Source organism: Bos taurus, chromosome 2, assembly GCF_002263795.3.
Source record: "Bos taurus isolate L1 Dominette 01449 registration number 42190680 breed Hereford chromosome 2, ARS-UCD2.0, whole genome shotgun sequence".
Taxonomy (NCBI): domain Eukaryota; kingdom Metazoa; phylum Chordata; class Mammalia; order Artiodactyla; family Bovidae; genus Bos; species Bos taurus.
The window spans coordinates 95354035-95498213 of record NC_037329.1 but is presented as its reverse complement, the minus strand read 5'-3'; the positions used below and the strand labels follow the sequence as shown (position 1 = coordinate 95498213).

The following is a 144179-nucleotide window of genomic DNA, read 5'->3' as shown; positions in this document are numbered from 1 at the left end:
CTAGTGGAGGTGATGGAATTCCAGTTGAGCTATTTCAAATCCTAAAGGATGAAGCTTGAAAGTGCTGCACTCAAAATGCCAGCAAATTTGGAAAACTCAGCAATGGCCACAGGTCTGGAAAAGGTCAGTTTTCATTCCAGTCCCAAAGAAAGTCAATGCCAAAGAATGCTCAAACTACCCCGCAATTGCACTCATCTCACATGCTAGCAAAATGATGCTCAAAATTCTATAAGCCAAAAAAAAAAAAAAATTATATAAGCCAGGCTTCAGTAGTATGTGAACTGTGGACTTCCAGATGTCCAACTTGGACATCTGGATTTAGAAAAGGCAGAGGAACCAGAGATCAAATTGCCAATATCCGTTGTATCACTGAAAAAGCAAGAGAGTTCCAGAAAAACATCTGCTTTATTGACTATGCCAAAGCCTTTGACTGTGTGGATCATAACAAACTGGAAAATTCTGAAAGAGGTGGGAATACCAGACCACCTGACCTGCCTCTTGAGAAACCTGTATGCAAGTCAGGAAGCAACAGTTAGAACTGGACATGGAACAACAGACTGGTTCCAAATAGTGAAAGGAGTACGTCAAGGCTATATATTATTACCCTGCTTATTTAACTTATATGCAGAGTACATCATGAGAAATGCTGGGCTGGATGAAGCACAAGCTGGAATCAAGATTGCTGGGAGAAATATCAATAACCTCAGATATGCAGATGACACCACCCTCATGGCAGAAAGCAAAGAAAAACTAAAGAGCCTCTTGATGAAAGTGAAAGAGGAGAGTGAAAAAGTTGGCTTAAAGCTCAACATTCAGAAAACGAAGATCATGGCATCTGGTCCCATCACTTCATGGCAAATAGATGGAGAAACAGTGGAAACAGTGAGAGATTTTATTTTGGGGGGCTCCAAAATCACTGCGCATGGTGACTGCAGCCATGAAAATAAAAGACACTTGCTCCTTGGAAGAAAAATTATGAACCTAGATAGCATATTAAAAAGGAGACACAATACTTTGCCAACAAAGGTCTATCTAGTCAGAGCTAGGGTTTTTCCAGTAGTCGTGTATGGATGTGAGAGTTGGACTATAAAGAAAGCTGAGCACCAAAGAATTGATGCTTTTGAACTGTGGTGTTGGAGAAGACTCTTGAGAATCCCTTGTACAGCAAGGAGATCCAATCAGTCCATCCTAAAGGAAATCAGTCCTGAATATTCATTGACAGGACTGATGCTGAAGCTGAAACTCCAATACTTTGGCCACCACATGAAGAACTGACTCATTTGAAAAGACCCTGATGCTGGGAAAGATTGAAGGTGGGAGGAGAAGGGGATGACAGAAGATGAGATGGTTGGATGGCATCACCGACTCAATGGACATGAGTTTGAGTAAACTCTGGGAGTTGATGATGGATGGGGAGGTCTGGCATACTGCAGTCCATGGGGTCACAAAGAGTTAAACACAACCAAGTGACTGAATTGAACTGACTGACAGCCCTGGAGCTGAGAGTGAGAAATTTATCCTGAAGTTCATGGGCTGAGAGGGGAAAAGAGGTCATTCTCAGAGGAAAATCAGAGTAGGGTTATCAATGGGGATAATTCAGGATACTAGAGGACCAAAAATCAATAGCTATCCACTAGTGATAGAAGCAAGGTCCAATGAAGACTCTTGAGAGTCCCTTGGGCTGCAAAGAGATCCAACGAGTCCATTCTAAAGGAGATCAGTCCTGGGTGTTTGGAAGGAATGATGCTAAAGCTGAAACTCCAGTACTTTGGCCACCTCATGTGAAGAGTTGACTCATTGGAAAAGACTCTGATGCTGGGAGGGATTGGGGGCAGGAGGAGAAGGGGATGACAGAGGATGAGATGGATGGATGGCATCACCGACTCAATGGATGTGAGTCTGAGTGAACCCCGGGAGTTGGTGATGGACAGGGAGGCCTGGCGTGCTGCAGTTCATGGGATCACAAAGAGTCGGACATGACTGAGCGACTGAACTGAACTGAACTGAGAACTAGTATATGTAAAAGCATTGAACATATGCTCAAGGCACAGTCGTTTTCAAGAAAAGATGTTGTTAGGTCTAAATGTGAAAACGGCAGCAAAGAAAGCACCTAAGCTAGAGTTAAAACGCACAGAGCCTGCATGTTAGATTGATTCGTGCAGTTTCTACTCTGCCCTTGCTAAGGTGGGAGGTTAACAATCTTACCGGTTGCAGAGTGTGGATGGTTGCCCTCCCATCTCCACTCTCATCCACTTCTTGTTTCATGGCTGGGCTGAATCATCCTGCATGTTAAACGCTGACAGTGGAGGTCATGGCCATGCCCATATACTGTTGTCTCTCTGAGCCTCCTGTGACTGCAAAGATCCATGAGACTTGCAGAATAGAAATGAAGTTGAAGGTGGGGAGTTGGCTCCAATGAATCAGGGAGCAACCTGGAGAGAAGAGATACCCCTACCCAAATGAATGGCTAATCAATGGACATGTCGTGTATCCTTCATTAGTGCTGAGACCACTTCTAGCTTTGAGTCTCATGGACAGGAAACTTCCCTCTAACCCCAGTGTCAAATGGGGAGACTGCCCTGGAGTAAGGCAAAAACTCTAAAGTAGTGTGGGAGAGTATGTTTCCAAGGAGAGGCCAAAGTGATTCTTCATAAGCAGAGTTCTGGGAAAATATGAGTAAGAGGTGGATGAAGCAGGCAAGGCACGATCACTTAGTCATAGCATCACAAGAATTCTTACTCAGAGTTCTTTCAAGCTTGTCCAGGAAATGCCCTGGCTCAGGTGGGTCAGCTTTGGAACCATCCAAAATCCCTAGTCTTCTGTGCTATGTTTAAAGGAATTTGGAAAGGAAGATCCTGACTTGAAAATGTGTTCTAAGGCTGAAGCACTCTTTCAATGGAAAATTCTTCCTTACATATTACTCTACTCCATTTTCTGTCTTTAAAAAGAGCTAAATAATTCAAATATAGGAAGTGTATTGAAGGATCAACTTTTCATGACAGTTTGACCTCACATTTCATCACCTAGATTTTCAGTACCTGACTTTTACATCTATAAATCAGAAATGATGTCACCTCCTTTATGGGGAGATAATAATGAGAAGACAATACTATAAAAATACGTTAAGCCAGACAGAAAGGCAAAAAGTACTATTTAAACAAATGTACTATTATAATCTGCCTTGTTACCAATAGTCGCAGTGGTAATAATATGCCTATATGCCAGATGAAGAGAATCATTTCCAGTTTGGGTAAAAATGTACGTACGCACTAATTAAAAATAGATGAGCAATAACTTAGCTGTCCCTTGATTTTGCATTTGTTATAAGGAAACAATTGAAATTTTCTATCTTTTGGAATGTGTATTTGTATGTGTGTGTGTAAAACTGTACAAAGAATTTGAAAAAGAAAAGATACATGTATATGTATAACTGAATCACTTTGCTGTACACCTAAACTATCACAACCTTGTTAACCAACTATTTGTTGTTGTTGTTATTTAGTCGCTAAGCTGTACCCGGCTCTTTGTGACCCCATGGACCATAGTCCATCAGGCTTCTCTGTCCATGGGATTTCTCAGGCAAGAATACTTGAGTGGGTTGCCATTTCTTACTCCAGGGGATCTTCCTGACCCACGGATTGAACCCGGGTCTCCTGAACTGGAAGGCAGTTCTGCTTCCAGTAAACTGGAAGTCTACTGCTGGGCCACCAGGGAAGACCTAACCAACTATACTTCAACATAACATAAAAAAAATTTTTTTTTAAGTGAAAGTGAAATTCCTTCAGTCGTGTCCAACTTTTGGGACCCCATTCCAGGCCAGAATGCTGGAGTGGGTAGCCATTCCCTTCTCTAGGGGATCTTCCCAACCTAGGGATCAAACCCAAGTCTCCCACATTGCAGGTAGATTCTTTATTCTCCTTAAAAAAGAATAAGCAATATATTGTATTCAAGTCAAAGCTGGAAATTGGGGTGACTTTAAGTTTTTTTCCATTAATTTTTATACCTTTCTAATAATAGCCCCTGGAGAAGGAAATGGCAACCCACTCCAGTGTTCTTGCCTGGAGAATCCCATGGACAGAGAAGCCTGGTAGGCTGCAGTCCATGGGGTCGCACAGAGTCAGACACGACTGAAGTGACTTGGCAGCAACAATAGCCCCAGGTTAATAAAGATATGTTCAAACTAATCTTTTACTGTCTAGTTTGGGAGTATTTTCTGGTGAGGATGAACATAAATCTCTCAAAAAGAGTACTGCTCACTTCTTTTAAGAATTGTTGGTGATTCCTAGGTGGGACCAGATAGTCATGCATCACACCCGTGAGCATTGGGTTTTTCTCAGCAGACATGCTCAATAGAAGTCTGGCAACTTTTGTAGTTACCAGAAATTTCATGGTTACATCTGAAGCAGAAAGGGCATATCATCAAATTCTTCCTTCTAATGCAACTTTGTCTTCCTGGGATTTGTAATATTTTTCTAATATGGATAGGGAATATTTTTTTGAGAGTGCACAGTCATGTTAAAGTAAATACCCTGGAGAAATGCTTCCAATTAAAATTCAAAAGGTTTAAAAATCCAGCCTAGAAAGGATTTCCCTGACCTACAAAGCCTAATAAGATTTTGCCTTTCCATTTCTCCTTCCTCATCCCCTCTATGTGTGTGGAGCCATCCTGCTTTCTTACCTAGTGGCCCCATTTAGCTCTGCCCTCTAGACATTTAAATTAAAAAAATGGCTTAAAGAATGTTTTAAGAAAACTTGACATACTGATCTACTCTGAAACTCAATGAAAAATTTTTTTAAAGCTGGAAAACAAGAAACCACAAAAGCAAAGCAATAGTAAAATCTTTTACTCAAGAAAGAAAAACCTGATCAGGAGACGAAGAGGTAGAATTTGTGGTGATTATGGGAATTAAAGCAAGAAAAGCTTAGAAAGCAGGGATTTCGAGGCCTGACGAGAGTGTAGGAAGTGAGTGCAGCCATGGTGCTGTGTTGGAGTGGCCTGTCTTCTGTGGGGCTGTGAAGGCCGGTCATTTATTCTCTCTGGGACTCATCTGTAGGCTTTACAGGTGGCTCAGTTGTAAAAAATCTGTCTGCGAGTGCAGGAGAGAGGAGACGAGGGTTTGATCCCTGGATTGGGAAGATCCCCTGGGGGAGGAAATGGCAACCCATTCCAGTATTCTTGCCTGGGAAATCCCGTGGACAGAGAGCCTGGCGGGCTACAGTCCATGGGATTGCATAGAGTCAGACACGACTGAATGACTGAGCACACATGCTAAGCACAGACTCATCTACCAAGTGGGATGCGGATGCCTGGACTGCAGAAATTCTCAGTGTCTATTATACATAATATATTTGGTCACATAGGTACTCACTTATTTGGAGTTATCATTGTAAAACATTAAATGCTTGCGTAGAAAGAAAATATCTTTTTCTGTGATTGTGTCCTTACCAGGATTATGGTGAAAAGTATAACTAGTCAACTGAAATTAATAAAAACATACCGGCTAAAAGCAAAAAGCAGATGTATAGCAACTGAAATGAATTCAAGGGGATAACAGTGTCTGTTAGAGATCATTCTTACTGATAGGCAGGGCTGGGAAGAGGGTAAGGCAGGAGAAACGCCCAGGGCAAACATTAAGAGGGGCTGACCCTCTGCTGCCCTGCGCTGCGCATGAGCGCCTCCTTAAATTTTTCTTCCAAGGTTCCCCTCCTGCCTTAGTCTAGTGCCTGTTCCCCTTCAGAGAGATCCTTCCTGCCTTGATAACTGAAGCTTGCTCTCTCCCCAGTGTTTTGTTTTACACTTAAAGAGTATCTGGAAACACAACAGGCACTGCTATCAGACTTCTTTAACTTCCCCAAGAATTCCAAAAGAGATCATTACAGGATGCCTGCCTGTGAAAGGGGACAGAGGTGCATTTAAGACTCTAAATTTTAACTGCAGAGGTGATCTCATGTTCAGCCATCAAAGGAGTACAAGGAGGGACTTGCTGAAACTTCCACTGTTGAGGGTTACAAGTCATGACCTCGTTTTCTCACACTGCAGCCTTAGTATAAACGCAAGAATAGCAAGCAGGATCTTTTTTATTGGCTTGTCAAGAACATCACTGAGGGCTGGAAGACCCAGTCACCTTCAAGAACTAGCAACAAAAGTGAGTTGGCTGGCAGTTGGTGGACAGCCTCCAACATACATATTTTTCTTAGACATTGTTTTCTAGAATGTCTGCAGAGGTACGGTACTTTCATTGTTCAATTCGGCCCATCTCATTTTCAATCTAAATCATTTGTACACATAGCTTGATAATAACTAGCACTTTCACTCTGGATTAATTGGTATTATTTGATAAAATCACGTAAAGCTAGCTCTTTGAGAATGTGATATATGTGTTTGGCTATAAATAACAGAAAACCTGCTACAAGGACTTTTAGCATAGGGGTTAATTTGTCTCATGTTAAAAGATGAAGAGTCAGGAAGTTCCTAACGTTGGTTCAACTCCTTAGTTCTCCTGGTTTTTCCCTATTTATCCCAATAAGATGGGCAGCTCCAACTCCTGAGACTGAATACAAGGCAGAAAGACGGCACCCTCTGGCTGTCCCGTTTTACGAGGAAAGCAAAGTCTCCCCCAGAAGCCCATGGTCTCCCATGTCAGGGTTGAATTGCACACCCCTAAAAAGGGTATGTTGGAGTTGTTGTTGCTCAGTCACTAAGTCATGTCTGACTCTTTGCAACCCCATGGACTGCATCACGCCAGGTTTCTCTGTCTTCCACTATCTTCTGGACTTTGCTCAAATTCATGTCCATTGATTCAGTGATGCTATCTAAACATCTCATCCTCTGCCACCCTCTTCTCCTTTTGCCTTCAATCTTTCCCAGAATCAGGGTCTTTTCCAACACCCCAGAATGCTTCCTAAATATCTCAGAATGTGACCTGATTTGGAGAGGGTCTTTACAGAGGTAATAAAATTAAAATGGGGTCATTAGGGTGGGCCCTAACCCAATGTGACTGATGTCTTTATGAAAAGACCACATTGGGATACCAAAGTGTACATACAGGGAGAACACCATGGGAATGAGAAGGCAGCCAACTCCAAACTGAGGAGGGAAACCTGGAACAGATCCTTCCCTCACAGCCCGTGGAAGGCGCCAACCTTGCCAACACCTTCATTTCAGACTTAAAGCCTCCAAAGCAGTGAGATAATACACTTGTGTTGTTTAAGCACCCAGTTGGTAGTGCTTTGTTATGGCAGCCCCAGCATACTAATCCATGCCTCATGACCTCTGTTTACATTTCCTTGGCCAGAAGGGTGTCCCTGGCCACCCCTAACATAAATGGAGGCCGAGCAATATGTATACAGCTGAACACAATCCATCTGTAGCATCAGGATTCTGCTAATTTAAAGTTGAGCATTGGGTAGATAAGCCAGAGCACTTTTCATAGGGGAGTGTTATCTTGGTAGGTGATGCTAGGGTGGGGAGTTATCCCTCTGACACAGCCCAGAGATTTGAGCGAATACAAGTAGTGGCAAGAATAGAAGGGGTCCGCATAACAGCAGTGACGTTGCCACTACTTACTGTATGGTTCCACACAAGTTGCTTTAGCGTCTAAGCTTCAGCTTTTTTATCTGACAAATGAGAATAGTAATTTATGCTCTGAGCATTTTAACCCTAGCTACATCATAGAACAGTTGTGAGGTCCAAATAAAATAGCCAATATGAAAGTGCCTTTGAATTAACATATAGTACATCGTAAATTGTTTGTTCAATATAAAAGGATAATTAAGGAGGAGATATCTCAGCTTCTGTGTCTTGGAAATAAAGGAAAGTAGAAACAAAAACAGACTTCTCTTAGAAGTTAGAGGAAGTGAAAGAGGAACAGCAGTTTCTCTAAATCTAATTCTTACCAAAAGAAGGCACCATCTGATGAAGTGACACCACAGGAAACAACCCCATTATCTCAGAGTAAATAGAAGTCAGGCAGGTGGGTACAGCCAGATAGAACTTGCTGTAGGATTCAGGCAGCCATTTTTAACAAGTGTAGAAAAAGAGAAGTCATGAGTCCTTGATGTATAACAGTGCTTCTCAGACTTTACATGCATACAAGTCATCCAGGGATTTGGTTAAAAACCAGATTGCAAGTTTAGTAGGTCTAGGGTGTGGGTGGCAATTCTGCAAGTCTCAGGTGTTGTCAGTGCTACTGGTCCAAGGATCACACTTTGAATAGCAATATCTACATCACTGAAAGGAAGGCTGAACCCAAAAGGGAAGGAATTGTTCAGAACTGAAATTCTGACAACATATTGATGAATGGGCTTCCCAGGCGGCACCAGGTTCTCAATTGGTAAGAATCTGATTCCCAGTGCAGGAGACTCAAGGGACGTGGTTTCAATCCCTGGGTTGGGAAGATCCCTTCGAGTAGGAAATGGCAACCCACTCCATTATTCTTGCCTAGAAAATTGCATGGACAGAGGAGCCTAGCATGCCACAGTCCATGGGGTCGCAGGACTCTACCAAGGAAAAAATTGTAAGGAATCTAAAGATACTGCTTTGACTGTCCTAGAGTAGCTTCAATAAGTTCAGCTTCTAAAATAATGTATAAAAGTTGGAAGGAGAAACATATAATCAAGGACAATTATAAGCAAATGGTACAGACTTGTCTAGATGGAATTAGGACAGACTGAACTATTATTTAAAAGTTATTTTAATGTTATTTTAAAATTAGTTAAATTTTGCAAAGCAATGCTAGTGTACCAATGAGGTAGACCCATAGCCAAGAATCCTGTTTCCCTTAATACCATGTGTATCCTGATAAAAATGTATTTGGGGGTTTACCAACTCCCCTCCTGGGTCAGACTGTATTCTAAATCTTGACACCATTTCTAAGCAAAATTCTAGAATTATTAAACCAAAAATTTGTGTGGACCCAAAAAGAGAAGCCACAATCCCCAGGATCCAGCATCTATGCCCCAAGATGGAGTCAGGCCAAACAGTTCAATGTCCTCATTTAAGTGATGAGCTAGCCAGAGGCAGAGGGACTGCAGACATCTATGCAAAGCAGCCAATGAAATCGTTCATAGTACCCTCATGGACAAGATGAAAGATGTGTGTGATAACCAGTCTACTGACATTATAGGTCCCATAAGTGAACTTCCAGATGTTCAAGTTGGTTTTAGAAAAGGCAGAGGAACAAGAGATCAAATTGCCAACATCCACTGGATCATTGAAAAAGCAAGAGAGTTCCAGAAAAACACCTACTTCTGCTTTATTGACTATGCCAAAGCCTTTGACTGTATGGATCACAAGAAACTGTGGAAAATTCTGAGAGATGGAAATACCAGACCACCTGACCTGCCTCTTGAGAAACATGAATGCAGGTCAGGAAGAAACAGTTAGAACTGGACATGGAACAACGGACTGGTTCCAAATAGGAAAAGGAGTACGTCAAGGCTGTATATTGTCACCCTACTTATTTAACTTATATACAGAGTACATCATGAGAAACGCTGGGCTGGAGGAACCACAAGCTGGAATCTTGATATTGATATTGATATTGCAAAATATCAATAACCTCAGATATGCAGATGACACCACCCTCATGGCAGAAAGCAAAGAAAAACTAAAGAACCTCTTGATGAAAGTTAAGGAGGAGAGTGAAAAAGTTGGCTTAAAGCTCAACATTCAGAAAACTAAGATCATGGCATCTGGTCCCATCACTTCATGGCAAATAGATGAGGAAACAGTGAGAGATTTTATTTTGGGGGGCTCCAAAATCACTGCAGATGGTGATTGCAGCCATGAAATTAAAAGACGCTTACTCCTTGGAAGGAAAGTTATGACCAACCTAGACAGCATATTCAAAAGCAGAGACATTACTTTGCCAACAAAGGTCCGTCTAGTCAAGGCTATGATTTTTCCAGTGGTCATGTATGGATGTGAGAGTTGGACTATAAAGAAAGCTGAGCACAGAAGAATTGATGATTTTGAACTGTGGTGTTGGAGAAGACTCTCGAGAGTCCCATGAACTGCAAGGAGATGCAACCAGTCTATCCTAAAGGAGATCAGTCCTGGGTGTTCATTGGAAGGACTGATGTTGAAGCTGAAACTCCAATACTTTGGGCACCTGATTTGAAGAGTTGACTCATTTGAAAGACCCTGATGCTTGGAAAGATTGAGGGTAGGAGAAGGGGACAACACAGGATGAGATGGTCGGATGGTATCACCGACTCAATGGACATGGATTTGGGTGGACTCTGGGAGTTGGTGATGGACAGGGAGGCCTGGTGGGCTGTGGTTCATGGGGTCATAAAGAGTCAGACACGACTGAGCAACTGAACTGAACTGAACTGAAGTGGGTTAACTTAGAGTGTAGTCTTTAAATTGTTCAGCATTCTAATCTTGTCTGTTTTAGATTGCCCTGAGATTTAAAGGGGCAAACCGTAGGGTAATGACTAAGCATGGAGACTTTTGGTTCAGATTTGGCCTATCAATTAGGAGCTGTGTGACCCAGGGTTGGCTACTTAAATCTCTCCAAGCTTCAGTTGTTGTTCTTTTTGTTTTGTTTTGTATAATGGGTAAACAATTAGTAGCTAATTTAGGGTATTATTATGAGCATGAAATAATACAAGTAAAGCACCCAGAACAGTGCTGAGCATAAGGGAAGCTACATATATGTTATTATTCATTTCAGTTCAGTTCAGTCGCTCAGTCGTGTCCGACTCTTTGCGACCCCATGAATCGCAGCACGCCAGGCCTCCCTGTCCATCACCAGCTCCTGGAGTTCACTCAGACTCACGTCCATCAATCAGTGATGCCATCCAGCCATCTCATCCTCTGTCGTCCCCTTCTCCTCCTGCCCCCAATCCCTCCAAGCATCAGTCTTTTCCAATGAGTCAACTCTTCACATGAGGTGGCCAAAGTACTGGAGTTTCAGCTTCAGCATCATTCCCTCCAAAGAAATCCCAGGGCTGATCTCCTTCAGAGTGGACTGGTTGGATCTCCTTGCAGTCCAAGGGACTCTCAAGAGTCTTCTCCAACACCACAGTTCAAAAGCATCAATTCTTTGGCACTCAGCCTTCTTCACAGTCCAAGTCTCACGTTCATATGTGACCACAGGAAAAACTATAGCCTTGACTAGACAGACTTTTGTTGGCAAAGTAATGTTTCTGCTTTTCAATATGCTATCTAGGCTGGTCATAACTTTCCTTCCAAGGAGTAAGTGTCTTTTAATCTCATGGCTGCAGTCACCATCTGCAGTGATTTTGGAGCCTAAGAAAATAAAGTCTGACACTGTTTCCACTGTTTCCCCATCTATTTCCCATGAAGGGATGGGACCAGATGCCATGATCTTCGTTTTCTGAATGTTGAGCTTTAAGCCAACTTTTTCACTCTCCTCCTTAACTTTCATCAAGAGGCTCTTTAGTTTTTCTTTGCTTTCTGCCATGAGGGTGGTGTCATCTGCATATCTGAGGTTATTGATATTTCTCCCGGCAATCTTGATTCCAGCTTGTGCTTCTTCCAATCCAGCATTTCTCATGATGTACTCTGCATATAAGTTAAATAAGTAGGGTGACAATATATAGCCTTGACATACTCCTTTTCCTGTTTGGAACTAGTCTGTTGTTTCATGTCCAGTTCTAACTGTTGCTTCCTGACCTGCATACAGATTTCTCAAGAGGTAGGTCAGGTGGTCTGGTATTTCCATCTCTTTCAGAATTTTCCACATTTTCTTGTGATCCATACAGTCAAAGGCTTTGGCATAGTCAATAAAGCAGAGATAGATGTTTTTCTGAAACTCTTTTGCTTTTTCCATGATCCAGCGGACGTTGGCAATTTGATCTCTGGTTCCTCTGCCTTTTCTAAAACCAGCTTGAATATCAGGAAGTTCATGGTTCACGTATTGCTGAAGCCTGGCTTGGAGAATTTTGAGCATTACTTTACTAGCATGGGAGATGAGTTTAATTGTGTGGTAGTCTGAGCATTCTTTGGCATTGCCTTTCTTTGGGATTGGAATGAAAACTGACCTTTTCCAGTCCTGTGGCCACTGCTGAGTTTTCCAAATTTGCTGGCATATTGAGTGCAGCACTTTCACAGCATCATCTTTCAGGATTTGAAAGAGCTCATGTGGAATTCCATCACCTCCACTAGCTTTGTTCGTAGTGATGCTTTCTAAGGCCCACTTGACTTCACATTCCAGGATGTCTGGCTCTAGGTCAGTGATCACACCATCGTGATTATCTGGGTCGTGAAGATCTTTTTTGTACAGTTCTTCTGTGTATTCTTGCCACCTCTTCTTAATATCTTCTGCTTCTGTTAGGTCCATACCATTTCTGTCCTTTATCGAGCCCATCTTTGCATGACATGTTCCCTTGGTATCTCTAATTTTCTTGAAAAGATCTCTAGTCTTTCCCATTCTGTTGTTTTCCTCTATTTCTTTGCATTGATCGTTGAGGAAGGCTTTCTTATCTCTCCTTGCTATTCTTTGGAACTCTACATTCAGATGCTTATATCTTTCCTTTTCTCCTTTGCTTTTCGCTTCTCTTCTTTTCACAGGTATTTGTAAGGCCTCCCACAGCCATTTTGCTTTTTCACATTTCTTTTCCATGGGGATGGTCTTGATCCCTGTCTCCTATACAATGTCACGAACCTCGTTCCATAGTTCATCAGATCTAGTCCCTTAAATCTATTTCTCACTTCCACTGTATAATCATAAGGGATTTGATTTAGGTCATACCTGAGTGGTCTAGTGGTTTTCCCTACTTTCTTCAATTTAAGTCTGAATTTGGCAGTAAGTAGTTCATGGTCGGAGCCACAGTCAGCTCCTGGTCTTGTTTTTGCTGACTGTATAGGGCTTCTCCATCTTTGGCTGCAAAGTACATAATCAATCTGATTTTGGTGTTGACCATCTGGTGATGTCCATGTGTAGAGTCTTCTCTTCTGTTTTGGAAGAGGGTGTTTGCTATGACCAGTGCATTTTCTTGGCAAAACTCTATTAGTCTTTGCCCTGCTTCATTCCGTAGTCCAAGGCCAAATTTGCCTGTTACTCCAGGTGTTTCTTGACTTCCTACTTTTGCATTCCAGTTCCCTATAATGAAAAGGACATCTTTTTTGGGGTGTTAGTTCTAAAAGGTCTTGTAGGTCTTCATAGAACCGTTCCACTTCAGCTTCTTCAGCATTACTGGTTGGGGCATAGACTTGGATTATTGTGATATTGAATGGTTTGCCTTGGAAACGAACAGAGATCATTCTGTCGTTTTTGAGATTGCATCCAAGTACTGCATTTCGGACTCTTTTGTTGACCATGATGGCTACTCCACTTCTTCTGAGGGATTCCTGCCCTCAGTAGTAGATATAATGGTCATCTGAGTTAAATTCACCCATTCCAGTCCATTTTAGTTCGCTGATTCCTAGAACTGGAGAAGGGAATGGCAAACCACTTCAGTATTCTTTCCTTGAGAACCCCATGAACAGTATGAAAAGGCAAAATGATAGGATACTGAAAGAGGAACTCCCCAGCTCAGTAGGTGCCCAATATGCTACTGGAGGTCAGTGAAGAAATAACTCCAGAAAGAATGAAGGGATGGAGCCAAAGCAAAAACAATACCCAGCTGTGGATGTGACTGGTGATAGAGGCAAGGTCCAATGCTGTAAAGAGCAATATTGCATAGGAACCTGGAATGTCAGGTCCATGAATCAAGGCAAATTGGAAGTGGTCAAACAAGAGATGGCAAGAGTGAATGTTGACATTCTAGGAATCAGCGAACTAAAATGGACTGGAATGGGTGAATTTAACTCAGATGACCATTATGTTATTATTAGGCCTAACCAATTTGTAGTTGACATGGAGTTGAGAGGGACAGCAAATGTGTTAGATTATGAAATCAAGAACATTTTAGATTTAGATTTTTGGACAGAAAGGAAACTTGAGCTGAATACAACAAAATTTTCCAGTGAGTATTCCATCAGTACCATTTTGCTATACTTGTTACACATCTATCTAAATATCATCTTTAAGTAGCTTAAGGTACATTAAAATTTTATTGTGATATTGTCTTTAACCTATAGGATGTTACTAGTTTATTTCTGAATTTCCAAACACATGGGGTCTTTACAGTTATCTTTAGCTATTGATTTCTGGCTTAATTCCAACTATGGTAAAATAATCTATTCTGCATAATTTCACTCTTTGGAGTTTGCTGAGATTTGTGTATGGCACAACATATGGCCTATTTTGGTAAATGTTCCACATGCACTTGAAAATATGTTTTCTATAGGCATTAAGTGCCATACTCTATATTTGACAATTAGGTAGACAATTTGATAAAATTCTTTCTCTCTTTACTTTTAGTTAGTTTGTTTGTTCTATCAGTACCAAACAAAATTAAACTCAAAAATTAAAAAAAAATTAAAAATTAAACTCAGTATGGTTCCAAATTATTCTACTTTTATTCTTCTATTTTGTCATTTTGAGGCTAAATTAATAGTTTTAGAAGTGTTCTCTCTTTTCAGTGGACTCATAAGCTACCCTTTTTATGCCTAATTTATTAACATAGGGTCTAATTTGTCTAATAATCTTAGATCTGATTTGTTTTGGTTACATATGTGAGATTTATCATTTTTCTTTCTTTCATACTCAACCTTTTTTTTTTTTTTTTCCTTTAAGTATCTCTTTAAGCAGCATATATTTCTGGTTGAAAAATTTCAAATGGTCAATATTATACCACTCTGATCTGCAAAAATAGAAATTTCATTGTACTTGAGTTTTGCTTTTTGTTTGACACTGCCTTTTAATTGAGCAGTTTAGCTGTTTTCAGTTACTGAAATAAACTGATATACTTGGGCCTAAAGCTACCATCTTACTATTTGCTATTTGTATCAACTATTCTATTTTTTTCTTTCCTTTCCTAGGTTAATAATTTTACTCCTCCTCCTTTATTAGCTTGTTATCTGATATCCTTAAATTACTCTTTTGGTGATTACCTTAGAAATCACAACATTTCTCTTTGATTTGTTCAAGTCTGATATACATTTGAACTTTTTTTTTTTGGCAGTTCAGCACTTGTTTATTCTGGCCCTTGTGGCTCATTTGTGGGTGAGGGACGGGCTTGGTGGCCTCTGTGGCTGCTGCCTGGCTGTCCCCAGGCAGGCCTTGAGGACCCCAGGCTCATGTCCTGGGACCATGCAAAGATATGAGAATATTTTAACTCTACTTACTTCCCTACTTTTGTGATATTTTAATTCCACATAATTTAAAATCTGATAGACCTTATTATTATTGTTTTATAGTGTCACTTACCTACAGCCAGACATCCTGGAGTGTGAAGTTAAGTGGGCCTTAGGAAGCATTACTACGAACAAAACTAGTGGAGGTGATGGAATTCCAGCTGAGCTATTTCCAATCCTAAAAGATGACGCTGTTAAAGTGCTGCACTCATATGCCAGTAAATTTGGAAAACTCAGCAGTGGCCACAGGACTGGAAAAGGTCAGTTTTCATTCCAATCCCAAAGAAAGACAATGCCAAAGAATATTCAAATTACAATACAATTGCACTCATTTCACATGTTAAAAAGATTACACTCAAAATCCTTCAAGCTAAGCTTCAGCAGTATGTGAACCAAGAACTTCCAGATGTTCAAGCTGGATTTAGAAAAGGCAGAGGAACCAGAGATCAAATTGCCAACATGCACTGGATCACAGCAAAACCAAGAAAATTCCAGAAAAACATCTGCTTCATTGACTACGCCAAAGCCTTTGACTCTGTGGATCACAACAAACTGTGGAAAATTCTTAAAGAGATGGGAATACCAGACCACCTTGCCTACCTCCTGAGAAACCTGTATGCAGGGCAAGAAGCAACAGTTAGAACCAGACATGGAACAACGGACTGGTTCCACACTGGGAAAGGAGTATGCCAAGGCTATATATTGTCACCCTGCTTGTTTAACTTATATGCAGAGTACATCATGTGGAATGCCAGGATGGATGAATCACAAGCTGGAATCAAGATTTCTGGGAGAAATAATAACAACCTCAGATACGCAGATGATATCACTTTAATGGCAGAAAGTGAAGAGGAACTAAAGAGCCTCTTCAAGAAGGTGAAAGAGGAGAGGGAAAAAGCTGACTTAAAACTCAACATTCAAAAAATAAAGATCATGGCATCTGGTCCCATGACTTCTTGGCAAATAGATGGGGAAAAAGTAGAAACTGACAGATTTTATTTTCTTGGGCTCCAAATCACTGTGGACAGTGACTGCAGCCATGAAAGTAAAAAACGCTTGCTCCTTGGAAGAAAAGCTATGACAAACCTAGACAGCATATTCAAAAGCAGAGACATCACTTTGCCGACAAAGGTCCATATAGTCAAAGCTATGGTTTTTCCAATAGTCATGTATGGATGTGAGCTGGAACATAAAGAAGGCTGATGGCTGAAGAATTGATGTTTTCAACCTGTGGTGTTGGAGAAGGCTTGTGAGTCCCTTGGACAGCAAGGATATAAAACCAGTCAATTCTAAAGGATTGACTAATATTCATTGGAAAGACTGATGCTGAAGCTAAAGCGCCAATACTTTGGCCACCAGATGTGAAGAGCTGACTCACTGGAAAAGACCCTGATGCTGGGAAATATAGAGGGCCAGAGGAGAAGGGCACGACAGAGGATGAGATGGATGGATGGCATTGCTGGACATGAGTCTGAGAAAACTCCACGAGATGGTTAAGGACAGGAAAGCTTGGCGTGCTGCAGTTTATTGCAAAGAGTCAGACACGACTGAGCAACTGAACAACAACAACAATATATGTGTGTGTGTATATATCTTGTCATTTAATTTCTTGATTATATTAATGATAGTTATTTTAAAGTGTCAAGGGAACTATGAACAAAATGAAAAGACAACCCACAGAATGGGAGAAAATATTTGCAACCAAAATGACCAAAAAGGGATTAATCTCCAAAATCTACAAACAACTCACGCTACTCTTTGTCAAAAAATAAAAATAAAAAATGAAGCCAGGACATGGAAGCAACCTAGATGTCCATCAGCAGATGAATGGAAAAGAAAGCTGTGATACATATAAACAATGGAATATTACTCAGCCATTAAAGAATACATTTGAATCAGTTCTAATGAGGTGGATGAAACTGGAGCCTATTATACAGAGTGAAGTAAGCCACCAATACAGTATACTAATGCATATATATGGAATTTAGAAAGATGGTAACGATAACCCTGTATGCGAGACAGCAAAAGAGACACAGATGTATTGAACAGTCTTTTGGACTCTGTGGGAGAGGGTGAGGGTGGGATGATTTGGGAGAATGGCATTGAAACATGTATATTATCATATGTGAAATGAATCGCCAGTCCAAGTTTGATGCATGATACAAGGTGCTCGGGACTGGTGCACTGGGATGACATAGAGGGATGGAATGGGGAAGGAGGTGGGAGGGGGTTTCAGGATGGGGAACACATGTACACCCATGGCAGATTCAAGTCCATGTATGGCAAAACCAATACAATATTGTAAAGTAAAATAAATAAATAAATAAATTGAAAAAATAAAATAAAAAATGAGCAGAAGATCTAAACAGACATTTTCCCAAAGAAGACAGACAGATGGCTAAGAGGCACATGAAAAGATCCTCAGTATCACTAATTATCAAAGAAATGCAAATCAAAACTACAGTGAGGCATCACCTCATATCAGTCACAATGCCCATCATCAAAAAGTCTACAAATAATAAATGCTGGAGAGGGTGTGCAGAAAAGGGAACTCTCTTACACTGTTCTTGAGAATGTAAATTGGTCAACCACTATGGATAACAGTGTGGAGTTTCCTTAAAAAACTTCAAATAGAACTACCATATGATCTAGCAATCCCACTCCTGGGCATGTATCTGGACAAAACTATAATTCAAAAACATACATGCATCCCAATGTTCATTGCAGCACTATTTACAATAGCCAAGACATGAAAGAAATCTAAATGTCCATTGACAGAGGAATAGATAAAGATGATGTGGCACATATATATAATGGAATATTACTTAGCCATAAAAAGAAAGAAATAATGCCATTTGCAGCGATATGGATGGACTTGGAGATTATCATATTAAGTGAAACAAGTCAGACAGAGAAAGACAAATATATGATATCACTCATATGTGGGATCTAATGTTTAAAATGAGACAAATGAAGTTGTTTACAAAATAGAAACAGACTCATAGGTTTTGAAAATAAGCCTACGGGGAAGTATGGGGTGAAAGGGATAAATTAGGAGCTTTGAATTAACATACACCCTACTATATATAAAATAGACAATCAACTAGCACCTACTGTATACAGCACAGGGAATGCTACTCAATATTCTGTAATAATCTATATGGGTAAAGAATTTGAAAAAGAATGTATATATGTATATTTATAGTTGAATCACTTTACACCTAACACAATATTGTAACACAATATTGTAACTCAACTATAATCCAATAAAATTAAAAAAAAATAAAGTGTATGTCTGAAAACGACAATGTCTGGATCTCTTATGGGTCTATTTCTACTATCCAATTTTTAAAATCCTGGCTTCAGGGAAATTTTACCTTTTTATAACTCTTTGTTTTTAAATGAGTGCATGTGTGCATTCTCAGTGGCTAAGTGGTTAAGTCATGTTCAACTCTTTTGTGATCCCATGTACTATGGCCTGCCAGGCTCCTCTGTCTGGAATTCTCCAAGAAAGAATACTACAGTGGATTGCCATTCCTCCTCCAGGGGACCTTCCTAACTCAGAGATCGAAACTGGATGTCCTGTATCTCCTACATTGGATGTCCTGTATCTCCTACATTGGCAGGTGGATTCTTTACCACTGAACCACCTGGGAAGCTGGATATTAAAAAAAATTTTTTTAATGTAGATTAGTTCAAGGTTTTGGATTATCTTTCTGGCAGAGAGGATTTCCTCTTTTCTTCTGAAGACAGCTTGACTAGGGGCAGACTACTTTACTCCAATCAAGTATTGTGATTTATCAAAGCCAGACTTTAGCCCTGGTAAAGTATTGTCTTTTTCTGCCCTCTACACCTGCCCTCCCTTAACCTCCTAGTCAACTCTGAACTGTAATATTCATACTCCCAGCCTTTTGAATTTACTGAATCCTCTGTTCACCTTCCTTTTCAGTTGTGTTTTCTGCTCAGCTTCAGAGTCTCTCAGCTTTCTCTCTGGTAATTACTTCCACTGGGATAAAACCATGCTGATTTTTTGGTCTATTGCTTTTTGTTTCCTTTCTCTCCAGGATCTAGGCATAGTGAGTTATTCCTGCATTGTTACTTCATCATGTAATTTTTATCTTTTGTCTAGATTTTCTAGTTGTTCTCGGGATAGAGAAGGGCAGGGTTTCTCCAATACCAGCTAGTTGACCTTTGCTGGAAGCACACATGACAATTTTTAAGCTCTTGCTAATATACAGCCAGTGCTGAGACTATTGAGTTTAGAAGTGCTCACTGCCAGCAGTGATGTTGAATCCCACTTTTGGTTAGATTTTAGCTTAATAATTCCTTATTATCTTGTCAGCTCATCAAGACTTATATCCTAGTATTTTGGTTGTTTTTACATAAAAGGAGTCTGGTCCAATAATCTAGTCTGCCATATCACTCATGTTACTTTTTATTTAAATCTCTTTTCACTTAACATCCTAGTTCCAGAAGGACAAGAATCATGTTTCACTTAACCTTTTAGTCCCTTTCCCCAGCCAGTGCTTGACAAAATAGGTGCTCAATAATTGTTGAGTAAATGAAATGATGAAGCTTTAAATGAGACCCTCTGGGCACACCTTAGTGGGTCCACCGTAAGTGAAACATATGAAGTTCAGTTTTGCCAGCTTAAAAAGCAAATGACTATGTTCACAGAGACAAGATTCTGTGCATTAGTTCAGACTAGGCAAATTTACAAGGAACTAGTTTATAAATAAATCTTGATCACCACTTAATAGGAGCTACAGCTGGATTGATAATGAAGTGGAGTGAAGTGAAAGTCACTCAGTTGTTTCTGACTCTTTGCGACCCTATGGACTATACGGTCCATGGAATTCTCCAGGCCAGAATATTGGAGTGGGTAGCCTTTCCCTTCTCCAAGGGATCCTCCCAACCCAGGGATTGAACCCAGGTCTCTTGCATTGCGGGCAGATTCTTTACCAGCTGAGCCACAAGGGAAGCCCAAGAATACTGGAGTGGGTAGCCTATCCCTTCTCCACTGGATCTTCCCAACCCAGGAATCGAAACAGTGTCTCCTACATTGCAGGTGGATTCTTTACCAACTGAGCTATCTCCTTCTTCCCTGATACTTTGGTACTTAACTTCTGTCTTTTCTTTAATGCTAATAGTTTTCTGTATTATGTTCCCTGTGTTTTAATATCTTTATTCATACCTCCCCTCTGGAAGTAGAAGAAATAATAAAAAGTAGGTAAATAAATAACATTGATACCATATGTTTACAAAGGGCAATCTTATATAAGTTAGTCCACTCAGAAGACCAAATTACAGATCACAAGGTTGCCATGGTAAAGACAAGTCAGAAAGGGGAAATTCAAGGTTGACAAATCACTTACTTTCAAGCTGCTAAAGTAGATCTCTTTCTATTCTGTCTAAGTGATCTTTAAAGGTCATTTAGCATCAAGGCATCCTTTACCCCAGGTCAGTATACAAGAAACTCAAATTTAACAAATTCCTATTCTCCAGCTTTCTTTCTGCTAATGCTGTTACTAGTTCCCAGAAAAGTCTATTATTTCAGGTATATTCCACTTTGTGAAATGTTACAATAGTCAAGATTACAGTCTCTCTTAAAATGTAACAAATGTAACTGGCTGTTTCCTGATAGACCAGGTAGAACCTTGTTTTAAAATATACTTTATCTCTGTATACCATTTTTTTTTGAGTTACTTCACCCTGTATATTAACGTGTATATATGGAATCTAGAAAAATGGTATTGATGGACCTATTTGCAGAGAAATAATGGAGACGCAGAAGTAGAAAATGGACTTCTGGACACGACTGAGGAGGGAGAGAGTGGGACAAATGGCGAAGGTAGCATTAGCATATATATACTATCACGTGCAAAGTGGATAGCTCGTGAGAAGTTCCTGTGTAACACAGGGAGCTCAGCCTGGTGCTCTGTGATGACCAAGAAGGGAGGGGTAGGGCGGAGGGGAGGGAGGCTCAAGAGGGAGAGGATATATATATAATTACAGCTGACTGGAGTTGTTGTACAGTAGAAACCAACACAAACTGTAAAAATTAAAAAATAAAAAAGTTCAAGGAAACAAGATACCCCTCAAAAAATACATTCTCTCTGAATCACCCTGTAAAGTGGGTTCTTTGACAATATATCTCATATACTTTATGCAGATTTTGTTATTTTAATTACAGAGAATTTTGCCAGGAGCCTGAGATCTTCCTTTCTCTTTCAACTACATTTGACATCATTTAAGATAATGCCATTTTCTCCTGCTTGGGCCAACCTAACAGAAACCAGTGCAAACAATACAATGCCCTAACAATATTGGGGAAAGAGTAATATTGTTTTTAAATTTTACTAAAAATATTTTGCATGATCTTTTAAAAGTTAGCTTTTTTTTTTTTTAAGCTTGTGTTTATTGTAACAGATATTAGATTCTCTATAGGGAGATCAGACAAATGTTACTTAGGAATTTATAATCTCAAAAGCACAATGATGCCCATGAACATGGGGAAAGGACAATAACCTTTGAGAGGGGTTTAACATGGACCTCCATCAAAGATCAAGGATGGATGCTGCAGAAAAGCAAAGGACACGTTAATGTATGGCACAAAGGAGCCAGGTTGAATCTCACATTTTAGGTAAATTGGGTAAGTCTCTCTCAATTATACTGAATTTTGGTCTTCATCAAATGGGATTTCCCTAGCTTCCCAGCAAAAAGGAAGAGCATGTCATATATGGGACCAGCTTGAGTGAAACCAAAATGTGGTGACCCCGATGACTGCTAGAAAAATCTTCGAGCATTGCAAAGCAGCAGGGGGAGATGATGAGAGCTGGGAGAGGGTTTGTGAAGCATTCTGAAATGGACACTGAGGTGCTTCCTACACATACCTCCCCCCTTTCTGGGCTGCATAAATGGGAGGTTAGGCTATCTGCCTTGTTGTTGTTGTTGTTGCTAAGTCGGGTCCGACTTTGCAACCCCATGAACTGCAGCATGCCAGGCTTCTCTGTCCATCACCATCTCCTTGAGTTTGCTCAAACTCATGTCCATTGAGTCAGTGGACATGACTTGCTTACTCCTGAGAAAAGCGGTAACCAGTATTAAAAACTGTGACTCAGCTGGTTCTCCTAACCATTCAAATAAGCATCCTTCTGGTAAAGAAAATTCAGTGAAATTCAAATGAGCAACCAGTCAGCAAAAAACTGCTGCTGACATTATTAATCTTCCAAACTACTCAGATCTATCATCCACATAAAAACTCATCATTGGGCACTTGTGGAATACGTATCCCTCACTTAAAGGAATGGGCATTGTCAGCAAAGTTTGTGGTCCAGACTTTGTATCAAATCAATCTTATTCTCCCATTGATTTCCGTTACTAAATCTGAGATGCATTCTGCTGTTAAATCCCATTAAGTGTATACCAAACCCTTTGGAAATGGCATGTTTAAAAGAAAAATGATAATATCCTGAAAAACATTGACAGTGATATTTATATATTAATAGTAATGTTGGGCTGTATTCACCATGTCACAATAGAAATTGTTCAGGATGAAACATGACACAATCCTATAAATTGCCTCACGTACTGTAAAGGGCAATAATCCCTAAAACATGAGCAACTTAATTTTTCACTAGCTTCACAACTGCCTTGGCATTTCTATCATTACATAGCCAAAGAAATCCTTCTTTTCATTATTTAAAATCTTTTCTCATTTTCTATTGGCCTCTTTTCCAAAATCATTGTCCAGAAACCCCGAATAGCTTGTGACTCTATTCTCAGATGGGGAAAATTAGCCAGACTTGATCGTAGTGGTTTACTCCAGTGCCTGCTGGGATTTACCCATCATTGGAGCATCTCCTGGAAGGAATGTTGTTGAGGGAAGTGGTAGCTCTGTGAAAGTAGGACTAGAGACTTCAAATGCTTTTTTCTCACGTCTGAGATACAGTTCAACTATCTGACACTGGTAAAGTGTATGTGCTTACCATTCTATTTTCAACCTATGCACTTTGTATAATATGTTAAATGACCAAATGTTTTACATAAGATATGCTGAACGACTGAATGCTTTACATAATATATGTTGAATGACTGATTGAATTTAGATGATGATTTTGCTTTTCATTAGAAAATATTGACACTTCTAAGTGCTGGTAGCTCAGGCTGGAAAAGTGGCTGTAGACATTAATCTTCACAGGCTTTATGTACCAAAGGTCATAATGGCATTACATGTCCAACAGTCTAAGGTCTGGACAGGACATTCCTGACAGTGATTTCTTGCTGAATTCTTGAATTCCCTACCTACATCATTACGGTAAGTCAATTTTTATTAAGCAATTAATTGACTACTTAAATCAGAGCAACATGCCCATCACTGGTGATGTACCTCAGGTGTCCCCTTTAATTCCTTTAGTATAATCCACTGCAGTGCAGACTCAACATTCAGGGCTGACTTTAACATCTGATTAAAAAAAGGAAATGTTTTTATTAAACTATGACATACCCACAGAATTCTGAAAAGTCAATGGCAAGAGGCTACATGTTAATTTACCAAGAATTTTTTTTTGTTTCTGTTGTTTGTTTTTTTACTCATCATATCCAGAAACCTCAACATGTTAAGAGTCTCAAAACTGGACACACCCAGGGAATCAGACCCATACTAACTAAACTCACAAGGAACACACGTACAACTAAAAGGACTGTGTGTGGACAAAAACAACCAGAACTGTCACAATGACCACCAGACTCCTGTGGTTGTAACCAGCACATTCTTTCCCTGGAGGCAGAACAAGTAGGAAGCCAAATTATGAGCTGAGAGTAAGTAAAGAATGAAAATAAGAAGAGATGTGTATTCTCAAGGAATATTTTGTCCAGAACATGAGAGGCCTGATGAAGCTGCCATTTCTTTTTTCAATCATGAAATAACTCTCTGGTTGTATGTATGTATGTCACTGTGTGTATGGCCACAGACATTTTCTTTCAGGTTCAAACTGCCTCTAACAGAGTCTCTTTGGCATCTCTATTTCCATCTCCTTGGCACTCTTATTTTCTCTGATACAAGTAAAGCCTGCTTCCTAAGTTCACATTTTCTTCTGTTATAGTAAGACTGTAAAGAGAAGCAAAAGTCAATACTATATGAAAGTACTATTAATGATATGGCCACTTATAAATTAGTGCCCCCTTCAAACATCTCTTTTAAACACCACATTCCTCGCCCCTCCCCCATGATGGTAAACATTTATGTGTGTGTGTGTTAGTCGCTCAGCCGTGTCCAACTCTTTGCGACCCCATGGACTGTAGCCCACCAGGCTTCTTTGTCTGTGGGATTCTCCAGGCAAGAATACTGGAGTGGGTTGCCATTTCTAGTACAATGCAAATACACTCAATTCTATTACAAAGTGAAGGGGCAAATCTTGCAAAAGGTATAAGATCAATAGAAGTGAGATCGGTAAAGCTGGCACATGAGGATTTACAGTTAAACAAATGAAGGTAAAATCAACTGGGATGACTACATGGGTGCTTCAGAAGAGAATAGTTTGAATATCAAAGGATTAACTGAGACCCTTGGGAAAACCGAAGCTCTCACACATTTTTACAAATGTTTTTGATTATCCTATTTTTGATTATTCTCTAAAAGTCAAACATGAAATAAAGCATGTTGTTAGGTGCTTCATATTGTCCAGGAAAAATTAAGCCAACAATAATCATCTTGCTGCTGCTGCTGCTGCTAAGTCACTTCAGTCGTGTCCAACTCTCTGTGACCCCACAGACGGCAGCCCACCAGGCTCCCCCGTCCCTGGGATTCTCCAGGCACGAACACTGGAGTGGGTTGCCATTTCCTTCTCCGATGCATGAAAGTGAAAAGTGAAAGTGAAGTCGCTCAGTCGTGTCTGACTCTTAGCGACCCCATGGACTGCAGCCCACCAGGCTCCTCCGTCCATGGGATTTTCCAGGCAAGAGTACTGGAGTGGGGTGCCATTGCCTTCTCCGATAATCATCTTGATGTACTATTTATTCATTCCACAATTTGCACATAGTTGTACTTATAAATTTTGTCCAAGATAGGATGTGTTTTAAAAATGTTGAGATTTTCAAAAAAAGTCTTGGCAAACCTTTTTTCACTAATTGCTCTGAAATTTGGTCCCTGTTTTAAGTAGACTTACTTCAAGGAAGCTTTCTCAGTGCTAATCACACTAGGATAATAAGCACTTCCTGTACTTATGGCACAGAACTTTTCTGGTAGTAACAGTCTGATGTCTTGACTGCTTCTATTTACATATAAAATTTTTACTATTTTGGTCATAAATATCCTCATAATAAAATGAACTTATTATTTACTTTTAGGTGTTTCCTATACGATGATTTTCAAAGGCTGATATTTTTAAAAGTATCATCAGTGTCTTCTAAGGCAACACATGCGGGAGACATAGATTTTGGAGTGAACTTGGAGTCAGACCTATATTTGAATCAGCTTTTGCCACTGAGACATGTAACAATGGGCAAATTATGTGAACCTTCTGAACTTTGGTATTTTCATCTGTGAAAATGGAGCAATAATAGCTCCCTCAAAAGACTGCGGTGAAGATCAGACTTGAACACGTTTAAAATCCCAGGTATAGAGAAAGCATTCACTACACAATAGTTATAGCAGTGCTACTTATTTTTGTTTTGTTTTGTTGACTGCCAAAGTTCCCTTGTGATCTTAATTTGTTGATTATTTTGTACCTTCAGACCCTTTGCACGTGCTTTGCAATGTGAACCAGGTATCTTTAGGCTATTAAAGTTAGCTAAACATGACTAATTTTGAAAACGTGCCTTTAGGAGAGCCTTGTTGGAAAAATCTCTTAGAATGAATTCTAGAAACTTTGAAAAAAGTCATAATGAGGGTTTTAGGATTTACACTAAAATTTTGGTTTAATTCTTCTATTAGTATGGCAATTTACATGAGAAAAACCTCAATGGAAGCCTCCCTTTTCCACACTGAAGAAGTTTTTTATTAACAAATCTTGACTTAAAACCAAGAAACCCAGTCTTTTACCTTGCAGAAAGCCCCATTCAGAACACAATCTTGGAAGTCAGGTGCTCCTAGGTTTGAACCCCTGTTTGGCTGCTTCCTGGTTGTCTAACCTTGAGCAACTTAGTATTTCCAACCTTGGGTATCTTTATCCATAAAGTTAGGAATAATAAAAACACTTACCTTGGGATTGTCATGAAGATGAAAGGTGAAATTGCATATAAAATGTTTATGTGGCCTTGCAGCTTGGCACACTTTGCTTAATAAATATTACTTGTAAAATCTTTGGACTCCTAAGTTAACAGGTATGTCATATTTTGTTCAAAATGGTAATAGCATGATACAAAAACAAAAAAAAAAATTCACTTGAGTTTCCAACATCAAACATTAGGTTCTCTGGTCTTCCCTTGATTTTTGCCTCCTGAGTTTCCTATATTTAGCTTCCTTTTCTTCCCCTATTACTTCTGAACATATCTTCTGCCCCAGTATTTCTGGGTGGTCTCCTCCCTATCCCCACCCAGTCAGAATAGCATGTGGGGTGGGGGTGGGGGTGGGGGGTAAGGGGAGACATTATTCCAAATAGGCAAGAGGATTCTATCTTCCTCCTTCCCTAAGACTCTGGTATATCCCCCTATGAGCCTGATTAGTTCAGATATATGTACTCAGCTAAAGCCAGGAGATAATAACAGCTAACATTTAGTATTCACCTAATAGCACCAGATACAGTATGTCAGGTAAGTTACAAACATCATTTTAGGACATCTTGACTGTTCATAACGATCAGGCAAGTAGATACCACTATTACTGTTTCTAAGAAAGGTAGCCTGAGGGTCTGAGCCAGTAATTGGCTCAAAGACACACAGCTAGTAAGTGGTACTATCAATGGTCATAAGGATCCAGTTAATGCATTAATTGGGGTGTGATGGCTCTAAGTGGTTTTCTGCTTACAGGAAAGGCCCACATAGCCTTTGCATACTGGCACTTATATGTGCGCTATTATAATATCACCTTATTCATGTAGGACTTTTAATCTTTTTATACCATTTATCTCCTAGTACCATGAATGTGTATACATAACACTAAGCGCACCAAGATCCTTGTGCATTTCTTGTGCATACGCTTGCAGTAAGTGCACCAATTTTATACACATACACTGGATGCTGTAGATCTGACCAACAGAATTCAGGACATCAAGAAGTAAATAAACTTTCCTCAACTCAATAATTCCTGTTTAATTTCCCCTGGCAAATATTGAATTTCAAATTGTGTTTGTCCTATCAAGTAGAATCTTTCAAATATTGTGATATGGAGTTCCACATTGTCAGAAGGAGAGAGTTGAGAAGGGTGATTAACATGGATGTGTTTCTTCCATTATGAGTTGAATTAAGTTTCTCATTTCTGACTAAGTACCAAATTCTGCAATCATTCCAAAAGTGGAAGTTCAGCTCACAGTGCATTTTGAGTAAGCTTCAGCTACACTAACCATTTAAGGTCAAGCAAACAACGGGTCAACCCTAGCAACTGGCATACTGCAGGGCTTTCAGCTAAGAGATAATAGGGTCTAGATCAAAAACACAATCTGGGTCCTCCTCTCACCACCGCAGCTTGGCTGACTGACACTTTATCTTCAAGTCACAAGAGGGGCCTCACGTTTAAGACCCCAAACAAGTTGCCTGCTCCTGCCAGGACCTCACGTCTACCCTGATTCCCTCTATTGTCTTTAACACACACACTTCTTGTAATACTTCCCCTTCCAATTAACTCTAGCTGGCACTCCGACCCTCGCTGGGTCCCCAGCGCGGGGTCAGAGGGCTGGGCAGGGGGTTGGGGGCGCGGCGGCGCGCTCCTTGGCGCCGGCGGGCTGGGGGCGGGGCCTGCGCGCGGGGCGGGCCCCGGGCCGCTGTCTGCGCGCCGCTCCCCTTTGTTCTGTTCCATTGTGTGGCACTTCCTCCTCCGGCGCTTCTTCTCTGCACTCTGGTAGCCGGTGGGGAATTCGTGAAGGGGTTTTTGGTGACTTTTTCCTTTCTCCCCCGCTCCGGTTTATTTTTTAGGAAGTGTGGAACTCTTCTGTGCTGCCCCTCCCTCGCGGTTCCCCGCCCCCAGGCCTGGGAGGGAGGCGGAGTGGGAAGTGGCTGGCCCTCTTCCCCACGCCGGCTTCCTCGTCCTCCCACCTTGCTCTTCCTCCAGGAGGCATCCTAACCCCGCATTCTGGACTTTCACCTCCTGACCGGCCGCGTCCACGCCAGAATGGCGATACACGACCCTCTCCCTTCTGAGGGGCGCCGGCTCCGGCCGCCCGAGTTTCCATCTGGCAGCAAAGCGAAGGTCGAAGGCCGGCGTGCGGCCCGAACCCAGCCGCCTCGGCGTCCCGGGAGCCGGCGAGAGTGTCGCCGCGACCCTCCCCGTCCCTCGCGCTCACGCTACCCGGCCGCTGTGCGGCGGCCTCAACCCCGTTATATAGCCCTCTAAAAATAGCTCGCCTCGCACCGCCTTGTAAGGCAGCAGGGAGATTCGCCGCTTGCCAATCGGCGCCCGCCGCCAGGGCCGAGCCCCGCCTCAGGTCCCGCTCCGCGCTCCCCATTGGTCCTGAGTGACTTCATGAGCCCCCTGTTTACCTTACATGGTCACACGCGGCCTAATGTACGCCCTCCTCCGAGATCCCACGGCTGCGCGGAGAGCGGGGCGGAGGGAGGGAGTTTGGGGAGGGGGAAGAGCAGGAGGAGGAGAAAAGGAGGAGGAGGGGGAGAGACTACAAACTAGCGAGGATGGGGTGGGGGGTGGGGAGGGAAGGAAAGGGGGGGAGAGAAGCGATCGCGAGAAAAAAAAAATGCAACCTCCCAAAATAAAGAGCAAAGATTGCATTAGGAGCGAACAGCGCTGCAGAAATAGATGGCAGCTTCGTATCAGTGAGTTTGCATCCCCCTTCCTGATCCACGAGCTGGAGTGATTAGAGCCCTGGAAGGGAATTGTTACTCCCGTGGAGAAGTCCCCTTTTCCTGGCAGCCGTCTGCACTGTACACGCTGGATGCTTCTCTCCATCCACCCCACTCAGTCTCTCCTCTCTCACCTCCTCTCTCCCTCTCTCCTGCATTGATTTTTTTTTTTTTTTTTCCTTTTTAGTTGACTGAAACAAAACAAAACAAAAGGGCCACTGGATGTCTGCCTTCTTGGGGGGTGAGCCAGACAGACTGACAAACAAACAGACCCAACTGTGTTCGGGGGAGGGTTTCTCCTCCGGTTTTGCCCGGCAGCAGCAACATGGACGTGTTGGCTAGTTATAGTATATTCCAGGAGCTACAACTTGTCCACGACACCGGCTACTTCTCAGCTTTGCCATCCCTGGAGGAGACCTGGCAGCAGGTGAATGATTTAAATTACTTGTGTAAATCGTGTGGTGGCGGCGGACTCGCAGGGGCTGCGTTGGTGTGGGCTTGGGGTTGAATTTTTTTGTTTGTTTGTTTAATTTTTACCCCCCTTTTGGCTGTTTGTTGTTGAAAATGTTTTTGGAAACAGTCATATGCTTACCTCTCCACCCACCCCCTAACCCCGTATAGTGTGCAGAGCTGAGCAGCCGGTCCGAGCTGCCTGCGTTTCAGTCACCAACACACATCCTTGTGCACATTTTGTTGGGCTCACTGTCCCCCAGCAGAGACCTGCCTAACTTCTGGGGTTCGGAGGAGCCGGGTGGGAAGGGGGTTTGGGGCTTAACGAGCCATCGCAGACAGCTACCGCGTCCCTACATGCACTAGCTGTACCTACTTGGTACCTTAAATCAGGTTCATCTCTCAACTGGTGCTGACAGCCGTCAGATGCGGGGGGGTGGGGGGTGGTAAGAGCAAAGCGGGGTGTTTTCCTAGTAATTAGCGAGTGTCAATAAAGAATAGGAACTTGATTTTGAGATTAGAAGGTGGGCAGGAGGGCGAGGAACCCAGTTATAAAAGGTACTCAAGGATATCTTGGAGGAGGATGGGAAGATATATCTATCTAGTGCTGACCATGCATTGTAGGCTTCCCCAGTGAAATATCCACGGAAAGAGATCACTCTCTGCGTGTGTCCTTGCTTCCCTCTCTCCTTTGGTGTCCCTCTCCACTTAGCACAACCTCCGACAAAGGGTGGTGTGTGCTTCCATGCCTCTGACTTTGTCTTAGAGGACTAGTTAAGAAACTCCTAAGATGCTGAAGGGCACCAGTGCCAAGTTGGCTAGGTGTCCCAGGGAGGGGGAAGTGGGGCTGGTGACAAGTTCACTGGGCTTTGTGAAGTAGAATAAAGAAAGTGCTGGTCAGTGGAAAGTGCCAGATCTGCTGCAGAAACGGTGGTTTTTCGCAGTAAGGATTGGGAGCTGCTGAGGGGACATTTCTTCAGGAAAGATGGTGGATGGGGGGAAGGTGGAGGGACACGAGTATGCTTTAGTATTCTTTCAAAATTCTACAATGTGTATCATGGAAAGTCCAAGAAGACAATTCAGATTTGCATGGAGGAAGTGTGAACGTACACAATCCGTCTTGGAGAAACGTGCTTGCCCTTGGGGAGGGCTGCGAGAGGCTTGGTGTGTGGCTGCTCATGTAACTTCTCTGCTTCGTGACAGCAGCTTGTTAAGGCTAATGAACGGCTGGATTTCCTCTGCCAGGATCCAAAGCGGGATTTGCCGGCTTGAGTCTAAGGATGTAACAGTCGCTGCTTTAGCGAGTGAGGTTTGGTTTTCGGTGTAAGGAGGTGATCCTCTGTACCATTGTTACTAATTGCCGTTACTCCCCTGATTCTTCCAGGCTGGAGTTTCTCCGGATACTGGTCTCTGGTGTCTGTGGGTCCACACATGCATTCCTGCCTGAGGATGCTGGCAGATGTGTTTGACTTTGTCCTTCTCTAAAGGCACACACAGCGCACACTTTTTTAGCATAAGGCATTTCTCCAGTGCATCCTTTCTTCCATCCTTGATGAGACTGCCTCATGAAGGGTCTCACTGGAGCTTTTTCCTCCTTTTATTTCACATGCTAATTAAACCAAAAGGTTGCCAGAATTTCATTTTCAGAAATAGTCTTCATTTCACACTGTCAGCCCACTGGTGTTGAATTGGTTGCCTATTAACAACTGTCTAGACTCGTTAGGGAAGAGAATCTGTTGATTTAGGCAACCCTTGTTTGTGACTAACTGTTAAGTAGGCTTGGAGGAAAGAAAGTTGGCTTTATTTGTTACAACGTTCCCCCCTGATGAATCACCCAACTTTGTTTTGGTTCAAGTTTTCACAGTAGTAAAGCCTGCTTTTTGGGGAAGGCCTCTCCAGAGGAAACCTGCCTTTCTAGATCTGGTTAGACCATCCATGAGAACATCTAGATCTATAAGGAAACATCATTGGTTTGATAATTAGAGGATGTATTAGATCTATTGTTTCCTCAGAAGCTTTCTCTGCTTTTCTCTCCACCTCCCACCCCCCTTCCTCCTCACTTCATCTCACCCACTTCGAGGAACCTCTAGTTTAGTTTCTATCTGTGGGCAAAGGAATTTCAGCCCACTGCACCTCCTTCCCTATTTCTTGCCTTAATCCTGTCCTACTGCCTGTTACCCTCACCTTCAGATCCTTTACCACGCTCTTTCAGAAGCATGCTCATAGTCCATACTGAAATATAACTTGTGAGGACACAGTCCTAAATGAGCTGTCACTCCAAAGAGCTTTCTTCTCTGGACTCCTTAGTCACAAATGCTTTCTGTAAAGGTGACTGGGACTCCCAAGTTCGTACTGGTGACATATCTCCAACTTCTCTCTCTTCCTCTCTCTCCCTACACCCTCCCCTGTGCTGCTTCTGAGTATAAAGGAGGGGAATGTGGTTACATGCAACTGTTGGTTCCAAATCAACCATCAGATGGTGAAATTTTAAGTCTCCTTTGCTCAAATCAGCTCAGGAAGGTTGCTACAAAGAACCCCAGGCCGGAGGAAGTTTGCTGATGCTCTGGGGTAATCAGATTTTAGAGGTCAAATGAGGAGCAATTATTAGATGTACTCCTGAAAGTGAACAGTGTACCTTGAGGAGATGAGCGAAATGCAGAGATTCCAGTAATCTGGTTTGGTTCCTAAGAAAAGACTGGCTTGGATGATAAACCCAAGAACATCTGTGCATTTGAAAATTAAGGATGGAGGTTTTATTTTAAATTCTTGCCTGAGATAATTGTCCTGCTTAACAGTCAGTGAGCTTGTCATGGATCTCCTGTCACAGGGGTCATCATTTTGACATTGGGTTTTGGGACAATCATGTCTTCTCCACATCCAGCTCCAACTGTGAAAATTGTTGCCGGTATAATTTTTAAATCCAGATGGACATCCTACATTAACAGCTCTCCATTCCTGGGCTCTGACTGCATACTTAAGCACTTGGCTCAAGTAACATCATCCCTGCCTGTCATATAACTGTAAATTACGCTGTGCTTATGTGGTCTATTATTTTATGGAATTCAGCTGACGCACAACTCCTACGGCCACCAGCCTTAAGCCCTTCGGAAACTTGCAGGAAATTTTCCAAGAGCTGTCTGAGCAAAAGTAGAAAAAAGTCAAAGGTAGGACAGAAGCTAGCGTAGTGTATAGGGTACCACTTGATGGATAACGGGGGACCCATTCATGAGTTTTGTTGCTGTCAGAAATCATGATTTTTCTGGATGTGCTGCTGACTTGGAAGATGAAGAAGGATTTAATACAATATTGATGGTTATTTTTCTTTGGGAAGCTACAAGCACTTTTAGAATTTTGATATATTCTTCATACCTAGACTGCTGTTTCATGAGTACAGGTCAAGTAATGATGTTCTAAGTCTTATTTACACTTAGCCTTGCTTCATGCCATTGAGGAGCATGGTGTGTTTACTGGAAAACTCTTATGGAATTATGTTTGTTGTTAATGCTGATTCATAATTGGCAGATGGGGTCAGTTTCAGGCCTCCCTTGTGCTCAGAGAAAATTTTCCACTGCTACTGGAAACAAATAAATAAATCATAGAACATTCCTCCCTCCTCCCCCACTCCCCCATTGTTTTAAACTAATGGCATACTTGGCTACTGTAAGAACTGCAGCGTCCCCATAACACTGCAATTTCATCTTGGTGACAGGCACCCTGAACCACTTTTTATAAGGGCCTTTGGTATGAAGCATCTCTAGGGGACAGCCTACAAAAATGGTTGCCTTCCAAGAGCAGCCTCATGGTGCAAGGGATAGGATTTGGTCCGTGAGCTACGTTGCTTCTCCTACACGGGGATCGTGCCTTTGCACTGCCTTCTACAGGCCCGAGCAGCCAGGTGCTGTCTCAGCCAGAAAGACAAAGCAAACTGTAGGGTCCCTGCACCCGCAGGTTTGCCTCTGTCCCCAGTTTGCAGAAAACCTTGTCGTGAATTAGAATTTCTTGGCAACAGCACCACCCAGGGAAATTTGTAGACACAAAGGAGCCTTGCTAACCACACTGAAAGGATAAAATAGCTGGCTTTATTTATTTATTTATTTATTTATTTATTGTATGTGATTTGTGCGTTCTTTAGTTACCATAAGCCTATTTTTAAAAAAATTTGAAACAGTGACTTGGCAGACTGAAAAAAAAAATTGGAACTGCCCCTGTTACCCAGATTTCCTTTATAAGGATGCAGTCACTAAATAAATGTAGCTTTACAAATGAAAGCACATGTGAATGCCATCAATCACACACTTAGCCTTTCTTTAACAGATTCATTTCCATGTTCTTCTGAATAGATACATCTCTGTGTAGATTTAGGGTTTCTAAACATGATCATTAAGTCTACCTGTTTCAGTTTGGTATTTTAAAGTGAATGAATGTTACAATGCAGATTTTTTTTTTTTTAACTACATCTGTCTTTAGTTGCGGGAGAGGGGGTAAAGGAAGTGGTGACTTCTTTGTTCTCCATGTAACTCCCACCCCCACTCCCTACCCTGAGGAGAATGTGATGTTGGGGTCCAATCCATTTAAAGGGCAGAGCAGAAGATGCACTGTGACACCTCACCCTGAAATGATTTATGTATGGGTATGTCAGAGACCTTCAGTGTTCAAAATGCGCTCTTCCTCTCTCTCAGCCCATTCTAAATATAAATGCCAGTGGGGGCTATTTGCCTCTCCACTTAAATGGGAATAGTTTAGAGAGGGTCCTAATGGAGCTTTTAGTTGCCATTGTCTTATAAATCTTCAGATTCTTCTCCCATCAGAGAATTCCTGCATTTTAACTTTGTGCGTACAAGAAGGCAATGCAGAATTCTTTAATCAGCCTATGCTTATTGGGGAGGGAAGGCAGTTTCCTCCAGCCAGCCCCAAATGACTCACGTTGAGAGGGTAGCTGGTCACATGGGGTGGAGACACCCCCTATCTCTGCAGTTTGGCAGTAGCATGCCAGGAGTTTTCAGTCACCTTTGCTGGCCTCCATGATTGGCAAATGCAGAGAATGCCTCTGTGATTCCGGTTCACTCAGTCTATCAGTTAGCATGTATGTTGGGACAGAGATTTGCTGAAAGTTTAGGACAGCTCCCCAACGTAACCTGAGCAGTGCCAGAAGGGTGAGGGGTGGAGATGTATCTCTCTACAAATACACCCCTTTGTTTTCCCAGATCAACTGAGTGCTTGCTTTGCGTGAACAGGTAGAAATTTTTAACCCAGATTGCCAGATCTTACTAAGAACAGTGATTAGGAAGCTGTACAAGCACTAAAGGTGTTAAAGTCAGTGGAACAAGATACAGCAGCTAATCATTAATGTTACATGCAACACCTGCAAGTTAAGAAATACTCCTCTGCCCAGATACATTGTGTGCTTATTTTAGAACATCACACACCCACAGGAGAAACTCTCCTCATTCAATTTAAGTGTTCCCCAAATCAAGTCCTGCATTACTAGAACAGGTTTTTACCTAAAATTAGTCATCATCTTGTTCCTCTCCCTTCTTGTTCTTTCACTTTTGTTTTCTGCTGCTAATTTGGAGAATCATTTCTCCTGCCTTGGTACCTTTTTGTTTTCGTCACTTGGTATTTTGTTGTGACCCTGAGAATTTGGTCCTGCTGAGTGTATTGTGTCTGCTGCACTCTCCATTAGAGCAGCTTCCAGCTGTCCCCATCCACCACGTGCGTGACATACAGAGGGACAGCTGAGGGTCAGCAGCAGCTTCGAGATCCATCTAGGATCAGCCTGCTTGACATGGGAGTGACTTATGATTTCACAGTGATTCACACTGCTGACTGAGCTGGTCGAGGCACTCAGTCACACCTTGTGGGCTTTTCTCTATTTATATGAAAATATGGAAAATACTTCACAGTCAGTACTTCATTCCTTTACTTTGGTTATGTGCAAAATACTGTTTGGGTGATGTGAATTTGAATTGGCTATAGGCTCTGCCCTGTATGAGCTTGACTCCAGTAGGGGAGAGTGAGCATGTTCAGAATTCAGTAATGCACTATCAGAACACTGTTGCCAAAAAGAGAGATTTGAAGTCCTGAATTTGAGTACTGACCCATGCCTCTCTATATAGCCTCACCTTGTTAAAATCTTGTTTAAAGAACATACTTGAGATTTACTAAGTTCTGTTGTGCTTTTGTTTTAGCTAATGGGGTAATGGGGCTGGTGGCCCTTTGAGGGCAGATGAGTAGACAGCGTAAATACACATGTCCGTAATGGCCAGGAAACAGCATCCCTGTCTGTGTCATTCGGAAATGATTATAGGTAATTAAAATAATTAATGTAGAGCCGTATGCAATATCTATTTCTGAATATGGGTTTATTGACATTTCCTAAGGGTCATATTAAAAGTCAGGCCCCAGGCCTGTTATCAAAGCTAGATGCAGATAATCTTAAATCCTGAAAGGCTCTTGGTTTCTTTAAAACACTAGGCTAGGACCAAGTGATTGTTGAAGCCAGATGGAACACTGAACCTTCCAAGGTCCAGCTGTTGTTAACATGGATGGCGGTCCTAGGCCCCAGACTCTTTCAGATGTCCACATGATCCATTTGCTTGCTTTTCATCATGTTGTTCTGAGTATATTTTGGGTTACTTCTCATCTTTCCTCCTCTTTCTTTCCCTGTTTCCTCTTAAAAGGAGGCAAAAAAAATCCTATTTTTACTTTGAACAGCCCTTGTACATGAAGTTTGGGAATTGTCTGGGCCCTAAACCAAGCTATTGATATCTTGGAGAAAGCTTATGTGTGTCATTTTATCTCTTTTTCCACTTTTAATAATGTGTGGTAACCTGGAAAATGTACACTGTACTAAAAAGACAAAACAAAAGCCCCCAATTACAACTCCAGCCCTATGAAAAAAAGTGCTGTCACTTAAATGATAACAAATGGAGTGAGAATAAGGAGGTGCATTGAGATGGATGTGGGAGGGAGCTGGATGGATGGTGGAACTGGGGTTTTATGTGGAAAGCGTCAAGTGCGAAATGGTGAAATGCTTTGTCTCTGACAACTTGCCAACTAAGAGACTGCGTGAAACTGTAGCAGTTATCATGTGCCAATTCAGGAAAAGCTTTTCTGAAGTGTTTTAAGATTTCTTGAGAGGGTTGGATGGGCAGTGAAGTTGTAATGTTTTACAAATTTAAACAAAAAAATATTGCACATTGTGATAAGCAGTTGGGAAGAGAGTCAACTTCTGTGTGTTTTTAAAAAAGTCCTGTGGGGCTGGAAGGATTGTGCTGGCCTAATTTTGAGTGACTCTAGCGAGGAAAGGAAACTTGGGGTGCTCTTCACTCTACTTCCCAGCAACTTTTGGCCCGTCTCCACCCAATCTCTGGTAGTGATGATGGTAAAAGTTCTCTGTTGGAACTTGTCTCACAGATTGGCTTCACCTCTAAGATCTTAGAAATTGAAGTTTGCTTCCCAAATGGAGACTTCTTTATTTCATCAAAGCTGTAATCTACATGTCCAGCTCCGGTATCTTCCTGAGTTCAGTCTCACGGTTTGGAATTGGAAACATGGGGGCTGACACTAAAGACTTTTGGGATTGTCCAGTTATGACCTCAGCTGAATATACCCCGAAGTGTGAGCTCATCCAGTCTGTCCTCCTTTTCCTGGCTCCCCTGTTTTTTGTACTAATTGCCTTTCTTCTGGGATCCAGGTTTGAAGGTTCTATCATCTGTGGCTTCTCTCTTTCCCTTGACTGTCATCGGTTGAAGAATCCCCCTGATTTGGATCTCACCGTACGGCACCTGGTTGGCTTTCTTCTTGTTCTGCCATTGCCCCAGGGCAGCCTGGCCACCTCACCTGGATTGACTTTCTACCTCAATCACCGTGTTTCAGATTGTTGGTGTTTCCCTCTTTTGCGTATGATGACGCCAAACGTCTAAGAGTCACAGTATTCCTAGACTGAGGCTAGGTAGTAGTTACAAGTTTGCCCTCTTGTTACCATGCGCGCTGCCATACAAATTGAATGATTGTGCTTTTTCTGCTTCTGTCTTCATTTATGTCATTTCCTTCAGACTTTTCCCTTCTTTTTCCTTTTCCCTCATGAGTCTCTTTGTCCAAATTCTACCCATCCTTTGACTTTCAGATGGTTGCCACATCATCCAGGAAACTCCCTCACTTTCCCTTTGCCAACAGTAATTGCTGCTATTTCTACACTCTTGTGTAGAACTTTCTACTTCCTCGTGATGCTTTTCAGTTTTGTCCTATAATATAGTTTTTCTTATTTCCCCATTACCCTGTTTTTCCAGTTAGGTTGTATGATTTGGAGCAAAGTCCATGCCTTGGTTATAATTCTGAGAATAAACTTTTAATACATAACCCTTCAGGTTCTTAGAAAGCCATGCACATGGTAGATAATCAGTGGATATTTAAGACTTAAGATATGACTGTGACTTAAGATTTGACTATGTGTGCAGTAATGATTCACAACTGTGGTTGTACCCCAGACCAATTATATCAGTATTCCTTTGGGTGGAACCCAGACATCAGTGTTTTTTTTTTTTTAAATAATCTTCTGGGTGATTCCAATATGCAGCCAAGGTTTTGAGCTCTTAATCTATGGAAGGTTGATACCAGATAGATCAGAGTTGTAGTTGGCTGTTCCTTATATGGAAATATTTTATTTCTTGTATAACTTGGAAGCTAAGTGTAAAAGAGGTTTATAATAAAGCAGGGTAGTCGTGGGTATACTTCATCCAGCTCCTTGGTTAATAGCAACTGTCCAAGTGTTGTTTGATCCTTCTTGTTTTGCTTTCCTTTACCCTAAAGTGTTGAGTACAGTCTCATTTAGCTTACATTTCCTCTGACCCACTAGAGGTTTGCTTAACCTGGTCAAATTCCATTTCTGGTACTTTTGTGGTGGTGGGCACTAAACTCCAGCCGTGCCGTGCTTCAAATAATTCATTCTCGGCAGGCTCTCGACCATGATTTTCCACTTACCTCAGCCCGCTCTGTGGTTTTGAAGGGATGGATGCATGCATGAACATCTGTTGGATGATGCCAGATAGGTATTAGGTACCAGTTCAACAGATTTCTTCCTGACCTCACTGTTTGCAAGTAGACTCTGTTTATAAAGAATTTCAAAGGACCCATGTTTCTAGTAAGAGGAGCAAAAATAAACTGTAGAAGAATTGCCACCGAGGACATTCAGGCAAGGGGGCCGCCTCCTTGTCCATAGAAGGCTTTAGCTCTTGTGGTAATGACTGTGGGCATGTGGTGATTTTCACAAAGAAGCCTTAGAAAGGCCTCGATTTCAAACTGTGATGTTTGCAAAAATGTATGTACTGTAGCTGCATCCTTTCATCTATAAACTGTCTTTGATGGGGTATGGTTGGCAAGAGAGAACATCAGGAGAGGAGCTCAGAGCTCAGGGTTGAAGGATATCTTTTGGAAAGCTCAACCCAGCTGTGAAAACGGCAATTAGCTGTGGAGCAATCGCTCGACAAGGGAGTGCCTGCCTGCTCCTGACCCTGCATTCATGCTCACCTTCCAGAGCTCAGGTTGCGGGAATTCAATGGACTGGTCACAGTGCTGGCTCTTATTTTTGGAGAGGCGGCAGATTTGCTTGGCATACAAAGGAGTGGAAATAGATGGCCCCATCCCTCCCTTTTGAGCTCTTAGTGTTTGTTCATAGGGCCACTGTAGACCCTGTTCATAGAGCACAGCTCCTGTCTAAGAGGTGAAGGATGTCATCTGCGAGGAGCCCCCTGTGCAGAGCTGATTCTCCTGTGAGCTCCCTGAGATGCTGCTCAGTGTCACACTGAGTTTTTGGCTTTGCCTTCTGCATTCCAAGATGACCCGGCCCTCCCCTGTGCATTTACCTCCCTGTATTAAGTTTCTTTCTTTCTTTCTTTAATATGGACCAAGAGATGGTTTCCCCTGTGATGGGGATGTTCACGTTGGCTTGTAAGAGTCTAACAGACATCTGTATTGAGCTTTTGTTCTCAAGGACTCAGGGTGTTTTGATCAGGATCTCTTGTCACTGGCACATTCTTTCTGTAACTAAGGAACAGGCAGATATTACAGAATTTCCCATTCAGAGGTGAGAAAAATGGGGCAGAGGAAGATGAAGCAAGTTGTATTCATGTGGCTGCAAAGCAGATGAGTTGCAAAACCCATGGTGGAACATTCTTTCCTCTTCCTTCTTTCAACTTGGCCATTCTGTCTGTCACCATAACAAGCATCATAATAATACCTGTGCTAAGTTGCTTTACTCGTGTCCGACTCTTTGTGACCCTGTGGACTGTAGCCCACCAGCCTCCTCTGTCCATGGGATTCTCCAGGCAAGAATACTGGAGTGGGTTGCCATGGCCTCCTCTAGGAATAATATCTAATAGATATCAGATACTTCCTAGAGATGATCTCATCTGAGCACGTTATATACATCATTTCATTTAACTCTCACACCAACCCTGTGAGATATATGTTCTGCTTAATCCTCCTTTTACAGATGGATACATTGAGGTGAGAGTTATTAAATGACTTGCCTAAAGTCACACAACTTGGAAGTCTGGTTGAGCCAGATTGGGCTCAGAATGAGCCCAGGCAGTATGCTCAGGACTCTGAATTTCTACATTTATACTGACTCCTAGTTAGGAAGGAGACACCAAGGCAGAAGCCAAAGGTCATGGCTTGGGACTCAGTGGAACTGTATGGATTTGAAGGCTTTCTGGCCTATCTTTCTGGGACTTGGTTTTCTCATCTGAAAAAGAGCCCTATAATGGCTCAGATGGTAAAGAATCTACCTGCAGTACAGGAGACCTTGTTTGATCCCTGGATCAGAAAGATCCCCCGTAGAAGAGCATGGCAATCTACTCCAGTATTCTTGCCTGGAGAATCCCATGGACAGAGGAACCTGGTGGGCCACAGTCCATGGGGTCGCAAAGAGTCAATGACTGAGCGACTGACACTTTAGTTAGGGTTTCTTAAGGTCATAGTGTTTGTATTAGTCAAATTACATGAGGTGTTGAAATCAGGCAGAGCTGGAGCCTTGAGAAAGTCACCCAACATCTCTGAGTCTATTCTGTCATGGGTGGAATAGAGACAATAATGCCTAAGGAAGAGCAGGCATGTTGGCTCTCTGGCCCAGTGTCTGACACATAGGATCCACTCAACAAATTCTTTTCCCATTTTCAACCATTCTTCCTTCCGTTGAAAACAGTACTCTTTTTCTAAACAGTATCACTGGTTTCTCTAAGGCCCTAGTCATCTCGAGTGTCTAAGAGAAGGTGAATGATGGGAAGGCATGGTATCTCCTTTATCCATCCCACCAGAGCAGCTTTCATGAAATCGCTTGCGCTTAGTGGTGGGGAAATACTCGCAATATCCATTGCCCCCAAACTCGGCCTCCTTTGATACTGTTGGGATTTGCTTGGCTTGCTCACGCCCATGTCCGACTCATTCCCTTTCTTTCCAGTCTTACTTAGGACTTTTCCTAAGTTTTCCCGGCATGTGGATATTTTTCTTTGTGAGTCAGAATTAGGCACATATACTGTACTACAGTGCCGGTTACTACACCTGCCTTTTCTGCCTTACCTGATGACTGAGCTTACAGCAGCTTATGAGAGTGAATCAGGTTTTATGAGATCTATAAATATCTCCGATAGGATTTTTATTTCATCTTCCCCCTTCAAATAAGACATAATGGAAGCACTCACATACACAAGGAATATTCTTTCTGTGATAAAGTGGGTGTTTTTGAATTGGCCTCTGAAAAGCAATAATTTGATGTTGTTCATGATGTGGTTGTTCATGTTGGGAGTTTTATGGGGGAGGGGGAAGAATCATGCATATGCTGCTATAAAACTTGAAGATTATTTCCTCATATTGAAGGTTTAGCCCAGTACCTATGGAGAGATTTATGTCAAGAGATGCCAGCTGTGTGTACAGACTGCATCTCCTCCTTCTGAGGAGTGTGTGTTTGTGTGTTTCTTAGACACACAGAAACCAGGGAAGGAAAGTCCCGTTGGCTGACAGAAGGGGGGGCTCCCAGAAAGAAGATTTCCAGTTCTTTGTCTCATCTGCTTCTAGCTGCCCTAGGGGAGGATCTCGTCATCCTTCTCTGGACTTCATGAATTTCCTAGGGAGATTTCACACCACTTAATATATCTCAATGAAATTTTTTCCCTCGAAACTTCACTTTTTATTTTTTTTTTAAGTCTTAAGCTTACCCAATTTTTAAAAAATGTACATTCCCCAATACCAAGAATGGAGAGGATTTTTCTTACCTTGCTTTTTGAGGAGTATCTAGAAGGAACCTTGAGCATGTAACTTTAAAGAATCCATTAAAAATAAAACTGTGAGGGTTCTTTGTCCCTCGTTTTTACTGCCTGGAAAATAGAAGTCAGGAACTCCACTTGCCATCTTACTCAGGACTGTTGTGACAAAGATAATTATGGACTTAACACTGGTTTTTGAAAAACTGGATATCTGACTCTTGACTACTTAGGATTTTTGTTTTGTTTTTTTGCACAACCTCTCCTTGCATACATCTTCCAGCAATTCTCAGTAGCTTTATGTTTTAACTAGATGATATAATTTGGCCTCTGAAAAAATAAGCTCTGTGAACTTAGTACACCTGATCTAAAGGCATGCAAGATTTTTACCTTAATGTCATTTCATTTTTTTCCATTTAACATCATCTCGGTGTGTAATATAATCCTAGCATTTTGGCTCTGCTACAAGCAAACACTATTGCATGCTTATCATCAAATGATATGAGTTCTCTGGTCCTCAGTTTCCTCATGTGTAGACAGTAGGGTAGAGTTAGGAGGAGTCCGATGATCAGATACAAACAGGAAGCTCCTAGGCTAAACTGGCTTCAAGAGCTGTTTTATTTGGCCAGCATACCTATTTCAGTTTTCTTTTTAATTGGAATGCTTTCAGACACATCATGCACTCTTCAATTAACCTTGTCTCCACTATTTCTACCTTGCTTTGTTTCTGATCTCTAGCCAGGTGAGCATGCATTTGAGTTTGTGACCCCCAGACTGTCAGCTCTCTAAGTCACCTTCCCCTCCAAAAATGCTGTGATTTGGGGGACAGCCGTTATTTCTTCATGAGTCTCAAGCTGGCTTGATTTCTGTTCTTACCCGGAATCCATTTTCATTCCTTTTTAGACTTCTCTGCCTTGTTGAATGTCTTTGTTTGGGATTCTGTTTTATAAAGCAGATTCCAAATTGCATCTCAATTTCTCCGAGTCATCCAGGTTCTGTTGTAGATCATCGAAATCTGGGTTGGAAAAGACCATCTGGTTTACCCCTCTCCCCGCCTGGGCTGAGCAGTTGCTGCTGAGCATGTTTATTCCTTATTGGTATTTGCAACATTTTCCAATTTGGAAACTGACTCTTAAGTTTCCTGAGCTTGCAGCGTCTTCTTGGTGGAAATGGGAGTGAAATGAGACAATACCAAAAAAAAAAAGTTCTTCTGGTCAGACAACCCTCATTAACAAATGACTGCCATTGTCTGGGTTTCTTTTGTCACTCATGACACACAACTGATCAGTGGTGGGGAAAAGTCGTTTTTGTGGAAGAAAAACGTGTATCCATTGCTGAGGTTTCATAGTCTTGATATAGAAGCATGTTGTATAGAACCCCATTATCAGCTTTAACTGCTAATTTTTTGTGGAAGTGGATTTTATATGACTTGTTTCACTGAGGAAGTGATGCTTTTTGTGTGAAGAACTCTAGGGCATTATAATAAAGTACTTTCCTGAGAATCAAGTAATTGGCTTTTTTTTTTTTTTTTTTTTTTTGGCCCTTGGCACTCAAATACTGCCAGCAAGGCACTTGGCCTTCATTTTCTAATGCTTTCAGGATGCTATTCTACATTAGGGGTGTTTAAAAAAATTTATTCTTTTGTATTGGCTCCCTGATATTACTAAGGATATCATTTAGGTTGACTGGCTGGCGATTTTCAAGTCATTCTTTTCCTGTTAAAAAAGCCAGTCATTCCATTGAATTACTTGATGCTGGGTATACCTCCTTTGCTACAATCTCCAATTACTTTTTCTTTTTAAAAAACTCTGAGGGTTAAGTAAAGGTCCAGCCTCATTATCTTGTTAGCATATGTATTAATTAATTTTTAAAAACTAAATAGTTGTTTATCTTACTATGTGAATTGACAGCTATTAAAATATTTCTGGAAAGTATCTTTAGAAAGGAAGAAAGAAAGGTAGAAAATAAAAGCAAGAAGAAAAAAGCAGGCAGACCTTATATGGCCCTCAAATGTCCTTGCACGGTTCTTCTGTGAAAGAGAAGCAGAATGCAAATTGTTTGTCTTCCTATCCAAGATGTGTCTTTTCCTCTTGTTTCTGCATTCATGATCTCTTTTTTTATGCACCCTCTTCAAAGAGTTTAAGATTTTACAAATATTAGAATCTGAGGACTATTAGACATCTCATCGCAATCTCTTTTCTTTCTCCTCGATTTGCAGATAACCTGCCTGAGCTCTGTTGTTTCAGTCGCAAAGTTGTGTCTGACTCTTTGTGACCCCATGAACTGCAGCACACCAGGCTTCCCTGGCCTCCATTATCTCTCGGAGTTTACTGTAAAGCCTGAGCTTTAGAGAGCATTATTTAAGTCCAAGCCAGTATTGGACCTTCAAGCAATTTGCTTTACTTGAAATACTTTATTTTAAAATTTTTATTGTAGTATAGTTGATTTACAATGTGGTGTTTCACGTGTATAGCAAAGTGGTTCAGGTATATATATATCCATATATACATGCATATACATTTTCAGACACTTTTCCATTATAGATTGTTATATGATACTGAGTATAGTTTCCTGTGCTATATAGTAGGTCCTTGTTGGTTATGTGTTTTATATATAGTAGTTTGTATATATTAATCCCAAACTCCTAACTTATCCCATTTCAATATTTCAGATGTCTTCCCATGTTAACATAATGTGTGGTGAAGCATGGCTCAAGGCAGTGCTTCTCAAAGGGTGAGCTACCCTCTGTGGGCTCAGGAGCACAGAGTTAAATAACAACAGAATTACCTTGGGAGGCCTTATTATTATTCCCGGTTCAGTTTTCTTTCAATCCTTCTGACTAACTCTAGGAGAAAGTCTCAGCTTTGTGTCCTTAAGGCTTCATGATCTTTTCCTTCTCTTCCTCCTTCTCTGTCCTGTCCTCCATCCTGCCCTCTCTTTATGCCTTCCTTTTTTTCATTTTTCTTCCTTTCTTTCTTTTTAATGACGAGAAAACAGAAACCAAACCCAGAGTTTTTGACAGTCAAACGTCCAGCTAAAAGTTAATATTATCATTTTGGTTATATTGTTTTTAATTTTATGGTTATTTTTTATTGATGATCATTTATAGGAAAAGTATTTTAAAATATATGCAGCCTTAAATTTTTACTGTAGTATAGCTGGTTTACAATGTGGTGTCAGTTTCAGGTGTACAGCAAAGCGGTTCAGATACATATACACACATACACACACGTATACTTTTTCAGACACATTTCTATTATAGATTATTACAAGATTCAATGCCTTCATGAGGCAGTTATAAATGTAAATAATAGGGAAATGATTATACAGATGGAAAGCTGATTTGGTAAAAATGTATGAACGTGGGATGAAGTGAAATATGAAGAACACTGATGTGGTAGAGAATTCAAGGGACTTGGAGTCAGAAAACTGGAATTTAGTTCTGACTTTGTAAATATAAACCAGGGCAAATCGCTAAACTGCATTTTCCCATCTGCAGTGTGGGGTTTATAATAATAGGATTATTATAATCAAATGATACATGGCTGTGAAAGTGCTTTGTAAACTATCATATGCTACATAATGTTATTGTTTTCTATTCTGTGGTAGCAGAGGCTTTAGTTTCAGACTTAAACTAGCACTCTCTGTTGACTTTCTTCTTCCTTATGATTTCTGTTCAGTGTTCTGAGCATGGATATAGTAGCTTCTTACTTGTTCAAGTGGGGCTCTTGTCCCTTACTTGCAGCACTTTGAAAAATCTTCCTACTGGTTTTCTAAAAGTGGGGACATAATTTCTAATTTCTTTGTGTGTGTGTTAGCTTTTAAATAAATTTTGAAAAAAGTAAATTTAGTAAATATAGTATGTCAAAGCTAGATTAAGATAATACGTTTAGCTTAATTGATTCTTTCCAGATAAATTTTTAAAACTTAAAATATTTTATCACACTCATGAAAGGATTGGGTGTGTGTCTGTGAGTTGATGCCCAGAGATGAAGGCAGTTTGGGTTTTGTGTAGAAAGGAGAACCTTGGGGACAGTTTGCTCCTGAAAGTAGAAGTCTGTGTGGCTAAAGTGAGTCATTAACAATGTCTGTCACATGTGGTTCAATGATAAGATAGGAACTTGGCCTGGTTAGGAAGTCCTGGACTTACCAGGACCTTTCAGCTGACTTCCAGAAAAGCCTAGCTTATGCTGCACAGGGATTGGAGTGACAGAGCAGCATTCATGGTCTCAGGGACATGGACTTTTATCCCACCCTAGACAACCCAGATGGGAGATAACTGTAGATAAGAAGGGAGGTTGATCTCTCTGACTTGAGTACCACACTGACTGCGTTGGTCAAGCTCCATGAACTCTTCAACTCAGGATGCTCAGATGGGTGCCATTTTGACAAGAATTTAGGAACTCAGAGTGTGAGGTCCAAAGGCCCTCTCTCATACTGCCTCATCCTGAAGCTGGGAATGAGGGAGTATCTGGATCCCTGTCTAAGAGAGGGCCACTAGGGTTTTAGCCCATCCCTGTTTTAGGGGATTGAGTAGCTCTGTCCTTATTCAAAGACCTCCATTCAAAGCGAAGGTTTTTAGGAGCAGCCCATGTAGTGGCTTAGCACAGGCCTCTCTCTCTCATCAGGGTTGGATGGCCGACATGGCCTTCCTCTCAGCCTTGATAGAGTTACTGCTACTGCTGCTGCTGCTAAGTTGCTTCAGTCATGTCCAACTCTGTGCGACCCCATAGACGGCAGCCTACCAGGGTCTGCCGTCCCTGGGATTCTCCAGGCAAGAACACTGGAGTGGGTTGCCATTTCCTTCTCCAGTGCATGAAAGTGAAAAGTGAAAGTGAAGTTGCTCAGTTGTGTCCGACTCTTCATGACCCCATGGACTGCAGCCTGCCAGGCTCCTCCGTCCATGGGATTTTCCAGGCAAGAGTACTGGAGTGGGGTACCATTGCCTTCTCTGTTAAGGGGCTTCTTAAAACTCAGAGCTTCCAGTTTGCCCTTCTTCGGACTTTTAAGCGGAAGTGGAGATGGACAGGAATCTACTTCTGTAGGGATTTGTCAGGACATACCTTTGGCTCAACCTCCCACATGAGAAATTTGATTCTGGGGTCAGGAATGTGACAAAACACTTGAGTATGCAGCTGGATCTTTGCCATCAATATGATTTGCAAGGAAGTGTGGCCATAAAATGCTTGAGATCATGAATTGGATGGACTCCCCATCTGGAGAGCCATACCTTTCTCTGCAAACTTAAATACTTACGTACTTTTAAAGTTTAGTTTTGATTTTTTTAAAAGAGGATAGAAACTTAATCAGCTATTAAGAAAAAAACGGAACAAAACAAAAATTGCTTCAGATCTAGTGGTAACATTTTCAAGTTTGCAACAAACAGTTTTATTGGAAAATAATGTTTTGTTCGTTAAAGAAAATCAAACCTGTCCTAAGGCATTGCAAGAACTGGCCGATGCTACAACCCTGGTCAGTGAACACGGTGGAAAGAAGCGACAGAGGCTGGGGCTGATGTTGGCACATTGTATTATCAGAGAAATTTGTCATCATCTGTTACTTATCGTCCTCTTACTTTCAGGTTCTTCACTGTGGTTTTCCCTGTCGAGTGGTAACTTATTTCATTTTAGAAATGCTTTTTATTTTGAAGTAATTATAGACTCACAGTAAGTTGCAGAAATAATACAGAGTCCTATGTTCCCCACAGTGAGGGCATCTTACTCCATAGCCATCAGATGACTTGGTTCTTTTTGAGGGACTTGCTCTGAGGGAGTGGGGTGGGTGTGGTAAGTGGGGATACCTTGGAATACAGGGATGATGTTCTTATGGGGCAAAAGGGGCTGTAGGCAGAAGGCAGGGGTAATTGAGAAGGAATCCAGGTCATACCTCCCCAGCTTGTTTGTAGCTGGGGCCTCCCAGCTGTTAAAAAGCCAATTAGCTTTTGTGTAAATGAGAAAAAAGAAGAAATACAATTGTCTCTCTATATATACATTCAAATAAAAGGATATACTTATTGACAGTTTGAGGGGGAAGGAGGAGAGGGTGCTGGGAATTAGAAAGGGAGATTTTATTTTTTAAACCTTTTCTATTCTGTTTAAATTTTTTGACCTTCACCTGTGTTCATTACTTTCAATTTTTTTAAGAGCGATCCTGTGATGAAGTGATGGGCCTCTTGCCTTTTCTTTGTGATTTTTTTTTTCTTTCAGTCTTATGTTCATTTAAAAGAATACCCAGCCTCTTGAGAGGATCAATAATTTGGACTGCTGACAATTGTCTATAATTATACCATGATTGCTCTTCTTTTAGTGGGGCCAATAAATTAACTCCCCTTCTTCCCTCCCCAACCCATTTGAGAAAGTAGATACAGGAACCAGACAGATTAGAGGTTAAATATTAGGTTTCAAGTGGATAAAACTGGATTGAGACCCAGTTGGGAAGTGCCATCTCATTCTGGCGTCCCAGTAGCTACTGTGGAATCCTCTCCGCACCCCCACCCCACGGCTTGTAGGCTGCTCATCCAGGGGAAGGAAATGTGCGTCCAGCTGAGCAGCAGGTCCCCAGCTCCGCACTGCCTGCCTGGCCCCTCAGGGCTTCCCCCACAGCAGGGGGCAAAGCTTTCCAGGAAGGGGTTAGGATGACGAGAGAGGAGCATGGCCTATAGAGTGTTTTTCTTTTTTCTTTTCTTTAACCTTTTCTCTTACAATAGCTTTCTTGGGCAGGAGTGAGGGAAGGTGATAAAAAGAAGTTTGGAAGCTCTACTTGCAGGACATCCTGGGAGATACTTACTTGGAAGAGGGAGCCCCGTGCCTCTGAGGAATTCTAGCGGAGGAGGGGAGGAGTCTAGTATAGAACGGGGACAGGCTCCAGGGTAGAAGGAAGACAGGAAGCAGCAATGATGGTTTTATCTTGGTCTGACTCAGGGGAAGGGGCTCAAGGGACCTTGGTCCTAGGCCCTGCTCCTTGAGGAACACTGGCCAGAAAGGGACTGGGAGCAGCTAGGGAAGGGGAGTGACCCTGGGTGTGTTGAGTTCTAGTCTGTCCTGAATTCCCCCAACCTCACCCTGCAAGTAAAAATGGAAAGAATTTGAGGACTGCAGGCAGGTAGCCTCAAGGAAGAGTGGTGGAGGTAGAGAGATGAGAACAGAAGAATCCTGAGTCTCCAAAAATGCTGGTGTGGAGACTGCTTTGTCCCTTACCTGTCCACCTGTCCACTTGCCTCTTCTTGGCCACTTCACATCAGAATAGAACTCACTCCTAGTCCCTGAAGTCAGCTGGCTCTTGCTGATCAGAGTCTGTCATCCACTAACAGGGGGTGAAGGAGTCGGAACAGTCATACTCCTCTGTAATTAACCATCGGGATGCTTGAGAAGGAAGTAGGGAATGCTCAGTTTTGTAGTTATGCTTCATTTTTCTTCTATGATTTGTGTTTGGTTCTCTTTCTTTGTGATTTACTCAGTTTCTATCAGATTTCTCAGATAACAACTATTATCTCATGAATAGTTGATAGTTGCTCTTCTTGTGAAGCCAGGAACCACCTATGTTGCTATCCTGGTGACATCACTCTCTTGGTTCCTTTTCTTTAATTGATTAATTTAATTCATCCCTCTCTCTTTCTCTTCCTTCCTCTCTTCTTTTCTTGAAGGCTTTTGATATGCTAAGCATTGTACTCGGTGCTGAGAATCTATTAATGACCCAAACAGATGCTGTCCTTGCTAGAATCTAGAGTGGACCCACAAGATAAATAGATTGTGATTGGCATATAAGGAAAAGAACAGGGTGTCAGGAGAGAATATTTCCTCAGTGATTTTCCCAGTCACATCTGAAATAGTTAAGGAATTTTCCTGCTCATCTCATAGCTTTTTTATATACTCCCCAAAATGTTCTTCTCAAAACTTTTTCCTGGAAGTATGTAGTTGACACTCAAGAAATCTAAAATGGAACAAACATTTTGGATTTAGTATACTTATGATCTTTGTTTCATTTATTGCATATATTTCATTTATCATGAGTCTCCTCTTGAGTGTGTAAATTCTCTTCTGTGTATGTAGCTGGAATTTTAATCTTGCTAAACAAAAAGGCTGTCACACTCCATATACTTACTGTATGTATTGTCAGTGTTTGAGTAACTGTATTATCGTTGGAAGGTTTTGTTTTTTTTAACCTCATCTTATTTTCCAATAGATTTGTTGTATTCCTTTCATAGGAAAAACTGAGGGAAGTAAAGAAAAGGAAAAGCTAACGGTCTTTTCATGTCACAGCAAATCATGGCAGCCAGGAGATTCTGACTAAGCACGTCAGTTAAACCTTTAATGGTACGTTACTATGCAGCACTTCCTTATAAAATCTGTATACGTAAAAGCAGTAGGTAATTTATGGTCATCAGTGGTGGCAGTTTTAAAAAATATAGATGTGATAAGCATTCTGTTCCTTAAGTTCTGCCTCAGGACTGATTGGTGAGTTGCCATTGTGTTGAGTGATGTGAACAATACTGATAAACATATCAGGTCGTATTTATTTGATTCCAGCTAAAGGAAAAAAACCTTTCTGGAAAGAGTGATGCTTCTTTAATAGCAAATGGATTGAATTGATGTAAGTATGGTTTGTAACAAGGGATATTTAACCTTCTATCTAGAATCAAATGCGAGAATCAGAGACGCTGAAGACAACAATGACTTTACAGAGAAGACTTTTGCTTAATCTGCATGATTGGAGGAAGGCTTTGGGGATAAAGATGCATCTGAAAACTTACTTTGCTTAGCTTGGTGCTGTGTGCTTAGTCGCCCAGTTGTGTCTGACTCTTTGCGACCTCATGGACTATATAGCCCGCCAGCCTCCATAGGATTCTCCAGGCGAGAATACTGGAGTGGATTGCCATTCCCTGCTCCTGGCGTCTGAGGCACCTTTCAGCCTTGTAGTGACAATTACAGGCATTCCTGAGGGATGGTGGCAGGATATTGTAGAGACCAAGGTACAGCCTCACATGAAGGGAAGGTTGAAATGAACCCTGTTCCCTCAGGCGTGCATGAAATGTGTTGGTGATACTGACTTGGTGATAGAGGCAGCTGAATTGGGTCATGTGACTGATGCGCGGGAAGCCGTGACCCAGCTGGTTGGGAGTCCTAAGCAAATCAGAAGGGATGCAAGGATAGGGCTGGTGGTTTCATTTCCCTGCAGGTATAACAGAGGCTCTGTGTTCTCCTCTGCTGACATTTGAAAATGTTCATTTTGGTACTTGTCGGTGACCCAGGAAAACAAGGTGAAAAATTAGCAACAGTGGGATGCTATAAAGCTTGTGACTGAACATTTCTATGATGTTTTTGAAACTTTTGTCTTGGGTTAGCCCCCTGGCGTGACTTTTTGGAAGTCTAAACCAAACAATAACTCCCTGTCATTCAGACTAGCTTGTCTCCCTCTGAGACTTCTCCTTGACCAAGGGCACAACTTTTATGGGAGTGGAGGAGGTGCTATATCAATACTGGGTTCATCTGTAGAGCTTAGATGAATTTGCCTCCCGAGAGTTCAGACTTTAATGAAGCATCCTTTCCCTTGGAGCCAGCCTGCCTTTCTGCTGTCTTCACTCTCCACTAAGGCAGAGAGCAGAGCCTTCTCTTATGATATTGCAGAGTTAATAATGCTGCTCTATTGATTTTGTGAGCCTCTCAGTCACAGGGGAATGTGGGGGCGGGGATGGGTCCAGTGCTCATAGTACGCTTCCTCCAACTCTCTTTCCAGCCTGGAGCTGTTGTTTTGATTCTGGAAGCTTCTAACCAGGGCTGGATTTCCAAAGGTCAAATGTGCCTGCACATTTTGTCCTTAATGAGTTAGCTCTGCCCTGGAGTCCTCCCTGAACTTGCCAGCGTTCAACCTGAGCAGTAGCAACAGCAACTTCATAACCAGGTCCAATTGCTTGACGCTCCACCCTTGAGAGGTGCCAAAAGGAGCCGCTTAGTGTTATTGGCCAGGAGAATGTGGTCATAAATGCATGTCTACAGGAATGGGTGAGGTTTCCTCTTTGCTTAGAAAGCCAGAAAAACATCAACAGAAAGGGGCTACAAAGGAGAAAAACACATCCAGGCGCTGAACCTTTGGTCCCCTCACCAGCAAAACATTTGATGGTTTTAGTGAGGAAATTCCACTTTTTTTTTTTCCTTAAAAAAATAGGGAGATATACTTTTTAATCATCTCCTTTTTTCCTCTTATTCTTTCTCTTTTATTCCATATTTTGTCTTCTTCCAGCTCTTGCTTTAAACCTGGCATACACAGATCAACTGATATCTGAGGAACTGATGTTTCTTTTTCTTGATGATGAGAAGTTCTTAACTTATTGTTGATCATTTTACCTTGGCTACCAGGAAACTCAGGGCTGAATTTCATTTTGTGCTTGATATACTAGCATTTTTTAAGCGTTCTTTTTAATAATATTTATCTCTTCTTTTATTCTCATTTGAAGGCTTATTATATGTGTGTCTTAAACTAGGAGTATAAATCTGAAATGGAAAAAGCCTCAGATGACTTTGTAAAACATTTGGTTCAGAAGTATTACTTGGTAGCATTAATATGACCAGTGGGCTTTACTAGTGTTTTTTGAGCTCTTCATCTTTCCCTGAATTATCCCCAATGCACTAGAGAAACAGCCATTGCTGTTTAGCAAATTATACTGGTAAAACTGAGCCCAGAGCAAACAGGCAACATCATTTTCAGCCGAAAACTGCATTTTCTGGGCCCGGGGGATGCTGTTGCTGCCCCTTTATAGCTACCCCCGTGTATCAGAACCATGAGTCTGCTCATCCACTTCCAGGCACACAGTGGGGCTTTCATGTGTCCGTGTGCTCTTTCTGGAATGTCACTATCCCCTTTCTCCACTTAACAGAAGCCTGCTCATTTTTCAAGGTCCAGCTCAAGTGTGACTTTTTCACGTGGCCTTTACCAACCTCTCCAGGAAAGTGAGCTGGTTCTTTTGCTGCAATGCCGTCATACGTGGTTTGTCCTAATTATTAGTCACACACATACTCTCTTAGAGTTGAGCATATTTCTATCCCTCTGTCCCAGCTATACTGTGGGCATCTTGTAGGCAGGTTTTGAGCCCTAGGACTCCCCAAAATCTCTAGCAAAGTGTCTGATGTAAAGCAGAGACTCAGTAAATAATCGTTCAATTAATTTAAAAGAAGGACAAGACACAGTACCTGCCCCTGAAAGGCCAACAGAGTTCAAATGGGTGTACTCTGCATATCCCAGCAAAGTTCTTTCTCCCTGGCTGTTATCCTGTTCATCAAAGCAACCAGTTTGATCTGGTCACTTCTGAGAAGAGCACAGAATGATAAGTAATAGTGGCTCCTAATCAAGATTTCTTTTTTAAAAAATTCACTTAAGAAGAATTTACTGAGCAACTGCTGATGATACCGAGCACTGTGCTTAGCCCGAGGGAGGTTTAAAACTTGGTGCCTGGCCTCCAGGCTTCTGTAGATTTGTCCGCGCTTGCCCTCTCCTGCTTGACATTTCTTGGTGACGTCTCTGCACATTTCCCTTTCTTGTGTCAGGATTCTTCTCAAGAGCAGGGATTCCAGCTGTGTGGTGCTGGGCAAGGGTAGCTGAGCAGAAGATGAATGAAAGTGCTGCTCATTTGTGATTTCCTCCAGATGGGTCTCTCCTCAAGTGAGCAGTTTCATAGGAAAACTTGGAGGAAGGTTTACTGCAGTTCCCACCCATCTCTGTTGTCATATTCTTTCCACTAAATCCTGGCCCCTATAGGTGTTTGAGTGTGTGAATCCTGACCTAGATTTATCAGGAAGGGCATTGATACCTACTCGAAGTGTGTGTGTATGTGTGTGTGTGTGTGTGTGTGCGTGTGTGTGTGTGTGTGTGTGCCCGCGTGCATGCTCAGTTTTTCAGTCATGTCTGACTCTCTGTGATTGTATGGACTGTAGCCCATCAGGCTCCTCTGTCCATGGGATTTCCCAGGCAAAAATACAGGAGTAGGTAGCCATTTTCCTCCTCTAGGGAATCTTCCTGACCCAGGGATCAAACCTGGTTCTCCTACGGCTCCTGCATTGACAGGCGGATTCTTTACCACTGAGTCACCTGGGGATCCTTAAAAACAACACCTGTCTACCCCAGCACCTCAAGGACAACTGTGTGGCTTTGTTTCCTGGGATCTCACCTGGGAGATTGGGCAGAAACTGCAGTCCACAATCTGAAATGGAGATACCGGAAGACTCCCATAAGCAGAGGGATCCGAATAGTAAAATTTCATCTTCCACATGCTTTGCTTCCTTTAGACAAGCAAGATTTGGCCATGAGAAAGCAAGGACCAAACAGGAGGTGACTTGAAGAAGGCCGCAAAGCTAATTACACGGGAGGAGCTGGTTAAAGTCCTCCTGACTCCAGTCTGTGTTCTCTCTGTGACCCCACATTGCCTTTGATATCTGTAAAAAGTCCCAAAGTGGAAAGGTTTTGATATCCAAGATTGATTAGGTGCCCATCCCAATAAGATGCTTAATTCCTTGATTTTTTAATAAAGATGGTCTTCCACAACCACACCTTTCTGAATCACAATAATGCCAGCCATCTTTCTTCTTAGCTGACTACCAAATGATTATAGACAAAAGCACTTTAAAATTAAGGTTTAGTTTCCATGTAGGGAGCAAGGCCAAGTGTCTCTTTTACCCTTGAGTTGATTTGCTGCCCAAAGTTTGATGGATCTCCTTGGTTAGAGGTGTGTCACCTGAGAAGAGGTATTGGCATCCAGGGTTTTTACACAGGAGTGAAATGCTTGCTGTTCATCTGTTTCGCTTGCTGCTATTTTTCCTCTTCTTGCTGCTTCTATTCCTTCTATGTCCTTTTTCAGGCTGCATTTTTTATTTGAATCTTAAACAAAAGAAATGAGTGATTGATAGTACTGGTGTTGAAAATAGCTTGAGTATTCTGAAGGGCACTGGTTGAGAGGGATGTTGAATCTGGTTTGGTCAAATATGCATTTTTATGTTTATTAAAACTAGGAAAATTTTTAAAAAGATGTTGAATGGCAGGTTCAACTACCCCTTTTAAAAAAATGAATCACTTATAGTTTCCATATATTTATCATTAATCCAATAAAAAATAAAATTAGGTTCTTAGTAAACCATAATTATAAATTTTCTTAGTTCAGATCTTAATGATACTGATTCCATTTCTTTCTGTTTCATTGATGACACTTGATGTTGATAAATTGCAATGACTAAAATTCTAATTACTTTTAACAATCCAACCAAGGTTTGGAACAGCCAGAGAAAACTCAGAAATTTCCTAATAAAGGGTGTCGTCAAAACTAAGACTTCTTGTTTCCTTCTTACCAGGAGAAATTACACAGAAATTACACAAATATTTGAAAAGCTTGTGGAATGAAATTTGGGTATTGTGCTTACAATTTGGGAAGATCCTGAGCCTTTGTCAGGAATCTGTTCCTTCAAGCTTACTGCAGATGGTTTGTTGAACTTTCTATGTTTTGAGATCATGATAGAAGGTTCAGAGTTGGACCAGAAAAAGAGCCTAAGGGAAAAGCCCAAGAATCCTTTGGTTCTGTTTCTGGTTTTGTTGGTAGTACGGCTATAGAAGTATGGAAAACCCATTTTTCTTTACCAGAAAGGCTTCCCCGTTAATAGGAAGGGAATTTTAATCCTTGTTGTCTAGTTAGACTCATAGGAGGACTTTAAGGTTACATGAAAACATTGACAACCATTTTCAGAAGCTTTGCACAAAACAGTTCTCTATAAAGAAGTTATATGTCATTTCATACGGATTGGATTGGAAAAGTCCCAGTTTCACCTGGCTGCTATATTTATGATTTGTTCCTGATTCTGTCAGCCTGTTTTCTAGAGAAAATGGAGGGGTTCTGTGGATCTCTGATTCAGTGAATCGTGGTTTCAGAGCTCAGAGTGTGTTTTCAAGAACGACATAGATAGTACATCCCTGCCTCAGCAAAAGTAATCCTTTCTTTCATATAGTTGTTTGCAAATCCTGATGGTGTAGATGTCATTTTTATTTTCTTTTTCCAAAAAGCACATTCAAGATCTCAATTTGTTGAAGAGCAAGCCAAACATGACCAAATTTTATGACAAGTGCAAATATAGACACAACATCAGAATATCTCCTTAATTAAGGCTGTGGCTCTGCTGGGGCCCACATTCCAGGATTCTCAGTTGAGAAAACATGTTTTCTTTATAGGGGAGTTTTATTAGCAGCAATGTTCCGGTATGTGGTTCAGGTTAATTAATGATGTAGTCACACTGGTGTCTTGCCATGAGTTTTATCCCAGTAAGCAGGGCACTAGGAAATCTCATTGGCATATCCTGTCATGCCAAAATGGAATCCTTAATTTGAAGCATTAAAATACATCTCAGTGAGGTCTGTCAACAAGGTAGTTTAAGAATTTTTAATGTGGATACCACCCTACACTGAGATTTCATCCACCATAAACTATTTAAAAGTATGTGCATTGATGTCAGTGAATATATGCATTTTGAAATATTTTGCTCGCTGATATGATTGAGATCTCAAAGACCGAGACCACCCACAAGCTCTGGTGGAGTTGACCTTCAATTGTGTAAGGAGATTTGTACCAAAAACCACCTTTTCCCCATGAGAGTTTTTATTAATTTTAAATCACGGTGGCGTTTTAAAACTTAATTTATGTTGTGCATATGTAGCAACCTTCCTTGGAGGTTGAAACAACAAAGCAACTGGATTGGAAATTAGATTTTCCCCCTTATGCTGCTAATGTAGTTCTTGTTCCATTGGGACTTCCCCTTTGCATGGGCTGATGATTTCTTTGAAACTGTATGGAAATTGGTTCAGACAGGAACAAAGAGGAGAGGGGATGGCAGTGATGATTCAAATTAGTGTCTCTTCTTCAGTGAGAAGACTGGTGCGCCTGAAAGTGCATGTCATGCCGTACCGGGCGAGCCACTTAGGGTTGAATGAGATGCCAGAGCTACTGGAAACCAAACTTCAGGGCCTCAACACTTGATTCTTCCCTGTCAAGTTGGGTTGAATTGTTAATTTGAAATCTGCAACATTGGATTGTGGTTCAGAAATGGGCTGGGCACAGTTTTTCTTTTCTTTACATGATGGAAAACCATCTCTTCCTTTCTCCCTCACCTGTTCCCAGCCATCATTGAAAGCTTCCTATTGCCTAACATAATAAACAAGAAAGGGACTGGCTCTGGGATTCTGGAAACAACAATGAGTTTAGGGAAAAGCATCTGAAAGACATGAAAAAGAATCTGCATTGCATTGTCAGTGACACGTGCACACGCTCACATACACTGGGACCCTGTACAGCTTATATTCAGTATTTTCACCCTTAGCTCTTGCCTAGTTCAAACGCCATACCCTCTTAATTGGATTTTGGCTTACTTCCAGGTTCAGTATTTGAGAGCTCTGTATCTCTGAGATAATGATCCTGAAATAAATAGCATCTCTCAGTAGAGATATCTTTTTATGTAAAATTCTTAAAGGGAATGGAGAGGAACGAAACGTTTTGTGTTTAGGAATTTATGGGAAAGTCACCAGAAGAGGCCAAAATAGGAATTTCCCAGGACCTCACCTATGTAAGTGGAGTGTGAGGCTATTTAAGATGACAAAAAACAGGATCCTCGCTGCCTGTGAAATTGAAATGCACTCTTTCATGGAAAGACCAGTGAATATGGGGAGACCCACACTGGGGACCAAATGGTTGTGACCCTCAAGGGCTGCAGAGACCAGTGACCAGAGTTGCCTTTCCCAGGGAGGCCCTTTTGGGTGTAGAAATGGGAATAAATGATATAAGAGGCTTGAGCCTCTACCCTTAGTCTGTTCCCTCAGGGCACCAGTTAACAAGCTCCTGGTGCGGAAAGCCAGGAGAGGGTGGGTTTGCTCATCTGAGTGACACCCTGAACACATGATGCAATACCGACTTCTGAGAAGAAATGCCCTCCTTGCATCTGTTGGAAATGGGCAAGTGTGAGGACCCAAGACTGATCCCTTTGTCTTGAGCAGAGACTCCATTCTGCTCAGTCCGATGAGAATGAATCATCAGCACATGCTTTCTCGGTGCTGATGTGTGAATGGAGGAGAAATGTTGATGGAGCCCTTTGACTTCGTAAGGTACACCTTTTAGAATAGATTTCTTGGCTAGAGAGACCAGCTATCATTCTCTGTAGAACTCGGCATTGACTAATGGCTTCCTTGATTCCTTTACCCATTAAACTAGTATGTGTAGATGGCTTTTCCAAGCCCTGTGCTGAGTGTGGAGATTCACTGGCACATAAGCTGGAGGTCCCTACTCTGCTGGAACTTCCTTAATAGTAGGGAAGATAGACAGTAAACATGAAAACAAACAATTTGGATCTTTCCAGGGCTTGGCAAGTAACTGAAAAGCAAATAAAACAAGGTAGTCTAATAGAGAATGAATAGGATGTTTGAGTTATTTAGGCAGATCAAAGGACTCTGAATAGGTGGCAGTTAAACCAGAACATCATAGGTTAAAAGAAAGCAGGTAACAGCAGGCACTGCGGCTCTGAACTTGGTGTGTTTGTGTGCATGGGAGAAGGGTAAGAGGTGAGGAAGGCAAGACAAGTTCACGTAGGACCTGATTGGCCATGGCAAGTAAGTAAATGTGATGGCTGGCTAGGATTGTCAGCAAGAATTTGAGCTGGAAGGAGTCTTTGCGAGGATGGTTCACTCATTTTGCAGAGAAGGAAATGAACTCTCTGCTCCAGGTTAGTAGTTTAGTGGGAAGGGGAGAGGCAGCATCAGAAAGGGAGACATTGAACCTGATTCCCAGACCAGGCCCTTTTACCAACAAAAAATGAAAATTGGACATAGCAGCTTGTCCACTTGTGTTTTTCTGGCGTCTCTTCCTGGTGGTTTCCGGAGGCCAGAAGAGAAAAGATGAAGTGGCCAAAGGAAGAGGAACATTCTCTGAGATGACGAAATGACTTTTACTTCCTACACAGGGCTGCGCTATGGCCTTTTAGGAATCTAAATATGCCTCTCATTTAGGAATGCTGGGTGTATCCCAGAGAGTAAGCATTTAAAACTTTACTTTTTTAATGAAGAATTTAATTATTAAAATAGTGTGGAATCCTACAAGGACTGTTGCTGATTATATATGCATGCATACTTTTTCTGATGTTCTTTTGGTGAAGGAGGAAGAATTTTGGCTTTTATCATACTCTTGGACCCCTACCTGACAAGAATTGTGCTCAAATATGTTGACATTTTGATGGAATTGTTTGAAAGTTGCTTCATTCATTTATTCATTGACTCATTCATTCATTCAACAAGACAAACGGACCATGAGAGAAAAACAAGTCCAGGTATCTGAGGAATCCACATTCTAGTGAAGATTAAATGCTAGTGAGGCCAATACCCACGGTGAAGCAGAGGATTAGTTTCACAGTATCTGGAAACATGGGTTAGAGAGTGTCATAAGCTTCCTGAGTCCCCTGTGAAGAGGCCAAAGACCGCCTTTTTTCTGGGTTCTCAGCCTCCTTCCTTTCACCAGCCTCTTGGGCAGCAGAGCCACGTGTCTCTTCCTTCGAACCTGTTCTCAATGAGCCATTCCCACCTTTCACCACTTTTACCCTTTTACCACTATTTCATGGCATCTTGGAACCGCCAGATGAGTAGGTTCCTAAGACCCCCCATCCGTTCACCTGGTAGGTGAGAAAACAGCCCCATGAGGTAGATCACTTAATCTTTCCTACTCAACAGCGTTGCTTTACCTGGATAATTATTTGCTGTTTTTATTTTCCCTTTCATGCCCTCAATGTTCTTAGACATGTAATAAAAAGAACACATTATACTGGCTAGAGAGTGTGTGTTTCAGGCCCTGTTCTAGGTACTCAGCACTTGAGAGGGATGGAACTCGCACGCACTTCTGTGCTGTAGGTTTTTCTGTTATCTCATTTTACAGATGAGGAAAGCGAGGCAGAGGGGTCGAGTAACTTGCCCAGCAGTGAGTTGAGCTAGTAAGTAGTGCAGCCTGATATTGGCCCTTGGCAGTCTCTCTCCAGGGCCGACTCTTCATCCCTTCTCTTCTGCCTTTCAGAGCACACAGGGCCAGTTTCTTTAACTGGGGTGAGCAGCCCCGTGGTACACCCCTGCTGCCACCTGAAATATTTTGAGAAGTGGATTCCAAGTACCTCAAATGAAGTCAGTGTACAACCTTCTGTGTCAGGAAAAGCAGCTCAGGGCTTGGTTTTCATTATGTTTTTGCTTGTCACTTTGCAGTCTGAGGAGCAGAACAAACATTCCTTAGTACCTCCACCTTTAACATTCCACAGTGGAAGTTGTTGAAAACTCTCTTGGTTTTGAAAATATCCTCTGTGATCACCAATCACTAAATTGCATCTACCACTGAGGGCCCTGATGAGAACTGAACCTGTTGTTCTTGGGAAATTCAAGCTTTGACTGGGTATGTGTATGTGTGTGTACATTGTACACATGGGCAACTGTGCTTCAGGGTAAAAAGAAGCAATCATATATGTATATGTAATTTTTATGGGAGGTAGAGAAAGGATATATTTAATTTACCCGACTGAGGAGGATATAACAATTGTCCAGAAGGGAGTCCATAAAATGAGTTTGCTTTAAAGAAAAAAAAAAATCCCAGTAGCCTGAGTCAGCCTGTGCAAGTGATTTGGGAGAGGAAGGGGAGATGATGTCATGGGTTCGGCATGTTCCCATCTTGGCCACTCAGTGCAGAGGGGCCCGGGGAGTTTGGGGAGGGTGTGTGCATGTGTGTGCAGAGTTCACAGGAGTGAGTGGGGGAGTGAGTAAGAGCGCAGTTGTGAAACAGCATTAATAACCCCTTGTCAGACCTTTCTCTGTTACTGTGTTTTTCAGCAATCTTGGTTTGAATGAAGGCTCTCTAGCCAATTAATGTTTATTTGTTTCTTTTGGCAAGACCCGTTGGGGGAAGGGATGAGATTGGTGAGTTGAAACATTTTTGTTTTGTTTTTGCATTTTGGAAGAAGAGGCAAGTAATGTGAGTCTGGGTTTTCAATGAAGGCTCCCCTGCCCACCCCGCCCCTCAGCCCCAACCCACCCCTTTAAGAGGCAGGAGGCAAGACATGGCCAGCTGGTGCCTTGAACTGACGCAGGTGCAGAGGCTGTGGGGGGTGGGGAGCCAAGAATAATTACAGGTTTTTGAAGCATCAGGCCCCTCCTGACACAAGCGCTCGTTGCAAAAACTGCTCTTTATGGAAAATTAATGGTGAAGCTGAGCAACTGTCAGGATCACTGTTGTTCCCAGGAAGCATCACTCCTTGGACAGCATGCCTTCTCCCAGGTCCGTGGGCTCTTGTGAGTTGCTGGGACAGGACTTAAAGCAAGGACTGTTGGCACTCCCCTACATGGGGATGGGCTTTTCCTTTAGGGGTATCTCTTCTGCAGTTTTGTCTTTCTTAATCCACACACTCAGCCCAGAGCTAGGTCTTTGCTCTAATGGAGGATGATTTTTAATTGACTATTATTAAGGCATGAATTTTATTTTGTCCATGAAAGTGTGATGACTGAAGCAGAGACATCTAATGAAGCTTCTTTTCAAGCTATAAAGTAACAAATGGGATTTCCTCCAGTGTGTGTCAAGCTAAATTGAGGCTTCTTTGGGAAGTATGTTGATAGCGGACCCAAGCATCTTCAGTGATCTAGCTGTGATGAGCAGTGGTGTCTATCTACCACTTGTAAGTTGAATTTAGTTTTAATTCAGTGGCCAAGTAATAGCGAGTGCCTCTCCTAAAGGGCTGATGGAGGGTAGTTGCAGTAATTGTGGATGGAAGCCAGAGTGATAGACTTCTAATTGGTGTGTTCTGAAAAGTAATGTGTGGAAAAACAACCCTGAGCCAAGATAGGAAGACTTCTTATGCATGTACCTCCTTATCCCTATGCTATGCTATGCTATGCTAAGTCACTTCAGTCGTGTCCAACTCTGTGTGACCCCATAGATGGCAGCCACCAGGCTCCCCCGTCCCTGGGATTCTCCAGGCAAGAATACTGGAGTGGATTGCCATTTCCTTCTCCAATGCATCAAAGTGAAAAGTGAAAGCGAAGTCGCTCAGTCGTGTCCGACTCTTAGCGACCCCATGGACTGCAGCCCACCAGGCTCCTCCATCCATGGGATTTTCCAGGCAAGAGGACTGGAGTGGGGTGCCATTGCCTTCTCCCTAGTGGACACTTAATTTTAAGGATTACAGACACTGAAGGAAGAAAGTGCTATTCTAAGTTGTTGGAGGTGTGGGGAGCCTTCCTTCAAGGAGCGTAAGACCTGGATCCCAACTCTGCCTAGGTTATGTGACTTTAAAACTCGCCTTAACAATTAATTTGGATTTATGTTGAGGTGTTTTTTTTTTTTTTTTTTAATGTACCACAACTAAGACATCCTTGGGAGATGAAACGAGTATTTGAGGCTGTTTATTTCAAAGACATCACCCTCTCCCCAAGCCTTTAATCTGGTCTCCTTTCTCCCCAGACTCCCCATTGAAAAACATACAATAAATACTTTTTTTGTATGTTGAAAATAGTTTGGGGAGGAGAAACACTGAAGAGGTTTTGGTAGAAATTTCCCAACTTTGATGTTTGTTTAGAATTCAATTAATTTTCATAGTACTGTCTCTCAGAGTGTACAAATTACTAGAGGGAAATATTTAATTTGGTTTCAGCTCCAGCAACCAGTTGATGTGAGAAACAGTGGAAAGGAATGCGATGTTACAGTGATTTTAGTACTGTGGTTATTTTGTGGAGTTCAGCAGTTCTGGTAGTGATGCGTAATTCTGTTGTACCTCTGGGGTGTGCTATTGATGTGGGTTCTTTTTTTTTTTTAACCTAATAACTGAAAAATGCAGTAAGAGATTTTCACTTAAACCATATACTTGCTTACCCACAATATCTAGATAGAATTTTTTCTCCCCTAACCTTCCACTCTAATGTTTTCCCCCAGTGGAAGTCAAGAAAAAGTGGATGTTGGTTTAAAATCATCAGAGACATCACTTTCTAGATCTTACAAGGTTAATTCTTGTCACTGGTTCATGCATCCTGCCTGCCATCAGTTAGGTTCAGTGTTACCTTCTTCTCCTCAAACATGCTTTGAAATGTTGAAACCCAGGAAGATGGGCAAAGAGTTGAGGTGCTTGTTTTGTAAGGTTCTCCTATATGCTTACTGAGCTTATCAATCATGGTGCTTCCTTTCCCCTTTCTAGTTCCTGAGAAAAATGGTACCAGAACTCTCTGGCCATGCTTTCCACTTCCTTTTCTAAACTCTGACCTAATTTTAAAAGACTAGAAATATGACAGAACCATTACATCATATCATCCTTTGAAGGGAAAAAAGAAATCACAAAGTTCCCATAAATATCAACTTTGCAATCCTATAAAGTTTTCAAGTTGGCTGTAGGAGTTAGAAGAATAAAGATTTTGCTAAAAAGTGTAAAGTGTGAGCATAGCTAATAATATGTTAGAAAGAATGAGTATTTTAAGAGATTGCTTTATAGAAGAAGGCCAGATTACCCTACTACAAGTCGCTTGTTTTGTGGCACTTTGAATTTCCATTCTGGGATGTGTGTGACGATTTCAAATCACAGAAAAGTAATTAAGCTTTGGGATACTCCCAGGAGAAAGGTAAGAGGTTCTTCTCCCTGTTTCTACACTTCAGATTCTTTGGGGACTGTGGCACCACGGTTAATAGCATGTGACAAAGCCACACATAACAAATATCACAGGGAGGGACTCGCACGGGCAGCCAAGTACAGTTCACTTGTGTGTGCAGTTACCTGGGTGAGCATTCTTTCTGAGAACCAGAGTTTACCCCTTTCTTCCTAGAAGCATCGTCATCATCATAACCATCAACATCAGCAGGTCAAGGTCTGATCTCAGAAGAAGCATGACTTTGCAAGTTTCCGCAAAGGAGAATGCTGTGTCTCGCCATATTTTTGCATCTATATTCTTTCCCCAGATTGTTTTATCTGTTTGTATTTTAGATGAATGAAGTAAGTGGGATTCATGGAATGAAGGGCAGATGGTTAACAGGAACACAAATGACTGATGATTGATTATAAACATAGGTAGTAGTAGGTAGCATTTTATTTTGATGACTGTATGTTTCCAGAAAGAAATCATTAGCAAAATGCAATTTCTTTTATTTCTTTTTTACTCACTAACTCAAGTATGTGTGGATACTTGAGTAAAAGTACAAAGACTACAAATAAATATTCCTAATGACACAGCTATTGAGCGGTGCCAAGAATATTGGACCACTGACTTTGTCTTATGTTCTAATTAAAAGACACAGAAATATTTACAGTGGTGGTGATGGATGGGGGTTGTGAGGTCAGCTTAATTTTTAGAAAGTTCTTAACAACTCTACACCACTTCAAATACTTAGATATATCTCCCATCTGAGATAACAAAGGTAGTTTTTAGCTCTAAAAGATTATTTATATTGTTTGAGGCTTAAGTGATTTAAACAATATGATTATTGCTTTTAAGGAGATCATAAATCTTAATAAACCAGACATGTCACCAATTTGTGGCCCCTTTGATTCATTTTGGAGATACTATTTAATTGTCCAGGATTGAAGAGGAATGTTTTTAAGCACTTTACAGCCAGCATATTTTCTTAACATTTCCTAGACCAGGCTCCTTAAAGAGATAGACTTTATGTTGAACTTTGAATGAAAGGATAATTAGTTGGGGGGAAAATCAAGTATATGGGCATGAGGGAAAGTTAATGAGAGGAAAAATAGGTGAGGAAAACCCTTTAGGAGAGATGGCAAAAGTGCCTGGAGATGTTTGTAGTCTTCCCTGGCAAGTTTCGTGTAAATTATGGTGAGATAAGGACTGGTTGAAAAAGAGCTGTTTGGTAACCTTGGCATCATCTTGCCTGCATATGACAAGTTTCTTGCATACTTCTTGATCCTATGAAAGTAACTACCGCAGGGAGATTTTGGTGAACTGAATTTGTGCTGCAAGACTTGGATTATCTTGTTTTCTATCAACTTATGCCTTGGGATCCTATCATAGAAGTTGCAGATATGGCAGTAATAGATTTGCATTTTTTTTCTTTTTTAGAGACTAGGTCTTGGATTGGGGCTTCTTTGGTGGCTCAGATGGTAAAGAATCCACTTGCAAGGCGGGTGACCCAGGTTCTATCCAGTATTCTTGCCTAGAGAATTCCATGGACAGAGGAGGCTGGCCAGCTACAGTCTTTGGGACCACAAAGAGTCAGACATGACTGAGCGAATAGCACTAATAACAATGGGTCTTGGATGATGGTTTTTAATAAGCATGTTTCAACAAGAGGGCTATGAAGAGAATGGAGAGAGCATATTAAAATATTTCAGAGTGATCAGTTCAAAGCCAAATTCAGGTGATATTTGTTAGAAAACTCAAAGAAGCCATACATTTTGAAATCAAGATATTAGTGACTCATTTGTGACTCATAAATAATAAGAAAGTCGCTTTGCACTTGGGCACCTTTCCTTCTCACTGCTGACGGTAGTAGATTTTTGAGATGGTGGAGGCTGCTACAGTGTCTCAAGTCTTTAGCTGTACTGTAAGCTCAGGCTGAGCAAAGCCTCATTTCTCCAAGGTGAGGTACCAGACAGCCATGATTTATGTCGTTAAATTGACATCTGCTGACTCCAGTTTGGAGTTTGCTGGCTAGAGTGTCTTTGGGACAGAGTAAATCTCTGTGTCTGGTAGAAAAACAAGTATTCACATTATATCAAAATTGACAATCTGGAGATGTTCCTAGTTTGCTGATGGGTATTTCTTTTTTTCTTTCTTTCTCATTTGAAATAATTTAGACTTAACAGAAGTTGAAAAAATTGTACATAGAATTCCTATATACATATTCCCAATTTACTTTGATATTACATAACTGTAGTACAAGTCCTCTGGAGGAGGGCATGGCATCCCCACTCCAGTATTCTTGCCTGGAGAGTCCCATGGACAGAGGACCCTGATGGACTATGGTCCACAGGGTTTCAAAGAGTTGAACGCTGCTGAAGCGACAGCATGCACACATGCATGCATGCAAATCTCTGGTTCTGATAGAAAAACAGACATTCAAACTCTGTATCAAAATTTGCAATCTGGAGACACTCCTGGTTTGCCAGTCGGTATTTCCTTTTTCTCTCTCATTTGAAATTATTTACATTTACAGAAGTTGCAAAAATTGTACATAGAGTTGCTGTATACATATTCCTAGCTTACCTTAGTATTACATAACCGTAGTACAGATATCCGAATAAGAAATTGACACTGATAAAATACCATGAACTAAATCTATACGCTTTCTTTGAATTACATTGTTTTCCCACCCCTGTTCTTTTTCTCATCCAGGATCCAGACAGGGACCTATTGCATTTGGTTGTCTGATCGTCTTAGTTTCCTCCAGTATGTGACAGCTTCTCAATCTTTGCTCCTCATGACCTTGGTACTTTTAAAGAATACTGGCCAGGTATTCTGTAGAATGGCCCTCAGTTTGTATTGGTCTGATGTTTTCTCATGATAAGATTGAGGTTATTGAACTTTTGGCAAGAGTGACATAGAGTAATGTTGTGCCCTTTTCAGCTTATCATACCAGTGGGATATGATATCAATATGCTGCTAAATTTCATCATATGGTTAAGATGGTGCATGCCAGGTTTCTCTGCTATAAAATTATTATGTTTTGTCCTTATAATTAATAAATGTCTTATTGGGAGGGGATACTTTGAGACTAGACAAATATCTTGTTTCTCATTACACCTTCATCTATTAATTTTAACGTCCTTTGGTGATTCTTGCTGAAAGTCATTGTTTCTTTGTTATTTGACTAGTAGTGATCTTCTATTTCCATCAATACTTATGTTTATTAATTGTCATTTTACTATAAGGAGGAGCTGATCTGTCTCCGTTTTTTTATTCAACCATTTTTTTATGTCACTGAATTTCTTGAATATTAATTTTATTCCATGGGTTAGAATCTGTTATTATCATTATTCATTTTTATTGCTCAAATTCCCTAGATTTGGGCTTTGAGAACTCCTTCAAGTTGGCTCATGTGTCTTTTTGACATACACTCATCACTTTATGAGCACTTTTTTACCTTATGGTACAACAAGATATTCCAAACTCATCTTTATTTTCTTTGCCTCAGGCCTTTCAATCAACTTTTCCCTCCCAGGTTCTCTTTATTGGATAATGATATTTAGAAACCAAGATCTTGATGCCAAGTGTGCTAACTACTATTACGGTGTCTTTGCTTGTGGATTCTTCTGATTGACAGAGCCAGGAAGTACATACATGTATACACATACATGCAAACACACCTTTGTTACTATAAAAATCTCTGTGTGTATATGTGTTGAAATCTCTAAATAAATACTGAAACCACAAATTCCAATTAAACATCATAGGTGTTTCTTATGGGACTTCTTGTAATTATTTTTTTTAAATATGGGAGATAAACTATCTCTTTTGCTTGGAAATAATCTAACAATGAAATAAATACTCCTCATCCTTAACATTTTATTCTCCAGCACTCCTGATGAGTTTCTGGTTGACGAAATCTTCTTTTCTATCTAAGCTTCATTACCAGCAGATATTACAAGAAGTAGATTTCTCAAGACAACAATATTCCATAATGATTTCAGAGGGCTATCCAGCATATTTTGACGGGTTCTCATGGTTTATAGCTCTCAGATGGAATAGAATGCCTTGTATTAGGATTGCAAGAGATAGCCTCTCTTAGTGATCCAAATTTCCCCGTATTTAAGTGATGAGAAGTATCTCCATCCTTAGATGATTAGTATGATCCATGTGTTCTGGGATTCAAACTAGGGCATACTGGGTAGGTTAGTTTGTATCCTCCCTGAAGAGTGTGTAAATGCATTTAGAATGTCTCAGTTCCTCAGAACTTTGAATATGAAGAGATCTAAGCCTCCTGTTAGTAACAATCACAATTTCTTAGTGACTTTTGAACCTTTGAGCTAAAAACTACATAAGAGGATATGACATCCAAAAGCCCTATCGATAGACACTGGTGACTGTGAAATAGTTCCTGTGTGTGAGGACCTGTCTCGAGGACCTGTCTCAAGGACCTCTTCTAACCCATGATTCAGCTGACTTCCCCCTGGAACATATTTGTGTCTCAAAGGTCTGGTTCTACTCTTTGAACAAAGCTAAAGGAGCGTTATGTTCTAGAAGACATGTATTAGTGGTCATATCTAGCTTCATCGTATTCCAGATTAAGGTCAGCAGGTAGCTTTTGTACAGTGGAGTGGAATAGAATGATTAAAAATAATAGTATATAGTTGGTTTATCTTTGGTTGGTAGACATTATGTGCCTGATGGGTACCAGACACTGTTCTTGATAGGTGATGGTTTAAAAAGAGAAGGGAAGATTAAAGGGAGGTTTTTTGGGGGTAATATAATTCAGAAGTGAATTGACTGGGGCTGAGACTGGGGGTTTTAATACTGGAAAGAAGTAAATGATAATTTTTAGCAATGAGATGGAAAAAGGAAAGGAAAAAAACTTTGAAACATAGAATTCAGAAAAGGGACAAATAAGGATAAGAGAAATTTCTAGACCTGAGAAGGTGGCAGTATTGGTTTTAGATATAAAGTGGTGGAAAGCTACTCAGCAAGAGCTGTTATTTAATCAATAAGCAAAATAGAATCAAGCTTAGTTTTCCAATAAGCTTTCCTTGATTAACACCTCCATAACATAAGAGTACAGAATTCATTGTCCACTCATCCTTTAAGAACTTGTCAGCATACTTTATTGTTAGATTATTTGGTATCACTTTGCTTGTAAATTCATGTAAATTTTAGCTTGCAGTTGTTTATTCTGTATGTACGTCACGTGGATCTGTTACTGTGTCATCCTCTAACACAGAAAGCCTTGCACCTTGCTGTGAACACAGTAGTTGAATGAACACTTGTGACATGAGTATTGAATGAAGATTGGAACCATTCATTAGTTTATACTATTAAAAATCAGCAGTGAGACCCAAAGGTGATTCATCGTTAAAAATCTGCTTTTCTTATTCAGTAATGCAGTTTTACCAGAAGGCTGATTAAAAACCAATCTTTTGAAATGTCACCAAAATAAAATCGTTGACAGATACAACACAACCAGGTATATCATTAAAATATATTCTTAACAGAATAAAAGCCTAGAATCAGAACACCAGTTGAAAACATAGAAGTGCTAGAGAGCCAGAGAATTAGGAGCTAGTCAGATTTTAAATTTGCCGGCAGTGTTTCTTTGTTGAAGCCCCAGAAGTTACAACAAGTTGAACTGATGGCATAAATTAGGACTGGGCTTCCCAGGTTGCACTAGTGGTAAAGAACCTGCCAGCCAGTGCAGGAGACATAAGAGACACGGGTTCAATCCCTGGGTTGGGAAGATCCCCTAGAGGAGGGCATGACCCCCCACTCCAGTATTCTGGCCTGGAGAATCCCATAGACAGAGGAGCCTGGCAGGCTACTGTCCATAGGGTCACACAGTGTCAGACACAACTGAAGTAACTTAGCACACATAAGTTGCTGCTAAGTCGTTTTAGTCGTGGCCGACTCTGTGCGACCCCATAGACAGCAGCCCACCAGGCTCCTCCATCCCTGGGATTCTCCAGGCAAGAATATTGGAATGGGTTGCCATTTCCTTCTCCAATGCATGAAAGTGAAAAGGGAAAGTGAAGTTGCTCAGTCGTGTCCGACTCTTAGCGACCCCATGGACTGCAGCCCACCAGGCTCCTCTGTCCATGTTCCAGGCAAGAGTACTGGAGTGGGATGCCATTGCCTTCTCCAAAACACATAAGTTAGGACTATGGTTTTCTACCAGATTCTGAAAGAGCAGGATTAAGTGAGGAGAGCTTTCAGGTTATAAACTTAAATATCCATTTTTGCCATAAAAACACTTCTGCCATCTTACAAAGACTTACGAGCACCGTGGATGAAGATTTGTTGAAACTCTGAACTTTTCTGATTATGTTTTTCTTGCCTCACTTCTTTACCAGGTGAAAACTTTATATTGAAATAGATTAGTGTCTTTTTCTTTAACAATTCAAATAGCTGTGTTTGAACTTATTTTTATCATGTAGACAGATGTCAAACTATTGTAATGGGACTCATGCTTCTTGCCTCGCAATACGTAATGATTGTGCTTAGTGATTTGCCAAAGTCTGTTTGAAAAATGAAGTTGGACTGTGGGGAGTCTTACTTGCTATGAAAACCTCATCTGATTTTCTTTGCTTCCTGCTTGCATACGGGCTCCTAGGGAGGCTAAGAGCATCTCACCTACCGAATTGGATTGTAGGATGTGAGATCATTTTAACATTGAATGTTCTCAGGGAACTTGATGGTGTGAGATAGCCCTTCTGGGTTTCTAGTTCCCCATTAACTGTAGTAGTTGAGCTCATATGATGTGACCCTTGTGAACCCTTCAGAAGTGTCCAGGGAGAAAAATAACAAGGTCAGACCTTTCACCAGGAAGATTTCAGATATGAGCCAGGAAACATCCTCTGTTCCTTCCTGTAGATTGCTCCTCAGCCTGTCAACATGTGGTCCCCTGGTGTTCTTTGCTTCTGATGGCTGTTTCTCTCCCTCCCTCCTTGCCCTCTGCAGACATGCCTTGAATTGGAACGCTACCTGCAGACGGAGCCCAGGAGGATCTCGGAGACCTTCGGTGAGGACTTGGACTGTTTCCTCCGTGCTTCTCCTCCCCCGTGCATCGAGGAAAGCTTCCGGCGCTTAGACCCCCTGCTGCTCCCCGTGGAAGCGACCATCTGCGAGAAGAGCTCGGCCGTGGACATTCTGCTCTCTCGGGACAAGTTGCTATCTGAGACCTGCCTCAGCCTCCAGCCAACCAGCTCTTCTCTAGACAGCTACACAGCCGTCAACCAGGCCCAGCTCAACGCAGTGACCTCATTAACGCCCCCATCGTCCCCTGAGCTCAGCCGCCATCTGGTGAAAACCTCACAGACTCTCTCAGCCGTGGACGGCACAGTGACGTTGAAACTGGTGGCCAAGAAGGCTGCGCTCGGCTCAGTCAAGGTGGGAGGGGTGGCAACAGCAGCGGCAGCCGTGGCGGCAGCTGGGACAGTTAAGAGTGGACACAGCGACAGTGAGCAAGGAGGGGTAGGGGCTGAGGCGTGCCCCGAAAACAAGAAGAGGGTTCATCGCTGTCAGTTTAACGGGTGCCGGAAAGTTTATACAAAAAGCTCCCACTTAAAGGCCCACCAGAGGACTCACACAGGTAGTGGTACAAGTTGGCCGCACGTGGTTTCTTCTTTTTCGTCCTTTAGCCTTGTGGGGGGAAGGGCTTCTCTCTGTTCCGAGAAGTGGCATCCATGCCAACAAGGAGGTATAGAGAGGCAGGCAGGCCTGGGAGGGAAGCCGAGTGACTCACCCATTAACCTTAGGATCTCCAGGTGTCCTGGGCACCAGACATGGGTTTGTCACTCGCTGGCTTGGAGATTCTTTCAGAGGGCAGTGCCAGCCTTGGTGTAGTATCAGACACTGCTGAGGATGCCTGAACAGGGGTTCTGGTGGTGTGACTCACAGCCGTACGTGATGTATGCACCTGTCACTTCCCTGACACTTTTCGTTGTTTTATCGGTGTGATTCGGTGGTTTTGATCAACACTGGAATCTGAGACGTTACCTTGGAGAGAATTGCAATTGAACAAGGTAGCCAGGGTGTCCCTATTTACTCTTTTTCCAGCATCCCTGATTTTTCATCAAAGTCACCAACAGCAGGAGGGTTTCAGAGTTCATTAGATGTGATCATTCTGTAATTAATTGGCATCTCCTCTTTTGCATTGTTCTCTGGCGCGTGCTTTATAGAGAGATGGCAGAATTGCTTTTTAATGAGCTTGTTACTGTGAAGTTGCTAAAGTGATTACATTGCTATGTGTGTGGTAAGGGCGGTGGGGACCGGCAGGGACTGTATAGTTTACTCAGGACTTCTGTGGTGACTCCCAGGACTCATACTGATCTTGGGAGTGATGGGATAATTTAGAAGAGTGGGGTTTGTGAAGAAAAGAATGAGATTAGCATTTTCCTTGAATCTGGTCTTTGTCCTCTGCTTTGAGGCAGAAACTTAGGGCTGGTGTCTCTTCTTGGGGTTAGCATTGTAGGAGCAATTACTGTCATTAGTGGTTTTTAAATGAGTCCCTGAAAGTATATTGCCAGTATGGTTTTTTCAATCTGCGTGCACAATACCAACTGAACTGGGAAGAGCTCCGAAAGTGTAAGTAGCAGAATCAGAGTGTTGCTGGGAAAAAATGGGTGATTAGATCTAGGCTGGGAGATATGTCTGGAGAGAGTTCTTCTTCTTGGGCTTGCTGCTTGCCTTCCGGGTGCTCTGTGGTGACTTGAGGACTATGTCACCAGAGAAGTGTGCAGTGCAAGGATCATTGGTTGGAAAATGGGGAAACCTAGGTTCTAGTTCTAGTGCTGTCCCTAACTAGCTTTGTCACCCTGAGCACATCCCTGTACCTCACTAGTAGCCTCATTTTCTACATCTACCAAACAATTTGGCTTTTGAGGCCCCTCTCAGCTCTAATGTTCTTGGGGGAGGCGGTTTTGGGAAATGTCTTTGTGTAGAACAGAGGAGCTTCCCTGAGATAGGAGTGTATAATGTGTGTGTAGAAACCATCACCACCTTGAATTTCAAAGTTATTCCCATGGGAGGATGATAGCGGACAGTGTTTCCTCACAGCATAAGACTTAGGCATGTTCTCCTCTCATTTCAAACTGACTTTTGCTTGTGGTCCTTGCTTGCTTCATGGAAAGTTATCCTAAGGTTACTTTTGAACCCGTGGCTCAGGTTCAAGTCCCACTCATGGTTCCTTTTGGAGTTTGAGTTCGAGTCCTCTAGTCCACATACTTCAAGGCAAAAGCTTCTTGCTACTGTCAGCTTTTCCTTTTTTTCACCTGTCTGGTATTGTTCTGGAGGTTAGTTTTATTTATTTGTCTTTCTCAAGTCGGTGAGTAAAGTAACTAGAAGACATTGCAGTGCTCCCAGGCTTCAGCTGTGACTCATCTCCTCTTCCCCCCAGGAAACCAGAGAAGGCAGGATGAGGCGAGAAGGTTGAGCTTTGTTGAGGGTATGGAATTCATGATTATGAGCACATTTTTAAAATTATTGACACGAAGACAGGCTATGTCCTGCCTAGTTTGGAGGCTGGGCATCTCTGGGAAAGCAGAGATTCTTTTTTGGGGGGTGAGTCCAGAGCATTTGCTTCCTTTTCCTGTCCCCTCTTTCTAATGGATGTGTTAGGAGGATAACTCTGAGAAGTGATGCATCTTCTGTGGTTTGTTTTTTTTGGGCATTGTCTACTCAGAGTGATTATCAAGGTGGAGCTCATTATGTTTCCCAGCACCTGCAACCACTTGCTCTATAGTGGATTAAAGTGGAAAGAATCCTCCCTGTGGGGAATTTATCCAAGAAGGCACCTTGCATTATTGGAAAGGCAGTACTGCAGAGCAGTTAAGAGCAGGGCTTTGCAATCAGGGAGACTCAGGTTTGAATTCTGGCTCTACAACTTCCTAGATTTATGACCTGGATACCTGATGCATCTTCCCTGAGTCTCAGTTTCCTCATCTGTAAAACAAGGATAATTTACCTCCTAGATTGTTTTGAAAATTAAATGAGTAAATATATGTAAAGTGAAAGTTAGTCGCCCAGTTGTGCCCAGCTCTTTGGGATCCCATGGACTGTCGCCTGCTAGGCTCCCCTGTCCTTGGAATTCTCTAGGCAGGAGTACTGGAATGGGTTGCCATTTCTTCCTCCAGGGGATCTTCCCAACCCAGGGATTGAAACCAGGTCTCCTGCATTGCAGGCAGATTCTTTACCTTGAGCCACCAGGGAAGCCCAAATATATGTAAATTACTTGGCAGATGGTAAGAGCTCATTAAAGAGAGTAATAGGGTTGGTTGTAGTCCTGACTATTGCTGATGATATTGATTAAAGATGATTTTGTGGAAAAAAAGAAAAACAGCTTTATATAAACTAGAAATAAATCACTTAAAGTTAAATCCCACTAAAAAGCAAGAAGCTTTTCTTTCCTCACTTCCGTAATTTCAGTGTCGGGGTGGTGATGCACAGCCACTCGTCATAGAGGATGAAGTTGGACATGCAGGCATTGACCCATTGAAGCTGGCAGTAATGTAGAGCACAGCTTTCCTAAAACAACACAGGAAGCAATGACTTTGCACCCTCCAGAAGCATTTTGCCAGTAAAACCTTCTGCAGAGACAAACATGGAGGGAAAAGTAGGCGCTATAAGAAAGAGAAACAGACAGGAGGGGAGGCAGAGGTGGAGATGGGCAATGAGGAAAGGGAATCTGAATTAATTTGGATTAAATAGATGAGAATCAGAAGTATTTATTTGGAATTGGTGTGAAGGGGGCACAGGGGAACTGAAAACAAAAGTGATAATTTATGTGGTGTGGATGAACTAAGAATAATGAAAAAAGCATGAAGGATGGAATCAAATTAAGTGCAAACATATCAAGGAAGTGGACTAGCAAAAGCTTGGGGGCAAAGGTATATGGTGATGAGAATTCAGGTTGGAGATGAGGCCATTGATAGAAAGAAATGAATAAGGGAGGGCTGCTGACCAAGTGTTGAAATGAAGCTCTGGTTGGATTCAGGCAAGCTATTTTAACACAGGGCTCACTTTAATTCAATGAAAATATTTTCTTATCTTTCAGCTGGGGAAGTGTTTTGGGATGTAAAAAGAGAGAGAGAGGAGGAAAAAAATCCAAGAGAAAGAGAGGAAATACTGGCATTTTGTTCTCTGGAGTTATGTATATGCTCTATCTCTTCTATATGGTAATATGTTGAAAAAGAGACACACTTGCAAAAATGAAATAAACTGTGTGGGTCTCAGTCTATGCATAAAGAAAGACAATACGTTGTTGGTAACATGGATTTCCTTGCAGTGAATAATTTTTAAAAGTGTTATTCATTTCATCTTTATATAGATAGAATTTACTGAGCTGGAAAAGATATGCTGCTGCTGCTGCTTTTTTTGTCCTTCTGTGGCTGTTTTTTTGAGGATGCTGAATCCTTCAAACTTTTTGCCCTGGAGGATGTTAGGCAATGAGGTGATTTTTCTTTTTTTCAGGTAGCAGATGTTCAAATTGGTAGCTAGGGCACAAATACTGGTTGCCCAAGGAGCTGAAGTGAGGGATGGGGGAGCCAGGCTGGGGGTGGCTGAAGATGAGGCAGGGGCTGGGACAAAGGGAATATTGTGAAGTAGCAGGATCTAAGTGAAAGGAAGCATATAAAAATGGACATATGGTTTATTCATTGGGAAGAGCACTTAGTGCTGGCATGAGGGTAGAAATGTCCTTCAGCAGCCAAGCCATTACAGACCTTTCTCTTCCACTGTTTTCTGGTCTTTGTATAATATATTTTTCTTTCTCAATAAGTCAACCATTATGTTCACAGTTTTATTTGTCCTCTTGGAGACAGCTAAATAATCCTAAATTTTGTTGCAGGGAAATCCCTCACTTTGAGGTTTTAAAATACTACTTTATTATGTTTATTTTCAGCAAAAATCAATTTGTTAAAATGTTGGTAGTTTCTATTCAAAAAAACAAAAAATAATTTTCCACATTTCTTCTTGATCATTTCTGAGAAGGAAAAAAAGCCTGTGATTGAAATGGATCTTTATGTTAAGTGAGCAGACTTCTCTAATATGAAAATTCATATAAAATCATGTTCACATTTACACGATTAAGATGAGTCATGTTGGTAAAGTCAGGACAAAGGCCAGCAGTGAAATCTTTGACTGTTGGTCATAGAGGAAGGAGCAGAGGCCATGTCCTGTCTTCTGCTACTTGGACAAGGGCTCTCCATAGACTGGAGTTGCTTTTGCCTAATCCATGGGTGGTGATAGAACATTCTAGGTTTTGCACTGAAAGATGTAAAGATATGCTTTTTAGGTGAAAACATAAAATGACCATGCAATTTTCTTAGTATCTGATACCTGCTTTGAGGCAGGTCATAATGAATCATAATGTGGCACAATCTCTAAGTTTAATTAGGATTTAGGGAAATAGTTTATTTTTAAATGGAAAGGTGGCTAAAAACATTATGAACAAAAAGATGGGTATCAGTTCAGTTCAGTTGCTCAGTTGTGTCTAGTTCTTTGCGACCCCATGGACTGCAGCACACCAGGCCTCCCTGTCCATCACCAACTCCTGGAGTTTACTCAAACTCATGTCCGTTGACTCCATGATTCCTTCCAACCATCTCATTGTCTGTCATCCCCTTCTCCTCCCACCTTCAATCTTTCCCAGCATCAGGGTCTTTTCAAATGAGTCAGTTGTTCGCATTAGGTAGCCAAAGTATTGGAGTTTCACCTTTAGCATCATTCCTTCCAATGAATGTTCAGGACTGATTTCCTTTAGGATGGACTGGTTGGATCTCCTTGCTGTCCAAGGAACTCTCAAGAGTCTTCTCCAACACCACAGTTCAAAAGCATCAATTCTTTGGTGCTCAGCTTTCTTTATAGTCCAACTCTCACATCCATACATGACTACTGGAAAAACCATAGCTTTGACTAGACGGACCTTTGTTGGCAAAGTAACATCTCTGCTTTTTAATATGCTGTCTAGGTTGGTCATAACTTTTCTTCCAAGGAGGAAGCATCTTTTAATTTCATGGCTGCAGTCACCATCTGCAGTGATTTTGGACCCCCCCCGCCCCAAAATAAAGTCTCTCATCGTTTCCATTGTTTCCCCATCTATTTGCCATGAAGTGATAGGACCAGATGCCATGATCTTAGTTTTCTGAATGTTGAGTTTTAAGCCAGCTTTTTCACTCTCCTCTTTCACTTTCATCAAGAGGCTCTTTAGTTCTTCACTTTCTGCCTTAAGGGTGGTGTCATCTGCATATCTGAGATTATTGATATTTCTCCCGGCAGTATTGATTCCAGTTTGTGCTTCATCCAGTCCAGCATTTCTCATGATGTACTCTGCATATAAGTTAAATAGGCAGGGTGACAATATACAGCCTTGACATACTCCTTTTCCTATTTGGAACCAATCTGTTGTTCCATGTCCAGTTCTAACTGTTGCTTCCTGACCTGCATGCAGATTTCTCAGGAGGCAGGTCAGGTGGTCTGGTATTCCCATCTCTTTCAGAATTTTCCACAGTTTGTTGTGGTCCACACAGTCAAAAGCTTTGGCCTAGTCAATAAAGCAGAAGTAGATGTTTTTCTGGAACTCTCTTGCTTTTGCGATGCTCCAGTGGATATTGGCAATTTTATCTCTGGTTCCTCTGCCTTTTCTAAATCCAACTTGAATATCTGAAAGTTTACGGTTCACGTACTGTTGAAGCTTGCCTTGGAGAATTTTGAGCATTACTTTTCTAGCATGTGAGATGAGTGCAATTATGTGGTAGTTTGAGCATTCTTTGGGATTGGAATGAAAACTGACCTTTTCCAGTCCTGTGGCCACTGCTGAGTTTCCCAAACTTACTGGCATATTGAGTGCAGCACTTTAACAGCATCATTTTTAGGATTTGAAATAGCTCAACTGGAATTCCAATACTGCCACTAGCTTTGTTCATGGTGATGCTTCCTAAGGCCCACTTGACTTCGCATTCCAGGATATCTGGCTCTAGGTGAGTGAGCACACCGTCATGATTATCTGGGTCATGAAGATCTAGTTTGTACAGTTCTTCTGTGTATTCTTGCCACCTCTTCTTAATATCTTCTACTTCTGTTAGGTCCATACCATTTGTATCCTTTATTGAGCCCATCTTTGCATGAAATGTTCCCTTGGTATCTCTAATTATCTTGACGAGATCTCTAGTCTTTCCCATTCTATTGTTTTCCTCTATTTCTTTGCACTGATCACTGAGGAAGGGTTTCTTCTCTCCTTGCTATTCTTTGGAACTCTGCATTCAAATGGGTGTATTTTTCCTTTTCTTCTTTGCCTTTTGCTTCTCTTCTTTTCTCAGCTATTTGTAAGGCCTCCTCAGACAACCATTTTGCCTTTTTGCACTTCTTTTTCTTGGGGATGGTCTTGATCCCTGCCTCCTGTAGTGTCAGGATGGGTATAGTGTTTAAGAGATAAACAAAAGTGCTTTAATGAAAGCTTGAAATATAATTTATTTATTCAACAAACACTTATAAAAACTTGTTATATGTCAGATAATGTTCAGAGTATTAAGAAACAAAATTCAGCTGAGTAAATTTTAAAGATCTCACTGGCTTTATTCAGTGATTCATGAATTGGGCAGCATCTCATCTAGCATTTATAGGAAGGAGCTCTGAAATGCTATAAGGGACTTCCCTGGTGGCTCAGACGGTAAAAGCATCTGCCTACAATGCAGGAGACCCGTATTCGATTCCTGGTTTGGGAATATCCCTTGGAGAAAGAAATGGCAACCCACTCCAGTACTCTTGCCTGAAAAATCCCATGGACGGAGGAGCCTGATAGGCTACAGTCCATGGGGTCGCAAAGAGTCAGACACGACTGAATGACTTCATTTTCTTTCTGATATGCTATGCAAAGTGAAAGACTTTTATAGGTGGAAACCTGGACAAGGAAGTTATACCAGGAAAGAGCTGATGGTTTGTGGCAGGGTCACCTTCCTTTAGGGAATGGTAGGGGTCTGTGACGCAGATAACCTCACTAGTTCTGACCTGGCCATTTCAGATTGCCTGGTTTAATATTCTATTCCTGGGAGAGGCTGAATCTATATTAAATTTATAAGTTTCAACTTGTTGAAGTAGGGCTTAGCACAGTTCAGTTCAGTTCAGTCACTCAGTCATGTCCGACTCTTTGCGACCCCATGAATTGCAGCACGCCAGGCCTCCCTGTCCATCACCAACTCCTGGAGTTCACTCAAACTCACGTACATCGAGTCGGTGATGCCATCCAGTCATCTCATCCTCTGTCGTCCCCTTCTCCTCCTGCCCCCAATCCCTCCCAGCATCAGAGTCTTTTCCAATGAGTCAACTCTTCGCATGAGGTAACCAAAGTACTGGAGTTTCAGCTTTAGCATCATTCCTTCCAAAGAAATCCCAGGGCTGATCTCCTTCAGAATGGACTGGTTGGATCTCCTTGCAGTCCAAGGGACTCTCAAGAGTCTTCTTCAACACCACAGTTCAAAAGCATCAATTCTTTGGCACTCAGCTTTCTTCACAGTCCAACTCTCACATCCGTACATGACTACTGGAAAAACCATAGCCTTGACTAGACAGACCTTTGTTGGCAAAGTAATGTCTCTGCTTTTCAATATGCTATCTAGGTTGGTCATAACTTTCCTTCCAATTTCATGGGCTTAGCCCAAGTGACTCCATTTTGGGCCAGTTGTGTCTTTTTTAACAATTCTCCTAGTTTGATCAGACTTAGCCTGAGAGATATGATAAAAATTTAAGGCATCAAATGCCACTCCCAGCTACTGCTCTGAAGATCTCCCAGTTTTTGCTGATTCTCTGTGTGCTATTCACAGATCATGACTTAAGGTTCACATGTTTTAAGTTGGTCATTCTCTTCATCCGTTTTCTGACATTTCAGTCTTAGAGTATTGGTTGGTGGTTAGTGGCTACAGACATGCACTTAAACATGCATTTAAAGTGCACCAGGAAGACTATTATTATTATAAGCAAGACAATTCCCAGTGTCTGGAGTGCACTTCAGAGCCACGGTCCCCAAGACCCAAGCCAATCAAAACTAAATATGTCAAAGAAAGATCTTGTGAAAGCAATCACTTTTTAAAGCCAAGTGATTTTATGTTCAGCCAAGTTCAGTGATTTTATGAAGCGGAGTTTCCGCTTCCCCAGAAAGGTTAATGCAGGTGCAGCGAGTGGTGTTGGATGCAGCACAGACCCCTTCTGGTGAAGCTGTAAGATAATCAACGGCTATCCCATCATTAAGAGCAACATTGGTCAGAAAGTCTAAGGATTTTTCTTGGGCAGCTTTAGCAGTGGATTCTGAGTTAATGATGGTTTCTGATCATTTGTACTCACTCCTAACCAGGGAAGTAGGGTTCAGTCTGTGAGTTGGTAAGATCCCCTGGAGGAGAGCATGGCAACTGACTCCAGCATTCTTGCCTAGAAAATTCCATGAACCTGGCAGGCTATAGTCCATAGGGCTGCAAAGAGTCGGACATGACTGAAGCAACTGAGCATACACACACACAGGCATAGAGAGACAACCTAAGAGGCATTGCCTGGTTACACACCAGCCATCAAGGCATGTATAAGCCCAAGGAGAATGATAATCAACACAGACAAAGATTAATCGTGTTAGGGCACAAACCATTCCTACTGATGGATTCATTTGCAGGAATTTGTTACATTTGCCCATTCAAACCAGGGGTCAGTTAGGTTTTCAGTGCATTTGGAAAGTATATCTAGCTCAAAATAAAATGTTGTTCTAAATTTCTGGCGAAGATGGGTGCTGCTGGTGAGATCTTTTCATGACTGGGGAAGAATCATAGTTAGATAATCATAAGAACATGGGAGTGCAGATATACTGGGATTTCTCTAGGCATTGTGTCTCGTTGTGTCTAGGGCACCTATAATAGAAAAGTGAAAACGAGGCACTGGTTGTTCTGGCCATTAAAATCAGACCCTCTAAATGATTTCTAAGGGAGGTTCAATTGTAGTTTACAGGACATTCGGAATAGATGAAAAAGTGGTCATAGGGAAGACCAATGGTTCTTTAGTATTACCGATAGATTGGTATTTTTACTGGCAGATCCAGTAGTCTAAAAGGTTATCCTCCTTAGTAATGGCCTGGGAGATATGGATGATAGTGTTATCTTTTTAGGACCATGCCAAAGTAAAAGAAAGAAAAGAAGAAAAGGTTTTTGTTGTTAAAGTATGAAGTCTTGATCCAGCATCTTGGGTGGAGGCAGTCTACACTGATTTCAGCTACTTCTCTTCCTAGTCAGTTTTATTTGCGTGTCTCCAGAGTTTGCCCAATTCTAGATGTCATATGGAGCCTTCTTCAGCTGTAAGATATGTACTCAAGGTTTATTACTTTCTAATTTTGTAGCAGTGTCAGTGGTCAGGAGCACCTGGTAAAGTCCTTTCCATGAGTCTCATTTTTGCAAGAATATTGGAGTAAAACAGTAGCTGTCTGTAAATTACAAAAGACTTTAAAATGCCCATTGTTGAAGATCTGATGCCAATTCATTTGCTAAAGAAGTATATTTATTTCTCTGATATATAGCATTTTAAGATAGTAACTAAAATTGTGACTGATAATATTTTACCAGAACATATGAGAGTTCCAGGAATGTTAAACAGTTTCTGGAACACTTGTAACATATACCTATACAAGTACAAAATAAAGAAGACTTAATATTACCTATTTGACAGTGCTTCTTGGTTAATTTAACACAGTAAATAAGCCTATTTGGTTTAACATCTCTTTTTTTATAAAGAGAGAACAAATCTCCTGAGATGTTCCAGGAGCCCTCTAGAAAATTCCAAAAAAGTTTGAAGTCAAAAAACTTCATTTAGAATTTGGTTTGGGGGAAGTTTGTAAAAAATATCCATTTAATAAAATGACAGTAGATATTGTTAAAGGCAAAACAGAAAGTTACATAATTGTGAGCAAATCTTAGCTCTTTAATTTTGAGAAGATTGGGTTTTCTTAAGTAAAAGACCTGATAAAGACAGTGTGAAGCACAGTAAGTTATTTTGGTATGACATAAAATCTTCACTGTTCAGGCAGATTACTTAAAAAATAAAGAAAATTTCACAGTCTGTTATCAAAAGTAGACCAAAAGTCCAACAACACCTTAGTAATGTTAACAGAGAGAATAAAATTCTAATTTTGCACCAGTGTACTTTTGATAGTAAAACTCATTTTTTAAACAATTAAATAAATTTATTTTAATCCTAGCTATCCTGACTCCACATAAAACCAAGGTTCCTCTTACACAAACTGTCTACAATTTTGTTCCATTTTTTTCCTCTTTCTTATTCTAAAACAATGAGTCATTTTACTTTCCTTACCTACTTTTCATACACAGTTACTTTCCTTCACCTTTATTTTTCTAAGTAGTTCTAACTACATACATGATTAGAATGACTCTTAGAATGGTTAATTCATAGTGAAAACTGAGATGTAGGAAGTTGTGGACTATCTCTTACATGGGCATTCTGTGGATTGGCAAATTTAGAAATACACGTCATAATTTCTAGAAATACATGTCATAATGTCTAGAAATATATTCTTCCTCATAATAAATTTTCCAATGTGGCAAACAAAAAAAATGTTTACTAATAAACCCAAATATCTTAAGTTTCTCAGTAATAGGAAGCCAAAAGTAGACAAACCTACATTCAGGACTAATGTTCCAATATTTATTCGGAAACAATCTAGGTATTCAATTAATTATTCATCATTTAAATTAACATAGAAAAACTCTAAGGTTTCAAGTTACCGAAAAAATTTGGGGAATATATTTAAATAAACATACCAAACTATAGTTATTACTGGAAAGTGGAAATAGTTAACACACTTATATCTATTCAAATCACTTGTTCTTAATAGTTATGTTTAGATTACTCATGAAAATTTTAGTATACCAAATTATTTTTCTTGGTGAAAAATTCTGTAATAGAGATAACCCAAGTAGAATAAAAATGGTATGCCTGCATTATTTTCAGTGTTGATAACTTTATAGACATGTCTATTTTAATTAAACCAACAAACTTAAACTACCCTTTATTTAGTGGAGATAATACTAGGTTGTGAACTTGAAACATTTGGGATAGTTTTTTTATTTCTGAGATTATACTTAATTTATGTAGCATTTGTTTGTTTTAAAAGCAATTGAATAAAGCCCTTTACAAATTAATTTTAGCCTTACTATCCAAAGGTAGATAATACCACACATCTGTAACACATATACAATTGACCTTTGAACAATGTGGGGTTAAAGAGAGCTGACTCTCTGCATAGTCTAAAATCTGTGTATAACTTATAGTCTGCCCTCTCTACATGGTTCCAGTACATCTGCAGATTCAACTAAGTGCAGATCATGTAGTACTGTAATACCAACTATTGGAAAAAATCTACATAAGTGGATCCACACAGTTCAAATCTGTGTTGTTCAAGTGTCAACTGTGTGTGTAGATACACATAAAGACAGATCAGTTCAGTTCAGTCGCTCAGTTGTGTCCGACTCTTTGCAACCCCATGGACTGCAGCACACCAGGCCTCACTGTCCATCGCCAACTCCTGGAGTTTACTCAAACTCATGTCCATTGAGTCAGTGATGCCATCTAGCCATCTCATTCTCTGTCATCCCCTTCTCTTCCTGTCTTCAGTCTTTCCCATCATCAGGGTCTAGCTTCCATTCTCAAATTTTAGCCACGAATCAAGTACAATAATATAAAACTCACTAGTTATATAAAATAAGTTGGATCCAAATTGTGTATTTGCCAGGTAAAATAAATTAACGGCTCAAGTGGCTAAAGCTTTTTACTAATATTGGTGGAGAAGACAATTAAGGTTTTTCATTTGTCTAAGTCCCAAATAACTACATACCCCTCCCCATTTTTTTTTCCTTTAATAGGAATTACCTCCCTGGAGTTTTCATTTAAAAGAGATGGCCTAGATAAGATTTCCTAGGGATGACCAGGTAGAACATTTACATCTCAAAGCCCAGGGAAAGAATGCAAGTTCCTCCAAGAAGGACTCTTGTTTCCGAAGGCCAGGACTGGGGAACCTGCAAGTCTTTTGAGATGAATAAGAGAGGTTTGGGGATTGGACTTCATATTGTTTCTAGAGCTGCATTTCTGGTTTTGCAAAAATTTGTAAGATGTAGACAGTTGCTTTTAATTTCTATTTCTCTAAAGAAGTTATAGCCTAAATGATTTTATTAAAGGGTTGATTTGCTTATCCAACCACATTATCTTCAATTTACTTTTTTTATACTGGGGAGAAGATTTCCAACTAAGATGGAAATGAAAATCTTTGGAACATTTTAGTAAATCCTTCCATAAAACCATCAGAATTTTGTTTTTTTAATTTTTTTCCTCCTTCTGGGTACATGGTTTCATTTTATCTTAGGAGAGAAGGTTTAAAAATTTTTTTCCATCAAGCTCTGAATATCAGCTTCTAGTTTGGCCAACCTCTGATCACAGAGCTACTCAAAAAATGCTTTCAAATATCTTGCCAATTTTCAGCTGAAACAAACAATAAATATAAATAAATAAATACTGGCAGTATTGAATATTCCTATGGACTCAAGAGGTGTCCCCAAAGAGAGGGCAAAAGATATACCTCCCAAGATCCAGAGCCAAAGATAGCCAAAGGAAAAAAAGGAAGAAATAAAAAATACAATTCCCCTGAGGACTGGCCATATCCTGCAGCTGCAAATGAAGTTCAACCATATTTCTGTCCAACCATATCTAACTGCAAATGGGGATATAACCTACATTTTCTGCCCAGTCATATTTTGGGGCACCCAAATTCCGTGGTAGCTCAGTTGGTAAAAATCTGCTTGCAGTGCAGGAGATCCCTCTTCCATCTCTGAGTCAGGAAGATCCCCTGGAAAAGGAAATGGTAACCCACTCCAGTATTCTTGCATAGAAAATCCTATGCACAGAGGAGCCTGTCAGGCTACAGTCTGTGGGGCCGCAAGAGTCGGATACAACCTAGTAACTAAAGTGAAAGTTGTTCAGTCGTGTCCAACTCTTTGTGACTCCATGAACTGTACAGTCCATGGAATTCTCCAGGCCAGAATACTGGAGTGGATAGCCTTTCCGTTCTCCAGGGGATCTTCTGGAGTGAGTAGCCTATCCCTTCTCCAGCAGATCTTCCGGACCCAGGAATCAAACTGGGGTCTCCTGCATTGCAGGTGGATTCTTTACCAACTGAGCTATCTGGGAAGCCTAAACCACCACCAAATTGACAAACCAAGCTCTCAGGACGTAAAACAAGACAAACAAGAAGGTAACAGCTGTCCTTGGGAGAGAAAGAATCAATAACCAATGTATCTGGATTTAGAAAGGAAAGGACCATGTGAAATTTTAGTTTCCTTTTTCCTCTGGGCATAACAGGCATTCAGGAGAGCTGATTCTGTTAAGAATTCTCACCCTTTGCTGGTCTCCCAGTTTTCCCATAAACCCATCTGCAGGTTTTGCTGGTGGCTCAGACAGTAAAGAATCTGTCTGCAATGCATAAGATGCTGGTTCTATCCCTGGGTTGGGAAGATTCCTTGGAGAAGAGAATGGCTACCCACTACAGTATTCTTGCCTGGAGAATTCCATGGATAGAGGAGCCTGGCGGCCATTGTTGTAAGATATTCATAGCTTCTGGGACCACAGTTCTTAGACATAAAATAAGCAGATGTGCCAGAATGTAGTGTACTCAATTCTTTGAAACTTAAGGATCTCAGTTTTTTTAGCTAAGCCTTGGGTCTCTTGGAGCCAGAATTAATACCTAAGAGGAATGTGGCTCTGGACTGGGGATTGTGTGGTATTTTACAGCCTACCTTGTTATGTGGAAATTTCCCTGGGATTGGCAGGTGACCTGGTATCAGCCTAACCCGTTTTGTGACCAGTTTGTCCTAACACAGGAGTCTTTTGAGGTAGGTGACAAGTGCTCTAACAGCTTTTAAGTGCTCAACCATACCCATACACAAAGTCAATTTTGTGACTTTGGTCTTCTGAGATTCCCATTAGCAATAGTCTTTCAGTTCAGTTCAGTCGCTCAGTCGTGTCCAACTCTTTGCGACCCCATGAACTGCAGCACGCCATGCCTTCCTGTCCATCACCAACTCCCGGAGTTCACCCAAATTCATGTCCGTTGAGTCAGTGATGCCATCCAACCATCTCATCCTCTTTCGTCCCCTTCTCCTCCTGCCCTAAATCTTTCCCAGCATCAGGGTCTTTTCAAATGAGTCAGTTCTTCACATTAGGTGGCCAAAATATTGGAGTTTCAGCTTCAACATCAGTCCTTCCAATGAACACCCAGGGCTGATCTCCTTTAGGATGGACTGGTTGGATCTCCTTGCAGTCCAAGGGACTCTCAAGAGTCTTCTCCAACACCACAGTTCAAAAGCATCAATTCTTTGGTGCTCAGCTTTCTTTGTAGTCCAACTCTCACATCCATACATGACTACTGGAAAAACCATAGCCTTGACTAAACGGACCTTTGTTGACCAAGTAATGTCTCTGGTTTTTAATATGATGTCTAGATTGGTCATAATTTTCCTTCCAAGGAGTAAGGCTGACTTCATTTTTGGGGGCTCCAAAATCACTGCAGATGGTGATTGCAGCCATGAAATTAAAAGATGCTTACTCCTTGGAAGGAAAGTTATGACCAACCTAGACAGCAATAGTCTTTACATGCACATTAACATACCAGCAGTAACCAAACTGATGGTACAGTAAGCTGGCCAAGAGAAAGCTTTAGGTGCACACCTCCAGCTGTTCTCAATGAAGAACTACAGGCTAAACTAACAGACCCTAACAAATGGGGACTGGACTAGCCAAGGGCTAGGGACTTCAGTGACCCACTGAGGCCTGGCCTGGGACCGTGAACTAACCAAGGGCTGAGGACTGACACCCTGTTAGAGCCTCCTGTCAATCTCCAGGGGATCTTCCCCACCCAGGGATGGAACCCAGGCTTCCCACATTGCAGGCAGATTCTTTACCAGCTGGCTTCCCTGTTGGCTCAGCTGGTAAAGAATCCGCCACATTATGGGACACCTGGGTTCAACCCCTGGGTTGGGAAGATCCCTGGAGAAGGGAATGGCTACACACTCCAGTATTCTGGCCTGGAAAATTCCATGGACTGTATAGTCCCTGGGGTTGCAAAGAGTTGGACATGACTGAGCAACTTTCACTTCAGTTCTTTACCAGCTGAACCACCAGGGAAGCCCCCTGTCAGTCTAGACTGGCCCATTAACCCTAGTCTGGAAAGCTAATTAGATCAGGAGCTCAACACAAAAAAAGTGGACCTCAGAGCCCAGAGGAACTTACCCACAGCACTTGGAAATGATAAGAAAGATAAAGAACTCAAAGTTTACAGGTACCAGCACCTGTGTTTCTCATTCTCTGAAACTGGCTGAAGTTTCCACTGGATCCCACCACTGCCCCCAAATTTGTTTTTCAAAAAAATTCAACTGAGTACTTACGATCTTATTGGCTTTCTTCAATGATTCATAAATTTAGTGGCATCCCATCTAGCAAATAGAAAGGAGCTCTGAAGAGCTGAGCAAAATGTGAGACTTTTATAGGCAGAAGATGGCAGGACAAGGAAGTTATACCAGCAAAGAGCTGATTGTTTATGGCAAGGTCATCATCTCCTTGCAGAAGATGGCTGGGGTCTATCAAGCGGATGACCTCACTAGGGCTCACCAGGTAATTCCAGATGACTGGTTTGAGATTTCATTCTCTAAGGAGGATGAAACTACTTTGTTGTTGTTATTCAGTCGCTCAGTTGTGTCCAACTCTTTGCGACCCCACTGACTGCAGCACGCCAGGCTTCCCTGTCCTTCACCGTCTCCTGGAGTTTGCTCAAACTCAAGTCCATTGAGTTGGTGATGGCATCCAGCCATCTCATTCTCTGTCTCATTCATCTCATTCTCTTCTCCTCATGCCCTCAATCTTTCCCAGCTTCATGGTCTTTTCCAGCTTCATGGTCTTTGCATCAGGAGGCCAGAGTATTAGAGCTTCAGCATCAGGCCTTCCAATGAATATTCGGGGTTGATTTCCTTTAGGAAACTGTACTTAAGTTAGGTATTAAGTCTTGGTTTGATGATACGGGGCTTAGCACAAATGACTCCATTTTGGCCTGCTGTCTTTTTTCTAAACAGAAGTTTTTTTATGAATATAACCCTTTAAGCCACATTAATCTAAGGACGCCGGTACTATTCTCATTTCACAGATGAGAAAAATGAGACCAGGAGAGGTCAAGTAACTTGCCCAATATCACACAGCTCCTAGGTGGTTGGGCCAGGGTTTGAATCAAATCCTGTTTGATTTTGTTTCTCCATTTTGAGCTTTTAATTTCTTTGCTAAGTCATAAGGGGAAATGCTGTCATTTAGATATTTTTCTTAATAACCCATTATTTAGAGGAAATGAGAAACTTACAGTTTAAATACAAATTGACAGTGAAACTACTTTAAGTATCTTCTAAACAGATAAGAACTAGGAGGATCCTTAAACATATTGCTTCATCAAGTGACTAAGAACCAGAACAAGGAAATTACGAAGGAATGATCTTCCGTTTCCAGTCCCATTATTGTTGCTGCAATAGTTACTATTATTATGATGATTACTATGAAACCATTTTTTTTACTTTAGTATTAAAGAGACTCTTGTAACATTCTCAATTCACTCATTAAAATGATAAATGTTAGTACTGTATTCATATGAAATAATATAAACAAGTGTTATCACCTACAGGGAAAACTGAGGACCAAAAATAGTAAATACCTTAACCCAGGCTATACAACCTGCCACTAAATTAAAATCTGTCCCATTCCCTTCAGCTTGTATTCTATTTAGCATTAATATAGTTTAGTAGTATTCTTACTTTGTTCACTCAGCCATCTTACAATCAGGTATTAAGTGCCCATAGATTTCAGGTGCTGTGCTATAGAATAACCAGCAGTTAAGATAGGAAGGGCTGTTCAGATAAGGAAGGCTAAAGAAAGACAGGGCATTAAATGAGATTAGGGCTCCTGTCAGTGGTCAGAAGCAGCATGGATGATTCTGAGATACAAAGTCACTTTTCTCCTCTGGAAAGGCTGTTTTTTATTGATGCTGTTCATCTTTTAAAATTATGCCAATGTGATAATACATTAATTTATATAAATAGAAGCCCTAATTCAAGGTCAGGCATATCAGCAGGATGAAATTAAATACCTCAGTCTGGAACTGTAGGGGGCCCATCGACCACTTTCAACCTCCTCAGCTCTATAGATAAGAATTCTTTGAATTTATACAATAGCAACTGAAATAGGGCAATTTTAAGACATTAAAAGGCCTTTAATATGCTGAGACACATGGCTGCTAATGAAGTTTATCCATGTGTTGAGGCAGAAACTCATTAAACCCCTATTATGGGATGGAAACTAGCGTAGGGGTTAACTGTTCAGTTCACAAGGTGGAGAGAGTTTAATAGGAGGGTTTGGTAGTTTGGATTTAGCATATTCAGGGACTTGGGAGAAAGAGTTTGAAAGAAGGGGTGTGAATGAGGTGGTGGAAAACAGTTGATGAGAGAATCTTAGAGCTTTACCATATGATGATTTAGCAATATGCTAAATCTTCATACTATTTATGAAGATAAATTTAGGTAAACGTATATCGAGTCGAATGGCTTAAACTCAGCATATACACAACAAACACATTTATTTTATTATTATAATATGGTAATAAACATAGGCTTTGTAGGATGCCTATTCCAGATGTCCTTTTAAAGGATAATCGGTAGTCACAAAGTGTTAAAATAAGAATTGAAGAGAAAGGAAGAACCACGAAATAAATACTGCACCATAGACAGTATTTATGGAACACTCACTGTACTAGACATTATTCCTTCCCCATCTCTGAGAACCTCATTTTTTGATGCAAAAGCCTGAAATATGGTTTCATAAAGTCTAAATATAATATTTAGAACCTGATTTCAAAAGAGAGCATGGATTGGGGTTGGGAGGTAGGAAAAGGGAAAAGAGGAACCTCATTTTAGAAAAGGCTGTGGAAGTAATGGAATGTTATAAATCCTAAGATTTAAAAGTTAGGCCAGCTCTGTTTGCTCTAGAAGAGGAAAAGAGGGTCACAAGAAGTCTGTGCCAGTGACGGCTTGGCATTGGGAAGGCCAACTTAAAGTGTTCCCTTTAATAAATAAATAATGTATAGAAGTTGTTTCTAATATAATAAGAGTATTAATAACCATGATCATCAGGGTTATCCTGTATATATTACAGTGAGAGGTTGGAAGAAAGTTAAATAGAGCCTTTGTAAAGACCGCAGGTGAAGAGAATATTGTTAAAATCCATTGGTGGTAGGCAATACTTCTGTCTCCTGAAGCTGAAACAGTAGTGGAGTGATTCTGTTTGAATCAGGAAACCAAGGGGAGTTTAAGACAGTCATGTGTAATAAAACCAAAATCCTTTTTTCCCTTAAACTTTGGAATAACTTTTGAAAAAAATTATTTGAGATACAAGCACAGATGAAAAAATATTTGTTAAATGATGTGTCTTTCTTTGAAAAATATACACTTTCAATTCTGTAGAAATTATAGTTGAAGCCCCATAAATAAATCATGAGGAAACAAGCTTTTCATAGAAAGAAGCTAATTCTGGGCAGTAAATGGAGCTCTGGGAGTCCAGGCTACTTTGGTTATATGTATTCAGTTCAGTTCAGTTCAGTCGCTCAGTCGTGTCCGACTCTTTGCGACCCCGTGAATCGCAGCACGCCAGGCCTCCCTGTCCATTGCCAACTCCAGGAGTTTACTCAAACTCATGTCCATCGAGTCGGTGATGCTATCCAGCCATCTCATCCTCTGTCGTCCCCTTCTCCTCCTGCCCCCAATCCCTCCCAGCATCAGAGTCTTTTCCAATGAGTTAACTCTTTGCATCAGGTGGCCAAAGTATTAGAGTTTCAGCTTTAGCATCAGTCCTTCCAAAGAACACCCAGGGCTGATCTCCTTTAGAATGGACTGGTTGGATCTCCTTGCAGTCCAAGGGACTCGCAACAGTCTTCTCCAACACCACAGTTCAAAAGCATCAATTCTTCAGCACTCAGCTTTCCTCACAGTCCAACTCTCACATCCGTACATGACCACTGGAAAAACCATAGCCTTGACTAGATGGACCTTTGTTGGCAAAGTAATGTCTCTGCTTTTCAATATGCTATCTAGGTTGGTCATAACTTTTCTTCCAAGGAGTAAGCGTCTTTTAATTTCATGGCTGCAGTTACCATCTGCAGTGATTTTGGAGGCCCCCCAAAAATAAAGTCTGACACTGTTTCCACTGTTTCCCCAGCTATTTGCCATGAAGTGATGGGACCAGATGCCATGATCTTAGTTTTCTGAATGTTGAGCTTTAAGCCAACTTTTTCACTCTCCTCTTGTACTTTCATCAAGAGGCTCTTTAGTTCCTCTTCACTTTCTGCCATAAAGGTGGTGTCATCTGCATATCTGAGGTTATTGGTAATTCTCCCGGCAATCTTGATTCCAGCTTGTGTTTCTTCCAGCCCAACGTTTCTCATGATGTACTCTGGGTATAAGATAAATAAGCAGGGTGACAATATACAGCCTTGACGTACTCCTTTTCCTATTTGGAACCAGTCTGTTGTTCCATGTCCAGTTCTAACTGTTGCTTCCTGACCTGCATATAGGTTTCTCAAGAGGCAGATCAGGTGGTCTGGTATTCCCATCTCTTTCAGAATTTTCCACAGTTTATTGTGATCCACACAGTCAAAGGCTTTGGCATAGTCAATAAAGCAGAAATAGATGTTTTTCTGGAACTCTCTTGCTTTCTCCATGATCCAGCGGATGTTGGCAATTTGATCTCTGGTTCCTCTGCCTTTTCTAAAACCAGCTTGAACATCTGGAAGTTCCCGGTTCATGTATTGCTGAAGCCTGGCTTGGAGAATTTTGAGGATTACCTCACTAGTATGTGAGATGAGTGCAATTGTGGGGTAGTTTGAGCATTCTTTGGTATTGCCCTTCTTTGGGATTGGAATGAAAACTGACCTTTTCCAGTCCTGTGGCCACTGCTGAGTTTTCCAAGTTTGCTGGCATATTAAGTGCAGCACTTTCACAGCATCATATGTATATGTATATTATATGTACAGCATATGTACAGCATTATATGTATAGTGGGACTCAAAGCCAGACTCCTCAGGTACCATATGAAGAAGGTCTGGCCATTTCCAACAAGGCAGTTTCAGTTTTTCCCGCACTAATGGAGGTGAACTCGCTGGCCTTGGGCAAACCTGTTTCCTAAAAATTTTAGTTCCTTCCTTCTTCATGGCCCACCCAAGAATCTTATACTTGATGCTTTCCTATACTGGGTCACTTCCTGCCTTTTTGGCCTGCTTTGACCTCTTTCGGGCTTCCCAGGAGGCTCAGTGATAAAGAATCCCTCTGGCCAATGCAGGAGACTCAAGAGACAAGGGTTCAATCCCTGGGTTGGGAAGATCCCCTGGAGGAGGAAATGACAACTCACTCCAGTATTCTTGCCTGGAAAATCCCATGGACAGAGGAGCCCAGTGGGCTACAGTCCACAAGGTCACAAGGAGTGGGACACGACTGAGAGCAGCAACACCCTCCTTTACATCAGAAAGTATTTGGTGCACTATTAATTGATAGATTACATATCCGTTAACCAGTAGTTTATAAAATAAGAATAAGAAATCTTTTACTACTGTTTTATTCTTCAATTCTAGGAGCCTCTTCATGGAATTTCAGGAATCTGCAGGCAAGTAGGCAGACAAGATGGGGGGAGCTGTTAGAAGCTGGAGCAGCATTCTCCACTTCCCACTCGTTCCCTTCCCCCTGCTACCAGATTTTCTGCATTTTCTAAGAGTAAGCTATTTTCAGCCATTTGAAAAAATAATATATTGAATGTTAATAGCAAGACCATTCAAAATAATCAAAAGGGTAGTGGCTTTTTAGTGTGCTGGCTATTTGGGTCACCAGTGACAGTCACTGCCCATTTCTGCAGTGTCCCCATATTTGGTTGCCAGTGTAAGGACCTGCCTCGCTTATATAATGGAGGTCAGCCCATTTAAATTATTTAAGGGTGTCTGCAGAGAGAATACGCTTTCCTTGGTCTTTGCTTTGTCTCCTCCTTTACCATCTATGCTTATTAAGGTAGGTGAGTTGGGCACAGATGCAGGATTGGACCCAATAAGATTTTACAGGTAGAAGACTAGGGCACCCCATTACTAGTTCCTTATGGAGCCTAGGTCCACCTTTGTCTTAAACCAGGCCTGCTTGGCAGACTTTCTTCCTTTTTGAGCCCTGGGTCTTTTCCTCTCTTCCCTTCAAAAGTTATCTGTATTCAGGTTAGATTCCTTTTATTTTATTTGCAAAATAAATAGAACTTATAATTTAAAATTCATTTTCTGTACGTCACTCATCTGGTTTCAGCAGACATATACTTTAAGCTTCTTTTGTTGTTTCTGTCTTTAGAGTGTATCTTCTCTCCATTACTGTAATTGACATTTAATTTATGGAATTCAGTAAAGTGAAAATGCCCTGTTTTAGGAACAGGTTTGACATTTAATTTATGGAGTTCAGCATTGTGCACTGTTGTCAAACAAGGTAAAATTTTTTTAAATCCCAAATTTATTGGGATAGAATAGTTTGAACCATTTCACTAGTGAGCTAGAGCTGACAAAAGCCATCAATCCTTTGGTGGTGGGCAGGAAGCCAAACACTGTCCTCAGTGGGGAAGGTTCTTTTCCTTCATGGGAGAGCATTGCCCGGTTAAGTGTGTTACAGTGTCTAACATCTTCTTCTGGAGCCTTTGCAGTGTTCAGAACAGGATAATTTTGTAAGGAGGATAATAGCTGGTTCTAAGAAGACACCGTTACGTGAGAGAGGTTCTAGGAGTCTAATGGAGGCCTTAAATAAGATGTAGACTTACATAAACTGTGCCCTGATGACTAAAACCCAGGAAAATGGTTGATGCCACTGCATGTCCTAGTTTATAAGAGGTGCAGCATGCAGTAGAAAATATTTTAGAATACTGGTGCAGAAGGCATGTTTAAACATTTTCTGTCTTAATTTTGTATGTTTGTGTGGTTTAACATCACCTCACTGGAATTCATTAGTGTGATTATGAACCTACACATGGTGTTTGAATCCCCTTACTGCAGTATACACACTCTTCATCTGTACTCCACTTCTGTTGTAGCAAGGAAAGAATGATTCCTCGTGTCGAATTCTCAATTGGTCATGAGCTTATTGAATCCAGTATCGGTATTTTAAAAAGAGCAACAAAAGATACATCTCCCTTCTCTGATATAGGTAATAAGACATTTTATGTTCCTCATGCTCAGGAGAGAGTGTCAGAAAATCAATATGAATAAATTCAAGTACACAGAGGATTCAGCCTCTTCGAAAATGTGGTGTGTAGCAGAATGACGGTATGCATTATTAAGTGTTTTTTGCTTCACTCACATGTAGATATTAGCATGAAGAAAAGGTGCCATGGGTTACTTAAGAATTTAGGCAGAAGGCTATTTGCTGGCTTTTTTGTTTTTTCCATTCTTTGTTGTTGTTGTTTAGTGTCTCAAGCCTTCAGCTAATCTGAATTTGAAACTAAATACTGTCATTACAGAAGATTTTTTTCTGAGTTCTTCCAATTTCTCTGGGGACAAAATAATGGCTGCTTGAAGCAGTGGAGAAACAGTAATTAGGGCAAATAGTAATACTGTGCATGATTGAGGAAAATGTGAGGAAAGGAGGGAGAAAATGCAACAGACAGACTTGTACAGCCTGTTACTAGGAAACCACATCAGCATTAAATACAGTGTGCTAATTGGCTATCCTTTTTCTGCCTGGGTACCAGCCTGGGCCTGCTACACAGCTGTTTCTGCTCCTTCTGGTTGCTAGGTAACTGCATCAATTTTTTTCTCCCTCTTTGTATTCTGGAGGCTAATTGGCTACTTCTGCTCCTGGTGTTGCTGCTGGGTACCAGTCTGGGCCTGCTGCTCTGCTGTTTTCCAAAGGGATTTAATGGGGGGAAGGGAGGAAAAAGGGAAAGGAAGATATGCTGGCAATTAATGGAGCATAAGTGCAAATTCTACACAGTGTCTGGCACCTGCGTCCCCTCAGCCTGCTTTCTCAACTAAATCCTTTTGCTGTGAAAACACATTAGAATCTTGAAGTCTTTCTTCTGCTTACCTTTTGAATATCGTTTAAAAGAAACAAGACATTTGAAGACTTATTACTTCAATGATGGATTTGATCTTCTTAAGAAAGAACTGGCAAGTCATTACACATCTATAGTTGATATGGGCACTAATAGAATTTGTGCAAACATGAACTTTCCTAACTTAGTAACAAAGCAGCATCTTTAACATCTTAGGGAGAGTGCCGCTTTATCTCTTAAATGGACCAAATTTTTTATAGCCATTCTTGGTATCACACAGAGTATAAAGTAAGAAATCAAATGGACTAAAAGCAACTATGGGATTTTCCCAACTGTTTTATTCATGAAGAAGGAGTAGAGAGAAGCTTCTAGACCCATGACTTTCCATTATGGATATCATTCGTCTGATGTGTGCAGCACATGTCCTAAGTGCTTTTTGCTGGTACATTACATCGACATAGAAATAAATATGTTTGCATACCTTATTTGTCTTTCCTTATAGGAAATGAACAAATGTGGTGCAAAGTAAACCTAGAGTCAGTTTTGTGATTTTTTTTTTAAGTGTAATTACTTTCCATATCATTGCATTTCCTGTCTAAGTAGAGGTTTCTATTTCATCATTATTGAAATGCTCCCTGGAAGTGTGGGAAGGAAGATTCTTCAGAAGTGAAGTGACGCTTCAAGGAGGTTTCACTTTAAATGGTTGAGAAAGTGTATGTAAATTGAGGTCCCTTGAAGAGGCAACTTTGTCCCCCTGGGAAGGAGCTGTTTTATTGAGAAAACTCAGAGCATGTTGTGTGACTGTGCACAGAAATAGTTAGCAAAGGCAACTCTTACTTGGCGCTAATGGCTGGTACTGGCTTCCCATACTAATGAGATCTACCCTCCACTGTTGAAAGTGAAGCAGGAGAAGCTCTATTCTGAGCAGCAACCCTCTCACTAGTAGATCAGACCAGACTCTATAGAATCATTTCTGCTCAAATTATCCTTAAAATAGGTAGTAGGCCTCACACAAGGATGATGGAGAGAAGAGTGCAGTGTTTATAGTTCTTAGGGCCTTCCCCCACGGCTCAGCGGGTAAAGAATCCACCTCCAGTGCAGCAGATATAGGAGATGCAGGTTCGATCCGTAGGTCAGGAGGATCCCTGGAGGAGGGCATGGCAACCCACTCCAGTATTCTTACCTGAAGAATCCTATAAAGAGAGGAGCCTGGAGGGCTGCAGTCCATGAGGTCGCACAGAATTGGACATGACTAAAGCAGCGTAGCGCACACACACACACACACACCAATACACATAAGCATACTTCGGGGGTTGAGGGAAGGAGATATTCCACAAAGCTATTTCAAACTTTGCATTCTCCTCAATCACAAAACACCCCGGCTTTGCTAATTCTCATCTGCATAACAGTATTACTTCCTGTATGAGGTGCATCAGTTGACAGACCTGGAGAAGAGGAATCCGATGGCTGCTAGCCACCCTGCAGGGCTGCTGCTGTCCCAGATCTTGCTTTTGTGTGAATCAGAAAAAGGTGCCCTTCTGTGGAGCAGGTGCAACCTGTACTTGGGTGGCAGAGCTAGTGTCAGCCCCGCTCCACCCTTCAGCTGGACACCCGGTGCCCACTGCCTCACATGGCTGCATCCTCACCACAGGAGCTGATCCACTTGGCCGGCCTTCCCTAACCCTCCATGAACTTGAGAAGTTAATGAGGTTCCGGCAGGAACATGAAAGTCCCATGACTGTTCAAGGGTGGATATTGGGACCTTCTCTTCAGTGCTTTGCTTCCAAGGTGGTGCAGTGTGGTAAAGGATCTGCCCGCAATGAAGGAGACACAAGAGAGGCAGGTTCCATCCCTGGGTCGGGAAGATCTCCTGAAGTAGAAAATGGCAACCCACTCCAGTAGTCTTGGCCTGAGCCTGGTGGGCTACAGTCCAAGGGGTCTCAAAGAGTCAGACACAACTGAGCACGTAGGCAACTCAGTGGTGAGAGGCCGGCCGTATGTGTGAGAGCAAACCTGTCAGCCCAGCCACTAGCCCCCAATATGAGATCATTAGTTGCCTAATGTTGTGATTCTCAACTTGGGCCCATTTCCCCCCTGGGGACATTGGATGATGTCTGGAGATACTTTGGATTTTCACATCTTTGAGGAGGAGGTGGTTGCTACTGGCTTCTGGGAGGTGGAGGGCAGGGACGCTGGTCAGTCCGCTACACAGTGCAATTCAGTGCCCAGGACAGCTTCCACAGCAGACCCTCGCTGGGCCCCAAGTGTCCGCAGGGCCGAGATTGAGAAACCCTGGCCTCACGCAACTTTAGCTGGCTTTCGCTTCTTCTCTTTGGGCTCCTCTGCACCACTTGCAAAATATTTCTTCATCCTTTTAAGGTTACTGACCAGGTCTTGCCTTCCCTTTGGTGCTTTTTTTTTTTTTTTTTTTTTGATGTGGACCATTTTTTTAAAGTCTTGATTGAATTTGTTAAAATATTGCTTCTGTTTTGTGTTTTTGGTTTTTCGGCCGAGAGGCATGTGTGATCTTAGCTCCCCAACCAGCGATCAAATTTGCACCCCCTGCATTGGAAGGTGAAGCCCCGACCACTGGTCTGTCAGTCTCCCTTTTGTGCTCTTTTAAAAATCGACGAAATATGACTATTGTATAATTATTTCTTTTGGGTCTTAGAAGATGGGCTGTCCCCCCGCTCCCCTTACGATATGAGGAAAGTCTCTCCACCTCTACCCAATGCTTAACTTCCTTGAATTAACATTCATTATTGTAGCTGTTCACAGGCAACACCCCCTCCCTTCTTGCTGAAGGCTTCTGACCTGTAATAATTTGAGATTTTGCTGAGGCAGGGGTTTAAATCACATGGGCTGCCAGGCGGGTAGGTGAAAGAGAGGCTTTTAGCCAGGAAATGGGTCCATCTGACCAGGCACTAACGATCCTTCTCTACCCGTCCTCTCATGTACAGCAGTCTCGCCCAATTGTAACAATTGCTTCCTTATTGTCAAAGAGAAGGTTGATTGTTAGGGCAGAAATAAGGCTGAGAATAAATATTTTTAGTCAGAAAGTAGACCAGAATTTTACTGGGAAAAATTGATGTGTGCTCTCTCAGTGCATTTCCTATCGTTTCCTGTCGGGTTCACACCAGTACCGTGAGGAAAGTACCAGGAGGCATTTTGAGTTCTCAGGGAGAAAGGTGCTACCTGAGGTAAAAGGATTTTAAGTGGCATTATCTAATGGACACATACTTCAGGCTTGCATTTTGTCAGGAGATGTGAATTATGCATTGGCCCTTTCAGCTGCATTCACATGCATAGAAAATAACATTGTCAGATGTGTCATCCCCAGATACAATGGACAATATGCTATTATAATTGTGTGGCATTGTCCTTGCTGTTTGGAGATAATACTGCTGACATTATTCCTCTCATACATGTGAATGTGGCTGTAGGGAGGACGTGACATCTGTGTCTTTCACACAGATTAGCTTATCCCTTGCCACTTGGAGGGACTGCGATTAGTGAGCTAGCCTCCTGGGGTCATGGTGAGTGCCATGTTTTGGATCACAGTTGTTATCGGACCTTAGTTTTAGGTTCAGTAGGGAATTAGTAAGATTTATCTTGATGACCTGAAGAGGCAGTGGTTATTTAGTCAGCTCCCCAGAGCAGATGTGCTAAAGAAAGGGTAGGCTGAGACATTCCTACTCAGATTGGAAATGATGAAGGCAGGTGGGTACCAAGCCTGGGAATGGTTGCCTGCGCTTGATTGCTTTATCCAAGGAAGTGAGCAGGAAGATATCACACTGATCGTCGCAGCTCACCAAGTGCTTTCACTTACCTCTTTTTGTTTAACCCTCATTCACCTGTGAGGTGTTCTCATTCCCATTTTATAGATGAGGAAACTGTGGCTCTGAGAATGATTTTTCAAAGATTTCTTGTGATGAAGCCTAGTGCATACCCCATTCTATTTGTCCTTTGGAAATCAGGTTTTTTTGTGGGGCTAGAGGGAAGGGACTAAATTCAGACAGAATATAAATGAGTTTAGTTGTTTAGTAAAGTAAATGGCCTAATACTTACCATCCTTCTTGTCTCACACATATGAGAGATGAGTTGTTATCTTGGATCCAATATGACAAAGTTAGAATAGTTAAGAAAACTGAATTATTGTCTCATCTAGTCCTATATTTGGTCTTGATTGAACTTAACGATCTTTGATCTTGGTTTTGGGGTGTTTTTTTTTTTTCTATTTTAAGAAATAAAGCTAGTTTTGAAGAACCCAACAAATGCAAGGCATTGATTCTCGAGATGATAGCCCAGTACTAATACACTTACATATTTAAGAAAAGTTGAGGAGAGAAATAAATCATAAATAGGAACTTCTCTCCAATCCCTTAAAAGAATGCACCTTAGCAGTCCTCTTTCCTTACTAAACTGGAAAATCCAAGTGGAGGTGCCTTAGAGAAGAGGTGGGAGAGGCTATGGATGGATAGACCTTGGTGTGTAGGTTGCACGTTGCTGTCTTAGGCGTACCAGGGCTTTGGGGAGTTTGAACAAATAATTTGTGCTCTCATTTTTATTTGTATGATCCTCGTGGAGTTAAAAATAATTCTGTTTATCTATTTTTTTTTGGCCACACTTTTTGGAGGATGTTTATGGATGTGTAAAATATCTTAAGGAGAAAAACATGGGATCGATACAGAAATTAGAAATCCCCTAGTTAGCAGAGATCCCAACGCAGGTGAAGATTCTGCTGCGGTGTGCAACGATCTTCCCTCTGTATTCAGGAGAGCATGTGGTGGAGAAGAATAGCTGCTTTCTAGCATTCTGCCTTAAGGATCTACAGGAACCTCCGAGTGACAGGCACTTGCATTGTCTTCTGGAGATCTGAAGAATGAAATGGTTTCAACACTGAAAGACAAATTCCTGGAAGGTGGAGGGAACAGCACACGTGACCCCGGAGGGCTCTGCTTTTAGCAGATTGTTTGCCAGTGGATTTTCCTTTGTCTGATACTGGGTTCCTGTGCATCTTTATATTTTCAGATTTACTTCCCCTTTCTATTTATTCTACCTGCCAAAGAGTTAACCTAATAAATCATTAGAACTGGCAGGGCCCTCATCCTCACTTAATATGCGTTTCTTGCTTACTTAGAATTTGCTGCTAAGCATTAGAATGCTTTCTAACCCATGTGTGTTTTTCCACTCCCCCACAGTCAGATCTTGAATTTTTTTTGTGATTTTCCTTGGTGTCCATCTTCTCCCCAAAGAATGTTAAATAAGCAGTGACAGGGACTGGAAATAATCCTTTCAACTGAGGAAAACCTTTCATGCATCCTTCCCACTTGCTGTCATTGCACGAGTTAGAAGAACCATAGGCACCAAGTTTGCAGGATCAATTACAACGAGCTCACTGTTAAACATTTTTTTTTTCCTAAATCTGTTGTGAGAAGAATAAAGCAATAATTAAAATTAACTGAACAGCTTTTGCTCTATTGAGGCGTTAAACCTTTGTGTAAACACAATCATATTGTGCAAACATGGGTCTTTTCACTTGGCTGATTTAGACAGTGAAACCACTGAAGTTTTGAGGTCTCTGGGTCAAGGGCCCGTTTTGACACGGTTTGAAAGGTCACCTGCTCATTTGTGTCTCCGCTGTGCTGCACACACAGGGCCAGGAACGGGTCTGATTCCTTTCCCCCCTGCGGCACAAAGAGGAGCCGGCTGGCATTTGGCAGATTGTGGGTCTGAGACCAGCACACAAAGCCGGAACACTTCCCACAGGGCATGGGGAGGTGTGTGTAGTGGGAAAGACACTGGTGCCTCCCGGCCCCTGGGGCCCAAGCAGTGAACTGATTCGAGCGTGGAGAAAACAGCAGTTATAAAATATAAATGTGTTTATTATTACACTGGGCCCCATGCTATATAACTTTACACATACTCATATCGGTGATTTATGGCTGCAGCTCTGTATGGAGGAGAAGCTTGCTAATTCACCCAAATTGATAGGGAGGACTCTGAAGATGATCAAACTGGAAGGAGCAGTAACTGAGAAAAAATGGTCTTTTAAAACAACCAAAAAAAACGTGGCTGCTTTGTCAGAGGCATCCTTTGTTCATTTATTTTGATAAGCAGAGCTTCGCCTTAATTATTCACGCTAATGCTTGCTCTGAGAGGAGTGTCCCTCACGTGTCCTGGCAGCCTGGCTCCGTGCTGGGTGCTCTGGGAGATTAATGCCAAAACACCCAGCCCAGTTTTTCTTGAGCTTTTCTTGAGATGGTATCGTGCTTTCATCTGTGAGAGGTGAAGACAGGTCTGGGGATGGCGGGTGTTGAGTGGGCTGGAGGAGAGGAGAAAAGAGGGGAGGTCCCAGCCCCAGTTTGGGGCACTCCTGTGCAAAATCAAATCACCCTGAACCTTCCCAGGGTGGGTGGTGATTTTCCCATCCAAGGGATGAAAAACAGAAGCCTGGGAAAGCCCAGGGGTACCCAACTAGTGAGGGGCTGAGCTGACTTCTGAGTCAGAGGCTGACTCCAGAGCTCATTCTCCTGCAATATTCTGCAGGGTTTTCTAGGAAAGAAGCCAGGAAGGGGCACAGGAACAAACGGCCACTCCCCCCACCCCCACCTCCACTGCAGTCCATCCCATTTGCTCTGCATTCAGCCCATTTCCTGATCTTAGCAGCAATTATCATCATTTCCTACAGCTTTCCCAAGTGATTCTCGTCTTGGCAGAATCTTGAGTTACTTCTTCTGGGAGCTCTTCAGAAGGAAAGCACTTTGGAACAGCATGCGCTAGTTCCCAAGTACTCAGAGCATCCATGATTCATGCCTCCTGCAGAGGAAGCTTCATGCAGACACAGCGCTGAGGCCCTGGGATGACTGGATGGGCCGTTTTTTCTTGGATGTATAATTGCTAGAGGGTGGCACCAAATGGCCCAGCCACTCTATTCATAGCAGAGCCTTGGGAAGCATCCCTGTACACAACCTTTTGTTTCCCCCTTATTCAGTAGTTTTCTATAGCTTGTTGGCACTATTTTCTAACTATGTTTTTTATGTGTTCAGCTCTCTGCCTCTCTGCTGCTAGGAGTAGTGCCATCCATGTTCCAGCCACCATCTTCTTTCTCCCAGATGGTTGTAGAGCATCCAAGAGCGTCTCTTTCATCATCTCATTTCCCTCTGCAGCCCCTTCTCCATTTTGTAGCCAGGGTGATATTTTAAAGATTCAAATCTGATTGTGCTCTATGCCTCTGCTTAACAGCTCACAGTGGCTGCCATTGTTTTTAGGATCCTGTCCAGATTCTTAAACGTGGTGTATGAGATCATTGTCTGATAGAAATATGTAATATAAGCCACGTGTACTTTATTTAAAAAGTAATTAACTATACTAATTAATTTTAGTACTAGACTTTAATTTCCACGTCATCAATATTAACATTTATTAATGAACACTTTACATTTCTTTCCATAATAAGTCTTTGAGATCCAGCATGTATATTACATTTAGAGCGATCTTTATTCATATTGCTCACATTTCAAATGTGAGCCAGATGGGATAAATGGCTTCCAAATTGGACCAAGTGGTCTGGCCGCTGCCTGATTCTCTCTCCCCGTTGTGTCGCTCTCTCCCTGCTGGACTCACACTCCACATACCTGTCTTTGGCTTTCTAGGCTAGATGTGGGAGATATGCCAGAAGGTAAGAGTTTGAGGAACTAGCCCAATATGGAGCCTTCTTCAGGCTACCTTTGAACCTGCAGGGCCTTCAGAAAGTCAGAGGTATGGATTAAGAATGAAGTCCTCCCTTGTCATTGGCCTTGGGGGTTTCCATTTTGGTTTATCTAGGGCTAAACTGATGCTTTTTTGGGAAAGTGAAGGGAATGAAATGGAAAACCACTGGTACAGTTGATATGTGGTATCAACTTTGACTGCCTACCCCACACAGAGGTCCTGCAGTGAGTAGTAGCATTATATGAGCTAAAGATGAGACCATGGGACCTGACAGGAGCGAAAAGGGGTGGTTCACATCTCTGGCTTCTAGTTTCAATAGATAATATTCCTTCATTTATTCATTTTAAAATAGTTAGAACAGCTATTGTGTGGGTGCCTCTAAAGATTTGTGACATTCTTTCAGTCGAAAGATTTATTTTATCAGAAAATATTTCCAAAAGGAATATGAACATTTATTTTTATTGTTGACATTTAAATAAGAGGCAGAGTGAGATAGAAGATATCATGTGGACTCTGAAGGTGAGATTGCCTGGGTTTAAATCTGTGTCACTTTCAAGGTGAAAGTGAACCCAGGTGAACTTGGGCTGAATTTCTTGGACTCTCAGTTTCTCAGCTATAAAATGGGGGAGGATAATGGCCTGTATCTCATAGGGCTGTCGAGAGGATTAAAGTAGAGAATAGCCCTTGGTGCCTTGAAGTGACAACACATAATGAGTGCTCAGTAAATATTAGCCAATAGCCTGTTGCCCCAGGGTTTATAAACCATCATTATCGATTGAGGATTGATAGAATTGGGCCACAAGTCTTGGCTCAGGATGATCATTCAAGATGTTTGCTCAGGGAAGATACATTTATTGTCTGTTTGTATCTACAAATGTTTTGTGTTTTTCTCTCTCACTTGGTTCCCTACTGTATATATGTGTGTGTGTGTGTGTGAGGAAGGGAAATAGAGACATCTCATCAGGGTTTGATTCTGCCATCCGTGTATCCAGTAGAAAAAGTCAAACATATTTCAGTGGATGAGATGTGAGACATGGTGAAATATATACCATGTATTAGTGGTATATGGACTATGACTATTTTCCTATTAAAAAACTTTTGCTCTTTAGTCCAAACACTTTGTCTTTCTAATCAATGACACAGTACCAGTTGAGAAGTGGGGGCTTAGGGTGATATCTCTGATCATTAAATGAAAGACTAGCCCTAGGAGGTGGTCTGCTCGTAATACTGTAACACTGACCTCTGACCATCTTAGGTAGAAACAGGTGATTGCAGGCCTTTTACTTACCAGGATGGTATGTCTGGGCACTCAGCATTGGTATGAGCCACCTTGCATAAAGAAGGAAGTTTATTTGGGAATATTTTAATAATAACTTTGTTTGCTGCTACTGCTAAGTCACTTCAGTCGTGTCTGACTCTGTGCGACCCCATAGACGGCAGCCCACCAGGCTCCCCCATCCCTGGGATTCTCCAGGCAAGAACACTGGAGTGGGTTGCCATTTCCTTCTCCAATGCATCAAAGTGAAAGTGAAGTCACTCAGTCATGTCCGACTCTTAGCAACCCCATGGACTGTAGCCTACCAGGCTCCTCCACCCATGGGATTTTCCAGGCAAGACTACTGGAGTGGGGTGCCATTGCCTTCTCCAATAACTTTGTTTACATGGTGTTTTATAGTATACAAAGCACTTGCCCGGATGTCATCTGTCTTAGACTTCATAGTAATCCTGTGAGGCCAAAATCGAAGAAGTTAGCCCCATTTGACAGAGGAAGAAAGTGAGAGTATGTAACTTTCTAAAATAGTAAGTAGGAAGAGTCAGGTTAGAACCCAGGTCTCCTGACTGCAAGTCATGTATGTGAGTGTGAGTGTGTTGTGTGTGTATTTACGCTAAACTGTACTTGCAAGCGTGATACTCCATTTTCAGAAGTTGTGGCAACCTTTCTGAATTTAAAAAATTTTGAGATGTAAAATAAAGTTTGTACTGCGGGTTTTCCATTTGGGCATGTATCATTTTCATTCATTGGTTTGTTACCCTTTGAATTAATAAGAACATAAATGAAGCTATTTGTGATAGAGACCCAAGCTAACAGAGATTTAAAGAAGATGGAAGATTTTTTTTCTCTTTCATATAAGAGTCCAGGCTCCCAGACAGGTGTTTTCTGAGAAGCAGTCAAAAGCCCAGACTCCTTCTGTCCTGTTGGTTCCCATCCCTGGGGTTTCTGCCCTTAAGAAATAGCCGATATCCATGCAGTTCAAGATGGCTATTCCCAGGCCTGCTTTCCAGGCATCTAGTTTTCATGCAACTATTTGGAAAGTGGGAAGGGGAAAGGATGTCCCAACGTTTAAAGTACAACATGGAGTGGCGCTTTTCACTTCCACTCTCATCTCACTGGCCAGAACTTAGTTATATGCTGACATGCAACTGCAAAGAAGTTGGGAAATGGAATCCTCATTGTAGGGGGCAAGGAGCCCAGCTAAAATCTGGGGAGTCTCTTATGATAAAAAAGGGGAGAATGTATATAGATGGACAACTGGCTGTTGCTCCTCTGCCCTTAGTCTTAAGAATAGTCTCTTTTAAAGACATTTAAGCATGAGTCACTTGGGTTCAGAAATCCTAAACGTTTAATAGGGTAAGAAAAAAAACCCTAGAGCATTTTAGTTTGTAGCACATTGCACAATCCAAATAACTGCAGGAAACTAGGTTCCTGTGACATGCCAGAAGTTCTGAATGGAAATTTAATTTACATTTTGCATTTTATGAGAATATTGCATTATTGGCATAATATGAAGTGACTGGGAAATGAATAACTTTGAGATAGTAAGCCTGTAGGGTCAAATTAACCTCATCTTAATATTCTTGCACATTTTTTCCCTTCCAAAGTATAAAGTCACATTGCATTGACATTTTCGTCCCAGGATGAAAATGTAGTAGGAGAATGAAAAGTATTTTGTAGCTATGGGTTTAGCACAGACAAAATTAAGACTGTTTGAGGTTAGGGGTATATAGGCTGACAGATTGTGTGGGGGTGTTTTTACATATGTGGGTGTCAATATGTTTGTGCTGAATTGTTTGTAGATTTGAGGGGAGGTGGTTGTGTGTGTATGTGTGTGTGTGTTAATATAGACTCCATGGGTAGCTTCAATCATTGTGTTTTCTTCCTAATTCCTACTACAGAGCAACAGAAAGAGAGTGTAGGAGGATCTAGGTTACAGAGTTTTGAAGGAAGGTTTGAATAAGGACTAGTCATAGAATGCATGTTTGTTCAATCAAATTCATCAAGAGTGTGTGGAATGTCTCCAGTATTCCAAGTCTTGGAAATAGTAAGGTGAATAAACCCAGCCTCTGCCCTTGAAGAGACCAATCTGTGAAGCTACAGCATGTAAACAAATCACTCAAGTAGTAAGATAAGACTCTTCTAAAAGAAGTTACAGGAGCAGAGAGGAAGGGGTGCCCACCTCTATCAGAGCTGGCATAGAATCACTTGCCCAAGAAGGTGCTTTGTGAGGTCCTTGTGCCACACATTAGATGAAGCTCTGAGGATCCGGCTATGTAAAGACATGGGCTCTGTCCTCAAGGCAGTCAGCCTCCTGAGAGGGGGTGGGAATGTGTCATCAAGGCCCCGCAGGGTGTGGTTCTTACCACCGTTCCAGGCCATTCTTGCGATTCTTCATATCCTCATCCTTCACCTCAGCTGTGACAACCCCCTGTTCCTCATCTCTGGCCCTTTTCATCTCGTGTTCCTGCTCCCTGAAATGTCCGCTGCCTTTGTCCCTGACACCCTTCAAGTTTGAGTGAAACGTCTCTTCTCTGGGAAGCCTTCCCCGATGGTTCTGCAGAGTCTTGGGGATGGCCTTTTCCACACATCCATGCACTGATCAGACACAGCGGACCTTGTGTCATTTGTGTGCACTGGTAGGGCTTCCCCACCTGGGAACTCCTCTGACATAGGGGCCCTTGCTGCTTTAATCTCCAGCACTTTCATTGCTCAGTGCATATTAAAATCAAGACTTAATATTGGTTAGATCCATGTTGTCACGCTGAAGAGGCCAATGGTATTTTTCACCATCAGTGAGTTAGACCAGAAGTCTTGCTATTTAACTTTGCCTGCTCACCTGCAAACAGAGATGAGGTGTGTCGGAAACAATGCATGTTAGGGTTTGTTCATCTGGAAGACAGTATGTTACTGTTGATTTCTGATTGATCACTGACCCATTCATTAACAGGTCTCATACTGAGTGCATATAATGTGCCTGAGCTGGTGCTGGACAGGAGGTGATGACGAAGAAGCAAGTGAGAAAGCATCCAGCCCTGTACCCAGACACACATTGGATACTCAGTTGAATTTATTGAGTTGGAGGTGTAGGATTTCCCTGCTTTAAAAGCAATTTCCATGTAATGTGGGTAGGAAAAAGTAGGGCAAATGATCAAGGCATAAAAGGGTAAATATCTACAGGAAATAGCAAAAAGTTGCCAGAGAATGAAAGCTTAGATAAAGCTATAGGTTTCTGAGGGGAAGAAATGCTTGGGCTGGGGTGACGTGTGGAAGACACATCCTGAGTAGATGACATCCCAGTAAGCAGGATGGGCTGGGGAGGGCTGCTTAGGGATGTTGGAGAGTGAGGGGTTTGTGGAAAGAGTAGTGGATAGATGAGGGTAGAAAAAGAAGTAAGATGGTTTTGTGGACATTTCTTCTTAAATCCAGGCAGTGGTATTTGAAGAGCATCTTGTTTAGGTTATCAGTTGTCAAAATAAGAAACTAATATTTTCCTTTTGTGTTAGTCTTTTCTTAAACTTCATACCTGGATAAGGTATATATTTGGGATGCCTTATTTAGTGGGAAAATTCAGTCTCTGGGGAAAAAAAAAAAAAAAACCTGGGGTTAATCTTGGAAGAGAGTTAAGTTATATAGACAAACTGATGTTTTAAATCTTGACTCAAAATCTCTAGGGAATTGGATTCATATCTGTTCAACTTGAATGGTAACTGGTCCAGGGGAGGGCCCATATCTCCATCACCTGTATGTAAATGATCAAATTTGGGCTTTTTGAGGATTGATAAAGTTACCTTTTTGTTTATTGATTTAAGGCAAATTACCTTATCAAATATTGATTTGCTTAGGCCACTTCTCTACCATCTCTACCGTCTACATTAGGGAATAACAATTAATGATTGCATTAGCTTAATCAGAACAAATTCAAGATGCTGACACTAGTCATTAGATAACTACCAAAGTCAGATCTAACATGGTTTTTGGATTATCCACTTTTACGGGTTTTCTATACCATTGGTTCCTCTTTTCATGTATACCACCTGTGTAGCAGGAAATTAATTCTGTATTCTAATAGTAAGTGTTTTGAGCTTATATTATCCAATTTTTCATTAGGAATAAAAGAAAATTACAGTTATTCTAAGACAGTAGACTGGGCATCATCAACTAATGTGATATGTACCAATTGATGACTGCCATGTGTCTGGGATCTGGTCAGATGTGTTTTAGCCTCCCCTCCCTACACACCGGTACTGGACCTCCATATATCTATTTTTGCCATGAATCCCAGATACACAATCCTCTCCCACTGTCCTCAGGCTCCCCCAAATCCTCCTCAATATCAGGTCTACTCTCCTTCAAAGCTCTGTGCTCCACAGTTACTCTTTGTCTTACTACTTCTCTCCATGCAAGAATAAATTCCTGCTGATTTTCACTTGAAGTTTTACACCTGAGTTCCCAGCCTTTGAAACATACTGGATCTTTGGGGGGAATGGGTCCTGTTCTAAGTTGGTTTGCTTCTGAAGGGCACACTCTTGTATTAGAGATACTGTTACTCTTACAGTGGCTTGGTGATACTTTTCATGTCAGTTAAGCTTGGAACATGTTGTTTGTGGCTAAAGTTACAGTGTTTTCCTTGTCATTCTTTAAATTTTTTAAGATGATTAAGAAATTAATACTTTAGTCATGGTTGTAGTAATAGACTGTTCCTGCATGTATCCTTTGCAATCATGCTATCTTTATATTTGAATGCGAAAATTGAAGATTGGCCATGTGTTTGAAATTCATAGGTCTTAATCAAATTCCTACCTAAATATCACATTGAATTGTGGGAACCTGATTTACAGAGTAATATCTTTATTGCTAAATGGAAGAAATGTCCTATGAATTAGTTTCAAATAATTCACATGGTGTAGTTATGGTGACAGAGACGAATGTTTTACAACTTTTCAAATCTAATTTCTATCTAGCTTTTAACTTTGTTGTAACTTTGGTAATCACTAAAATGTACTTCAATTTCCAAATTGGTATTAAACTTTCTTTGAATTTATCCTTAAAAAGCTGATAAAACTATTTTTAAAAATTAATATTGGGTGATAACAACCAAATTAAACCAGTGAGAATCAAAGCAAAATAAGAAAAAAATACAGAAAACATTAACCATGTTGCCAGAAAATAGTTTAGATCCCCAGAGTAAAATATGAGAAACTACTTGTTTTAAAACTTGAGCACATATAATTTAAGGTATGAGTGTTGAGGTCTAAATTTTTAAATGAGTTTATAATCGTATGAGAATTATTCTCTTAAGAGTTGCAGGAGTTTGTTTTTGTTTTGTTGGGGGAACAGAATTAATTGTACCTCACTGAAAATATTAGAATACTATACACATTTTGATGAAATTTTTAAAAAATCAATTTGATTTTGAGAATATCATGATACCCCTAGCCTTAGGGGAAAGTGAAAGTGGCTCAGTCGTGTCCGACTCTTTGTGACCCCATGGACTATAGTCCATGGAATTCTCCAGGCCAGAATACTGGAGTGGGTAGCCTTTCCCTTCTTCAGGGGATCTTCCCAGCTCAGGGATCGAACCCAGGTCTCTCACATTGCAGGCAGATTCTTTACTAGCTGAGCCACAAGGGAAGCCCAAGAATACCGGAGTGGGTAGCCTATCCCTTCTTCAGCGATCTTCCCATCCCAGGAATTAAACCAGGGTCTCCTGCATTGCAGGCGGATTCTTTACCAACTGAGCTGTGGGAAACATGCTGCAGTATCTAAAAATACTTACATTGGAATCACAGGTTGCACACTTGCAAAAATTCTAATTGCTGAGAGCTGTACTTGCTCCAGCATCTGTGATGGTTGCCAGTTTCATGACCAATCCACTCTTCCTTCAGCATTTCAGACAAATTCACCAAGAATGTAACAGTTCACCTCCAAAAGGAATGTTTTGGAAAAAGTGTGTTAGTTGCTCATTTGTATCTGATTCTTTGTGACCCCATGAACTGTAGCCCGCCAGGCTCCTCTGTCCATGGAATTCTTCAGGCGAGAATACTGGAGTGGGTCGCCATTCCCTTTTCCAGGGGATCTTCCCCACCCAGAGACCGAACACGAGTCTCTTATGTCTCCTGCATTGGGAGGTGATTCTTGACCACTAGCACCACCTGGGAAGAAGTTCCCAAAGATTTGTTTCATCCTGTGTATTTCCTGGCTGTGATTCACAAAGCTTGGTGGGTCTGAAGAGTAATTTGGTGTGATGCCTAGGCTCCAGCTTAAGTCTCGTGGAGGAGCCCTTGTGCCCTTGCCTTGCACATAGAGGTAACAATGGTCTCTGTTTCCATAGTCTTCCCTGGCCTCCTGCACATCTGTGAACTCCCTTTTGATATTGCCATCATCGTCAAAACCTTTTATCCATCTAGGACTTTGTAATTGACCAATCACTTCTATGTATTGGATTCCACTGAATCTTCATAACGACAAGGGAAGCAGGACAGATCTTTTAAAATATCTTTTCCACACAGTGAAGAACAGTAAGTTGGGATGAAGAAGTTAACTGACTGTACAGGCCGTATTGCTAATACGTAGCAAAGCCAGAATTAGAAGAATCTGTTTTTGGATGTCTAGTCCATTTTTCTCCACCAAACCAGTAATTCAGGTTTCACTGAGACATCAAGGGATGCCTACCCCGATGGTCCTAGAGAGTCTTAGGGATGGTCTCCTCCACATATCCATACACAGGTGTTTATCAGACACATTGGGTTTGTATTATTTGTGTGTACACATGGGGTTTCCCAACCTGGGAACGCCTCTAATGCTGAGACTTTTTCACTTTAATCTCCAACACTGTCATTGTTCAGTACATCTTATTAATAGAATCAACAATTAAGGTTGGTTGCATCCAGATTGTCACACCAAAGAGGTCAACGGTATTTTCACCGTCAGTGAGTTAGATCAGAAGTTTCATTATTTGACTTGACCTGCTCACACGTGAACAGAGATGAGGTGTTTTGGAGATGATGCATGTTAGGGTTTGTGAATGTGGAAAGCAGGGTAGTAACATAGCTTTAATGATTATACAGTGGAAGTGAGAAATAGATTTAAGGGCCTAGATCTGATAGATAAAGTGCCTGATGAAATATGGAATGAGGTTCGTGACATTGTACAGGAGACAGGGATCAAGACCATCCCCATGGAAAAGAAATGCAAAAAAGCAAAATGGCTGTCTGGGGAGGCCTTACAAATAGCTGTGAAAAGAAGAGAAGCGAAAAGCAAAGGAGAAAAGGAAAGATATAAACATCTGAATGCAGAGTTCCAAAGAATAGCAAGAAGAGATAAGAAAGCCTTCTTCAGCAATCAATGCAAAGAAATAGAGGAAAACAACAGAATGGGAAAGACTAGAGATCTCTTCAAGAAAATCAGAGATACCAAAGGAACATTTCATGCAAAGATGGGCTCGAAAAAGGACAGAAATGGCATGGACCTAACAGAAGCAGAAGGTATTAAGAAGAGATGACAAGAATACACAGAAGAACTGTACAAAAAAGATCTTCACGACCCAGATAATCATGATGGTGTGATCACTGACCTAGAGCCAGACATCCTGGAATGTGAAGTCAAGTGGGCTTTAGAAAGCATCACTACGAACAAAGCTAGTGGAGGTGATGGAATTCCAGTTGAGCTATTCCAAATCCTGAAAGATGATGCTGTGATAGTGCTGCACTCAATATGCCAGCAAATTTGGAAAACTCAGCAGTGGCCACAGGACTGGAAAAGGTCAGTTTTCATTCCAATCCCAAAGAAAGGCAATGCCAAAGAATGCTCAAACTACCACACAATTGCACTCATCTCACATGCTAGTAAAGTAATGCTCAAAATTCTCCAAGGCAAGCTTCAGCAATATGTGAACCGTGAACTTCCTGATATTCAAGCTGGTTTTAGAAAAGGCAGAGGAACCAGAGATCAAATTGCCAACATCTGCTGGATCATCGAAAAAGCAAGAGAGTTCCAGAAAAACATCTATTTCTGCTTTATTGGCTATGCCAAAGCCTTTGACTGTGTGGATCACAATAAACTGTGGAAAATTCTGAAAGAGATGGGAATACCAGACCACCTGATCTGCCTCTTGAGAAATTTGTATGCAGGTCAGGAAGCAACAGTTAGAACTGGACATGGAACAATAGACTGGTTCCAAATAGGAAAAGGAGTACATCAAGGCTGTATATTGTCACCCTGCTTATTTAACTTATCTGCAGAGTACATCATGAGAAACGCTGGACTGGAAGAAACACAAGCTGGAATCAAGATTGCCGGGAGAAATATCAATAACCTCAGATATACAGACAATACCACCCTTATGGCAGAAAGTGAAGAGGAACTCAAAAGCCTCTTGATGAAAGTCAAAGTGGAGAGTGAAAAAGTTGGCTTAAAACTCAACATTCAGAAAACGAAGATCATGGCATCGGGTCCCATCACTTCATGGGAAATAGATGGAGAAACAGTGGAAACAATGTCAGACTTTATTTTTCTGGGGTCCAAAATCACTGCAGATGGTGACTGCAGCCATGAAATTAAAAGATGCTTCCTCCTTGGAAGGAAAGTTATGACCAACCTAGATAGCATATTCAAAAGCAGAGACATTACTTTGCCAACAAAGGTCCGTCTAGTCAAGGCTATGGTTTTTCCTGTGGTCATATATGGATGTGAGAGTTGGACTGTGAAGAAGGCTGAGCGTCAAAGAATTGATGCTTTTGAACTGTGGTGTTGGAGAAGACTCTTGAGAGTCCCTTGAACTGCAAGGAAATCCAACCAGTCCATTCGAAAGGAGATCAGCCCTGGGATTTCTTTGGAAGGACTGATGCTAAAGCTGAAACTCCAGTACTTTGGCCACCTCATGCGAAGAGGTGACTCATTGGAAAAGACTCTGATGCTGGGAGGGATTGGGGGCAGGAGGAGAAGGGGACAACAGAGGATGAGATGGCTGGATGGCATCACTGACTCGATGGACATGAGTCTGAGTGAACTCTGGGTGTGCTGATGGATAGGGAGGCCTGGTGTGCTGCGGTTCATGGGATCGCAAAGAGTCGGACACGACTGAACGACTGATCTGATCTGATCTCATCTCAACGTAGCTTTTGGGCTGGGCATTGGGAAGAGTTTAGAAAGGATGAGCCCTTACACTTGAATTAATGGTGGGAATTCCACATAGAAGATATATTTTAACCTGTACTGTCCAAAATAGAAATATGTGTAAGCTATATATGTGATTTAAATTTTTCTAGTAACCACATTTTTAAGAAGTAAATAGAAATAGTGATAATAATTTTAACAATATATGTTAACTAACCAAAACAAAAGTGTAAAATATTCTTTACATTGCTTCAGTTTTTAAATTTTAATTAAAATTAAGTTAAATTAAAAGTTCAGTTCTTTAGTTGCCTTAGGCTCACTTGAATGCTCACAGCCATATATGATTCGTAACTACTACACTGGACACCACAGGTGTCAGCAGTTGTGGGATTAAGTCAAAATCCTTTCTCACCTCTCTCCGCATTCTAAAATAGGAGCTATAGCTACTTAAAGACATAAAGTTTAAATTCTAGATTATAGATCTTTAAAGAACCATTTTAAGGTGGTAATCCAGGCAATGAAGGGGCTTCCCAGGTGGCACTAGAGGTAAAGAACCCACCTGCCAATGCAGGAGACATGAGTTGCAGGTTTGATCCCTGGGTTGGGAAGATCCCCTGGAGGAGGGCATGACAACCCACTCCAGTATTCTTGCCTGGAGGATCCCATGGACAGAAGAGCCTGATGGGCTGCAGTCCAAGGGGTTGCAAAAAGTCAGACACAACAGAAGCGACTAAGGACACACACATGCCAAGTGATGAGGAGTTAACCTAACCTAGGCCAGTTTTTATTTTATTAGTTGTTTTAAAAATTAAAAAAATAGAGTAAATGTTTACATGCTCTGTAAAGTGACTAGTGCTTTTTGTAAATTCAGTAACTCAGGTCATAGCATCTATTTGGCCTTTGGATGAGCAAGTGATTAATGAATGAAAAGAATCAACATGTAGTGTAAATAAAAGAGTATGTGTTTTATTTTATGTAGTTACTATAAATGCTTTTGAAATTATGGAAAATAAAGTCCTTGTCTCATTCTTCCATCAGTCACCTAAAGAAAGTATTTAGGATTCATCTTGAATCTAAGAGGAACTCTGAGACAGTTTTCCAAAGCAGAGTTAAGAACTTGGAGTATTTTCTTGTTGTAGCAGGTACCCCCTGAGAAGCAATTGCCAAACTATGGAGTGATGTTTACTGGTTACTCTTTTTCCAATGTTAAGAAAGCGTAGTGACATTTTCTCTCTCAATGTCTTTATTCCCCAGGTAGCTTAAATTCTCTAGTGCTGCTGAGTGTGATGTGAAAGCAATTGATAGGTCTTTGCTGGTTCCCTCTAGATGTACTCAGTAGCAATATAAACCCATTACAGAGTATTTTTCCTCCTTTCTATTTTGCTTTTCTATTTCCTGATCCACAGAATTACAAATTCCTAATCCAAGTCCTAAGGGGACTAGGACCCTAACATGCCCAGACAACAGAAATCTAGTAGCTACATTTTTTTAAAAAAGAAAAGTAAATAGATGAAATTAGTTTTAACTGAAACCTGGGTACGTCAAGGTCCTGGTCTCCTTAGGAATTGGATTAGGAACTTGAAATTTTTCAGATCAGGAAGTGAATGCAGAAAATTTGCATTAGCGATGTTTATTTTCAAAAGACTTTTAATGCAAGATTCTGACACCTGTTCATACTTCATGCTACAGTCTTTGTCTTAGAGGCAAATGTATAGTGCAATACGTTTGACATATCACTTACACTGTCCCAGCCTCTTCTTCAGTGAGAACCTTTACAAATGAATTCCGTAAAATGACGCACGTGGTTTCCCAGAGGAGATGTTGCTCAGGAGACCGATCCCAGGTGTGAGTTGAAGGTTACAGGAAGATTTTCAGGATACTCCTTTTTTAGGCTCAGGTGGATAGGAAAGAAGTGGGGAGTGAGCTATGATGGTGAAGTAATACTTAATCCATTGTACAGTTTCACAGTGTGGTCCCTGACACAGAGGTATGGCCGGGTTTAAACAAGCCAGCAATTATTTTCTGCTCTTAAGTCAGGTCAGAACGTAGAGAGGGACTGAGATCGCTTAGACTGTCCTGCTCCTCTGTGTGGACTTGGGTCTTCGTTGCAAATCAGAAAGGATGCTTCATTCATGCAGTGTGTTCTACAAGGTTGAGCCAGGCCCCACTTTGGTACTGTCGGTATCACAACGAACAAAAGAGATGCCTGCATGAAGCTTATACCCTCCTAGGGGAAGCAGACAGTATGGCACACAAACATTATGCAATCTCATTTCAAAGTGACTCAGTTCAGTTCAGTCGCTCAGTCGTGTCCAACTCTTTGTGACCCCATGGATTGCAGCACACCAAGCCTTCCTGTTCATCGCCAACTCCTGGAGTTTACTCAGACTCATGTCCATTGAGTCGGTGATGCCATCCAACCATCTCATCCTCTCTCATCCCCTTCTCCTCCCACCTTCAATCTTAACCAGCGTCAGGGTCTTTTCAGATGAGTCAATTCTTCGCATCAGGTGGCCAAAGTATTGGAGCTTCAGCTTCAGCATCAGTCCTTCCAATGAATATTCAGGACTGATTTCCTTGAGGATTCACTGTTTGGATCTCCTTGCAATTCAAGGGACTCTCAAGAGTCTTCTCCAACACCACAGTTCAAAAACATCAATTCTTTGGCGCTCAGTTTTCTTTATAGTCCAACTCTCACATCTATACATGACTACTGGAAAAACCATAGCTTTGACTAGACAGACCTTTGTTGGCAAAGTAATGTCTCTGCTTTTTAATATGCTGTCTAGGTTGGTCATAACTTTTCTTCCAAGGAGCAAGCGTCTTTTAATTTCATGGCTGCAGTCACCATCTGCAGTGATTTTGTAGCCCCCAAAAATAAAGTCTGACGCAACTAAGTGGTCCCAGAAGATGACAAAATATGCTGCTGCTCAAAAGAGAATGCCGAGGGTAGATCTCTCTGAAGTGGAGACAGTTGAGCATTGACCTGATGGCAGCGAGGGAACAGGAGCATTCCAGGCAGAACAGGGAGCAAGTGCAAAAGCTCTGAGGTGGGAGCAGTCAGGTAGGGCATGAGTAATCGAGTTGGCCAGGGCAGATCGTGGGGATTCTATACAATAGGACCTTACAAGCTTTTGACTTCTATCCTAAAAGCAGTAGGAACCCAGTGGAACATTTACATTTTAATTTCTTCTTAACCTTTTTTGGGTCATGAACTTCTTTAGCAGTCTGGTGAAGCCTGTGGAACCCTCTACAGAATAATGGTTTTCAATGCATAAAATAAAATCCCAGAGGGTGTTAAAGAAAATAATTATATGGAAATAGAAAGATTAAAGTCCCCTGTAAGGGACATACATGCTCCGATTTATATTTTCAAAGAGTTCTTTTGGCTGCTGCAGGCAGAATAGACTGTAGGGACCAAGGCTGGAAGCACAGACACCAGTGAGCGTGGAGCTAAGATCTTCTCATTTACCCTGTAGGGCAGTGGTCTCGAAGTACAGTTGTGCAACACTGTCGTTTTGAATGCAGGGAGAAAATTTGATAACTTCTGTTTATATTTGTGTGTGGGGGGAGCAGTTAGTCGCTCAGTTTTGTCCAGCTCCTTGTGACCCCATGGACTGTAACCCACCATGTTCCTCCGTCCATGGAATTCTCCAGGTGAGTTTCTAGAGTAGGTTGCCATTTCCTTCTCCAGGGAATCTTCCCAACCCAGGGATCGAACCTGCGTCTCCTTCATTACAGGTGGATTCTTTACTGCTGTGCCGCCGGGGAAGACCCTGTTTATATTTAAATGACCCTAATTCCTTTAAATTTCTATATTGAGTTTATGTTTTATAATGTCCTAATGTATTAGGACATTAGTACATTTATATAATTCGTGGATTAATCTACATGTATTGGAGGTACATGTTCAGAAGGCAATGGTGACATTATTTTTTGATCAAATGTGATGATCACGATGTAGAGAGTTATTCTGTAAGAAATGGAATAGAAGGCCACTCTGCTTTCGACCACATTGCATTTCAGAGGCCATTTTGTGAGGAAGCATGAATTTGTGCCCTGCGGTATGAGTGAGCTTTAAACATGAAATTGTATTCCCCATTCTATTTTTCCTGTCCCTCTGATTTCTGAACTCCCCCTGTTTCAGGCACTACTCCTTCATTTGGTTGAGTTCTTAGTTGTTTTACATTTTTTATGAGCATTTGCAGAAATGACAACTTGTGGGTTAATTAATCAGATGTTGGGAAAATAGCTTGACGAATCGCGATAGCGTAACTTGGCTAAACTGGCAGGGCGGGGGGGCTTGTCCTCAGTGTTGCTCTGTGTAGTACCTGCTGAAGCAGGAGACAGTGTTAGGCGACACGGTTCAGAGCCAAGTCCAGCTGCGTGTAGTTTCTGTCTTACAGCTGCAACAGGGATACAGCCACTGGAAGCATGCTGTGAAATAGCTACTGGGGAGAGGGTGCTTGGTTTGTGCCAGGAATTAACAGAGCATCCACGTTATCTTCTGGGAAATAACTAAATCCTTGACATTATTTGTCAGCATAAAACAGAACAAAACTAATTTTAAAAAATTCAGCAAGGGAAAAAGCAAACACTTAGAAATTAATAAAAAAACCCAAAGACATCCACTTTAATCTCCATTTTGTCTCTGTCCTTCCTGTGTCCTTCAGAGTGTGGTTGCCTATGATGGATGGGTCTGTTCGATTGTGGGATTGATTTTGGGGACCGGATGTCTCTGCTTGTTGCTGCAGAATGTCATGGCATTTCCAGATGCCTCATTGTTGCTTTTGAGGTGTGCTTGGTACCCAAGGTTCCAGGACCCTCCAGTGTTACTTGTACATGAAGGCCTTTGGGAGTAAGGGGCATTTGGAATTTCTGAAGTCTTTGGTGCCTCATTCTCCATTTCTTATTGTTGTGTTTGCCAGATTTCCTTGAAGTAACAGAGGCTCATGGGTGATTAGTAGCATTAAGTAAATGATGCCAACAGTCCTCTCTGGTACTTCTCTCTCCAACTTGGGTCTCTTAGTTCCCCTTCAACATCCCACTCATTCAGAGCAGATCTAAAGGACACGGTCTTTCTGGTCCATTCTCCGTCAGTATACTGAGGTAACACTTCAGACTTAAAAAGACTCTCCCATTTTTCAATATTTAGGTTGCCCAGAGTGACTCCAGGCTCAGCAGGCTGGAGCCTGAGTCCTAGAAGTTTCTTTGACCGCCACTTAGACCTGTCTCCTTAGCTGCCTCTGAGAATACAGGCGAATGGGGAGGAATGGGGGTTCAGATTAACTAACCATTTACCTTGCTCCAGGCTCCAGAAATGCCTGATACACAACACCTTACGTCAACCTCACAATAGACACAGGAATCTCACCCCCATTTGACAGATGGGGACCCTGAGGCCTCGCGTCTATAACAAACAGAATAAGATCCCAGGTGTGCTAACTCTGAAGCTGACCTGACCCCATCACGCTTCACCTTCTCTCTCTGCAGCAGGCACACTTTTCTAATATTGTGGCTGTAAGGATCTAGAAGGTGAACTTTTAACTCCGCTTAGTGATTCTTTTTTTTTTTTTCTGGTTTCCAAAACTGAATGGGTTTCCTCCTGCGCCTCTGGCCCACCTTCATGTCCTCTTGGTTCAGTTGAAAAGAGATGCCTGTATTTCTCATTCCTCTTCTCCGTGGGTCTTACAGAGCAGCGGCTCACTAGGGCACCGATTTAATGAAATAACATTTTCCATCCTGTTTGGTTCAATTCTAGGTGATACAAATAAAGAATTGTGAACACTTTGTAGTTAGGTTTAAAGGGAAGGAGAAAGGTGGAAAGAAGAAAGCGGGTCAAGTATAGTATCTGGGCAAGGCCTCCTAAACTGCTGCCTGGTGAAAGATTGAGCTATTAAAAGTGGAGAAGTAATGGGGCAGCCGGACAACTTCGGCACTTGTGTATCTGGAAATTTCGGGTTTGGTCATTTATACTGTTTTACAGTTATGTTAATCGTATGTATGCCAGGCATTGTTCTGATTAATATATAGTACATCTGTACATTAATTTATCCTCTCCCTTTGAGGTACATACTACTATTATTTGTAAAAGAAGACAGAGGCACAGAGAAGTTTATCATCTTGCCGAAGGATAGATAGTTAAGGGCAGAACCAAAAGTTGAGCCTATGAAAGTTGGCTTCAGAGGGCTGTTAACCTCTATGCTAACCAGCCTCTCAGTGACAGGGCTGGGTAACTCTCATGATTTCAGAGATCACTTTTCTTCTTTTTAGAACCAGCCCACCATACAGTTGGAGGAGTAAATATTTGTCATGTTTGGTGACAGATGTTGATGGGTTGAAAAAAAAAAAGGTCTTAGGAAAAGTCATGTACTTTCTCTCCCATATTCCTCCATCTGTATTTACTGTTCAGAAAGGTCACTTGAGCACACAGCTTGGATTTCATGCTTCTAAGCAGCTTCAGCGTGCCTGAAACCTTGCTCTACAAATTGACTTTAAAAATATTTTGTAATAATGCGTATCACTCTCGAATATGAATGTGCTAGAGTCATTAAGTGATGATCTTCTTAAATGGGACTTTCGTGACTATATTTTACATAAATACCAGGAATCGTTAAGTGATTTTTTGTTTTGCTCTTAAATTGTAGCCTTTCCTCATGAGTGTCCATCCACTCACATTTACTGGAAGGAACCGAGGTTCTGGGAGCCCTGAGCTCTTTGCCTTGTCAGTCAGTTGCCTGGCTACACTTTGTGGTAGGAGAGAAGAGAGGGGAAAAGACTAAAAAGGCTGAAATGGTAAATTACTCTAGGTTCTGGAGAAAAATAGAATTAGAAGCATTTGTGGTTCTGATGAAAATAGCACATTTCCTTTCTGCTTGGAATGTGGGGGGTCAGAGAGCTCCAGAGAATAGAAAATAAATAAAAATTGATCCCTCTCCAGTCGAAGGAAATGCTTTGACTCTGGGAACTGAAATGACAGCTCTAGATTTGAAGATCTTGTGAAACCACTTTTGAAGGTTAAAAAAAAAAATAACAACAACAAAAGCACTAAGAGGCTTAAAAAAAATGTGACACACTATGTTAGGAAATTTAGCCTTTCAGGAATGATTTTATAGCCCTTTTCCAAGACTGAAGAGTAGGTAACAGACCCAGATCATGTTGTTCCTGTCACTGACCATGGTCATTCCATCTCTCCTTGCAGGTGAGAAGCCTTATAAGTGCTCATGGGAAGGGTGTGAGTGGCGTTTTGCACGAAGCGATGAGCTCACAAGGCACTACAGGAAACACACAGGTGCAAAGCCCTTTAAATGCAACCACTGCGACAGGTAAAGAAACTTAGAAGCTGGCGGGAAGGGAACGGGAGATGGTGAAGTGGGTGGGAGGTTGGGTTGGTCGTGCGCTCCTGGCTTCATCACAAGCCTCTCTCGAAGAGATCAGGCCTGGCGATGCCTCTTACTTCTCCATGGAGAAAACCAATTAGATAAGGGTGCCTCCTTGCATACAATCAAGAGATGATATGGATTCTCAGGTCAGTTACATGAGTATTTCATAAACACCAGAATTGTGATGGTCTCTAGATATCAGTGAGACCTAACTCCTACCCTCGAGGGGATAATGTGACAGATAATTTTAGTATAAGAAAATTAATAGACTAGAGAATGGTCGCCGGTAGTTTCTGATCTTTTTATTAATATCAATACCGTTTTTCTCAATGTGAGAAGTAGAAAGCCTGCATGAAGGAGGAGAGATTAGTTATAAGACTCCTTTGAAGCATTGTTAGAAATGAATTTACTGAAGAGAGTTCCCATTGTTTTGGGGGGCCTGAGCCATCCTTCCTTCTTTGAAAGTAGGTACAAAGGTCTAAAAGATGGTGAGGCTTTGAGAACTCATCCTATAATTCAATTTCAGACCTTCAGCATTTGATAGTGGAAGAAAGAGCACGTAGCAACAGACACTACACAAGTAATAGTATCTGACAGCCCTGGCATTATCAACCAATAAACCCCAAAATGGAGACTCTGCAGGCCAAGGTGAAGGCAGGATTAGGTTTAGACGTAATCAAATAATGGGCTTGCATCTGAGCGTGTTATCCTTCTAATCCTATTTCTGTGTTTAAAAGGAAGCTTAAGAAAATTAACCATCTTTTTAATGCAATATTAAAGGTCTCGGTTATGATGAGAAAAATGCTTCTAATACGATAAAAGCCCTGAAAGCCTCAGGGTTCCCCGGCTCGGCCCCTTGCTCGCAGGGTGGCAGGAGGGGTGTGCAGGATGTCCGCAGAGGCCTGGCTCTCCGGTGGAGGAAATGCGATCGCTTTTGCATCCTGCCTCCCCCAGCCCCCTCACCAGACCTTCCTCTGGTGCAGAGCAGGACAGGAGTGGCCACGTTTCATGGGTGGCCAGTGCCTTGGTGCTTCTTTAAGATGCTTACAAAGAAGCATTCACGTTGTTCTTCCCCCTTTTTTTTTTTTTTCCTTTTTCCTGAAGAGCCTATTTTCCTCTTATCTTCATTCTGGAAGAACTAAATAAAGCCCCCATGCCTCCTGGAGCCCAAAGATAACCTCCCACCCCAAGGCTGAGGAAGTATACTCCATGAAGCTATTGTCTGTCCGTCCCTTAGAGCTCTCTTCTGCTACTCCAAAATACAACCTGTTTGTCATTTCTGCCCCATTCACCTCAGAGTCCCCCTGAATTTATAGAAATCAGCAGCTATTCTCCTATAGATTATATTTCAGTGATGTTGATGTTGCTCCACAGTCCTATGAGGAAGGGCATTATATCAGTGGGGGTGAAGATATATCCTTTGTGAGTTATCAGAGTGTGGTGGTAGTAGGTACACATGAGTCATCCTTCCCTGAAAGGTGGTGAGGCTATTATTTGGAAATCGTGCTTTATGGATAGCCATAAGCCTTGGAAACAGGCAAAGAATTGTTATGGGGAAATTGCCAGACTTAGTATTCCTCTTAAGTCAACTGAGTTATTAAGCAATATTCAACTGTCTATGCTGGAGAAGGGGATGACAGAGAATGAGATGGTTGGATAGCATCATCAACTCAATGGACATGAATTTGAGCAAGCTGCAGGAGATAGTGAAGGATATGGCATGCAGTCCATGGAGTCAAAAAGAGACACGACTGAGCGACTGAACAACAACAATGCATCTCTCCAGCACTTAACATATTAGGATTAAACCTGACTGATGTATATGGAGAAATAATTTCAAACCGACTGGATATTTCAGTGTAGGAGATGTCAGGGATGGGTAGTTCAGTTAGTCTTTTGCTTGATTTTCCTCATCAAAATATACTCTGGTTTCTGGAGCTAGAAGTTTGCTGAGCAGATGGTACAAACTCTGACATGGTATTTGGGGCAGCTGGCGAGTAGCTCAAACTTCTGTGGCAGGAGAGTCAGTGCCTTTCAGCAGTGTCAGAAACCAGGGGGTGGAGCCTCGTTAGTGTCTCCTGACAGGCAGCACCTTGTACTTCAGCTGCAGGAACTGTGCTGAAAATAGAGCAGGTCTGGGAGGTGGCACGGGGAGCTGGAGTGGTCCCAAAGTGATGGAAGGAAAGCCTGGAGTGACCGCGGACTTGGCATTCCTTAGAAGACTTTTACCTTCAAAAAAAGAGGACATTTATAGCCCTTAGCAGAGCACTGGATCCTGTTGGAGTATGTATGAGCCTGAGAAATCTCTCTCTTGCCTCATATAATTGAATAATCAGACTGCCCTGTCGGCATGCGTGCTAAGTCACTTCAGTCATGCCCAACCCTTTACCATCCCACAGACTGTATCGCCCACCAGGCTCCTCTGTCCATGGGATTTTCCAGGCAAGATTACTGAAGCAGATTGCCATTTCCCTCTCCAGGGGATCTTCCTGAACCAGGGATCAAACCTGTATCTCTTAGGTCTCGTGCATTGAATGGTGGGTTCTTTACGACTAGCGCCACCTGGGAAGCCCTCAGACTATGCTACTTAGAGGCTGAACTAAGTAAGATTGGGGTTTCTTGACCTTAAAGCAGGTACCAAGTCTAACTTATACTTTTATTTTGCCTATAGGGTAAATTAAAAAATACATGAGTTCTTGTTTGTTTTGCTAACATTTCAAATTGCTAAATGTCACAAAAGCCTCTGTTCCTGGCTTTGAAAAATTGGAAGATCTGGTAACAGTGGACTCACGTTCGCAGGTGGCCATAGTTTTCTGGAGCTGAATAGTCACCGCTGCCTTTGGTAATGGTCCTGTGATTACTCGTTTCTCTTCCCCCTCCCTCACCACGGTCTCCCAGCGTGAAGGCAGGGCATCAGTTGCTGTGCAGCATGTCCAGTTATCTCCTTTTAATGAAGAGCAACATTCTTTTATTCACAGAAGTAGAATCAGATGGTTTAAAAACGCTGTGTGTTTCTTACTCTTGACCCATTGCACCCATTTACTTTATCTGCCTGACCTTAAAGACATTAAGTTTTGTGACCTCTGGCTTCAGGTCTGGGGAGAAAGCAATGAGGTGTTTGGGCTATCTTACCATCAAACTGCGCAGAAGAGCCCACTCAGTGATCAGGTGCTTAAAGGGATGAGTGTTGTTTCTCAGCCCATAGAGCAAGAGGCTGCTGATGGTAGTAAGCAGGGCTGTTTCCCTAAGTAGCCATATGCATCTATAACCCAAGGAGCCTGCTCCACGGTAGTACCTCCAAGATCCTAGAAGTTCAGAGGAGGCATTTTGATCTTTGATCTCTTGGTCAGCCCACTTATAGGTGGTGAGAAACATCAACCTATACCTAGCCCTTTGGGGCCCTGGTGCGTTGCTGTTGGCTCAGTGCCCATGTGACTTTAGGGGGCCCTTTTCATCAGCAAGAGAAATGAAAATAGGGGTTTGGCTAGTTCTCTGCAGTAAACAAATTTTAGTCATTAAGAACTTTCTTATTTAAGGTCATCTGACAGCTGTACAGTCCTAAATACCCGCTGGGGGTATATTACCCTTAGAATTACTAGATTCTGCATTTCTAGATGCAGAGTTTATCTATTACTTTTTACTTTACTATTCCTATGTGGAACTCAGTAAGTATAATTTAATAAATATAAATTAATCATGACTAAGTATCCTACTGGTATATTGGATTTAAATAAGACCTCAACGGTGAGGGACCCAGTCTCATTCTAAATCCATGCTCTTCCTAGAATTTTAGCAAACAATGATGCTAGTTTGATTCAGGAGGGGTGTGATCCTATTTTATACCATGTTAAAGAATTGGTTGGGTTTTCACTTTTTTTTTTTCTGAAAGAATTTAAAGAGTAAAGACAGATGCTTATACAGATTGCTAGTTACTCAGCACAGGTTAAGCAGTTGGTTAAAGGAGAATGAAAGTATGGAACACATACAGTACTGAGTGGTTATTTCAAATGAAGTCCTAAATCAAGAATGCTGTTGTCCCATGCGACTTCCCTGGTAATCCAATGGTTAAGAATCCACCTGCCAATGCAGGAGACATGGGTTCAATCTCTGGTCTGGAAAGATTTCCACATGCCATGAAGCAGCTCCTGAGCCCCATGAAACCTAGTAATGCTCGTGCTCTGCAAAAAGGGAAGCTACCGCAGTAAGAAACCTGCATACCTCAACTAGAGAGTAGCTCCCATTTGCTGCAACTAGAGAAAGCCCACGTGCAGCAGCAAAGACCCAGGACAGCCAAAAATTAATTCATTAATTAATTTTTTAAAAATACTGTTGTCCCGTATGTTCTCAGGATGTGGAAAAGAAAAGAGAAAGATTTTGTACTAGTAGCAAAGACTTCTGCTTTGCTCCTTACCATCTCGAATCCCTGCTTGCCTCTTTTGAACACACAGAGTTCTTGGTACATGCTCTGTGGCTTTCTTGCAGAGCCTTGCTGCTCAGGCTTGACCAGATTAACTTCTGGATTCATTTTCTAGTTGCTGACGTTGCCAGTTGTCACAAGTTTAGTATCACCCTTATTTATCTTTACAGATTTATCATTTTACAGTTCCTTGGGTTAGAAGTCCAACACAGATCTCCCTGGGGGTAAAATCAAGATGTGGGTTGCTCTCCATTCCCTTCCTGAGGCTCAAGGGAAGAACCCATTTCCTTGCCTTTTCCAGCTTTCAGCTTTGTACATGTTCCTTGGCTCCTGACCCCATTTCTTCATCATCAAAGCTATTGAGTCCTTCTCTCTGGTTTTCTCTTTTAATTCCCTTTTCCATTTTTAAAGACCCTTGCAGTGACATTGGGTCTACCCAGATAATCCAGAGTAAGCTTCCCATTTGAAAGTCAGCTAACCAGCAAATTAATTCCACCCACAACCTTAATTCCCCTTTGCCTTTGAACATAACATATTCACAAGTTCTGGGGATGAGGTGCAGGTATTTGGGGAAGACCGTCCATCAATTGTGACTACTACCAGTTCTTTAAACGGACAGTTCAGCTTGACCTTCTGCTCAGCCTGAGAACTGGGTATGGCTGAAAGCATGGGCTCTGGAGTCAAGGCTACTTGGGTTCAGATTTTGGCTTTGCTTCTTTTTGATGAATATCTCATCTGGTAATGGGGCTAAGAATGGTACCTTCTTTATAGAGTTCTTGTAAGAATGTTAATTTCAGAGAAATACCTACAAAAAGAACTTCCCGACTTAGATCTTCTTTCTCTACGCTGTTGAGATGAAGGAAGGAGAGAAGGAAGAAAGGAAGAGGGAAAGGAGAAAGGGAAAGAAAGAGAAGAGGCAGTGGATAGTACTAAGTGTGCCCTCGGCACAGGACAAACACTAAATTCCCCGCAGGCTGTACTGCTTTTTCTTATACCGGTGACATCAAGTACTTGCTTTTAAAGAAAATTTATCACTCTTCTATAGTAAATCAAATCCCCTTTAGATGCTATGCCAAGGAATTATTCAAGTATCTTGCTTATACCAAAATCAGAGCCCCAAATAAGCAGTTATGGTTAGAATTACTGTTATTCAATATGTTACTGAATTAGATCACTTTCTACTCTTATTTTTCCTGTTATGATAATTTTTTTTTTCATTTTACTTTGTTCTATTTTGCTTCATTTTCTTGAGGTTCTATCCGGCATGTGTATCTGAGAAATGAACACAAACAGTGCGTGGAGAGTGCTGGGGTCAGCAGATAGGGCCAGGGGTTTTCTCTTTCTTTGTTTTAGGAATGAACAAATACAGGGAAATTCTGCCCTGAACAGGAACCCTTGCTGACCTGAGCAGAACAGCTTACTAACATACCAGCTAGAGTTTTGAACTGGAAGGATGTCTCAGGAAGTGTCTCAGGGGACCTGGGAACTTTCTCCCAGGTAGGATGGAGACCAGTGTCTAGAGCTGGATCTAAGGGAGAACTCACACCCAGAACTCAGAATGACTGCTGTCTGACGCACTGACTTCCCTGGGATTCCAGCCCAAGAACCTGAGACTGTATGTAGGCCTTGGAGATGCAGAAATGGCCACTCTATAAGTAGAGAACCCTGACTCAGTCCTGAGTTAGCTTCCAGGGTTTTTTATTAGCTCCTATAACTAAGACGAACAGAATTCGATTTGTCTTCACACTTGGCTGAGTCCAGGTGCTTAGATGTTGTCCTTAGGACTAGAAACTCTCTTCCTTCCTACCCCTTCGCCTGTTTTTCTCTGTTAATTTCATTCTCAAATAGGCTCTTTCCCCCGCATGGACACCCACAGCTCCTATCTTAGTGTCTAAGCCCCAGTGGAAAGAGAGCGTCTCTCTTCCAATAGTTTCAGCAAATGTCCCAGAACTTGCTCTCATTGACCTTTGTGGATCACATGACTGTCACTAAGCAGATGACTGTGGCCATCACTTCAGCCTTAGGAGGTGGGTTAGCCGCATACAGCTGAGAATGTGGAAGAGTTACCACCCAGGGCAAAATCAAGTGGGTGGTGTTAAAGAAGGGAAGGAGTGAAAACAGCCACTGCTTTCACTCTGAGGTTGACAAAGGGATTCAGTGGCCAACCTTGGGTTCCAGAAACAGTTCAAAGAATGGGTTTAGACATCTGCCTGGCTTCTCACCCCACGACTGCCACTCATTGGCTGTGTGACCCCAGCCTCAGGGTCCCTACCACATGAATGCCCACGAAAAGAGTGTGAAGATTTACCATGGTAAATCTGAGGATATTGTTGTTGTTTCTGTTCAGTCGCTAAGTTGTGTTTGACTCTTTGCGACCCCATAGACTGCAACATGCCAGGCTTCCAGGTCCTTCACTCTCTCCCGGAGTTTGCTTAAATTTATGTCCATTGAGTCTAGGGTAGTACTGGAGAAACACCAAGCACATGCCTGCATATGACACCATTATTAATAAACATGAGCTTTTCCTCCCTTTGAATGTGGAGTGCCCATATAGACCTGCAGATATCACAGGCAGCATTTCTGGGCTTCCATTGTAAAACTTAAGACTGAAATCTGGGTGTTGAAATGTTAAGAGTGTCATCATTTGATAGTACAGGCTAATCGTTCTTTGTAGTGTATGAGCATGACACACATTATTTCCAAAACACTTTTACATTTGTTTCTTCTTTAATGATGACAATCGCAATAATAATATTTAATATTAATCAAGATTTTACCATTGGCTGGGCAATTTTCTAAGCACTTTACATAGATCATCTCACTTAATACTCACAACCAATCTATGAAATAAGTGCTCTCAATTTTCCGCATTTTATTGAGGAGGAATTAAGATACCAGGCTTCCCTAATGGCTCAGATGGTAATCTGCCTGCAGTACAGGAGATCCGGGTTGGATCCCTGCATCAGGAAGATTCCCTGGAGAAGGGAATGGCTACCTACTCCAGTATTCTTGCCTGGAGAATTCCATGGACAGAGGAGCCTGATGGGCTACAGTCTGTGGGGTCGCAAAGAGTCAGAACTAAGCGACTAAGACTTAAGACACTGAGAGGTTAAGTTGCTCCATCACACAGCTATTGCAGGAAGTGAACCCAAGCATTCTGACTGCTGAGCTCACCTGCCCTATATACCTCGTTTCCCAGTACACATGCACTGCCTCTCTCTTTCTTTTAGGGCTAATTCATTTTCTAAGGGGTGATGGAAGTTGAGTTCTTTATGCAGATCTCTGTAATATCCTTGTTTTTCTTATCTTCTCTAGGTGTTTTTCCAGGTCTGACCACCTTGCCCTCCATATGAAGAGACATATCTAAAAAACCTGAAGGCCAGAGTTGCCATGGCGTCGGCCGGCCGTTGTCTGAAGGAAATGCCACGAGGCAGGGGGCTGGACTTCAGGCGGGGACCCATTGCCTCGCAGAAGAAAGTTCTCACTTATTAAACCTCTGTGTACACACACACACAGACACACACACACACACACGCACTCACACATAGACACACACACACACAGTCATGCACTCAGCTATATTTAAAATATATACGTCTATCTTTATGCCTTGCCCTAGCCAGATGGTAGAAGAAGAAGAAGAAAGAAACCAGGTGAACTCAGCAAGGCAGTCTGGCTGCTTACTTCAGCGCTATTGGAATTATTTCCCGCTGTTGCCAATGGAAATCAAAGAAAATGGATGTGACGTCTCTACAGGTGGACGGCAGTAAGAGGGGCTTATTTAACTTGCTTCTCAGTGCAACTTGATAGGAGAATACAACGTCTTAAAGTTGCATATGTGTAGCACTAATGTTTCTTTTTCAATAGTTGGGGGGAAATGACCTAGCAAACCAAATTGCAGTTTGGTAGCCAAAATTAACTCTCGGTTTATTTGTCCTCTGTGTGTGAAAAGTCCTACTATTCCGTGCGTCCGACTTCCTCACAGAACTGTTGATCAGTTTTGGTTCTTAGTACTATTGAGATCTTTCCAGTCGATACCAACGGCCTTAGCGGCGGCAGACTCCGGAATAACACCTTACACCTTTCTGGCCTGCATTTCTCTAGACTTCACTCTCCAGGTCTCCAGGGAAGAGTGTTCTTTTCTTACTTTTTGACTCTTGCACACCATATGCACTAGGGATTCTGGAAACTTCTAGCATGACTGCAAAGTGGCCAAGAGAATAAAGTCCTTGATGATCAATCACAGTGTATCCCTTGAGCCTCACCTTATTGCCAGTGCTAGATTTTTTCTTTTTAATCTCTCTGTTTTTTGCTAACGAAAACTTGAAAAGCTTATTTGGAAGCTTAAATGTTTTATCTTTTCTCCATGGACTAAACCTCTCCAGGACTCTCTCTCTCTCGTCACCTGGATGTCCAGCTCTCGAAGCAGCCAATCAGATGGGACATCACACTTTTTTCATCCCCCCTGAGGCATCCTGACCTCAGCTCATAGTGATCAACCCCGTGCTGTGTGTCACTGCTACCCTAACAACCAGTTTCAGCGTAGATGTAGCTAGTCTCAAAGGGCAGCTGCATATTGAACGTAACTCTGGGTTATGACCTGACAAAAAAAGCCAAAAATATCCCTCTTTCCAGGAATGGGGAGAACGGAGGATGCCTCCCAAGTCTAGTGGCTTCAAAAACCATCACCCTCTCTTCCTGTCTCATACCCACTGAGTCATGTCACCCCACTTGTTAAAACACACAATTCAAAATGCTGTTGTGGGAATAAAGGGTGGACATTTAAGGAAAGGGTTGAGATATTTCTCTCATGGTCTGTGTAAAAGGAGAGACATATTTCTGATTTTTTAATTTTTTTGGCTAGGCCCACCATGACTTGTGCCCTAGAGCACCTGGGATCAACAGAGGCCTCACTTTTACTCTGCAAGCTGACTCCGAGGGGGTTCCATGCCTCACTTTCCATCCCCCACACACATCCAGTATCGGTCTCCATCATCTACCCGCATTCTTAGCTAGTTGGCACTGGCCTCAACTCCAAAGACTGCCTTTAGGACCATTAAATGGCCTATGCAAGCAAGTGGGGTGGTTATTAGGGCAGATTGTATATTTTGTATATTCTGGGACCATCCCTTCAAGACACGTCTAAAAAAACAAAAATGGCATTTGGTCCGCCCATGGTTGCTGCTCCTTCATACCAGCTGGCTCCTCTCCTGCCCTCCTTTGACTGTTTGACTCATTGACTGTTAAAATGCCACCCCATACCTATTTGGGATGCAAAACTGAAGTCTTTGAAAGGAAATATAAGAAACACAGATTCATTTATGACAGCAAACTTCAAGATCCTTGGCATTTGGTTTCTCAGCTTTCTGCAAACTTTGATTTCACTGAAATGTTGAAACTACTCGTCTGAGGGCAGAGGAGCCTCCTTATCACAAATGCTGTAGCTGCCAGTTGGACACTTGGGGCATTCTGAGGTCTGGCCCTTCAAGTTTTCTTTCTCTTTTTTCCTTTTTTCAATTTAGACCAAAAACAAAAAAGAAAAACCACCCTAAACACACACACAAAATCTGCCCATTTGCCAGAGGCAATTATGTATATGTTAGTCAGAGGGTATTTTAAAAAATCAGTTTTATTCCAAAGATTTAAAACTAGACATGACTTAGAAACATTTCTGGAGCACTGCTTGCTGACAATCTCGTAGTTCTCGACTGCATTCGAGTGCGTTTGTAGCCAGTCCATCAGGGCGGACCATGGGATTATATTTGAATGTGTGGTTCATCCTTTCTGGATGAAGGATGTGTGAGGGACCTTGAACCTCAGCTGTATTAAACTGTAGCGCCTCCAGTCAGTGCACTAGACGAAACTTTAGACACCCCAGATTTTGTTGGTTTGTTGATTTCCCTTTCTAGAGCAGCCTCCAGCATGACTGCACGCACAGTCCCAGTGATGGCATTAGCCGTGGCTGCCACGATTTACAAATGTTCTCTCCCCCGCTGGAGCTGCTCTTGCCTCTCGAAATGCTATTATTAAGGGTTTATAATACTTAATTTAATTTTTGAACTGACCAATGCAAGGCTCTATTAAAAAGAAAGTTTAAAAAAATGCAAAAGAGTAATCATTGCTTGTTCGCTCCCCGTTGTCATTTGTGGTCTTGAAAAGATCTCATTTGAATGTGACAGAACAAAGGCCCTTGGGTCTTCATCAGTGTCTGAAATATTGGGCAATTCTCCTCTCTTTTATATCAGTGAGGTCCTTTGTAATCTGCTCCTGACCTTTCTCCAAGCAGGGCGCACTGAACCTTGATGGTGGGGCTTGCTGGCTCCAAGCATTTGTTGACCGAGAATTGGCCTGAGAATTTGGTGGGTGCTAAGCGTATGGCTTTGAAACTGTTCTTGTGTAGCCTGATTGACACCTCTGAACGCTAACCAGTCCTGTCTGTTGTGGGGTGGGGAGAGCGGTAGTCATTTGGGCATGTTATCAAGTATCCATCCTCTCTGAAATGGCAGAGATGGTTGGAAGGAGCCTGCTGGAGTGAACAGGCTTTCTGGGAAATAACCTGAAGCTAGTTTGCTTCCAAGAGGACAGGTTATTCAAAGCAGTGCTTTAGTGGACAGTTGAAACATATTAAACCATTGTCTCGTTTAAATTGGTAACTTCCAGCATTCCAGGATACCTCCAATTTGAAAGGAAAAACCTGTCATGGTGTTTCTTGTAGTGGTCCTCCGAAGCACGCTTTATCCAGGGTTCAGAGTGTAATGTATAGAAAAAGAGTGTTTCGAAGCCATTGACAGTTTTTTTTTTATTTTAATTTGTGCTTCTTTCTCCTACCACATGACTGTAAGTCAAAGATGTGGAAACCTGAAATTATAATGCTGCTCCTAGCTACTGGCCTCCTGCCCCACTGATGGTTCATTGGCCCAGCTTAATGCCTGGTGGTTGATGAGTATTATGTCCAGAAAAAGAGATGTTTGGATTCCATGACAAAGCTGCGTTTTATAAATATATCGGAGACCCCCCAAAATGAACTTCATGCTGACCATTTCCTTCTCCTCTCTGTGCTCTTCCTTACAAAGCCCTTCAAGTATCCCTTGTCCACCCCTCCTGCACCTCTTGTGCCCTTTTTACATCTTTGATTGCCTGACGATAACAGGGTAAAAAAGACAGCCAACCTCACGCATGATTAGTAGAACTGATTCCTATGTTAAAAAAAAAATCTTTGAATCTAGAAGCCAGAGAAGATTTTTTTTTAAGGACTTCAGTTTGGGATAAGCTTCCAGATTAGCCATGTCTATTTGCATCAAAGGGGAAGTAAATGGGACTTGCAGGGCGGCTCACCCAGTGCATTCAGGATGTCTGCCTATAGCCCCAACTCCTGAATTCTATGGCAAAGTCAAAAGACGTGAACTCAAATGGCAAGAACAACAGGACTTGGTGATTAATGTTACTGGTTCATAATGGTTTCCTGTATGGAAGTCACTTCATAAAATATAAAATACAGTGCAAAGTGCAAAATGGCTTCTCTTTTGCATGAGTTGGTTTTAGGAGAAGGAAGGTTGGGAAAGTCAGAGATGCAACATATTAACTACAAAAACCAGGTTCATTGTTTCTTTAAAAAAAAAAAATCTTATGAGGTCCAGCATTTCTGGCCACAGTTTTGCACCCAGATCTTTGCCAAAGTGAAAATTCATTAAGTAGAACCTGGTTGACATCTACCTGGGGACACTTTCCCTGGCATCTTCCTGAAGTGGCCACTGCCAAGTCGGGGGTGGAGGCAGGAGGAGAGAATTTGCATTCCAGCTCTGGATGTGTTTCGGTAAACATGGTGATATCTCAGTTTGAAAACTAGAGGGGCTGTTCTGAGTATACATCAATGCCTCTTTGATGGTCTACTTTCCTCAGTGAGGATCTTTGGGAATACTTGAGATGGAACAACAACAACAAAATGTGTCAAAGGAAGCAAAAACTCCTTGTAAATGTGAGATCCCATGACTAACTGCCTGAGGCTTCAGGGTTTTCTCTTACTTTTAACACTCGCTTAAGTCTCCTCTGTTGGTTCCTAATGGATCCCGGTAAAGGGAAAAATAAAGCTGCAATTTAACTTTCTTATGTGCACCCTTCCAAGATAGTACTGTATTCTTCAGGTGTTTTGCATTTACGTATAAGTGCTCGGGAAACAGGTATCAAAAATGGAGAGAGAAATCCCAGGCCGTCACTTCACGAATATCCCAAACGAGATACTCTTTTTCAAACAGGGCTCCCTCTCAGCAGTCACGAGGGGACGTTGATGCGTTCTTTGTTGGGGACTGTTTATACAATTTTTTTTCAACTGTGAGCTTTGGAATCGTAAACTGCTTTGACTCCAGCTTCTGTCTACTGCCATAAAAAAGGACCCCACACCAGAATAATGAGGGTGGTATGTGTGCATGCAGCTAGACACGTGTGCACGTGTACCTAATGTACCTTCGCAGAAGGAAAACAGTTAGGCTACTGACGTTTACGAGGAGTAGCCACCAGTGCCTAATATCTTTTGGGGGGATGGATGCTTATAATTGCCAGTATATTGAAAACACACTGGGAGTTCCACATAGAGGGGAGGGGCTGAGGGTGGGGAGAGGGGACATTTTAACCCTAGGCCTTTGGACTCCAGGCAGAATGATTTCTGCAGATCTCGGTCCTGAAAGGCTTTGGGGCTCATCGGCTGGTCCTCAAGCTTTTTTATTTTTGTTTTTCTCAGCATGCATTTTCAATCTGAACCCAGACTTAGTTGAATTTATCTTTCACTTCTGCTTCATTCCAGGGAGGAAAAATACACCTGTTATGGCCAAGATCTCCTTGATAACACAGAGGCAAAAATAAATGTTTAATGTTTTTGAAGCCTCCCCCTTCCTTTCCATAAATCTCCCCAAACTCCTTCTCTCTTGTCACCCCCTCCCTCCTCCCACCACATGGCTTCCTAGCCACCACCACTTTTCTTTCAAATCTCTCTTATCCTCTTAACAGTTGCTTGAAGAACTTTGTTTTTGCACTATACATTTTCTTTTGCCAGATGTGTCTAACAAGTGTGTTTGGAGAGACCTACTCCCAGCCCCCACCCCTCCCCCACCTCCCTCGGTCACATGCTCTCAGGCCTTCTCTGGTATTTATAATATATCACAGAAGTACCCAGTCTTATAGCCCTCGGTTATGCCTTTTTTTGACATTTTATTTTTTTTAAGCTTTTTATATATATATATATAAATATATTACTTTGTCAAGTTTTTTTGCTGTACAAAAGTCTTAAGATTTAAAACTATTATTTGTATTATATGATGGTGGTATGTTAATGTTACAAAATTATTAATGAAGAAAAAATTTATTTTTGTTACTGGTCTGTTTCATAATTCTTTTTTAAATTGGTATATTGTAAGATATCTATGCAAAAAATGTTATGTGACGCATTTTTATTTAAGAATGTAATATGTGTAATAAACAGTAGAATGTGTTTGGCCTTGGAATGCCTTACTGTATTTCTCCTTAGCTTATTTCATTGGAGAGAAAAAAAAAATCCTCAAAGAGACTAAAATGGGCCCTTATATGCCTCATGAGAGTTTTCTTTCTCAGAGAGAGAAAAGGAAAGCGAAAGATTGTATTAGATCATTTGTCTTCGTTTTGGGAGGCTGTTGGGTGTGTGTGTGTACGCGCACGTGTGTGTGTGTATTTTATGGTTTCAGTGAGGTAGCTCAGATCCCAAATATGAAGGAACACTGAGGGCAGTTTATTTCTTCAAGGAGAGGAAGACGGCAAATGGTTGGAAGTTATGAAAAGCAATATTTTAGAACGAAGTGGATTGTGGGATGTTATTTGTTTTGGGGGTTAGAAGCAACTTATTGAAAGCAGTTTATTTGGTGAGAGAAGGGGAAAGATTGTTATGTGATGGCATTAAATACAGCAGCTTTGGAAACGATAACTTGAAGCAGTTGGTGGAGGGAGGAAGGAAGAAGGACAGAGGTGAGTGAGAAGGAATCATTGAGGTAAGGGGTCGGAGAGTCAATATAAATTGAAGGGGAAGATCAGTGACAAAGTGGGGACGAGATGGCTCACCAGAGATAGAGCCATGTATGTGGCTAGGCATAGTACAGGAAGGTAGGTGCAAGCATAAGCAGCCTCCAGCACTGAAAAGGAGGAGCTGGAGAGCCTGGGAAAGAGTCTCAGAATAGAAAACAATACTTTCTAAAATTTTTCTTCCATACACTTCCAGGAAAGAACATCCACATTAGCAGGAAGGCAGAGAACCTAGTTGATGTTAGAATCCTGGGACCCCTCAGAGAGCAAATCTCTGAAAAAAGTGCTATCGTTAACTGGGAGCAACAGCGAACCCCTCGCTTGTCACCTACCAAGGCCACAGGGCTCTCAAGCTTTCCTTTCACACTTCAGTTTACAGAAATAAATACAATGGCGAATCACTTCTATCCCTCCTCCGATGAATCTCATGAGAGAGTTTTCTATTTTCCCATTGAAGATCGTGACTATAGTGACTGAACTTGCTGCGTGGGCGCAGGCATGTCTCTGAACAGGAACATGGGTGTGAAGAGTGTTGCAGTGAGCTGGGAAGGGAAACTGAATGATTGTGACCTCCATCTAATAAAACTGAAGGGGAAAGAACAGTAGATGCTTCAGGGGTCAGGAAAATGGTTGTGACCATTGTAAACATCTGCGCCCACATCTTTCAAGTAGGCAGGTGAGCTGGGCAACAAGGCAACCAGGCAACTCAAAGCCTTCTGACAAAAAACTACAGGCTCCGGTGGGAAAAAAACACTGGGCCCAGAGTCCTTGGCCCTACCTCCTGGTCTCTGGTCATTTAGTAGATCCATGACTTGTGAAGTCATTCAACCATCTCATAACCAAAGTCATTGGCTTAGAAGTCAGTTTGTTCAAGGAAGGATAGGATAACATTGCTGTATTACTTAGAACAAGACTTATTTTTCTGTAAGAATGAGCCTCACATGTCAAAGCATATCAAATTGAACATTTCAAGTGGGCGACAGCATCACTGTGCTGAGATAATAAGAGGGGAAGCTGGTAACTGTAATCTTTTTGCCATAAGGAAAGGAGATGGTTTACATAATTAAATATTCTCGGTTCAGTTCAGTCACTCAGTCGTGTCTGACTCTTCGTGACCCCACAGACTGCAGCACACCAGGCCTCCCTGTCCAGCACCAACTCCCAGAGTTTGCTCAAACTCATGTTCATTGAGTCTGTGATGCCCTCCAGCCATATCATCCTCTGTTGTCCCCTTCTCCTCCTGCCTTCAATCTTTCCCAGCATCAGGGTCTTTTCAAATGAGTCAGTTCTTCACATTAGGTGGCCAAAGTACTGGAGTTTCAGCTTCAACATCAGTCCTTCCATTGAATGTTCAAGACTGATTTCCTTTAAGATGGACTGGTTGGATCTCCTTGCAGTCCAAGGGACTCTCAAGAGTCTTCTGCAACACTACAGATCAAAAGCATCAATTCTTCGGTGCTCAGCATTCTTTAGAGTCCAACTCTCATATCCATACATGACTATTGGAAAAACTATAGCTTTGACTAGACGGACCTTTGTTGGCAAAGTAACGTCTCTGCTTTTTAATATGCTGTCTAGGTTGGTCATAACTTTTCTTCCAAGGAGCAAGTGTCTTTTAATTTCATGGCTGCAATCACCATCTGCAGTGATTTTTTAAGCCCCCCAAAATAAAGTGTGCCACTGTTTCCACTGTTTCCCCATCTATTTGCCAAGAAGTGATGGGACCAGATGCCACGATCTTAGTTTTCTGAATGTTGAGTTTTAGGCCAAGTTTTTCACTCTCCTCTTTCACTTTCATCAAGAGGCTCTTGAGTTCTTCTTCACTTTCTGCCATAAGGGTGGTGTCATCTGCATATCTGAGATTATTGATATTTCTCCCTGCAATCTTGATTTCAGCTTGTGCTTCATCCAGACCGGTATTTCTCATGATGTACTCTGCATATAAGTTAAATAAGCAGGGTGACAATATACAGCCTTGACGTACTCCTTTCCCCATTTGGAACCAGTCTGTTGTTCCATGTCCAGTTCTAATTGTTGCTTCTTGACCTGCATACAGGTTTCCCAAGAGGCAGGTCAGGCGACCTGTTATTCTCATCTCTTTAAGAATTTTCCACAGTTTGTTGTGATCCACACAGTCAAAGGCTTTGGCATAGTCAATAATGCATAAGTAGATGTGTTTCTGGAATTCTCTTGCTTTTTCAATGATCCAGCGGATGTTGGCAGTTTGATCTCTGGTTCCTCTGCCTTTTCTAAATCCTGCTTGAACATCTGGAATTTCACAGTTCATTGAAGCCTGCCTTGGAGAATTTTGAGCATTACTTTGCCAGGGTATGAGATGAGTGCAATTGTGTGGTAGTTTGAGCATTCTTTGGCATTGACTTTCTTTGGGATTGGAATGAAAACTGACCTTTTCCAGTCCTGTGGCCACTGCTGAGTTTTCGAAATTTGCTGGCATTTTGAGTGCAGCACTTTCAAGCTTCATCCTTTAGGATTTGAAATAGTTCAACTGGAATTTCATCACCTTCACTAGCTTTGTTCGTAGTGATGCTTCCTAAGGCCCACTTGAGTTCGCATTCCAGGATGTCTGGCTCTAGGTGAGTGATCACACCATCATGATTATCTGGGTCGTGAAGATCTTGTTTGTATAGATCTTCTGAGTATTTGCCACCTCTTCTTAATATCTTCTGCTTCTGTTAGGTCCATACTATCACTGTCCTTTATTGAGCCCAGCTGTACATGAAATGTTCCCTTGGTATCTCTAATTTTCTCAAAAAGATCTCTAGTCTTTCCCATTCTGTTGTTTTCCTCTATTTCTTTGCACTGATCACCAAGGAAGGCTTTCTTATCTCTCCTTGCTATTCTTTGGAACTCTGTATTCAAATGGGTATATTTTTCCTTTTCTTCTTTGCCTTTCACTTCTCTTCTTTTCATAGCTATTTGTAAGGCCTCCTCAGACAACCATTTTGCCTTTTTGCATTTCTTTTTCTTGGGGATGGTCTTGATCACTGCCTCCTGTACAATGTCACGAACCTCCATCCGTAGTTCTTCAGCCACTCTATCAGATCTACCCTTTGAATCTGTATGTCACTTCCACTGTATAATCATAAGGGATTTGATTTAGGTCATACCTGAATGGTCTAGTGGTTTTCCTTACTTTGTTCAATTTAAGTCTGAATTTGGCAATAAGGAGTTCATGATCTGAGCCACAGTCAAGCTCCTGGTCTTATTTTTGCTGACTGTATAGAGCTTCTCCATCTTTGGCTGCAAAGAATATAATCAATCTGATCTTGGTATTAACCATCTGATGATGTCCATGTGTAGAGTCTTATCTTGTGTTGTTGGAAGAGGGTGTTTGCTATGACCAGTGCGTTCTCTTGGCAAAACTCCATTAGCTTTTTCCATGTTTCATTCTGTACTCCAAGGCCAAATTTGCCTGTTACTCCAGGTAACTTCCTACTTTTGCATTCCAGTCCCCTATAATGAAAAGGACATCTTTTGGGGGTGTTAGTTCTAGAAGGTATTGTAGGTCTTCATAGCACCATTCAACTTCAGCTTCTTCAGCATTACTGGTCAGGACATAGGCTTGGATTATTGTGATATTGAATGGTTTGCCTTGTAAATGAACAGAGGTCATTCTGTCATTTTGGGGATTGCATCCAAGTACTGCATTTCAGACTCTTGTTGACTATGATGGCTACTCCATTTCTTCTAAGGGATTCCTGCCCACAGTAGTAGATATAATGGTCATTTGAGTTAAATTCACCCATTCCAGCCCATTTTAGTTCGCTGATTCCTAAAATATCGACATTCACTCTTGCCATCTCCTGTTTGACCACTTCCAATTTGCTTTGATTCATGGACTTAACATTCCAGGTTTCTATGCAGTATCGCTCTTTACAGCTTCGGACTTCACTTCCATCACCAGTCACATCCAGAACTAGGTGTTGTTTTTGCTTTCGCTCCATCTCTTCATTCTTTCTGGTGTTATTTCTCCACTCATCTCCCGTAGCATCTCCTGGGCACCTACCGACCTGGGGAGTTCACCTTTCAGAGTCCTATCTTTTTGCCTTTTCATACTGTTCATGGGGTTCTAAAGGAAAGAATACTGAAGTGGTTTGCCATTCCCTTCTCCAGTGGTCCATGTTTTGTCAGAACTTTCCACCATGACCTGTTCAAACTGGGTGGCCCTACACGGCGTGGCTCATAGTTTCATTGAGTTAGACAAGACTGTGGTCCATGTGATCTGATTGGTTAGTTTTCTGTGATTGTGATTTTCAGTCTGTCTTCCCTCTGATGGAGAAGGATTAGAGGCTTATGAAAGCTTCCTGATGGGAGAGACTGACTAAGGGGGAAAACTGGGTCTTGTTCAGATGTGTAGGGCCATGCTCAGTAAATCTTTAATCCAATTTTCTGTTGATGGACATCTGTATAGGACTTCCCTCATAGCTCGATTGGTAAAGAATCTGCCTACAATGCAGGAGACCTGGGTTCAATCCCTGGGACAGGAAGATCCCCTGGAGAAGGAAATGGCAGCCCACTCGAGTATTCTTGCCTGGAGGATCCCATGGACAGAGGAGCCTGGCAGGCTACAATCCATGGGTCACAAGAGTTGGACATGACTTAGTGACTAAACCACCACCACCAGTATTATGAGTCTTTCTTAGTCTGAATATTCTAGATGACTGAATTTTCCATATTTAGAGATATAACTTTTGTTTAAAATATGTCTAAAAATACATTACCCACTTCACAACACTTTTAAGCATCTGTTTTTATCATATAACATAAATTCAGGTATGAGTACAGACTGTCAGGTTGTCTGACCCAACACTAAATGACTCCAGTCCTAACAGTGAGTGATTCTACTTCCTCTGTTACATCCTCCCTATTTGTAAATTACAAGTTCTTTGTGTTTCCCTCTACCAATGTTTATCTCCTCAACTCACAGATCAAGAAAGCAAGCTTGATAACTTAGTAAGTGCAAAAAGTAACTATAATTCTAATTTCACAGGCAGTAATCACAAAGTGTACCCTGGGTAACCTGGGGAGTAAAGTGAATAGGTTTTGTGACAGCTCTAATCTGAGGTTACATATTTGATTGGAAATTCTGTGCTAATAGAAAGGAGACTTGTAAAAAGCAAAGCTCAGTGGAACGGATAAATAATTTAGTATAGCTAGCTCATCTTCTACTTAGGATTATAGGTTTAGAAGAGGACATGTTTAAAACTTTTAATTGAAAGAGGATTTTGAGGTGATTGGTGAATGATGAAGGTTTTGGGGGTTACCCATTATGAACCAATTGGTGATTCCTTCTTCAGCATTAAACCTTTTATCCCTGCTGTTCAAAACTATCAATATTGACTCACTTGAATGTAACCTATTGTTTTAAAAATCCTGCTTAACCATTATATGGTTAGATACCACCCCACTATATTTAAAAATACTGAAACAACAAAGATCTACAAGAGGTAGTGGAGAACAAGATTTATATTTGATTAGAACTTTCCCTTCACATACATTGCATAGGAGCCATGCAACAAGACTGCATGATAACGGCATAGGTATCATTCACTACCATGGCCCTTTGCCTAAACAGAGACACTGGGACTCAATAGATAGAGGACATGTGACTTTGATAGAGGGCCCACAGATGGAGGGCATGTGACTTTGTGAAGGTCCAGGGGACAGCATTGGCACATAGCGTTGGTCTTCTTACTCTGGATTTTCCTCTACCCCTTACTCTTCTTTGGTGACCCAAGAACCAAATTGCTGCTTCTGCATGTCTAGCCATGACATCCCCATTGACAACAATGACTTAATTTCCCAGTTTCCTTCCCTTTAGTCACAGATGGTAACCTATAGTGTAGATAAATCATCACTTGCTAGAATTGGAACAGACCTTGGTGATCTCTTTTAATGCCACCATTGTGTTTGAGTATACTGGTGCTCCTAGAGGAGGAAATGGCAACCCACTCCAGTGTTCTTGCCTAGAGAATCCTATGCACAGAGAAGCCTGGCAGGCTGCAGTCCATGGGGTTGCAAAGAGCAACTTGGCAGGCACGCATGCACATACTGGTGCTCGGAGAGGTTTTTTACCCTCCCAGTGTCATACAGCACACCCTTTGCAGAACAAGGGGCAACCCAGGGTTGTTGATATGCAGTAATGATCAACTAGCCTTGGCCATGCTTCTTAAACTTTAGTCGCTTGAATATGGCCTTCGAGATTCTTGTGATATCCTTGCACAAATACTTCCTTAATATTTTTCTTCAAGTCAACCCCATTTTTAAAATCTTAAACACCTATTTTAGCTTTGTCCTAGGCAAAAATTTCCTTTGTCCTAAGTAAAAACACTGATTTGACTGTTTCCCCTTTAAGTATAATTGACAATAAATGTATAACTCAAAAATAAAAAATTCACATAATTGTGTTACATTGTAAGACTCAATTACTACTGGCAGTATTGGAGAGGCATCATTCTGTGCCATTCTCTAAAATCTATTCTGTGCCATTTCTCTTTAGCTAATTATTTAGTCCATATGATGCTCCTTGGAGCACATTTCAAATTGAATCTAAGACTAAGTGCATGTGAAAATTTAATAAAGACTGATTTGATGACTGGGAAGTTACTTAAGGACCCAGAGGTCTCTTAGGAGGAAGAAGATAATGCAGCCATGAGTGGAGTGAGAGTGCATTCTCTGCCTTGCTTTCCCATCCTTGGGACACCCATCTTCCCTCATGGAAAGGCGCTCTCAGTGGACGGGCTCATGGCCAGGTCATGCCATTATTCTGAGAATGGAGCCTTGAACATCATGCGTTGACCGCATCAAGGAAATCACCCTTTCCTTGTGTCCCTCAATCAACAATCAATGCCTAGAAACAAATGCATGCCATGAAACATGGCATCAAAGATGTGTTTAACTTCATGGCATGTTTCCTGGGATTCCCTGCCCACCACATGTATATGCACATATACACACGATTCAGCCCCCAAAATATTCTTCCAATTGGCTTTCAGGCACCTGATATTCCACTATTAAAATCATTTTATTTGCCTAAACACTTCTCTATTTTAAAATTTTAGCCAGCCAGGAGGAGGTAACTCTATCCATGATCTGTACTTTAATGTGAATAAGTGCATTCTGTCATTTCACAAGAAAAGACTTGAAGTGCAAAGAAGATGAGCGACATGGGGACCGTGGATAGGAGAGTAGGTGGCTAACCTCAGGACTTAAGGAGGGGGAACGGGGAAGCAGTCAGTCAAGCAGTTCTCTGTCCATCACTGCAGAGCTACAGGGTAGGCAAATGACTTCATAAAGAGAAGGAAGCAATTATTTTGTTGCCAGCAAAGTCTCCTGTGTGATCAAAATGAAAGTTTGCAGGAAATTGGGTCTGCAGAACTAAACACAGGAAACAGCTACCAGCAAATCTGTGGCCACTCCTTAGATACAACAGCGATGAGACATTACTGTTTGCTGGGCTTGATTCTGTTCCTTGAAGCAACTACTTCTGGAGGCCTGGTCTTGTAAGCAGAAAGTCAAGGTCCCTTCATGAAGATGGAAATGTACTTGAGTCTCTGTGAAACTAGTTTTAAAAAAATCATCATTAACAGACACTAAGAGACAAAGCAATGATAATATATTTTCTGCATTTCTACACCATACTATGTTCTTAAGGTTAAGTCTGCAGACTGTTCTGAGAAGTACATGGTAATGGGATTAACTTTCAAAGAGCCCAGGCTGTAAGAAATAAGCATCTAATCGTACATCCTCTGGTGAGCTCATGGAAACAAAAAAAGATTTGCCACTGGAAATCTTAAATGAGTTGACTCAGTGTCACATCCATACAAAGTCATTTTCTATTCCTGCTTAGAAATATCTAACCACACTCTATTTCTCATGTTAATATGACTATATTAATGAATGGCCAAAATTTGAATCTTATCTTTGGTTCATGGAACTTTTAATATCTTTCTGTTCCCAATCTTTATGTTTTTCTTTTCATTTTTGTTCCTATTTATTCTTTTTTCCTCTTTTCTTTCTCCCGCCTCTATGCCTCCTAGTATCTGGTATTAGAAAGTAGCTCCCAAGCCCGTATTGGACTTCTCTCTGGTTCTATCCCAAAGACCTGGCCCATCATCCCATAAGTTCCTCTCTCCTCCTCCCCTCCTACATACCTTTGTAGTATCACTATATCCCAGTTGGATGGTGTCCATTTTCAGCATTATTTAAGATGCTGCTACTAAGAGAATGGTTGTGGTTGTTTTCCTGGTTTCCTTGGTACAGTTAGAAACAGAAAACTATAGGATGACATGGAAGTTTCCAGAACATCCTCATTTTTTAAACACTGTGATCTGCCAGGCAGTAGGTCAGTGACTGCTTTGTGTGTATTGTGTAATATGTGTCAGCCATATACACACCCACTTGAATGTTTCTAAGACACATGTGCAATAATAAAATAATAATAAAATAACTACTTGATGAATCTTAGACAGTCAGGATTGTAGAATACCAAATATAAATTTTTCCCGCTACAATATAGGTGGGTTTTGATTATGCAATATAATTATCCCTCCCCCACCCCCAATAGAAGTGTTAGTCACTCAGTCATGACCCCATGGACTGTAGCCTGCCAGGCTTCTCTGTCCATGGGATTCTCCAGGCAAGAATACTGGCATGGATAGCCATTCCCTTCTCCAGGGAAATCTTCCTGACGCAGGGCCCCACAATAGAAATTGACTCTTAAATGTACACAGAAGCTGTGTGTAGTGTTACTCAGGGTGCAAACCAATGACCACCTGAATCAGAATGACCAAGTGTGCTTCTTAAAAAGACACTTTTCTGAATCTCCTCCCAAACCTGAATCACATTCTTTGGGGGAAGGCCTGGACATCTGCAGTTTGAGAGGTTTTCTTAAGGTCATTTTCAGAGCATCTCAGAGTCTGAGAAACATACGAAACAAAGCCGCATTTAAATGTAGAAGATTTGCTATTATGTTCTTAGTTTTGATTCTTAAAAATATGGATTTTCATAGGTACCTATGACTCTGATTTGCTCAGAGTGCGGTATGGCTGTTCATCACACTGCATATGTTTGGGATCTGTCACAGTAAGGACAGCCTGTCTGTCATCAGTTACACTGGGTGACGTCCAAGGAGGTAGCGGATCAGATTAAGTCCCAGGAAGCCTCTCCCGAAAATGTGTTGAGATGGAGGTCTTTGGTAATTCTTTGGGATAGCGCATTTTGATTTTGCTGGTTTTGATTCAATCCTCTCAGTAGGCCTTGGCAGCTCATGCCCCGTGTTGAGACAGTCCCTGGCAGAGTTCCTAACTGGGGCATAGGAATACCAGCCTGTTATTAGGACCTAACAACCTACCCACTTTGGGCTTAAGGCCCCAGTCTGGGCCCTATCCCTGGCTTCCGAGACACCAATGACACCTTCTCTGAATCAAGCCTTATTTGTTTCTTAAACCTTTGCAGCCTTTACACCATTGAAGTTCATGCATAGAGTAGAAGTCCCCTGCGACTAAGGGCT

General features: G+C 41.6%; 1 protein-coding gene across 4 annotated transcripts; it reads left to right on the top strand.

Moving 5' to 3' along the window:
• The first annotated feature begins 29072 nt into the window (after nucleotides 1-29072).
• KLF7 (KLF transcription factor 7) lies at nucleotides 29073-134100 on the top strand. Of its 4 annotated transcripts, none has more exons than XM_024976507.2 (5): nucleotides 29073-29134; nucleotides 29349-29588; nucleotides 70495-71125; nucleotides 120009-120132; nucleotides 127922-134100. In XM_024976507.2, the coding sequence occupies exons 2-5, from the start codon at nucleotides 29487-29489 to the stop codon at nucleotides 127971-127973; spliced, it is 909 nt and encodes a 302-aa protein (XP_024832275.1). In that variant the 5' UTR covers nucleotides 29073-29134; nucleotides 29349-29486; the 3' UTR covers nucleotides 127974-134100. The 4 variants fall into 4 exon arrangements, with proteins under 4 accessions (XP_024832275.1, XP_005202807.1, XP_059731811.1 ...); XM_005202750.5 differs by having other exon boundaries at nucleotides 70495-71128; XM_059875828.1 differs by having other exon boundaries at nucleotides 29073-29588; nucleotides 70495-71128.
• The last annotated feature ends 10079 nt before the right edge of the window (nucleotides 134101-144179 follow it).

Bases quoted from the DNA above. Each gene is read 5' to 3' on its own strand.
- KLF7 (XM_005202750.5), top strand. From the start codon at position 29,487: ATGGACGTGTTGGCTAGTTATAGTATATTCCAGGAGCTACAACTTGTC. The intron at 29,589-70,494 runs GTGAATGATTTA...TGCCCTCTGCAG, and splicing joins TGGAGGAGACCTGGCAGCAG to ACATGCCTTGAATTGGAACG. The intron at 71,129-120,008 runs GTGGTACAAGTT...CTCTCCTTGCAG, and splicing joins CCAGAGGACTCACACAGGTA to GTGAGAAGCCTTATAAGTGC.